The sequence below is a fragment of the Bos indicus x Bos taurus genome, chromosome 2 (assembly GCF_003369695.1).
Source record: "Bos indicus x Bos taurus breed Angus x Brahman F1 hybrid chromosome 2, Bos_hybrid_MaternalHap_v2.0, whole genome shotgun sequence".
NCBI lineage: Eukaryota > Metazoa > Chordata > Mammalia > Artiodactyla > Bovidae > Bos > Bos indicus x Bos taurus.
The window spans coordinates 49,195,054-49,339,232 of NC_040077.1; positions in this window are offsets into that span (position 1 = coordinate 49,195,054).

Below are 144,179 nucleotides of genomic sequence, written 5' to 3' on the forward strand. Positions count from 1 at the left end.
TATGTATATGCATATATGTGTGTATGAATATATATTCATAGCATTTTATGGCTTAAAGCTCAACATTCAGAAAACGAAGATCATGGCATCCGGTCCCACCACTTTATGGGAAATAGATGGGGAAACAGTGGAAACAGTGTCAGACTTTATTTTTCTGGGCTCCAAAATCACTACATGATGGTGTAGTGCATGATGATGACTGCAGCCATGAAATTAAAAGACGCTTACTCCTTGGAAGGAAAGTTATGACCAACCTAGATAGCATATTCAAAAGCAGAGACATTACTTTGCCAACAAAAGTTCGTCTAGTCAAGGCTATGGTTTTTCCTGTGGTCATGTATGGATGTGAGAGTTGGACTCTGAAGAAAGCTGAGAGCCGAAGAATTGATGCTTTTGAACTGTGGTGTTGGAGAAGACTCTTGAGAGTCCCTTGGACTGCAAGGAGATCCAACCAGCCCATTCTGAAGGAGATCAGCCCTGGGATTTCTTTGGAAGGAATGATGCTAAAGCTGAAACTCCAGTACTTTGGCCACCTCATGTGAAGAGTTGACTCATTGGAAAAGACTCAGATGCTGGGAGGGATTAGGGGCAGGAGGAGAAGGGGACGACAGAGGATGAGATGGCTGGATGGCATCACTGACTCGATGGTCGTGAGTCTGGGTGAACTCCGGGAGTTGGTGATGGACAGGGAGGCCTGGCGTGCTGCGATTCATGGGGTCGCAAAGAGTCGGACACGACTGAGCGACTGATCTGATCTGATGTGTGTTTATATATTTTTGCAACCCTAGCATTCTATTAATTATGAAGTTCAGCTTCAGTCTATATCATCACATTTTTAGAGAACTTTCTGGATATCTTTACCCATGTTAAAGGACCAAGGTAAAATTTATTCTAACCCTACTATTCATCCTGTCTCTTTTTAAAATTTTTATAAAGGAAACTGCATAATTAAAGGACAATAGTTGCATGGAAAGCAAATTACTGTTTCAGCAATGACTAAGGAAGTGTGTTATACACTCTCTTTATCCCCATTCTACCTTCCCCTTCATCTTGTCCAAGGCAAGGCTTTCTGCTAACTTTAACAGAATGTCGCTTGGGTTCAAAAACCTTAATAGAGACTTTTTCTTGTTCTCAATTTTGGGATTCTTATATTCAAGACTGTCTGTAGAAAGAGAGATACCTATGATTGGACACACCTGAGTCCATTTACTCATCAGCTTAAAGATGAACAAGAAGGAATAAAACAGTATTTCTGCCCCTGTAACCACCCATATGTTCATGTATACTGCACTGGACATAGGAATCCAAAGACAGCAGGAACATGGATTATTGACTCTAAGGCAGAGTAATCTTACATATTTGTAAAATGTAGCCCAACCACTGCCTCAGATGTCTACCAACCAGATTATCGGGTTTTTCTTTTTGGAGCAGGGGCCAGTGATAGACGCAAGTAGAAGAGCAGGCAATGCCCAGACCTCCATGGAAAAATCGGAAGTGGTAGTTCTCTCTGATTTACCTACTGTTTGTCTTATCATGCTAGCAGGTTTAAGGGATAATCTTGGTCTATTTTACCTGTTCTTCAGGACAACTAAAAGTCTTTGAAAATTCTGATGTAACATATAAGCAATGCCATTGATGTGGGTTCTTGAGAGTGTGCTGACCTTAAAATCTGTATTACACAAACAAAATATTCAAGAAAATTTACCCCACTGTTGACAAGCTTCCAAAGACAGAGATATTCAGAGGAGAACAGCTCCTCACTCCTCTCACTTCTCTTGGCTGATCACTATCCCCTAACCTATTTTGTATCTTCTCTCAGTACAAGGAACCAAATAACGTATGCATTATGGCATCAGATATGTTAGTCATTTAAGCCATTGTTAATTGTAAAACACGTTACAGTATTGCAGTGACAAATAAAATTCTAGCAATCAGTATCACTCCTTGTGGACCTCCCCTGTCTTTATTGTGTGCTTACATGTGTGTGCAGATGTGCACACACACATACTTACTTACATGACGAAGACGATGCTTTCTGTATAATACTATTCCTCTTTTGTGCAGTGTGACTTGTGTATGTCAAAGATAGCATCCTATCTGAATTGCAGAAGCTCATGGAAATACTGATGTCCAATAAACATAACCAAGAAGAAAAATGAGTAACTTAGAAACTATAGACCAAATAAAGACTGATCTATATTGGATATATAGATGAGTAAGTAGCCTGTGTTCAGAACTCTAACGTATGGCCTAATTTAACTTTTCAAAGTCTAAATCTTAGTAGAGTTATAACCTTGATCAGTCCATCAGTTAGTTAGTGAAAACTAACATTTATTAAGTATTCACTAATTGCCAGTTACTTGCTAAACATTTTGGAAGCCTTCATTTAATTGTCACACTGGTTAACCCTGCTATTATCATTTTGATTTTACATCTAGAGGATATATTTTACATCTGAAAATTAGAGAAGTTAGAAACTTATTTGTATGAGGCAGAGTTTCCTTTGAATCCAAAACTAAGCTCTTAACAATCTACTATCCTGTTTCTTCTGAGTCATTTTTTTTTTAATTTTCTTCTATTGTTTTGTTTTGTATACTCATTACAGATATATGGTGGTAGTGGTGGTTTAGTTGCTAAATTCTGTTTGACTCTTGAGACACAATTGACTGTAGTCCACCAGGCTCTTCTTTCCATGGGATTCTCCAGGTAAGAATACTGGAGTGGGTTGCCATTTCCTTCTCCAGGGGATCTTCCTGAATCAGGGATTGAACCCACATCTCTTGAGTTTCCTGCATTGCAGGCAAATTCTTTATCAACTGAGCCACCAGGAAAGCCCTCACAGGCATATGAAACCTGGTTATTTTGAGGCATGGTTATTTATTTACAGGTTGGCCAGATGATTAAATCTAAAAAGCAGCATCTATTTTTTAAATATAATTTTTCATGTAAATTTACATATAAGTGTGTGTGCATAAATATATGAATAGAGATTTTCTCAATTTACTTGTACAATTCAACTCAAGATCTGTTTTTAAGAAACAATACATAATGCTGAATAAAACAAACATTATATTGTTAGTTTCTAAGAGAATATAATGTTGAACAGTTGCTAGGCACAATGGGACAGTCTTATTCTCTCCCAATTTATTAAAGTAATGCCACTTATTTTTAAACTGTGCCAACTATTTCAGATGACTTTGAATACTGACTTGGTAAATGCTTTACTGAAACAGTCATTAAGTTCTCCCACTCCTGAGGCAACCAAATTTTTATCTCTCAAGATGAAATAAAACTGATCTGAATGTTGCCCAAATCAGCATCTGAGAGGGAGGAGAAAGGTCACTCATGAATGGAGTCAAGTTCTGACGACTTTGCAAAAAAGGAAGCAAGTCAAATTGTAAGTCATGCACTGCTGATTTAACGTGTGGGAACAAGAAAGACAGGAAGAAGCTTAGAATGCTAGAGAAAGCTCTGTGCCTGCCAGTGTCATAAAATTCCCTTTGTAATTCAAGAAACAAAGTCAAACTGTTGGAAATGATTCAGATTTGGCTGAATAACTTTCTATTCATATATCCTAAAGGGTTATCAGTGACTCTTTCCAGATTGGCATGGTTTTGTAGCAACAGTTTTCTCTTAGGAATTGTAAATTGATCACCTGGACTGGACAATCAGGCAAATTCTTCAGTTTGGGAATATCTGGCTCTGTGTGAAGAGTGGTGGGAGTAGAGCTTAAGGATGTTCTGGCCTGGAAGGCTAAGGAAAAGGTACTGCCAAGGCAGTTTGTTCTTGGTGTGTGACTATTTACCTCCTCCCTGTTCTTGCTATTACGCTTTCACACTTGGGGCTGTCATCTCCCTCTGCTTCAGTCCCTACTTGCTGTCTACGCTGAACTTATTTTTAAACAGATTTTGCAAATGTATAGGGACAAAGGGAGGACTGAATCCCCACATAACTTATATGCTTGCTTCTTGGCATCCTCAGAAAAGGCTGGAGTGTCAGACAACCATTCTTATAGAATTTGAGATTGCCAATGTCATTGTCATAAGAGTTCAGTCCTGGATCCTCAAAGAGAATTGATTCATAATACCCCTAGCCATGGGCTTCCCGGGTCGTGCAGTGGTAAAGAATCTGCCTGCCAGTGCAAGAGACTCAAGAGAGTTGGGTTTGATCCCTGGGCTGGGAAGATCTCCTGGAGAAGGAAGTAGCACCCCACCCCATAACAGTATTCTTGCCTGAAAAATCCCACGGACAGAGGAGCCTGGCGGGCTACAGTCCAGGGTGTCGCAGAGTCAAACATGATTGCGTTCACACACATACACCTAAACATAACTCTTATTCACTCTAGTTCCCATGCCTCATCTCTTCCTTCATACCGATTGGCTCTTTGACTCTAGGATAACCTAAGACTTTAAGTACTTTCTTTGTTCAGCTGTGCCTTTTCATGGCACCTACTAAGTGTCTCACTGTGGCCATGACCCCTCATCTGTTTTAGTCTAGAAACTAGTACAGTTAACCTGTTCTTACTTTTTTTAAGTTTAACCCCCCTCCTCCACTCCTGTTTTAGATTTTTTAAAATTATCTTTTAGTAATGAAAGCTTCTTCCTGTGCTATCTCATCACATAGCTATGGCAGAGTACTGATTATACTTCTAGAATCCCTAGAAAATAGCTCATACTTTAATTTTTTGTATATTTGAGTGAAAGGGTTCTAAAATGAAGAATAACTGAGTGATAATTTAAAAATTAGGCAATAATGAAAAGATTTTGTTTCTCTTTGTTAGTTCTATCCTATGATGAGAAAGCATGAAGAAATGGGCTCTTGTCCATTCATTTACTCATACATGTCTTTACTGATCAGCTATTACATTTATGTTTCAGGCACTATTTGAATAAAATTTTTAGTCTTTTTTTTTTAAACAAGAAAGAATTTCTTGGCTATCAATGTGATAAGACATTGAAATTAAGAAGAGAAAGGAAATAGGGTCTGAGTTATAGTGATTTTCAAGAAAGGATGATGCAATAGAAACAAATTAGGAGGTTAGTTAAGTATATTTTTGTACAACTGTATACTGGAATATAGTATGTTATCATTATACTAAAAGAGCAAGACTCCAAAGGGATTAAAAGAAAGCAACATTTTCCTTTTTCTCTATGTAAGCTAGTTTTCCCCTATCCCTTGGATGAAATCCAGGAGTAGTTCATAATTTTTATGGTCACATTCTGATAATAAAATATCCTTTTTTCACTTTTTAGTTGCAATTTAATTTTAATAATTGAAATAACCATTTCCACAGTCAAAACTCTGAACTACATTTAAAGATGCATCTCTTCTGACATGCTGACTCTAGAGATTTCTGGTGGGAAACAGTGATCTGCTCTCTCCTTCAACATTCCTCTTCCCATCTCCTAAGCCAAGACTTCTCAAATCCATCTAGGATTTGGGGAAGGGAGAAATGAGGAGCAAAAATTACTTTATAGAGATTTTTATGATTTGGCATTGACATACTTTGAGATTAGTCGATGTTCAAAGCAGTCTCTTTTTTGTAACTTGTTTGGTGTTCACTGGATGTTGACCCTGGGGATCTCTGGGTAGTGTAGTTCTCAGATATGGACACAGTAGTATCCTCCCAGCTCCTACCCCAATGGTACCTCTCATAGCTTCTTACTGTGGAGATTCCACCAAGATATCTCTAGCCCAGTTCTTTCCTGCAGTATCCACTTGGGCCACTGTGTATCCTTACCATATCATGTAGAATATTGTTGCTCCCACTGTTACCTTTTTTTACCTCTGGACACAAACTTCTGCATTTACTTTTCTTAGGTGAGGTTCAAACAACAGTTCCTGAGTTCATTCATATTTCAGGAAATACGTGTCAAATGTTCCAAGGTCCTTCCAAAGGCCTCTCACTTATTATGATAGAAGGGGCACCTCTTTTCCTTTCCTTTAGGAGGAAGATAACCTAGAACTCAGCAACTTTCTCCAATAAAATATTCTCTTCTAGACTCTTTAACCTAGTTCTTTTTATATCTTTGTATAAAGTGCATATTCATCTCTAAATGGAACTGGTGGACAATTTGTTTTTCCTCCCTATGCTTTTCTACATTTTTCAAGTTTTCCTCAAATAAATATCTATCTTTAAATATCCCCCAAATAAAGATTAATTAACATGAGTGCTGCATATTTTACATTCACTTGCACAAAGGCAGATATTAGCAGTTCCTCACTATATGTGATAACTTTACCTATTCATCTGACACAATCACATGAATTATCTCATACTTTTAAAAAAGTTTTAATATTATCCTAATGTGGCATGTTATTTGATCAATGATATATTTTAAAAGTATTATAATTAGTAATTGGAAAATGGGATGAGATTTATTTTTCCTCAATTTTATATAGAATGAAAATCATTCTGGTTGAAATTTCCCTTTGCAAATTTAGAGACTGCTCTCACAAAAGAGTAAAGTATTTGGAACCTCTAATTCTACTCTCCTTAGATTGAACAATGGGGACCTCTGTAGCAATTACCTTATGAGTTCTGAGGATCATATTTGGGAGGCATGATTACAAAGATTGGGATAAGAATTTTATAAAACCTCAAGAAGGCATTGAACTGACAAGTAAGAGACCTACCATTTGAGATCTGTGTTAGAGGAGTATGTCTCGGATGTACAATTTCAGAGTGGGACGAGGGTATGCAAGGATGAGTAACTGATTGCCCAATTGCCTTCAGTCTCTTTCCCTTTTAGGGGCCTGTGTTATCTTAAGAGTATTATAGCTGACAGCTAGCATAAAAACAGGTCATCATTTACAAGTGATTTCACAATCACTCATGTAACCAAGATTCTTTCTAATAAAAAAGGCTTATGTTGGCAAATTCAAACAGAACACAAGGCATTAGAAAATATTTAATAAATAATCACCTTATAGAGAGTACTCTATAGAAAAATAGGGAGAAATCTCTGATGATTTTCCTGGGAAATTGTGTGCAGAGATCTAAGACTACCCAGAACAATTTATAATTTTAGTTAACAATGAAATTTGAATCTATTATGTGGTTTAAGTTTCTGTTTGTCATTCAAGTACACAAATCACTAAACTATGCAAAATTTTATCACAGTCATTAGAATTTGAACATACCAAATATAATATCATTAAATGTTTTGCTCATAATCCCTTTTGTTTTTGGCTTACATACAAGATGAGTAGTTTTCAAACTTTGAACCTTAAACCAGCATGATCATCATCTGGGAACTAGTTAGAACTGTAAATTCTGAGGTTCTATCCCAGATCTACTTAATTAGAAACTCTAGGAATAGAATCCAGAAATCTGTGTTTTAACAATCTGTCCCAGTGATTCTGACGAATCCTAAATATGAGAACCATTGATCTAGAAGAAACAGAGTTTAAAATGTGTATAGTAATTCACTCTGTCCTGGTTAAAGGACTTTGATTTTTGTGGATCTATCCTAGAAAAAGATATTCTTACCATAGAGGTCAAAGTAATTTATGAAAGATAAAAATAAATATGCATTAGTTATACAGCAGTGCAGGTATTAATAGATTTGTAGTATGTTGTATAATCCAGTGTTTTAAGTCTAAGAAACTCCCTTTACTTCAACTCTCTTCAGTTTCCAGCTGTTGTTAATAGCTGCTGATGTTCACCTCAAAAATCTACTTCTTTGATGAATATTATGAATCTAGGTATGTTTTAATTACATTAAAACACTTTAGGTTAGAAAAATAGTTTGAGGGAATGAATTAGTATACTGAGTTTATGATCACAATGTGAGAATGAGACATGATTACAGATAAATATTAAAAGGAGTAGAGGGAAATGTCTAGAACTTGTCTCTTTCAGAGAATCTTTCTATTTCTGGGACAAGACATCTATTCAGGCTAGTAGCTTAACATGAGGAAAAGAAAGATGCAAGGTAAATGTGATCATTCCATATTATAACTTGTTGTTCTTATATAATTTGTTATATAGTATGTTGTATTATTTGTTGTATAATCCGTTGTTGATGGTGCACAAGTGCGAGCGAGAGGAGCTACCCAACGTCCAAGGTCAGGGGTAGCTGCTGAAAGTGCAAGGCTGCGACGGTGCAGGAACGGCAGAGAGGAGCAACCCCACGCCCAAGGCCAAGGGAGGCGGCCGGAAAGGAACAACCCTATGTCCAAGGAGTGGTGGCTGCGCGGGCGCAGGAGGGCCTACAGGAGCTATTCCACGTTCAAGGTCAGGAGGGGCAGCAGTGTGGAGATAGCTCTCATCCAAGGTAAGGAGCAGCAGCTGTGCTTTGCTGGAGCAGCCGTGAAGAGATACCCCAAGTCCAAGGTAAGAGAAACCCAAGTAAGATGGTAGGTGTTGCAAGAGGGCATCAGAGGGCAGAACAATGAAACCACAATCAGGGAAAACTAGTCAATCTAATTACACTAGGACCACAGCCTGGTCTAACTCAATGAAACTAAGCCATGTCCTGTGGGGCCACCCAAGACGGGCGGGTCATGGTGGAGAGGTCTGACAGAATGTGGTCCACTGGAGAAGGGAATGGCAAACGACTTCAGTATTCTTGCCTTGAGAACCCCATGAACAGTATGAAAAGGCAAAATGATAGGATACTGAAAGAGAAACTTCCCAGGTCAGTAGGTGCCCAATATGCTACTGGAGATTAGTGGAGAAATAACTCCAGAAAGAATAAAGGGATGGAGCCAAAGCAAAAAAAATACACAGTTCTGGATGTGACTGGTTTTAGAAGCAAGGTCCAATGCTGTAAAGAGCAATATTGCATAGGAACCTGGAATGTTGTGTCCATGAATCAAGGCAAATTGGAAGTGGTCAAACAAGAGATGGCAAGAGTGAATGTCGACATTCTAGGAGTCAGAGAGCTAAAGTGGACTGGAATGGGTGAATTTAACTCAGATGACCATTATATCTACTACTGCGGGCAGGAATCCCTCAGAAGAAATGGAGTGGCCATCATGGTCAACAAAAGAGTCTGAAATGCAGTACTTGGATGCAATCTCAAAAACGACAGAATGATCTCTGTTCATTTCCAAGGCAAACCATTCAATATTACAGTAATCCAAGTCTATGCCTCAACCAGTAACGCTGAAGAAGCTGAAGTTGAACGGTTCTATGAAGACCTCCAAGACCTTTTAGAACTAACACCCAAAAAAGATGTCCTTTTCATTATAGGGGACTGGAATGCAAAAGTAGGAAGTCAAGAAACACCTGGAGTAACAGGCAAATTTGGCCTTGGAATACGGAATGAAGCAGGAAAAAGGCTAGCAGAGTTTTGCCGAGAAAACGCACTGGTCATATCAAACACCCTCTTCCAACAACACAAGAGAAGACTCTACACATGGAGATCACCAGATGGTCAACACCAAAATCAGATTGATTATATTCTTTGCAGCCAAAGATTGAGAAGCTCTATATAGTCAACAAAAACAAGACCAGGAGCTGACTGTGGCTCCAATCATGAACTCCTTATTGCCAAATTCAGACTGAAATTGAAGAAAGTAGGGAAAACCACTAGACCATTCAGGTATGACCTAAATCAAATCCCTTATGATTATACAGTGGAAGTGAGACATATATTTAAGGGACTAGATTTGATAGAGTGCCTGATGAACTATGGACAGAGGTTCGTGACATTGTACAGGAGACAGGGATCAAGACCATCCCCATGGAAAAGAAATGCAAAAAAGCAAAATGGCTGTCTGATGAGGCCTTACAAATAGCTGTGAAAAGAAGAGAAGTGAAAAGCAAAAAAGTAAAGGAAAGACATACCCATTTCAATGCAGAGTTCCAAAGGATAGCAAGAAGAGATAAGAAAGCCTTCCTCCGCGATCAATGCAAAGAAGTAGAGGAAAATGACAGAATGGGAAAGACTAGAGATCTCTTCAAGAAAATTAGAGATGCGAAGGGAACATTTCATGCAAAGATGGGCTCGATAAAGAACAGAAATGGTATGGACCTAACAAAAGTAGAAGATATTAAGAAGAGGTGGAAAGAATACACAGAAGAACTATACAAGAAGATCTTCACGACCAAGATAATCACGATGGTGTGATCACTCACCTACAGCCAGACATCCTAGAATGTGAAGTCAAGTGGGCCTTAGAAAGCATCACTATGAACAAAGCTAGTGGAGGAGATGGAATTCCAGTTGAGCTACTTCAAATCCTTTAAGATGATGCTGTGAAGGTGCTGCACTCAATATGCCAGCAAATTTGGAAAATTCAGCAGTGGCCACAGGACTGGAAAAGGTCAGTTTTCATCCCAATCCCAAAGAAAAGCAATGTGAAAGAATGTTCAAACTACCGCACAATTGCACTCATCTCACATGCTAGTAAAGTAACGCTCAAAATTCTCCCAGCCAGGCTTCAGCAGTACATGAACCATGAACTTCCAGATGTTCAAGCTGGTTTTAGAAAAGGCAGAGGAACCAGAGATCAAATTGCCAACATCTGCTGGATCATGGAAAAAGCAAGACAGTTCCAGAAAAACATCTATTTCTTCTGTACTGACTATGCCAAAGCCTTTGACTGTGTGGATCATAATAAACTGTGGAAAATACTGAAAGAGATGGGAATACCAGACCACCTGACCTGCCTGTTGAGAAACCTATATGCAAGTCAGGAAGCAATAGTTAGAACTGGGCATGGAACAACCGACTGGTTCCAAATAGGGAAAGGAGTACATCAAAGCCATATATTATCACCCTGCTTATTTAACTTATGTGCAGAGTACATCATGAGAAACGCTGGGCTGGATGAAGCACAAGCTGGAATAAAGATTGCTGGAAGAAATATCAATAACCTCAGATATGCAGATGACACCACCCTTATGGCAGAAAGTGAACTAAAAAGCCTCTTGATGAAAGTGAAAGTGGAGAGTGAGAAAGTTGGCTTAAAGCTCAACATTCAGAAAACTAAGATCATGGCATCTGGTCCCATCACTTCATGGGAAATACATGGGAAAACAGTGGAAACAGTGTCAGACTTTATTTTTTGGGCTCCAAAATCACTGCAGATGGTGATGCAGCCATGAAATTAAAAGATGCTTACTCCTTGGAAGGAAAGTTATGACCAACCTAGATAGCATATTCAAAAGCAGAGATATTACTTTGCCAACAAAGGTCCATCTAGTCAAGGCTATGGTTTTTCCAGTGGTCATGTAGGGATGTGAGAGTTGGACTGTGAAGAAAGCTGAGCCTTGAAGAACTGATGCTCTTGAACTGTGGAGTTGGAGAAGACTCTTGAGAGTCCCTCGACTGCAGGGGGATCCAACCAGTGCATTCTGAAGGAGATCAGCCCTGGGATTTCTTTGGAAGGAATGATGCTAAAGCTGAAACTCCAGTACTTTGGCCACCTCATGCAAAGAGTTGACTCATTGGAAAAGACTCTGATGCTGGGAGGGATTAGGGGCAGGAGGAGAAGGGGACGACGGAGGATGAGATGGCTGGATGGCATCACTGACTCGATGCACATGAGTCTGAGTGAACTCTGGGAGTTGGTGATGGACAGGGAGGCCTGGCATGCTGTGATTCATGGGATTGCAAAGAGGCGGACATGACTGAGCGACTGAACTGAACTGAACTGACGTTGTTGTTTAGTTTCCCGGTCATGTTGACTCTTTGTGACCCCATGGACTGCAGTGCACCAGGCCTCCCTGTCCTTCACCATCTCCTGGAGTTTGCCGGAGTTCATGTTCATTGCATCAGTGATGCCGTCCAGACATTTCATCCTCTGATGCCCTCTTTTCCTCCCCTTGATCTTTCCTGGCATCAGGGAAATGAAAATATGTGTCTTTCATCATAAATTCCAAACACAGTGTTTGGATCTGAGGAAGGAAAAAAATTGGAACTGAAATAATATAAAATAGGAAATATAAAAGAAATAAATTATATAATGGGTACAACATTCTTGTGTTCTATAACATTGTAAAAAGTATAAATTTTTTAAGAGCGGCTCAGAAAACAAAGTTAGATCTTGAAGATAATTTCATGGAAAAACCACATCATAGTTGACCATATTCCTCCAACCATCTTTCTGTTTTTCACCTCATGACTCCTGGTGTTCTGCTGTTCAAAATCAAGTGTAAGTGAAATGTGTGGCACCCAATAAACATATATCTGTGGCTGATTGAGCTGCTTGAGAGGATGGAGGTTCTTGAGGTCCCAGGCAAGAATCAGGTTATCTCTGGGCCCCTAGTCCTCATAGGCTAACAATAAAGGAGATGCATTTTTTTAGGATGGTTCTGGTGGGTCCTCTCTGTATCCCCACGGCCCTTAGGAGAACTGTTTGACATGTTAGAATAATACAAAATGGTAACATTGGTCAAGTTGGAATGATCTTTGTAACAGCTTCCCTCATTTCTCACTGTCACCAATGGTGAAGAAGTACATACAGGACAAGAAATACTGAGAATTTTGTAGAATTCTCAGATGGTCAAGGAAGGGTATTACTGCTGTGTCTGAGAAAGTTCTAACTTTTGTCCACTGGGCTGTACTACCACATGTCAGACCCTCTCCAATTTATTTGTTCAGCTTAGAAGTTCTTGGCCAAAAGAAGGATATATTGTTAGTAATAAGCAGGAGAGTTGGTGTAGGAAATGGCAACCCATTCCAGTATTCTTCTTCTGGAAAATTCCATGGACAGAGGAGCTTGGTGTAGTGAGCTATATAGTCTGTGGGGTCACAAAGAGTCAGACACGACTGAGTGACTGAACACACATGCACACAAACCATAGGAGAGTTAGGCACCATAGAAACTGTGCATACAAGATAGTTTGAAGCTTGGGAAAATGGTATAAAATTTATTTGCAAGGAGTATCTTCAGAGTGGGGTGATGGAAGCAGCACTGGAAGATTTAACGAGGATTATACATATAATACTATATAAGAAAGTACAAAAGGCTGGATGACTTAACAATTATATTTTTAATCCAGAGTGAGCCAGATTCAGGAATTTGAGACTCTATATGTATACAGTCTCCATATAACTTGGCAAATTCTGCCACTTGTACAGGGAATGGATTTTCTTCGGTGTGCCCCAAAATTGCTGCTTGGCAGAGTTTTTCTGTGGAGCCAAGTGGAAAAAGCTCCTTTTGTTGTTATTATTATTTTTGCTTTCCCACATAGAATCAATTTGTGGATTGCATAAACCGCAGGATATAATTCCACTATTTCAGCCAGAAACTTTCCCATCTGACCAAGACAATTGCAAATATGCTAAACTTGCTTTAATGAAAAGTCATTCTTTACATAGCTTACATCGACATAAGATGACAAGTCACTCACCAGATAAAAGCTTCTTTGTTTGAATCAAACAATAAGCCAGCTCTTCCACAAAAAAAAAAAAAAAAAAAAAAACCCTGCCATTCTATTCTGAACTGAATGCATTTTCAGCTAATGCTGTATTCAGGATCAAAACCAAAGGAGGCCCATCTGCTAGGAAGGCCAAAAGCTCATTTTGTGGCGCGTCAGTCCAGTCTGTTATAGAAATGGTCACTCTAAAACTGTTTGCAATTTAAAAGTGCACACTGAGAATTATGTTAACCTCTATTGACTGACTTTTGTTAAATGCACCATTAAGAATCCAATTTACCCTGGCTTCCTCTAAAATGTTGTGCTCAGGGCATTCCAATAGGTACATTATGATGGTCAATTGTCACAGGCTAAAAGTCAGTACCTTGTTAGCTCAAATACACCAAGCATTTGTCCCTAATTTTAGTAGGGAACTCTCTTGCCCTGGAATTATGGGAGCACTGATGGAATATAACCTTATAAGATGATTTAAGGGGTGTCAGGCTGGATCCACGGGTAAACACTGATTGAACAAGGCTAAGAGGTCCTAGATAGTGAACTCTGACATCACTCTTCACTAGTCTGGTTCTGCCTCTTCTGCTTAGAATGAAAATTTGCAGAGGTTAGAACCTGAGTGTCAAGTCAAAATGAGATGATGAATTAGGTCAATTACTACATGGTAGACATGCCAGTCACACTAATGCTTAGTAAATATAGCACACTTTTAATTGCGCTTACTGACATTCACATTTATTTTCTTTTGTCATTTAAATCACCACAAGATTGTTAATAAAGTTGTCCCTTAACTGATTAACTCTTACACGACTTCACACTGAGTTCTGAAATGCAGTACCACCCTGAGGATGGCTTCCTCTCCGATTTAGAGGGCAGGTTTCCAGCAAGCTCCACCAGCAAGGTCCCAACAGCCATGCCCATTCCAGAAAGGTCTTGACCTCATCTCTAGTCAGGCAGGCATGGAGTCACTTAGGCAGGAGCCACTTGGTCATTCTGTCTCAGCCCTAGGACTAAGAGTAGTGGCTGTTACCTATATCTATTATTCCTGTATTCTTTATATTTCTCTTTAACTCTTTCTAGACAATTCTTTATTCTTCTAATCTCCTGTTAATAATTCTTTATTTTAAATTTCTCTGTTCAAATTTCTGTTTGATTCTATTTTCTGATTGAATCAGGTATAATAAAACTTTTACTTTGCCTTCTCTCTGATTTAAACCATTATTGGGTATCAATAGGCCTCCTGAAATCTTACAAGGATAGGTAAATATAATTAAGAATCACGACAAATTTAAGTATTTTTAAATTTACTGATAATCTATTTCTCTGCTCCAAACACAGATGTTTCAGAATTGTTGGCCTCACTGTGCATTAGGCACATGAATTTGTGATTAGTTACATCTCTGTTAAAAGGTAATTTAAATATACTTGGAAGGGAAAAGATGGAAGAGTAGAGGACTTGACATGAAAACACTAGAATCACAACTAACTGCTGAATGATCATTGACAAAAAAGACTGGAACCTACTAATAAATATATCCTACACCCAGCGACAAAGAAGGCATAGGTGATAGGAGGGCACTTCCACAATATAAATCAAATCCCATACCCACTGGGTGGATGACCCACAAGCTAGAAAGTGATTATGTTGCAGAGGTTCTCCCACAAGAGTTCCAAGCCCTAAGTCAGGCCCCCAAGCCTCAGCACCTGGCAGTGGGAGGAGCAACCCCAGAGCATATGGCTTTGAAGGCCAGACAGGTTTGCTTACAGGAGCCCAACTTTCACTGCTGTGAAAGTGCTGCACTCAATATGTCAGCAAATTTGGAAAACTCAGCAGTGGCCACAGGACTAGAAAAGGTCAGTTTTCATTCCAATCCCAAAGAAAGGCAATGCCAAAGAATGCTCAAACTACTGTACAATTGCACTCATCTCACATGGTAGTAAAGTAACGATCAAAATTCTCCAAGCCAGTCTTCAGCAATACATGAACCATGAACTTCCAGATGTTCAAGCTGGATTTAGAAAAGGCAGAGATCAAATTGCCAACATCCGCTGGATCATCGAAAAAGCAAGAGCGTTCCAGAAAAACATCTATTTCTGCTTTATTGACTATGCCAAAGTCTTTGACTGTGTGGATCACAACAAACTCTGGAAAATTCTGACAGAGATGGGAATACCAGACCACCTGACCTGCCTCCTGAGAAACCTGTATGCAGGTGAGGAAGCAACAGTTAGAACTGGACGTGGAACAACAGACTGGTTTCAAATAGGAAAAGGAGTACGTCAAGGCTGTATATTGTCACCCTGCTTATTTAACTTATATGCGGAGTACATCATGAGAAACGCTGGGCTGGAAGAAGCACAAGCTGGAATCAGGATTACCGGGAGAAATATCAATAACCTCAGATATGAGATGACACCACCCTTATGGCAGAAAGTGAAACACTAAACAGCATCTTGATGAAAGTGAAAGAGGAGAGTAAAAATGTTGGCTTAAAGCTCAACATTCAGAAAAGTAAGATCATGGCATCTGGTCCCATCACTTCATGGGAAATAGATGGGGAAACAGTGGCTGACTTTATCTTTTGGGGTTCCAAAATCACTGCAGATGGTGATTGCAGGCATGAAATTAAAAGACGCTTACTCCTTGGAAGGAAAGTTATGAGCAACCTAGACAGCATATTAAAAAGCAGAGACATTACTTTGTCAACAAAGGTCCATCTAGTTGAGGCTATGGTTTTCCCAATAGTCATGTATGGATGTGACAGTTGGACTATAAAGAAACCTGAGCACTGAAGAGTTGATGCTTTTGAACTGTGGTGTTGGAGAAGATTCTAGAGAGTCCCTTGGACTTCCAGGAGATCCAACCAGTCCATCCTAAAGGCATGAGTCCTGGGTGTTCATTGGAAGGACTGACGTTGAAGCTGAAACTCCAATACTTTGGCCACCTGATGCAGAGGTGAATCATTTGAAAAGACCCTGATGCTGGGAAAGATTGAGGGCAGGAAGAGAAGGGGATGACAGAGGATGAGATGGCTGGATGGCATCACCGACTCAATGGACGTGAGTTTGGTTAAACTCCAGGAGTTGGTGATGGACAAAGAGGGCTGGCGTGCTGAGTTTCATGGGGTTGCAAAGAGTCAGACATGACTGAGCGCCTGAACTGAACTGAATAGAACAGGACTAGGGGAAATAAGAGACTCAACTCTTGGAGAGTGCACATTGAATCACTTTTCTGTACTCCTGAAACCAGTACAACATTGTAAATCAACTATATCCAAAATAAAATAAAAATTATATTAAAAAAATTTAAATTACTGATAACTATTAAAATAATTGAGAACTAATTTGGATGCTGTTTCAATAAGGCCATCTAGATTTTTAAAAAGTATCATAGTTATTAAGGTTATTATTTAACTTTTCTATTGCTAAATAGACGTTACTTTGAATGTATTAGGACCAATCAATGAACAAATCATTTGTAATTTTATGGGTTGATTTTTATCCACAAGCATACATCACCATTAACATTTAGAAAATGGTTATATGGATTAAAATTTGGTTTTGTTTTATGTGATCCCAAAAGTATGCGTTGTTTAGTAAATAAAATGTCATGAAAGAGCTCTAATTAAAAATACAAAATACCATTCTCCATCCTACTTTTCTAAAAAACAAAAATATCCGTACTCAATTCATGCTTTTAATAAAGTGATTTTAGTTTGCCATTGTGTAGTTCTATAATACAGTGGTTGCATGTAATCACTTTTAGATTTGCTTTCTAATTCATCTTTGCTATATGTTTGTGTATTTTCTTTCTGATGAAGGATAGTTTCTTCAACTTTGTTATATTTCAGTTTTTCTCATTTTGAAATATAAATAATAGTTTGTTAGATTAAAAATATGTGGTCATCCTATGAAGAATATTTGGAAGTGCAAAATCTTTAAATGGCCAAGGAAAGCAGTAAATATTAGTATATCTGAGATGCTATTCTGCTGCTGCTGCTGCTGCTAAGTTGCTTCAGTCGTGGCCAACTCTGTGCGACCCCACCAGGCTCCCCCATCCCTGGGATTCTCCAGGCAAGAACATTGGAGTGGGTTGCCATTTCGTTCTCCAATCCATGAAAGTGAAAAGTCAAAGTATAAATAGTAACAAAATCATCAACTCTTCTGTAACTCACAACTTCTAAAGTAACTGAGCCAATGGAAGTTTTGACAATTTAACATTTTCAATATAGCTTTGGTATTGGCATTTATTTTAATTGTTCCATCATTAAACACAATAATATATGCTACACATTAATTGAAATATTAGCTATCCTATGCCTATCACTATCTTCCATAGTATTATATTCTATAGCTAAATAATTAGCTTAATCTTGTGTAATAAGTTTTTTTTTAATAAATCTTTGGTTTCTCAAAATATATTTAATGTGTTATTATCTTTTGGTATAAAACAATAAAAAGGAAATGGTGGATCTCTATTTCTGTTTAAACCTCCAAATAGGATTTTCATTACAGCACAAATGAAAATGCCAGCTAAAAAATGTAAAACTTAGATCTCTAGCTATTTGATCTCCCCTTATCACCCTCCTACAAAACATTTTCGTTAATATAAAGGTTAGGTAAATAAGTGTGAATTCATTGACAATTGTTGGATAGGAAAAATCCTGAGCCATTTCAACAATAATAAGGGATAAGAGTTTCCTCTTCACTGCTAATTTCTTCATAATGTCTCTCACTACACCAGAAGAACTTTATCTGCTTTTTCTAATGCAGTTTTGGGGTAATACATCACACTGAATTACTTAGTCCAGCTGGTCACTTTTTAGCAACTGACAAGTAAGATTAGTAGTTGTATCTTTGTTAGAGTCTAGGTAATGGAAGTCGCATTTATGTGGCAGTTGTGGCTATTGAACTTCAGTAATATAATTGTTTATATGGAAGAAATAGAAGAGTGTTGAAAGTGAATAAGTGTTGAAAATGTTGAAAGGCTTTAAATAGCCTTTCTTCAGTCTCTTTCAAGTTTCAAATTATGGTACTTACATAATTCTGTTTTCAATTACTGTATGTATATCTTTTAAAAGAAACAAGCAATGTTTAATTAACTATACTTTAACTTCTTAGTGCTACTGTGACATGAAATTTTTTTCAATGAAGCCTCTCTTGAATCTCATGTTACCAGTTTCAAAGGGGACTTTTTAGCTCTTGCCTTAATTATGGTCCTACACTTTGGAGAAGTTACCAGTCAGTTTAATCATTGTTCTTCTGTACATAATAAGTCATTTCTATCTGGCAGCTTTAAAATATACATATATGTATAATATTTATATTAATTCATTCATTTACTGTTAGGTTTCAGAAATTATATTATTATGTGCCTAGGGAGTACGTCAAGGCTGTATATTGTCACCCTGCTTATTTAACTTCTAGGCAGAGTACATCATGAGAAATGCTGGGCTGGATGAAGCACAAGCTGGAATCAAGATTGCTGGGAGAAATATCAATAACCTCAGATATGCAGATGATACCACCCTTATGGCAGAAACTGAAGAGGAACTAAAAAGCCTCTTGATGAAAGTGAAAGAGCAGAGTTAAAAAGTTGGCTTAAAGGTCAACATTCAGAAAATGAAGATCATGGCACCTGGTCCCATCACTTCATGGGAAATAGATGGGGAAACAGTGTCAGACTTTATTTTGGGGGGCTCCAAAATCACTGTAGATGGTGATTGCAGCCATGAAATTAAAAGACACTCCTTGGAAGGAAAGTGATGACCAACCTAGATAGCATATTGAAAAGCAGAGACATTACTTTGCCAGCAAAGGTCTGTCTAGTCAAGGCTATGATCTTTCCAGTGGTCATGTATGGATGTAAGAGCTGGACTGTGAAGAAAGCTGAGCACCGAAGAATTGATGCTTTTGAACTGTGGTGTTGGAGAAGACTCTTGAGAGTCCCTTGGACTGCAAGGAGATCCAACCAGTCCATCCTAAAGGGGATCAGTCCTGGGTGTTCTTTGGAAGGACTGATGCTAAAGCTGAAACTCCAATACTTTGGCCACCTCACGGGAAGAGTTGACTCATTGGAAAAGACTCTGATGCTGGGAGGGATTGAGGGCAGGAAGAGAAGGGGATGACAGAGGATGAGATGGCTGCATGGCATCACCGACTCAATGGACATGAGTTTGAGTGAACTCCGGGAGTTGGTGATGGACAGGGAGGCCTGGCATGCTGTAATTCATGGAGTCGCAAAGAGTCGGACACGACTGAGCAACTGAACTGAACTGAGGGAGACTTACTTCAAATTTATTGTGTTTGAATTTATAACTTTGCTTTCTTACCAAGTTTGGAGAGTATTGCACCTTTATTTCTTCAAGAATTTTTCTGTCATTTTCTTTCTCATCTTTTTTGAGAAATTGCTTACAGTGTCAGACTATTTGATTTTGTTCCATAGGTAATTAAATTATACTCTTTTTTTAATTTTTATTTTATTTTTAAACTTTAAAATATTGTATTCGTTTTGCCAAATATTGAAATGAATCCGCCACAGGTATACATGTGTTCCCCATCCTGAATCCTCCTCCTTCCTGCCTCCCCATACCATCCCTCTGGGTCGTCCCAGTGCACCAGCCCCAAGCATCCAGTATCGTGCATAGAAGCTGGACTGGCGACTCGTTTCATACATGATATTATACATGTTTCAATGCCATTATCCCAAATCTCCCCACCCTCTCCCTCTCCCACAGAGTCCATAAGACTGTTCTATACATCAGTGTCTCTTTTGCTGTCTTGTACACAGGGTTATTGTTACCATCTTTCTAAATTCCATATATATGTGTTAGTATACTGTATTGGTGTTTTTCTTTCTGGCTTACTTCACTCTGTATAATAGGCTCCAGTTTCATCCACCTCATTAGAACTGATTCATATGTATTCTTTTTAATGGCTGAGTAATACTCCATTGTGTATATGTACCACTGCTTTCTTATCCATTCATCTGCTGATGGACATCTAGGTTGCTTCCATGTCCTGGCTATTATAAACAGTGCTGCGATGAACATTGGGGTACACGTGTCTCTTTCCCTTCTGGTTTCCTCAGTGTGTATGCCCAGCAGTGGGATTGCTGGATCATAAGGCAGTTCTATTTCCAGTTTTTTAAGGAATCTCCACACTGTTCTTCATAGTGGCTGTACTAGTTTGCATTCTCACCAACAGTGTAAGAGGGTTCCCTTTTCTCCACACCCCCTCCAGCATTTATTGCTTGTAGACTTTTGGATCGCAGCCATTCTGACTGGCGTGAAATGGTACCTCATAGTGGTTTTGATTTGCATTTCTCTGATAATGAGTGATGTTGAGCATCTTTTCATGTGTTTGTTAGCCATCTGTATGTCTTCTTTGGAGAAATGTCTGTTTAGTTCTTTGGCCCATTTATTGATTGGGTCATTTATTTTCCTGGAGTTGAGCTGTAGGAGTTGCTTGTATATTTTTGAGATTAGTTGTTTGTCAGTTGCTTCATTTGCTATTAATTTCTCCCATTCTGAAGGCTGCCTTTTCACCTTGCTAATAGTTTCCTTTGTTGTGCAGAAGCTTTTAAGGTTAATTAGGTCCAATTTGTTTATTTTTGCTTTTATTTCCAATATTCTGGGAGGTGGGTCATAGAGGATCCTGCTGTGATGTATGTCGGAGAGTGTTTTGCCTATGTTCTCCTCTAGGAGTTTTATAGTTTCTGGTCTTACGTTTAGATCTTTAATCCATTTTGAGTTTATTTTTGTGTATGGTGTTAGAAAGTGTTCTAGTTTCATTCTTTTACAAGTGGTTGACCAGTTTTCCCAGCACCACTTGTTAAAGAGATTGTCTTTAATCCATTGTATATTCTTGCCTCCTTTGTCAAAGATAAGGTGTCCATATGTGCGTGGATTTATCTCTGGGCTTTCTATTTTGTTCCATTGATCTATATTTCTGTCTTTGTGCCAGTACCATACTGTCTTGATAACTGTGGCTTTGTAGTAGAGCCTGAAGTCAGGCAGGTTGATTCCTCCAGTTCCATTCTTCTTTCTCAAGATAGCTTTGGCTATTAGAAGTTTTTTGCATTTCCATACAAACTGTGAAATTATTTCTTCTAGCTCTGTGAAGAATACTGTTGATAGCTTGACAGGGATTGCATTGATTCTATAAATTGCTTTGGGTAGTATACTCATTTTCACTATATTGATTCTTCCAATCCATGAACATGGTATATTTCTCCATCTATTAGTGTCCTCTTTGATTTCTTTCACCAGTGTTTTATAGTTTTCTATATATAGGTCTTTAGTTTCTTTAGGTAGATATATTCCTAAGTATTTTATTCTTTCTGTTGCAATGGTGAATGGAATTGTTTCCTTAATTTCTCATTCTGTTAAATTATACTCTTTTAAAAATTTGTTCTCTTATTCAGATCACATATCTTGATCTGTATTCAAGTTTCATTAACTCTTTACTCTGCAGTCTCTAACCTGTTACTAAGCCGATTGATTGAATCTTTTATTTCAGATAGTGTATGTTTTGGTTCTAAGTTTTCCATTTGGTTCTTTTTCATATTTCCTATTTCTTTGTAGATGTTTCTTATCTATTTACTCATTATGAGCATATTTTTCTTTACTTCATTGAGCATCATTTAAAGATGATAACAATAACCCTGTGTACGAGACAGCAAAAGAGACACTGATGTATAGAACAGTCTTATGGACTCTGTGGGAGAGGGAGAGGGTGGGAAGATTTGGGAGAATGGCATTGAAACATGTAAAATATCATGTATGAAACGAGATGCCAGTCCAGGTTCGATGCACGATACTGGATGCTTGGGGCTAGTGCACTGGGATGACCCAGAGGGATGGTATGGGGAGGGAGGAGGGAGGAGGGTTCAGGATGGGGAACACATGTATGCCTGTGATGGATTCATTTTGATATTTGGCAAAACTAATACAATTATGTAAAGTTTAAAAATAAAATTAAAAAAAAATAAAAAGCCACTTTAAAGTCTTTGTTGAATAATTTAACCACATAGGTCTAGGGTTAACTGTTCTTTTCTTCAAGAAGACTTCCCTAAACCTAAGTGGGTTGAGTTATGTTCCCCTCTTTTTTATACATTATATGAAATTAAAATAGTGCTTGTATGTGTCCATGTACTCAATCAGATTGTAAACTATTCAAGGACAATAGCACTGTCTTTTTCATCTATATTCCTCTCAATTCCAGCACAGTAATTGAAAAACAGTACATATTCAGTAAATGTTTGCTTAATTAAATGTAGTTCAGGAAGATTGTTTGGTTCATTATTCAGGTAGAACACACAGAAAATCAAGAACTGGGGTTTGGGCCTCAGTTTTGTAATACAGAAACTACATTTGGTTAATATACCTAAAGTTAGCAAAGTTTGGAGAACTGATTTATGCTATCCAATTTATCATTATAAATTAATGCAGAAATTAAAGTTTACTATTTGTTAAAATATAATAATATAATATACCTTTCTAATGATTAATATATGTAATCAAAGTCTTCTTTACAGAGTATATAATTTCTGGTGTTATGGGTCTGGGTCATAAATATAATCAAAATATTGTTTACTATAGTGAAATAAAGTTGGATATATATTAAAGATAATTAATTTAAGGTGAAAAGTCTTATGAATCATCCCTACCCCTCAACCTGGTGTGATCTGAACTCAAGTATATTCCCTACATGTTCTCCTTTGGACAGTTCTGGGTGAATATAGATACCCTTTCTTTTCAACTCACTCATTTTTTTCCCTCTAAAATCCTTGGAGACCATCTTTTAAACTTAAATTCATTCTTTCCTTGGATACATTACAAGTTTAAAAAATCTGCAGTGTATTTGTAAATCTTTTAGAGTTTATACACTGGTTTTATTTGATTTTCATTAAAACTCAGTTTTTATGTAGTTTCCCTTTCCCTAAGTTGATTTCAAGATAGTTAATTACTCTTATCCATTTATATTTACTATAATTAACTTAGCCCTACAGCTAACATTATTTTATAGTTTTGCAGACATTTTCCTTTAGTCCTTAAAAAGCTACATAAGTTCTTAACTAAGTGATAAACAACTTGCAGTTATATATTCAGGCTTCCATACATCCATTCTTCTATCTAAAACCCACTCCATTATTTATTGACAGCCAGTAAATTTTCTAGGTGAACCAAGAAGTTACAGCCCTGCCCTCACAGTGCTTCTTGAAGTCTAATAAAGAAAACTGTTATTAAAAAAATAGAAGCCTAGTGACTGTTACAAGAAAAAGTTCAGGGACATTGAAAACACATATTAGATAAATGAATTAAACAAGAACTCATGGAAGTTTTTTTGAGAAAAGAAAGTGAAGTCACTCAGTCATGTCTGACTCTTTGTGACCCCATGGACTGTAGCCTGCCAGGCTCCTCAGTCCATGGAATTTTCCAGGCAAGAGTACTGGAGTGGGTTGCCATTTCCTTCTCCAGGGGATCTTCCCAGCCCAGGGATTGAACCCGGGTCTCCCACATTGCAGGCAGACACTTTACCGTCTGAGCCACCAGGGAAATAGTATTAACTTAAATAATGGGAATAGCTGGAGTTAGCTATAAGAAGGGACTGGTAGGAGGAGATAGAGACATTTTTTTTTTAAACAGAAAGGAATTCAGTTTATTTGGTGCATAATATAAAGAGAATGATGGGAGATGAAATCAAAGAGAAGACCAAATAGAGATATCTCTCTGAAAGATTCCTAAAAAATGTTTTTTAGAACTTTATCATCATTAAGCAGTAATTATTAATTTTTGATGCACATGATTTTAAAAAGAGCTAGAAAGGGGTGTAATCCAACTATCCAAATAACATCTGTTGATATTAAAGAGAACTAATGAAGCTACAAGTGTCTATAAAGAAAATTTCACATGATACAAAAACAATAAAAAATGACAGCTTCCATTCTCAATTTATTCAAACTCCCTAAATTTAAACACCACTTAAAGTTTTGAGTTTCTTCCAGGGTGAGGAATTGAAATATTTATCTAATTATCTATCTATATTTACCATTATATATTATCCTATTCTCAATACTAGTGTGCATTTATATTTAGTATGTTATAATATATATATATATTTTTTTTACTCGTTTCATACATGATATTATACATGTTTCACTGCTATTCTCCCAAATCTCTGTTGCCTATATTAACACTCAGAATCATCTAATTCTTGTTAACAGGTTGTATATTACTCCATCATATGAATGTGCCAATAATTTATTGCCTCTCCATTTCAGACCTATTCTTCTATACTTTTTTTTTAAATTTTATTTAATTTTTAAACTTTATATAATTGTATTAGTTTTGCCAAATATCAAAATGAATCCATCACAGGTATACATGTGTTCCCCATCCTGAACCCTCCTCCCTCCTCCCTCCCCATACCATCCCTCTGGGTCGTCCCAGTGCACTAGCCCCAAGCATCCAGTGTCGTGCATCGAATGATGCTAGGCCTAGAACTCCACAAACCATGTTTTCTTTTCCATGTGCTGCCCCACCTCTTTCCCTGACTCTGCCAATGGGGGTAGTAGAAGGAGAACAGAAACCTGGAGGATGAAGTGTGTTGTTTTCTTTCTATTGCTATTTCCTTCGATTCCTATTCCTGTTTGCTTTCTGTCCCGTCTCTCTCTCCAGCATCACTTCTGTCTTCTGATAGTAACAGTTAATTTCAGTTGCAGCAGTTGAGTTCACAATTTTCAGTTTGCCAGCACACCCAAAACTGACGCATTTCTACCCACTTAGACACACAAGTACAACCTCAGGCAGGTACTTCTTAGAAATTCAGGAAGGATCGCATTATAATTTTGTGGGCTCTGGGCCCTTATGCCTTTATGCCTTTGGAGATCGCTTTTAACGTTAACAACTTTTTAAAACTGTATTTTCTGATGGCATTCATAAAAATATATTACTGTTATCTATAAAAAATATTTCCATTAACCTAAAAATTCACTCTTATTTTAAAACAAATCGAAACATTTTCATGGTTCCCTGAAAGTATTTTGGGTCTAGGCACTGTGCCTACATTGCCTAATGCAAATGTGACCGTGGTTCTGTGTCTCAGATCTACAAGGTTCTTCCTCATAGCTTAGAAGCACCAGTATCAACCTAAAGGGGCTTCCTCCTCAGAGCTCTAAGTCTCAGCTCCATGGATGCCCTTCCTCCAATTTGTTTTAAGAATTCTGACCTCTGTTGGCAGAGATCTCCACTGTTGGCTTACAGATAACTACCCTTTTGCTATGTCTTCACGTTGGTTCCTCTATCTGTGTTGTCTGTGTCCTAACCCCTTTTAATAAGGACACCAGTTATATTGGTTTAGGGCCCACCCTAACGATCTCATTTTAGCTTAAGTAGCCCTTAAAATTTCCTATTGTCACATTCTGAGGTACTGGTGGTTAAGGCTTCAATATGTGAATTTTAGAGGAGGACACAATTCAACCCATAAAAAGTAGACTTGTCAACACTTATTAAAGCAGAATATTGATATGTACTTTTGTTATTTTTAGGTTTAGCCATTACAAACATATTTTAATGATGTTTTTGAATACACATTTGAATAAATTCTGTAAGTGTAGCTTGTGCATTAATTTCTTAGGAGTGAAAGGGTAGGGTGCCTTCATTTTTAATTTATAGTTTTCATAAGTATTGCCTTATTGTATTCCTTAAAATTTCATATTCTTGCTCAAAATATGTGGGGTTTGCAAGCATCATCATCAAACTGTACATTTTGCTGATCTGATGTTTGAAATATGGTTGTACATTTGTTTTTATTTTCATTTCTTTAATTATGAGCCAGGATATGCATTTGTGTTATATATTTATTGTCTATTTAGACTTATTCTGAAGACTACCTGTTTATATGTATTGCTGGTTTTCCATTGAGAGTTTACTTTCTCTAACTGATTTTTATGTCATAGATCTCTGATTTATTTAGCCATCCTCATATTTTCACATCAGTTAGTTAACTTGTCATTACTGTTGGGTCTCAAGTTGGAAATAACCTTCAACATAAATTTTCCTGTGGTCTCCCCTACAAAAAGCTTGGATCAGGAAATGCCTCCTAAACACTGGGCTTATTTATCCATATTTAGAGCTTATCAAATCTTTTTATACACAATTGAAATTGCTTTTTATTCTCTTGTCTTTCCACTGGGTTATAATCTTAAAGATCAGACATCTTGATTTGTTTATTGAAGCAGCCCAGGTAAGTAACAGTGTCTGAATTTAAAAGATATTTGATAAATTTTTTTTTTTTTCTTTTTTGGCTGAAGGAAGGAAGAAAGGGGAAACAGTTAAAGTTCATATTAAGCCATAATCCTTACGGTTTTTAATTTGGAAACCATTGATTCAAAAGTATTTGGAGATACTCATTTAGCACTTTTCTTTTTTTTTTTTTTTTTTAAATTTTATTTTATTTTTAAACTTTACATAATTGTATTAGTTTTGACAAATATCAAAATGAATCCACCACAGGTATACATGTGTTCCCCATCCTGAACCCTCCTCCCTCCTCCCTCCCCATACCATCCCTCTGGGTCGTCCCAGTGCACCAGCCCCAAGCATCCAGTATCGTGGATCGAACCTGGACTGGCAACTCGTTTCTTACATGATATTTTACATGTTACAATGTCATTCTCCCAAATCTTCCCACCCTCTCCCTCTCCCACAGAGTCCATAAGACTGTTCTATACATCAGTGTCTCTTTTGCTGTCTCGTACACAGGGTTATTGTTACCATCTTTCTAAATTCCATATATATGCGTTAGAATACTGTATTTATGTTTTCATATGTATAACTCCAGTTCTTGAATTTAGCTGACAAAATTAATACACTGGTGGTGAGCAAAATGCAGTACTTTCCATCATAATGTGGTTCATTTTTTGCTCAGAATTTTAAAAAGTATTTTGATTATTTTTAAGGTGAGGCCATCCATGTTCCTCAAGGATATTTCATAACAGAGATTTGTTTACCTTCTCTTGTCAACAGAGACAATTCTGCATAGCACTTAAAAGCTTGGTTTTGGTCTTATTTCTACCATTTCTAGCTTTGTGACCCTGTCCATGTTATTTAAATGGTCTGGTCCATAGTCTTGCCATCTGTAAAGTGAGGATGATATTATTATCTGTTGCATAGCATTACTGGGAGAATGAAAAGAGATGTCATCTATTAAACACTTGTAAAGCATCTGCCTACAATGCGGGAGACCTGGGTTCAATCCCTGGGTCAGGAAGATCCTCTGAAGAAGGAAATGGCAACCCACTTCAGTACTCTTGCCTGGAAAACCCCATCGATGGAAGGAGGTGGTAGGCTACAGTCCATGGGCTCTCAAAGAGTTGGACACGACTGAGTGACTTCAATTTCACTTTTCACAGTGCAAGAAGACACTAGATATCATTATTATCAATACTGTTTCCTCTCTTGGGAAGTGGAGCTTCCTCATAGTGCAGTGAATTGGAATATTTTCACTGACCTACTACTTTTCAGGGATGGAAAGATAATGTATACTTTGATTGCTATGGATTAGTAAGGACTACAATAGGCAGTTACAGTGTGAAAAAGAAACCTGCCTATCACTTTGTGATGGAACAGAGTTTAAGCTGTTATGTGTATCACTTCTACCCTTATGCATCTGCATGTACTCTTATATACATATGTGCATAACTGGCTTAGTAACCTCAGGAAATTATGCTGTGCTCCAACTAGTAACGCTGAAGAGGCTGAAGTTGAGTGGTTCTATGAAGACCTACAAGACCTTTTAGAACTAACACCCAAAAAAGATATCCTTTTCATTATAGGGGACTGGAATGCAAAAGTAGGAAGTCAAGAAACACCTGGGGTACAGGCAAATTTGGCCTTGGAATATGGAATGAAGCAGGGAAAAGGCTAGCAGAGTTTTGCCAAGAGAATGCACTGGTCATAGCAAACACCCTCTTCCAACAACACAAGAGAAGACTCTACACATGGATATCACCAGATGGTCAACACCGAAATCAGATTGATTATATTCTTTGAAGCCAAAGATGGAGAAGCTCTATATAGTCAGCAAAAACAAGACTGGGAGTTGACTGTAGCTCAGATCATGAACTCCTTATTGCCAAATTCAGACTGAAATTGAAGAAAGTAGGGAAAACCACTAGACCATTCAGGTATGACCTAAATCAAATCCCTTATGATTATACAGTGGAAGTGGGAAATAGATTTAAGGGCCTAGATCTGATAGATAGAGTGCCTGATGAACTATGGACGGAGGTTCGTGACATTGTACAGGAGACAGGGATCAAGACCATCCCCATGGAAAAGAAATGCAAAAAAGCAAAATGGCTGTCTGGGGAGGCCTTACAAATAGCTGTGAAAAGAAGAGAAGCAAAAAGCAAAGGAGAAAAGGAAAGACATACCCATTTGAATGCAGAGTTCCAAAGAATAGCAAGGACAGATAAGAAAGCCATCCTTAGTGATCAATGCAAAGAAATAGAGGAAAACAACAGAATGGGAAAGACTAGAGATCTCTACAAGAAAATTAGAGATGCCAAGGGAACATTTCATGCAAAGATGGGCTCGATAAAAGACAGAAATGATATGGACCTAACAGAAGCAGAAGATAATAAGAAGATGTGGCAGGATACACAAAAGAACTGTAAAAAAAAAAAAGATCTTCACGACCAAGATAATCACGATGGTGTGATCACTCACCTAGAGCCATACATCCTGGAATGTGAAGTCAAGTGGGCCTTAGAAAGCATCACTATGAACAAAGCTAGTGGAGGTGATGGAATTCCAGTTGAGCTATTTCAAATCCTGAAAGATGATGCTGTGAAAGTGCTGCCCTCAATATGCCAGCAAATTTGGAAAAAGCAGTGGCCACAGGACTGGAAAAGATCAGTTTTCATCCCAATCCCAAAGAAAGGCAATGCCAAAGAATGCTCAAACTACCGCACAATTGCACTCATCTCACATGCTAGCAACTTAATGCTCAAAAATCTCCCAGCCAGGCTTCAGCAGTACATGAACCGTGAACTTCCAGATGTTCAAGCTGGTTTTAGAAAAGGCAGAGGAACCAGAGATCAAATTGCCAACATCCACTGGATCATGGAAAAAGGAAGAGAGTTCCAGAAAAACATCTATTTCTGCTTTATTGACTATGCCAAAGCCTTTGATTGTGTAGATCACAATAAACTGTGGAAAATTCTGAAAGAGATGGGAATACCAGACCACCTGACCTGCCTCTTGAGAAACCTATATGCAGGTCAGGAAGCAACAGTTAGAACTGGACATGGAACAACAGACTGTTTCCAAATAGGAAAAGGAGTACGTCAAGGCTGTATATTGTCCCCCTGCTTATTTAACTTATATGCAGAGTACATCATGAGAAATGCTGGGCTGGAAGAAGCACAAGCTGGAATCAAGATTGCAGGGAGAAATATCAATAACCTCAGATATGCAGATGACACCACCCTTATGGCAGAAAGTGAAGAGGAACTAAAAAGCCTCTTGATGAAAGTGAAAGTGGAGAGTGAGAAAGTTGGCTTAAAGCTCAACATTCAGAAAACTAAGATCATGGCATCTGGTCCCATCACTTCATGGGAAATAGATTGGGAAACAGTGGAAACAGTGGCAGACTTTATTTTTGGGGGCTTCAAAATCACTGTAGATGGTGATTGCAGCCATGAAATTAAAAGACGATTACTCCTTGGAAGGAAAGTTATGACCAAACTAGATAGCATATTCAAAAGCAGAGACATTACTTTGCCAACAAAGGTTCGTCTAGTCAAGGCTATGGTTTTTCCAGTGGTCATGTATGGATATGAGAGTTGGACTGTAAAGAAAGCTGAGCGCCAAAGAATTGATGCTTTTGAATTGTGGTGTTGGAGAAGACTCTTTCGTGTCCCTTGGACTGCAAGGAGATTCAACCAGTCCATCCTAAAAAGGATCAGTCCTGGATGTTCTTTGGAAGGACTGATGCTAAAGCTGAAACTCCAGTACTTTGGCTACCTCATGCGAAGAGTTGACTCATTCGAAAAGACTCTGATGCTGAGAGGGATTAGGGGCAGGAGGAGAAGGGGATGACAGAGGATGAGATGGCTGGATGTCATCACCGACTCGATGGATGTGAGTTTGAGTGAACTCCAGGAGTTGGTGATGGACTGGGAGGCCTGGCGTGCTGCGATTCATGGGGTCGCAAAGAGTCGGACACGACTGAGCGACTGAACTGAACTGAGACAGTTGTTTTTCCCCACTAAATATTCCTAAAATTTTGTTTTATATGTTTTTTCTTTCCTCTTCTAGGATGGTCTTGATATTCATTTTAACTTTGTTTAAGCTTATAAAAAGATTTGTGAAATGTGATACTCATGGAACTGTGCCTTCAGCCACTGTAGGATTGATTCTGCCTAAGTAGAAAAATGAAAGCAGAATTCTTAATTTGTTCTAGTGATGCTTGATTATTCTGGAGTCTATCTGAAATGAAATGCAATTTTTTGTGGTCAGTTTTGTGGTTGAAAGAAGAGGCAGCTGCCTCAATGCTGAGATTTCAGAAGGTCCCAGAAGTACCATTTCTCAGTATCTCTTCATAATCTGAATTAGAGGTCTATTTTGGGTGGGTAAATCTTTGCATTTTTCACACGTGACTCCAAGAAATTCAAGCACTGTGGAAAGAATAAGCCATTCTTATTTATTATCTTTTTGAAGTAGTTGCTTTCCTATTATTTTCTAATATAAAGGCTAATCTGAATATACCAGTCAAACAAACAGGTGAAGACCTATGACTTTCAGAAGCCCATATTTGGTACTCTAGGAGAGGGACTTAATGAAATGAAGTTGTTAAATATACATAGACAGATATCTATATCATATCTGTATTTATCTATCTGTCTATATGTGTGTGTGTGTATATATATATATATATATATATATATATATATATATATATATGTATGTATCTAAATGCCAATGCCAGATATGAAAATAAGTTAATTCAAATGCCAGGTATGAAAATAAGTTAATTCAACCTAATGTTTTAATTTTGAACCCACTGACTATTCTGTTACTGCCTTGAGAGGAAAACATGTTTTATAGAAATTTGTACTTTTTCAAGTCTAAAATGCATTTTATTCCCCTTATATCTGTTAATATGATTGTTTTGGAGTTGAAAGTGAAAAGTGAAAGTGAAGTCGCTCAGTTGTGTCCGACTCTATGTGACCTCATGGACTGCAGCCTTCCAGGCTACTCCATCGATGGGATTTTCCAGGCAAGAGTACTGGAGTGGGTTGCCATTTCCTTTTCCAGAGGATCTTCCTGACCCAGGGATCGACCCAGGTCTCCCGCATTGTAGGCAGACGGTTTACCATCTGAGCCACCAGAGAAGTCCTTCTTTTGAGTTCAGTTCAGTTCAGTTCAGTTGCTCAGTTGTGTCCAACTTTTTGTGACCCCATGGACTGCAGCACGCCAGGCCTCCCTGTCCATCAACAACTCCCAGAGTTTACCCAAACTCATGTCCATTGAGTCAGTGATGCCATCCAATCATCTCATTCTGTCATCCCCTTCTCCTCCCACCTTCAATCTTTCCCAGCACAGGGTCTTTTCAAATGACTCAGTTCTTTGCGTCATGTGGCCAAAGTATTGGAGTTTCAGATTCAACATCAGTCCTTCCAATGAACACCCAGGACTGATCTCCCTTATGATGGACCGGTTGGATCTCCTTGCAGTCCAAGAGACTCTCAAAAGTCTTTGCAAACACCACAGTTCAAAAGCATCAATTCTTCAGTGCTCAGCTTTCTTTATAGTCCAACTCTCACATCCATACATGACTACTGGAAAAACCATAGCCTTGACTAGATGGACCTTTATTGGCAAAGTAATGTATCTACTTTTGAATATGCTGTCTAGGTTGCTCATAACTTTTCTTCCAAGGAGTAAATGTCTTTTAATTTCATGATTGCGGTCACCATCTGCAGTAATTTTGGATCCCCCCAATAAATCAGCTACTGTTTCCACTGTCTCTCCATCTATTTGCCATGAAGTGATGGGACCAGATGCCATGATCTTAGTTTTCTGAATATTGAGCTTTAAGCCAACTTTTTCACTCTCTTCTTTCATTTTCATCAAGAGGCTCTTTAGATCTTCTTCACTTTCTGCCATAAGGGTGGTGTCATCTGCATATCTGAGGTTATTGATATTTCTCCCAGCAATTCTGATTTCAGCTTGTGCTTCCAGCCCAGCGTTTCTCATGATGTACTCTGCATAGATGTTAAATAAGCAGGGTGACAGTATACAGCCTTGATGTACCCCTTTCCCTATTTGGAACCAGTCTGTTGTTCCATGTCCAGTTCTAACTGTTGCTTTTTGACCTGCATACAGATTTCTCAAGAGGCAGGTCAGGTGGTCTGGTATTCCCATCTCTTTTCGAATTTTCCAGAGTTTGTTGTGATCCACACAGTCAAAGGCTTTGGCATAGTCAATAAAGCAGGAATAGATGTTTTTCTGGAATTCTCTTGCTTTTTGATGACCCAGCGAATGTTGGATATTTGATCTCTGTGTCTTCTGCCTTTTCTAAAACCAACTTGAACTTCTGGAAGTTCATGGTTCACCTTTTGTTGAAGACTGGCTTGTAGAATTTTGAGCATCATTTTGCTAGCGTGTGAAATGATTGCAATTATGAGGTAGTTTGAGCATTCTTTGGCATTGCCTTTCTTTGGGATTGGGATGAAAACTAAGATTTTCCAGTCCTGTAGCCACTGCTGCGTTTTCCAAATTTGCTGGCAATTGTGTGCAGAACTTTCAGCATTGTCTTTTAGGATTTGAAATAGCTCAACTCGAATTCCATCACCTCCACTAGCTTTGTTCATAGTGATGCTTCCTAAAGTCACTGGACTTCACATTCTAGGATGTCTGTCTCTAGGTAAGTGATCACACCATTGTGATTATCTGGGCCATGAAGACCATTTTTGTGCAGTTCTTCTGTGTATTGTTGCCACCTCTTCTTAATGTTTTCTGCTTCTGTTAGGTCCATATCATTTCTGTCCTTTATTGTGCCCATCTTTGCATGAACTGTTTCCTTGGTATCTCTAATTTTCTTGAAGTAATGTCTGGTCTTTGCCATTCTATTGTTTTCCTCTATTGTTTGCACTGATCACTGAGGAAGACTTTCTTATCTGTCCTTGCTATTCTTTGGAACTCTGCATTGAAATGGGTATGTCTTTCCTTTTCTCTTTTGCTTTTTGCTTCTCTTCTTTTCTCAGCTATTTGTAAGGCCTCTCTCAGACAGCCATTTTGCTTTTTTGCATTTCTTTTTCTTGAGGATGGTCTTGATCCCTGTCTCCTGTACAATGTCACAAACCTCCATCCATAGTTCTTCAGGCACTCTATCTATCAGATATAGTCCCTTAAATCTATTTCCCACTTCCACTGTATAATCATAAGGGATTTGATTTAGGTTATACCTGAATGGTGCAGTGGTTTTCCCTGCTGCTAAGTCCCTTCAGTTGTGTCCGACTCTGTGTGACCCCATGGACGGCAGCCCAACGGGCTCCCCTGTCCCTGGGATTCTCCAGGCAAGAACACTGGAGTGGGTTGCCATTTCCTTCTCCAGTGCATGAAAGTGAAAAGTGAAAGTGAAGTCGCTCAGTCATGTCCGACTCTTCGTGATCCCATGGACTGTAGCCTACCAGGCTCTTCCACCCATGGGATTTTCCGGGCAAGAGTAGTGGAGTGGGGTGCCATCGCCTGCTCCGGTGGTTTCCCCTACTTTCTTCAATTTAAGTCTGAATTTGGCAATAAGGAGTTTATGATCTGAGCCACAGTCAGCTCCTGGTCTTGTTTTCATTGAATGTATAGAACTTCTCCATCTTTGGCTGCAAAGAATACAATCAGTCTGATTTTGGTGTTGACCATCTGGTGATGTCCATGTGTAGAGTCTTCTCTTGTGTTTTTGGGAGAGGGTGTTTGCTATGACCAGTGTATTCTCTTGGCAAAATTCTATGAACCTTTGTTCTGCTTCATTCTGTACTCCAAGGCCATATTTGCCTGTTACTCCAGATGTTTCTTGACTTCCTACTTTTGCATTCCATTCCCCTTTAATGAAAAGGATATCTTTTTTGGGTGTTAGTTCTAAAAGGTCTTGTAGGTCTTCATAGAACCCTTCAGCTTCAGCTTTTTCAGCATTATTGGTTGGGTCATAGACTTGGATTACCATGATATTGAATGGTTTGCCTTGGAAATGAACAGAGATCATTCTGTCATTTTTGAGATTGCATCCAAGCACTGCATTTCAGACTTTTGTTGACAATGATGGCTATTCCATTTCTTCCAAGGGATTCTTGTCCATAGTAGTATTTATAATGGTCATCTGAGTTAAATTCACCCATTCCAGTCCATCTTAGTTTGCTGATTCCTAAAATTTCAACGTTCATTCTTGCCATCTCTTGTTTGACCAATTCCAATTTGCCTTGATTCATGTTATAATTATAAAAGTTTTTAACTTTTTTATTAAACTTTATAAGTTTTCCAAAAGTCTTAGCTACATATTTGCTTATTAAGTAAGAAAAAAATAAGAAAACACCCATTAGATTTCTACCCACACAAGGAATTGACCTGTAGCTGCCTAATTCCCTAGATTAATCATGAAGTAATCTGTACTCTAGAGAAATTTGAATGGAACAATATATAATTATTTAAAGTCAATACAAATGACTGGATTTCAACCACAGCATCAATATAATCAGAAGGAGAGTTGATACAATGCAAAGTAGATGTTACTTCAATGATTTAGCTTAGCAAAATAAACCCTAAGAGAAAATCCAAATCATTTCAAACTTCAATTTAAAGAGAGAAAAGTCAAAACATTTTACCAAAGTTCATACAGAAATGAGTCAGAAAATTTCCACTCAGTTCAGTAAACATTTATTCTGTCTCTACTGTCTATCTACCTGATACCACAACATATGAAGATATATACAGTAAATCAAAGGTTATGAAGAAAGTCTTTCATATAAACAAGCATGTCCAGAAGGATGTAAGACAAAATTATCTTAGGTTTACTCTGCAAGGTAAGATTATGGACGATGGTTCTTCTCATTTTGCTTGTCTATTCTCAAGTTTGTACTATGATATATATTTCTGTGTGTTATGTGTGTGTGTTCCTTATGTGACTTGTATGACTTTGCTATCCACATTTGATCCTCATCCTCATTTGCAACTGTGATTTATGCTTCTTCTGTTTACAATTCTTCTGTACTACTAAGTAAGAGCATGTGTGTGGGGAGAGGGCATTTTATACAGCAGGTTTTTACCCCACTTCCTATCCCTGTCCAATGCCCAACCACTGCCCATCTAAATACTACATTTCTAGCAGTCCCACATCCTCTGTAACCTTCTCTGACCCTGAATTCTTAAACACTTGTCTTTTTCAATGATGGGCATTTTGTGATAAGGTGTGTCATACTGTTATTTGACTTAATGCCTCACCCTATATGGTACTTTACATTTCAAAGCAATTACACACAAATTATCTTAATTCCTTCTGTGAGGTAGTCTGGGTAGATATGGTCTCTAATGTTAGTGTGCAGGAAAAAAAAGGATTATGTGACTTGCTTAAGTTTCTAAGTGCAGACTAAGACATAGTGCTTTTGACTTTTTTTTTTTTTTAAGTTTTATTTTATACTGGAGTATAGTTGATTTACAATGTTGTTTTAGTTTCAGGTGTACAGCAAAGTGATTCAGATATATATACACACACACACACACATATCCATTTTTTTTTCAGATTCTTTTCCCATTTAGAGTATTGCAGAATACTGAATAGAGCTCCCTGACTATACAGTAGGTCCTTGTCAATTATTTATATTTTATATATATTCGTATTTATTTAAGAGATAAGCACACACAAAAAAAGAGAGATAAGCAGGACATTTGGAAAAAAATCAGCATCTAGAAAGAGAAGACAACACTTTAATTTACCTGAAAGAGGAAGTTTACTAGAAGAATGATTGATTGAGCAGGGTAGAAAGACAAAAACTCTCATTGGACTAGGAGAAAAGATCACAAAGGAAGAGAATGATGTCATGAAATGTGATTTGGGGTTCTTTCTGTTTTGTTTTGTTTTGTTTTTTAATATTTCTGACCTGAATGGGGAAGAGAAGAATTTCACAGAAACAAGGTGAGATTCAAGGTTTGCAAGATACTGATGAGTTGACATTTCTGATCATTGGTTATTTCCAAAGTGTATAACATCCTAGCTAGCTAATCTAAGAATGGTAAAATTTCATGGTGCTCTTTGATGTTTCTGGCTGAGATAGTTGGAATGAGGAGCAGGGTGAACCCCTCACAAACTGAGGATGGGCAATAAGTATCCAGGGGAAAGTGAAAGTTTTTCTTATAGCAAAAGACTACAATGAAGAAAACAATGATGACAATGAATTAGGATACTAATGGGTAAAATAAACATATTGTACAATTGCTTCAATCTTTGTATATCATCCTCAAAAATACTCAAAATATTAGGTATTTTGCCCATTTTAAACTTTTTATTTATTTATTTTGGTCATGCCATGAGGCATGTGGGATCTTAGTTCCCTGACTAGAGATTGAGCTATTTGAGATTGGGTTTTCTTTTATTGTTAAATTTTAAGAATTCTTTACAGATTCTTGATACAAGTTGCTTTTGCAATATTTGATTTGTGATATTTTCTTTCATTTTGTGGGTTGTCTTTTGCATATTTGCTGGCATCATTTGAAGCACTATAGTTATTCATTTTAATGAGGTTGAATTTTTCTCACTTTTTATTTCATTGCTTGTGTTTTTGGTGTCATATCTAAGAAACCAATTGGTTATGAGTTTTCTGATGTGTAAACTTGGTTGTGCTATAGTTCCCTGTTATTCAGTTAACACTAGTCTAGATGTTACTGTGAAGTCATTTTGCTGATGCAATTAAAGTTCAGATGGTGATTGCAGCCATAAAATTAAAAGATGCTTATTCCTTGGAAGGAAAGTAATGACCAACCTAGATAACATATTCAAAAGCAGAGACATTACTTTGCCAACAAAGGTGCATCTAGTCAAGGCTATGGTTTTTCCAGTGGTCCTGTATGGATGTGAGAGTTGGACTGTGAAGAAAGCTGAGCGCCGAAGAATTGATGCTTTTGAACTGTGGTGTTGGAGAAGACTCTTGAGAGTCCCTTGGACTGCAAGGAGATTCAACCAGTCCATTCTAAAGGAGATCAGTCCTGGGTATTCATTGGAAGAAATAATGCTAAAGCTGAAACTCCAATACTTTGGCTACCTCATGTGAAGAGTTGACTCATTGGAAAAGACTCTGATACTGGGAGGGATTGGGGGCAGGAGGAGAAGGGGATGACGACAAAGGATGAGATGGCTGGATGGCATCACTGACTCAATGGACGTGAGTTTGGGTGAACTCCGGGAGTTGGTGATGGACAGGGAGGCCTGGCATGCTGCAATTCATGGGGTCGCAAAGAGTCGGACACGACTGAGCAACTGAACTGAACTGAACTGAAGCTTTAAGTAAGGGAAACTATTCACTTGGAAGACCTGTAAAGCAGGGCTGAAGCTTCCATAGAGAGAAATAATTATGGATGACAGTTTGGACCTGTGCTGGTAGAGTTTCATTTTGTTCTTACTCTTCCTTTCCTGCAGAGAAGGCAATGGCAACCCACTCCAATACTGTTGCCTGGAAAATCCCACGGACGAAGGAGCCTGGTAGACTGCAGTCCTTGTGGTCGTTACGAGTCAGACATGACTGAGCGACTTCACTTTCACTTTTCACTTTCATGCATTGCAGAAGGAAATGGCAACTCACTCCAGTGTTCTTGCCTGGAGAATCCCAGGGACGGGGGAGCATGGCGGGCTGCCGTCTATGGGGTCACACAGAGTCGGACATGACTGAAGCGACAGCAGCAGCCGCAGCTTCCCTTCCTGATTGCCTCCCCTATGAATTCAGATACATGTTACCAGCCCCAATCATTGTGTAAGGCAATTCTTTTTTAAAAAAATAAAAAAGACATCAACATCTGTATCTATATCTTGGTATATATAGATATAGATGTGAAAATGTATGTGTGTAGTAGATAGGCATTTCTATTGCTTCTGTTTCTCATTGAACCTTGAATAATATGAATATGGTATTAAATCTTATCATCATAGGATAGTGCTTCCGTATCAATAAATTTTCCTTTTCCGGTTTTATATCCTGCAGCACTCCGTATCCCCTGCCCCCCAGCCTTCTCAGAGTCTATTTCTATGTATACTTTCTCCATTTTTGCTGGGATATGCTGGTTAGGTCCTAGAGGTCTTTTATCATGCACTACTTTCTTCTTCCCCCTTGTCCTTTCTCCCTCTCCTTTTTCCTTGCCTTCTCCTCCCTTGTCTTGCAAGATAAATACCTTTGTATGATTCTTAAGCAAGAAGGAACACATTGCTTTAACAGCAAGGAGAGACCACTTTTGCAGGGAAGCCTGGGAATTCAAGATTTTTGAGTACATTAACCAGGATAGTTTCCTCCTAACTCTCAGATCAGAACCTACATTATGGTGACCAGATTTTCATCTTCTCTGGAGCTCTGCTAATCTTCCACGCTAGTTATGGGTTTAATACTCACCCTTTCTGCCTTTCAACTTTAGTTGATTTTCTCTTTACATTCTGCCAAAAATGTCTCCTAAATTGTGTGTGTGTGTGTGTGTGTGTGTGTGTTTAAGTTGGTAATCAGTCAACCTCAAACTTTCATTAGCTTGTTCAGTTAATTGACAATTTCCAGAAAGAGCCATCCAAAGCCACAGTCCGGAACCTCTCAGTTACATGAGCTAGTGTACCAACCAGTGCACTTCCTTCTACCAGTATTTCATCCCAGTTATCATCTGTAATAATTTTAACAGTTGCACCACTATAGTATGCCACATTAGCTATCAACGTCTATCAGTGTCAGGGTTCTCATCCCCAGCCTGCTAGTAAATGATTCAGATCCAAAATCCCATTTTAGATTTTGTTTGTAAGGACCACAACAAACCCAAATTATCTTAGATTGGATACTTAAAACAGACTCTGAGGCAGAGATTTGTGTTGGGAGAACTTTCTGGAACAACACCAGTAAAGGAGTAAGAAGTAAGATGGAGCAGTGAGAGAAGCTGAGCTGCATTAGACAAAGGCTCCAAATGTGTCTATAGGGAGCACTATAGCTGGGGCAACATTTTAGAATTGTTCTGAATTTTATCCCATATTTTAATGGGGCCTGGTCTTGTTAGGCCATTATCAACCATGTTTTAGATAGGGGCTGTCTCTAAAGAGGATTTTCAATTTTGGACAAAGCTATTGCTTTCATTAGAAAGTGATTTCTGGGGAAGGACTTGGCTATGAACAACCAGCAGTTAATACTCCTAGAGGCTAAAGGAATGAGTGCCTTTCCTGAATGAAGGGGGAGAAGATTTGGGCAGCACACCACAGTATCTGCTCCAACATACCATCATCTACTCAACCTTCAGGCTCAAAACCTGGATTCTTTCCTCTCACATCCCACATCCAGTCCATCAGAGAGTTGGTTTGATGACCTGAATTATTTTACCTATCACCATTTCCAGTGCAAAAATCCACATTATGTATTGTTTTCCTTTATCTGGACAATAGTCCTCCAGTGGTTTTCCCTGGGTAGCCTCTTACCATTCTATACTCCATTTTCTTCAAAGCAGAGTGATCTTCTGAAAACATAAAACATATCATATTTTAAAACCTTCCAGTTGTTTCCTGTTGCAAGTAACATAAAACTGATGCTCTTCATCATGGCCTACTCTAGTAATAACAGTTGCCATGCTTTGAGTCCAGAACCTATGATGCATTACATTCATTACTTCATACAATCCTCACAATAGCCCTCACAAATGCTTATTGTCACTACTTTACAGATAAAGAGATTATGTCTTAATGAGGTTGAGTAACTAGCCCAAGGTCATACAGCTGGGAAGTAGTGGGGTCTGGATTTGAACCCAGTACTTTTCAATCCCAAAGCCCTATGGTACCTGTTCTTAAAATGTCTATTGATGTAAAAACTTGCCCTCAGTTTAAACAAACATTGTTTTGGCTTCTTAGATAGCTCCTTCACCTATGAAATCATCATCATTATTAGTAATTCATATTTATTTCTAGGAACATACTGTGTTCAATAAATATGATGTAATTATGTGTTTTATCCTCATAGACTATCAGGAAAATTATTGGATGGGGTACTAATTTCAGATGGGAAAAATAAGATGTAAGGTGGTCAAGTGACCAGTTAAAGTAACAAAGCTAGCTAATTCTGGGATCAAGAATTGAAGTATGATGTATGGATGTGAGAGTTGGACTGTGAAGAAAGCTGAGCGCTGAAGAATTGATGCTTTTGAACTGTGGTGTTGGAGAAGATTCTTGAGAGTTCCTTGGACTGCAAGGAGATCCAACCAGTCCATTCTAAAGGAGATCAGCCCTGGGTGTTCTTTGGAAGGACTGATGCTAAAGCTGAAACTCCAGTACTTTGGCCACCTCATGCGAAGAGTTGACTCATTGGAAAAGACTCTGATGCTGGGAGGGATTGGGGGCAGGAAGAAAAGGGGATGACAGAGGATGAGATGGCTGGATGGCATCACCGACTCGATGGACGTGAGTTTGAGTGAACTCCGGGAGTTGGTGATGGACAGAAAGGCCTGGCGTGCTGTGATTCATGGGGTCACAAAGAGTTGGACATGACTGAGTGACTGAACTGAACTGAACTGAACTAACTTCTGACCACTAGCATTTCCTACCTTGGCCTCCCACCCTCAGTGTGGGAGTTTCCTGATGGGATTGCTGCTGCCATATCTTTTGCCACTCCCCAGCAATATTCTGAAAAAATGCTTCCAGACAACAGTGGAGGGAACTGGGACCGTAGGAGAAGCAGTCTGAAGGATATCATTGTCCAATTTGGAGCATGGCCAGCAGCTGGAGGGCTTGAGAGCTGTAACCCAAGTGCAGCTTGAAATAGCTGCCATCTTTGTGCAGTTGAGAACATTAAAACCAGATGCCTCATTGCAAAAGCTTGGTCTAGAAGAGGGAATTCATCCACAGATTTAACTGAAGCTTAAACCTGGGTCATTGTATTTACTGCAAGAATTGAAAGATGGAGAAATTGACATCTTTCTGTGTTCTTTGTCTATTCAGAGAAAATGTCCCAACACTGCATGTAAATAATTATAAATAAAACAAAAAGTCAGAAGAATTGCTAGTTAATATTTAATGACTAGTTCTCTGGCAGCAGTGCACATTCCAAAGATTTCCCAACTGGTTGTGTTTATATTGCTATAAACTCCAGCAGGCCTAGCTTTCTCTGAACTCAGAGCACACTTCAAGAGCTAATATTTCCCCTACCTGAGAGCTTTGAAAATGGTCTAAAAAATCATAGCCATATATTGTATATTGGTGCTTTGATGTTGTCAATTGAGAGACGTTAGCAGCAAAACCATCTTGTTTATTACTGCAAAGATTATGGGAATATCCTTTTTTCGCCAGCTTTGTCAGAGAAGGGATCATACATCCAAAGAGGCCAAATCATTTCAAAACTTGGCATGCAAGCTATTTGTTTCTGGAAAATTAGGAAAATAACCTGAGCTTAAGGGAAATGAAAGCACTCCACAGGCAAATTTGTAACTTGTAATATTCTGAGTGAATATTTCTTTTAAAAATACAGATACTAGGTTTATTAAATAAATAAAGCTAACATTTTTGTAGGTGTTCATGTAAAGAATACTTCACAGTTGCTATTGCATTTGACCCTGTTAAGTTTTTGAAGATTCATAAAATTCTAGAGTCATAAGAAGTACCACTCTGAGCATGTCAGAGATATGAAGTTGATACTTGTATAGAGCAATAAAACTACTGAATCTTCCCCAAGGAATTTCATAATATTGTATTCTTATAACAGCTGAGTTAGCTGAAGGATTCTTATTTCAGCTTTATTAAATAGTACTGCGTCAGGGCTGTATGTGTGTATGCTTAGTTGCTCAGTCATGGCCAGCTCTTTGTGGCCCCATGGGCTGTAGTCCGCCAGGCTCCTCTGTCTCTGGGGATTCTCCAGGCAAGAATACTGGAGTGGGTTACCATGCCCTCTTTCAGGGGATCCTCCCAACCCAGGTATCGAACTCAGGTCTCCTGCATTGCAGGCGAATTCTTTACTGTTTAAGGCACCAGGGAAGCCCAGGTCAGGGTTATCTATTTCTCAATGAATATACTGTATGTACACAAAACTGTACAGTGTGTAGATCAAACCTTTAATTAGTAGTTAGCATAAGAAAATCTATAATGAAATGATGTGGTTTATGGGAAAAAAACTGTAGGTCACAAATCTAGAGATGAGAGTGCTCATGAGAATAACAATAATACCAGCCTATGTTTACTTAGTTTTTAGTTTGTGCCAAGAACCGTTTTAGGTTTTTTCTATTTTGCCCATTTAATCCTTGTAACCACCCTCTAGAGGAGAGACTGTTGTTATTTCTGTTATATAGAAGAGGAAACTGAGGGATTGAGGAGCTAAGTAGCTCAAGGGTGTTGAACTTCTAAGTGGAGTTGCTGGGATTTAAAACCTAGAAAACTAACTCTGGAGTTCATGCTATTAGCTGCTTTGCTAAATTGCCTTTTGATTAGCAGCTCTACTCTTACTAAGTAAACATGATCTTTATTTTTTTTCCCAATCTATTGAAATAATCTGATACCTACCATTGCTACTCCCACAAAGTTGTTTTTGAGATTAACTAAAATGATATATTTAAAAGCACTTTAAAAGATAATATGCTCTTCAAATGTGAGGTGATATTATTATATTATATACAATGGCTAGTTACTCAGAGCAATGGTCCATGAAATGGTCAGCCATGGGTGTATTTGGTATACTAATAAACCAAACCACTGCAATAGGCTTCTAAATGTATACACATTAGTTCTTCCCAGAATTCAAGTCAAGGCTCAAACTGCCTCTGCACACAGTTATTTGGAGATACATAGGCATATTTCTGGAAACAGGGAGGAACTGCTGTAATTGTTTGCACATGCAGACATTGTCTCAAATATGATTTTGCTATTTCAGAGATTCCCTTGTCATAACTACCAAAATGACACAAGCAGTACTTTTTTGTAATCTCCATATTTGACGCATGAAAGAAGACTTAATTCCTGTTTGAATAAACAACATAATAAGGTTATTGAGATTAGAGACCATTACTATATAAAATTATGTCTAAGTGGCAGATATAATTAACATTGGATTGTAATTACACTAATTACAAGTCACATTAAGACACTCCAGTAATGACAAAGTGAGAACCCTATAATTGAATGTAATAAGTAGGGAAACATGCTGCTCACACTAATTACCTAAATGAGCTAATATGTCTTCAGAGTGACAGTCATGTTCACTGTTATTACGCAGACAAGGCAGTTGAGTGAGGTATTTTTAAAATATACATATATATTTCTAATTTTCTTTCTTTATTCTCTCCAGGACCTATTTCAAGTCATCAGCAACTTCAGAATTTTTCTCCTGGGCCAAAGAAAGCAAAAATTGCAATGAGGGCTTTCTTTAGCCTTGTTAAAGAGCATGAACAGCCACAATCCACCAATCCAGGTAAGATTCCAGTCTTAGAGTATGAGATGCACTGAGCACCAGCCAGTTTCTTAGACTGGGTACTGTTCTCCAGTTTCTCCTCTGTCCTGGCATTCCCAGCTTACTGAATCAAAAACCTGCATCTCAATGTATAGTTTGTAGCCTTGAGAATCATCAGTTGTGTGTTCTGAAGTACCAAATATGGCTTCCAGAAGCCTGGCTCCAGAAAGGCCCCAGAGAGTGATAAAGCATGAATTATTCAAGGCAATTAGTACCAGCATCACACCGGAACTCACATTTTAGCCCAAACTGTTAAGTGAGGATATAAACTAATAGTAGAATATGAATTCGTGGCACCGTGAAAATTGTCTATATTTTGTTGTTCCTTTCCCCTGCTCATGTTATCTTTTCTTTATGTACCTCTGTCTGGGGCACCGCTTGGGTAGGAAAGGAAATTGGAAATTTAAAACAAACAAACAAACAAACAAACAGACTGCAGCTATTTAAAACCTTTTTTTGAAAGGAGAGATTTCTTCTTTTCCTTTTTTTAAGGCAAGGAGGTCCCAATATGTGAAAAATAGAATTGATGCACTTAAATTGATAAACAAAATGCTGAGCACAGCTTTTCTTTGTCTTGTGTCAGTGAAGAAAGGACAGTGTGTGAAGCATGCCTTTGTTAGCAGGACTGTGGAACTGTTTCTGTACCTTCCTCTTTATTTTTGTTTGAATACAAATAAGATTTCCTTTTCTCCATCCAGACAATACAGTTTTGCCTTTAAGAAACCAGGCTTATGGGTTTCTAATAAAAAGCAGTAAACCAAATACACAAGGTTTATAAATAAGTGGATACCATATGTATTAGGCCAAAGGTGGCAATTTGATCCTCCCACTCTGTTAATATTTGGCATGTAACTCAAAAATAATGACCCTGTTCTGTTGATATACTCTAGTTCCAGGGTTCCACAATTCTCACAATCAATCATATTTTAGTTCAAAATGGACTTAATGTTGAATTTGAATTATGGGTTATACTCAATTAATTCAGTACTTGTACAAACTCATATAATCAAGCATTAGGAGTTTACATAAGAGGATGTTGATTGAAATAAATAGTGTTGGAGGCCAGCCTTCTGTTAATGGCCATGCAAATCAGGGGCTAATGGAGCTTAGCAAGTTTAATCTAAGACAAGGAGTAGGGTGACTTAGATTTTATCCTTAGAACTATCCTTCTCTCACTGATGATTTTTTAAGTTGTTCATTATCTCTGTTTTGGTGAGAGAGCAATTTCAGTGGTTCTTTGCAACTTACTTAGAGTCCTTGAGTTTTTAAGCAGTTCAGAAACATTTCATTTTATGTCACTGAGAAAACAGTTAATCCCCTAGAGTTCCAGAAAGAGTGTAGCTCTGCTGACACCTTGATGTTAGCCCAGTAAGACTTCTATCTACAGAACTCTTTGTGACTCTATCGACTATAGCCTGCCAGGCTCCTCTGTCTGTGGGATTATCCAGGCAAGAATACTGGAGTGGATCGCCATTTCCTTCTCCCAGGGATCTTCCTGACCTAGGGATCAAACCTGTGTCTCTTATATCTCCTGTATTGGCAGGCAGGTTTTTACCACTAGCACTATCTGGGAAGTGGTATGTCACTACCACCAGGTAAATGAGTTGGCCAAGTGGACAGAGCACTCAGAAATCCCAGGTCTGGGTTGGCAAACATTTTTTGGTAAAGAACCAGATAGTAAATACTTATGGATTTCCAGGTCACGTATGGAAATACAGATAGATAGGTAGCTAGGTAGATAAATAGAGATAGAGATCAAACCAGTCCATCCTAAAGGAAATCAACCCTGAATCTTCATTGGAAGGACTGATGCTGAAGCTGAAGCTCCAATACTTTGGAAACCTGATTGGAAGAGCTGGCTCATTAGAAAAGACCCTGATACTGGGAAAGATTGAAGGCAGGAGGAGAAGGGGATTACAGAGGACAAGATGGTTGGATGGTATCACCAACTCAATGGACATGAGTTTGAGCAAACTCAGGAAGATAATGAAGGACAGGAAAGCCTGGTGTGCTGCAGTCTATGGGGTCGCAAAGAGTCAGACACAACTGAGTGAGTGAACAACATAGATACAGACATGGACATATATATCTAATATATGTTCCATCTCTTGAAAAATGTGAGGAAAAAAATCACCATTCTTAGCTTGCTGGGCTCTACACCAAGAGGCTACAGGCAGAATTTAGGCCTCAGGGCCAAGCCCTTCCCCAAGCAAACATAATTGAATATGTATCACAGTGAAGAATCATTCTTTAATGGAAGCTAAATATAAAACTGCTGAAGTCAACTATTTCTAAAGTACTGAAAAATGTAGATCATAATTATTTAAAGTTATAGATGTGTTTATTCATACTTGAATAAGTTGTTTCACTGGGAATATCAGAGATTGAGAGAGGAAAGGTGTCTTTTGCACAGATCATGGGAGCAGCCTAGTATGAGTCAGAGTCTAAGTAAGGTGAGGAGGGCATCAGTGTAAGACTGGAGATGGAAGACTGGTTATATTGAGGGGGTTGATCAAATAAGTAACTATGTTAAGGATAAAGCCATCCAGGTATCAAAAGAGAACTACAAATGTGGAAAGGAATAAAACTAGAAAGGGGCCTGAAGTTTTAATGCATACAGATACATAAGGAAATAGATATAAATGTAAATTAAGTACATACACACAAGCATACACACACTCATACATACCTTCACTAGCTCTCTCTACTGAGAGGCCTGGGAGCAGCAAAACTTTATCATCAATGAATGGACCTAGTGCTCAGATCATGGATTCTTACTGTCCTTCTCCAGTGAAAGAAACCAAGCCTTGTTAGATAAGTATTTGATTTAAGAACTGAGGCAGAGAATACATCAGCTTGGAAAAATCTTACTTGTTCCAGGAACAAACAAACCAAAGGTCACAGAATAATTGGATCACGTCAAGAAGATCCAGAAACTAGTTTGAAAGGATTCCCACTAGACAAATTGGGATTAATTTCAGCATCAAAATGGATAATGACAGTAACAGAATGGAACTTATTCAGTATGTTGCTGCTGCTAAGTCGCTTCAGTCGTGTCCGACTCTGTGCGACCCCATAGATGGCAGCCCCCCAGGCCCCGTCATCCCTGGGATTCTCCAGGCAAGAACACTGGAGTGGGTTGCCATTTCCTCCTCCAATGCATGAAAGTGAAAAGTGAAAGTGAAGTCGCTCAGTCGTGTCCGACTCTTAGCGACCCCACGGACTGCAGCCTACCAGGCTCCTCCGTCCATGGGATTTTCCAGGCAAGAGTACTGGAGTGGGGTGCCATTGCCTTCTCCCATTCAGTATGTTAGGAAATCATAAATAAAAGTTTGATGAAAAAAAGGAAATTTACATGATTTTAAAATATCTCCCTGTAAAGTGTTTATTAATTACAAGAGGGGCTAGGAAAATTTACTTTATTAAGGAAAATCCTGGTATATACTACTTCAGTCAGTGATCAAAGTGAACATCATCAGTCATAGGATAAATATAAGTTGTGGGCCACCTAATAAGAGGCAATTAGGAAACCAGAGCATCACACTTGTGATATTCCCATCAAAAAAATACAACCTGAGTCTGATCATGAGGAAACATCAGACAAACCTCAACTAAGGGATATTTTACAAAATAACTGCTTTTTAAAAGCATCAAGGTCATAAAAATTAAGGAAGAACTGAGGAGCAATTCTAGTGTGAAGAAGAATAAATAGATATGATAGCTAAATGCAACATGTAATTCTGAGCTAATTTATTTTTTTTATAAAGGACATTATAGGAACAATTAGCAGAACGTGAATGGGATTTAAGGATTAAATGATCGTAACATATCAATGTTAGCTTTCTTATTTTGATCATTGTATTGGTTATGAGGAAAAATACCCTTAAGTGTCAAACCAAGGTCACGGAATCATTGGATCATGTCAAGAAGATCCAGAAACTAGTTTGAAAGGATTCATAGAAAGGATATTGGAGCATCAGGAGGACAAATTATTCTCAAGTGACTCAGAAAAAAGAAGTTTTTGTCCTGTGCTTCCTGTAATTTTCTAAATATTTTAAAATATAAATAATTGTAAATGAGCTTTCATAGAAGTATCATATTAAAATGTAAACACAGTTAAAATGCACAATTTAAGATGCTCTCCCATGGGAGAGATGGGAGATGGCCATGGTGGAGTAGATACAGAGTAAATTTTGAAATCTCTAAGATCTGGATTGGAATCTGTTTCAAATGTTTAATAGCTGGATGGTTTCGGCCAAGCCACTTAACCACCTTAAATGTTAAATGTTGATGATATTATTTATATTATAATGCCATTAAATAAATGGAGAGGATTATATTTAAATAGACTATAAATATTGTCTGGCACATAAAAGATACTTACTTCAAGCTAATCATAGTAGAGAATAATAGTGGTTAACAGTCGTACTGTTAATAATAATAGTAGTAATCATAATAACAGTATGAGTAGTAGTGACACATAGTAGTGTTGTTAATGACATTAGGAATAATAATGGCAAGTAGTGGTAGTAGAAATAGATGCTTCACTATTAGTAACAGAGGCTATTGTTGGCATAGATGGCATTATTATCATAATCATTATGGACCCTCTTGGGAGAGCTGAGGTGGGTAGTCTGCTATGTCAAAGTCTTCAATAACCATAATCCATCATGGAAAAGGGAGTAGCAGGCAAGAGGATGAGAGGCAGGAACAACCATATGGATGGAAAACCTCAATATCTAAGGTAATTTAATACCCTAAAACATCCATGATATTGTCATCCAGTGATCCCACTCTCTTACTAAACATTATATAGAGACACTTGGTTCCACTCTTGGTCACCCTGCACACCTAGACATGCAATTCTTTTTCCACAATTTATTTATAAATCTTTATTGGACGTGTAATTCTTCACCCCGCCAAGGATACCCACCTCTTATCCTCTGTGTTTTGCTCTGTCTTCAGAGTATTGTCTCTGTCAGGAGACGAATCCATGCTGAAGTCAGCTGAGTACCTTGAAGTCTCAGCAGTAAGTTAGTGCAGGATTCTTCATATTCTTGCTCTAACTGACTTCCTATAATAATTATACTAACATCTAAAGTCTGAATACTCAAGATGAATGTATATGCCTCATAACTCCTGATCTAGACTTTAAGCTCTAACATGTAGTGTCTTGCATTTGTTTCTTACTCTCTTGGGGTTCAGTACCTTGTGCTATGGGGAATGGACCCTCTGCTAACATCACTTGTGAATATTCATCTTAGGCTAAAAGACCTTTCCAGAGATCATCTCTCTATTTAGGGCTAGAGGTGCTGTGTTGTCTACGTCCTTATTTGAAAATCTGTTTTTAAGCATTTCTACTTATGCTGAATGAGGTTGGGCGTCCAATCTGGGCCTCATTTTCCCTACTGTTGTTTTCTGCAACACTTCTGGAGATATGCAATTAAGTCTTCAAATGCAGACTCCATCTCCTGCCTGTTCCTGAAGGATTCTTGACTACATTAGAAAACATACCAATTGCCTCACTCCCTCTACCTGAAGAGGCTTAGAATTAAGACTCTCAGCAAAGGATTGATCTAGTCCCATTTGTCAGGCTTCCCCGCTGCTCCTCAATTTCTTTGCTACAAAGAAACCTATGACCAAAGCTGCAGGAGCCTTCCCTGTGAGGCTGTACACCCTAACCTTCCTTCTCTTCTCTTTCCTGCCCCCATGCTGGCTTGATCCAAAAGCTTGGGTTTGCTGTGCATCCTGCTGTTTACTTCTGGCTGGAGCTCAATCTCCCGGTTGGAGCACTATAATTTTCTCTTGTGCCAATCCTTTCCATCCAGGAAAAGATTCCTGACCTGTGTCAAATAAATAAATGTTTAATAAAATAAAATGTCTTTCCCAACATAAAAAAGTAAAATATTTTTGAAATGTGGTCTGAATTAGGTCCCTTCATCAGTATTTGCTGCATATGGATCCTCTTTTGGGATCTCCTATAGTAATTTCTTCTCACAAGCCCCTAATCTGCTGGGTTCCGCCCACCTTCCTTATCCTTCCTACTCTCTTGCCTGTGATTCCTTAAGCTTACACGTCCCTGAGTTACTGCAGTTGTAGCTGTGTCAGTGCTCCCAGCCCTCACTTTGCCTTGGTTCTTCCTTTTGAGCCACATCCTGGTACCAAATATTGTTCCATCTGCCAAGTGTCCCTTTGGATGGCCTTACATTGTTTATGGAAACTGCTAAGATGCTATTCTGTATTTGAGTCCTCCCAGGGCTCCAGAACACAGTCAAGAACAGTTTTGGAGTTAAGCTCTCACCTTGATTCTAATCTGGACAAGTTATTTAACTTCTCTTAGTATGGTGAGCATAATATGAGGATAATGTATAGATACAATCGGGATGAAAATTCATACAACACAAAGTTGTGAAGTACTGATAACAATAGCCCTGTAACCCAGTGTCACTGTGTGAGGGCACTGTGCTAAATGCTTTACTTATGTTATTTCTAATTCTTAGTTATACTGAGTGATGTCCTGTACTCTCATTTCATGATGAGGAAATTGAGGCTTAGTGTGGTTAAGTACTTTGCTATACCAAGCAAGTGGCAGAAGCAGGAATTCAGTTCCAAGGTTTGGTGACTCTTAAACTGGCATATTTCACTACTGTGCTGCCTCTGCTGGGAAGGTTTTTTTCCAAAAAAACAAAGAGACACATTTCTCTGTGGCATTTCCTGTTTTCCTATTTCAAACATCTTTTTAGTTGCTGAAGAGTTGCCAGGATCAAAGACATAATTTATGTATTGAACTGCTGCAGACTGGAAAAAATTTGCATTTTATCATGTTTCATCCTTTAACTCATTCACTGCAAAAATTTAAGTATTTTGAGGTAGGTGGCAATAGACATATTTTAATGAGAAGGAATATACACTGGACATTGGTGGGGCTGAAGGGCATGTGGGACAGAAATGGTAAAATCCTAAGGATCCTAGCCTGTAATGTGTCAGGTGCTGCAGAAAATGGAAGGAGAAGAATTTAAATCTTTGAGATTCAAGGAAAGGAAGTATTCCCTGTAAGCTGAAAAGTGTGTGTATATATATAATGTACATACATCATATGTGTGTGTGCACGTGTGTGCATGCTTAGTCCTGTCTAGCTCTTTGGGACTCCATGGACTGTAGCCTGCCAGGCTCCTCTGTCCATGGAATTTTCCAGATAAGAATCCTGGAGTAGGTTGCTATTTCCTTCTCCAGGGGATCTTCCCAACCCAGGGATCAAACCTGCATCTCTTTGTGTCCTGCATTGATAGGTGGGTTCTTTACCAGCTGAGCCACTGGGAAGCCATATACAAACATGAATCACTGTGCTGTACACCTGCAACTAACAGGATGTGCATGCATGCTCAGTCGCTTCAGCTGTGTCTCTTTGCAACCCTATGGACTGTAGCCCAACAGGCTCCTCTGTTCATGGGATTCTCCAAGCAAGAATACTGGAGTGGGTTACCATGCCCTCCTCCAGGGGATCTTCCTGACCCAGGGCTCAAACCTGTGTCTCCTGCATTGCACGTGGAATCTTTACCACTGTTCCACCAGGGAAGCCCAACACAACATTGTAAATCAACTATACTTCAAAAAATATTTGACTGGGTGGTGCTGCAAAGCCTCTCCTAGCCAGTCCCCAGCAGTCCCACCAGGAGGCTATCATGCTAGCCCAGCAGGGCATGCCTAACTCCAGGTATGCACAGAGATCCTCTCCTCCCAGGAAACAGGCATCCCCTTGCCCATCACCCAGGCATGTCTATCACATGTCGAGAAAACCTAGTTCAAAACCACTCATAGAGGATCACTCCAAGGACATTGGATGCTGGACTCTGTGTGTACAGGAGTAGGAGAGTCAGGGCAGTGAACCTTGATCCCTGAGGCAAGGGCCTGCTGGAGCAGCAAAATTAAAAATAATATTAATAATGAATATTGAATGAATATTCAAAAAGGCCAAAGAAGATTCCCTCTCTTTGTGAGATCTACATCAGGTACTGCCAGACTAAAACCCACTTAACAGTACAGAGATCACCAGACAAGATAATATAATGCATGACAGCTCATTTTTATATACACTCCCTCTGTACACTTCTCATCATAAAAACAGACTTGGAAAGAGGATGTGCTGGTATTTCACCCATGAGGACAGGCAGGGTGGAAAACAGGACCAGGTGGGGCTGAAGAAATGGGGCTGCCAAAGTTCTTGACTCTGGCACAGCTGGTCAGGCAGTCCAAGGCAAGCATTCAGAGATTGTGTTCAGTGGAGCAAATGTTTCCTTTTTTACCAGGTAGGTTCAGTGTTGTAGGCTTGAGGGAAGTGTAGGCTGTGTAATACAGCGTCAGGTGGTGTCACACTGGGGACTTGGCTCAGGGCAGCTCATCTTGGCTAAGAGTCAAGACTCTGAGTGTTCCAATATTCAAAGGAGGAGAGTGGTGAGGATTGGGCAATATCAATTTGCCCATGAGTTTCTTGGGTCATGAGCACCCATAGGCAGCTCACTATACACCATACCTGACCCCAGTAGCCTTTAAATCATGTTACAGAATCTGAGTGACTAGGAAAATATTCATAGAAAATAATTGAGGGATAAAAAAGGGTTAAACAACCATATGTACCTTATGAGGCAAAATATCTCTATTTTTGTATTTTTATCTACACCTATATATGCAGAGGAAAGGAACAGATTGTGAAGAAATACACGAAGATGTTATTAGTGATTATCTCCAGGTGGTAGAATCTCAGGTGATGTATAGTTTCATCTGTATGTTTTCCAAGTCATCTCTAGTTAACATGAATTACTTATAGAAAAGAAAAAATATATATATTGGGAAGAAAAAAAAAAGACTCCTCCAGGAAGAATAAATCTAAATAAATCAGGCTGTGCAGGTAACTCATCTCATATTTCTGTTTTTCGTTCAGGGGAGTAAATTTCCTGGATCTTCTTTGAAGTATAGACTGGTGCCTCCTCTGGCTGGAAGGCACCAATTACCCACTTCTTGCTCAAGACTCTACCTTTCCCCTCTCAGGTCAAACTTCTTGCTTCTCACAGTATGTAATGATGAAGGTGTTCCTCTCCTGTTTTCTCTTTACCCAGCATTCAGTGGTGGTGGACATAATACACCTGAGCTTCAGCTTTGTTCAAAGACAAAAGAATTTGCAGGAAAACTAAGGCAGGTATCACATTTTGGCAATGCTCCTCCCTCCCCCGATACACCACGTGTTGGAAACCTTGATGTGGAAACAGCTCCATGGCAGCTCCGTAGGCTCCTGTGCATATATATGGTGGACTAGATGCTGGGATTTCATGAACATTTGAGAAACCAAATATTGAATCTATCGGTTTATTGCATAAATTGCAATGGCTGGCTTAGAACCAAGGATGAATGTAGACCTGCAGTTTTTCATGAAGCTGGAGAAAGCAAAGAGAGTGATTTATTCCCCCAGGGTGTAGTCCCTCCCTGAAACCTCTGGTTGCCCTTCACCTTATTTTCCAAATTATACCTACCTTTCCTAACTCTGGTTTGTCACGTTTTTCCTCTTAACTAAAATGTACAAGTCCTATATTTTGTTCTCTCAGGTCCCCTGCTAGGTGACTGATTTAACTGATTACTTGAATCCAAGTTGAGGTGTTGATAGCTGATAAACACTGGATGCGTTAGATATGTTAATGTGTATGCGGATAACATTGGCATTTCTTCAGTGACCTTTAGAATCTTAGATCTACTGGGCATTTAAGACGCCATGAGGTGTTGTTAGACAAAAAATGTGAGGGCACCTGGGACATTCATAACCCTAGGTAATATAGGCTACTATTTAACTGAGCTCAACACTTGGCCACTTTTATTTTCAGAGCAAATTCTCTGGGGTGAGTAATGTTTATCTCTGATTTTTGATTAGGTGATACTTGAAACTCAAATGAAGAAAACATTGTAACTAGTTATTCCAGAGGGGTTTTGATGTTGAATTTAAAAGAAAGTCTGATCTTTTTTGGATATGATTCCATTAAGATGAGTGTTATGTACTGGCTTCAACAAAAGACTAGCCTAAATGGAAGCATAAATGGTAGCTGTGACATGGCATATTTAATAATGTATCCTTTTGTAAATTAGTCAAGGATAGAGAATATAAATTGCCTGGTGTGGGTAAGGGGGACACTATGAAATTCTGTGATAAAACCTCTGATCATGCCTAAAAGGTCAACTGAAATGGGCTGATTATAATGAAGTGGTTCTTAACCTATACCATATTGCTTTTAACTTCCTTGTTGTGGCCTTGTTTTAGTGAAATTCACATTTAGATTCCTGATTAGGGCTGTGTGTATGTGTACTGGGAGGAAAGAAAGACAACAACCACTTTTAAAATTCTAATCATCTATGAATTCTTCCCACTTTTTCCCCATGCTATGACTTTAGTTGAACTGATTGCCTATGTTATTTTATTTTAATGCATATAGCAATTTTTGCTTTCTTATCCCTTTAAGAAACATGCAAAATTTGAGTCTAATTTTTATTTGACTATCTTTTGTAATTCAGTGGATGTGAGTATGCATGCGTATATCATTTTGAAGTAAAAAAAAAATGAAAAAGAATACAATAAAATTGGCTTTAAGACTTGTAAAATCACTTCATTTCTATATCTGTCCTCTTATCTAGAAATTAAGTATAATAGTATCTGTCTTTTGTATCTCAAAGTGTAGTTGTAAAGTTCAAAATGAGATAGTAAAACTGAGTATTTTTAAAATATAAAATCCTGTTAAAATAATAATAATAAAGATGTAACTTATATTGCTTTGTTTTTCAATAGTTCTATTTTTAAAAATATACATTATCTAAAGATAAAAATTCTACATGTTTTAATTTGACACACATATGTACAAATATTTTTCCTTAAATATGTTTTTCATTTAGTGTAAGATTTTCATTTTGACTCTCGGTGAATAATTATTCCAAATTTAGCAATCTAATTAAGATTCGTGTACTTTGTCTTTATAAAATTATGGTGAAGCATTTAAGTTATAGTTCATTAACATGGGATGAAACAAATTCTGATTAGGATTGCAAATATTCTGTTTTGCCAAGTAGTTAGAAGACAGCAGAGCTTACATTTTAAGAGCTAAATAAGTAAAACAAATTGTTCTGCCACCAGACAAAAGTCTCTAGTAGACTATGACCATTCTGAAAAATACTGGATAAATATTCAGCATGAATTTATAAAAATTCTAAGAATTTTTTCCTTTTCTTTTTGATACTATGCTTCAGTTGATCTATTAAGCAGGTCATGTTAACATCCAGTCTCTTTAAGTAAGACATCCCACGCTAGATAATCCCTGTACAGTTTTGGAGGTCATTTAAAATGAATGAATAAGTAAAGAATTTGGTATCTATGGGATTCTAGAAAAAAAGATTGAGCAATTTTATGCTGCAAATATTAGAAGAATTCACATTGGTAAATACTATGTTCATATAAAAATGCATGCACATTTTTCAAGAGACTTAAAATAATAAATAAACTCTTTGGCTAATGCTTGTCCCTGTAATAAATCTGTCATTTTAACTTGGAAATGTGCAGTTACTACCTCACTTGGGCACATATTTTTTAGTGTTTGCCAGAAAATAAACAGGAAGCAAATCTGAAAGTAATTCAAAGAAGTCAGAAGGATACTCTCCTTCCAAGAATCTAACTCGTCTAGCTCTGCTCTCCCTGCACTCAGAGGTTTTTGTTTAAAGATCCAGGTGATAACAATAAATTAAGTAGTTTTCAGCACCTCTGGACACCTCTAAACAAAATTATCTAGATTCTTTTCCCTCTCCTGCCACACCACCCTCTTCCCATTAAATGGAGAGCTGTATATGCTGCAGGCGACTATTTGATCATTGAAGAAAGACAAAATGTTCTGCTTTTCAGCACATTTTAATCCACAGCTGGTGCACAGATTGGCATAGAGTATATGTTAGTTTTAGCTGTGAATTTTTTCAAGTTGAGGTTGCCTATATTTAGATCTCTGGAGTTTTAGAATTGCTGAAAGTAAATGTTTGAATGAGAAAAAATATTGACTGAAGGAAAATGCTGTTTAATAGAGGTGTTGATTTTGACCAGTCTAAAAAATGCTTATGTTGGATGAACATTTGTAATAGGTGAGATGAAATTGTGGGTATTACTGGGAACCACATTTATTCTGTAACTATGCATTAAAGATATACTATGGTGTCTAGGAGAAGGGAATGGCAACCCACTCTAGTATTCTTGCCTGGAAAATCCCATGGACAGAGGAACCTAGAGGGCTACAGTCCTTGGGGTTGCAAAACAGTTGGACACAACTTAGTGACAGAGCACACACACACCTGGTGTCTAAAGAATACTTGGCTTTTCTGGTGAAAAAAAAAATGTTTTTTTAGGTTCATTTTAGAAAGCAAAGTATTACACTTTAGAGTCAAAGAAACTGATACAAAACCTAATTTAGACTTTTAAAGTTTATTTTCAAATTTATTAAAATCCTAAGGTAATTATTTTACTATTGATTTTTGGACTAGCTTGCAAAACAGGCTCTTCATCCACAAGAGGGAATGTGATGGTGATCTATTTTATTTTCTCCTGAACAGGTTAATTCATTCAACAAATATTTATTGAATACCCATTAAGTGCCAAGCAGTGTGTTAGGCACTGAGGCTTTTTGGCTATAACTTTGATTGTTATATGTACTGTGAGATGTAAATAAACACAAAAGATGTTTTTACCATGATAATACTATATTATATTCTTCTCTAGTCAAGTAGTTTTAATTGCGGGTTTATCTAGTAACTTGGATAATTCAGAATGCATATGTTTTGCTTAGAGCTTACTCTCATTCAGTAAGGGATGCATGGTAAATCGACTCAATTAAAATAACAAACAATGTGATTAAATCATCATTTTTTCCCAATACTTTTTCCACACAAAAATTGAAAAAAATATGATTCTATTCCAGTGTATAAGTGTTTTAAATAGGAATTATTGTTTCAAATGACTATATAGAAATGGATTGTTTAGATGGATACCCCCAGGTTAACTAAAAATTCAAGAAAATAATTTTTATTTCATTTAAATCTTATCACTACATAAATATTTTCAAAATATTCTAAATTAATCTGCATGGGAAGAGGAGAGATTGGCAACATGTATTCAAAGCCTTTATAATGTTCATTATCTTTGAATTTAAACTACCTCAACTATGAATTTAGGGAAATCATCAAGATGCACAAGGAAGTTCAGAATTATGTTATTTGTTAATAGTGAAAAAGGGATATAAATAAAATATGTGTTTGAAAGTATTTGTTAGATAAATTATGATTGAACACATAAAATATGGATTGAACACAAGGGCATGTTGTTGCCATTATCTTCTTATTAATATATCTGAGGTATATGTCTATTGAATTCCATTGAGAATACTTATCTAAGATAACCAATAAGCTTATAGAGCAAAGTGCTCTATATTTCTCCAAGTATCTTCTGTGACCTCTCTGTTCATCATCCAGCAAGATGTGTACCAGATACACAAAGCTGCAGAAATATAAGATGCCTAAATAAGGAGAATTAACACATCACAGTGAACCCTGAACTGACACAGATGATAGAATTAGCAGAAAAGGACATGGAACACTGTTATAACTATTCTGTATATTTAAAAATATGTAGAGACATGGTAGATGTGAAAAAGCACCCAAATCAAACATCTAGAGATGGAAAAATACAATGTATAAGATAGGAAATACACTGAGTAGGATTAACAGTTGATTAGACATTGAGGAAGAAAAGATGAGTGAACTTGAAATTGTGGCAATAGAAGTGATCAACAAAGGAACACAGAGAGGAAATTAAAAGGTACAACCACAACAAATACATGAGCAGATCATCAGTGAGCTGTGGACAGTTTCAAGTATATATCAAGCCTGATATATATGGAATTAGAGTCTCTGATGGAGGGAAGGAGGCAGAGAAAATATTTGAATGTATAATAGTCATTTTTTTCTAATTTGGTAAAAATAATAAACTCACAGATCCAAGAAGATGAATAAACTCTAAGGGTACAAAACATAAAGACAACTACACCAAGACACATGATAATCAAGTGCCCAAATCCAGTGAAGAAAAGGAAATCTTCAAAGCTGGCAGAAAAGGGAAAACTGATATTACTTATAGAGGAACACAAAGCTTTTGCCACCTGTAATATTTTGACATATGATCTTTTATTGTTGAATTATAGATTGATTTGGTCTTTGACTTTAGCAAGACTATTGTCTTGTCCAGTCTTAATATCCTCAGTCATCAGTTCAGTTCAGTCGCTCAGTCGTGTCCGACTCTTTGCGACCCCATGAATCGCAGCACGCCAGGCCTCCCTGTCCATCACCAACTCCCGGAGTTCACTCAAACTCATATCCATCAAGTCGGTGATGCCATCCAGCCATCTCATCCTCCGTCGTCCCCTTTTCCTCCTGCCCCCAATCCCTCCCAGCATCAGAGTCTTTTCCAATGAGTCAACTCTTCGCCTGAGGTGGCCAAAGTATTGGAGTTTCAGTTTTAGCATTATTCCTTCCAAAGAACACCCAGGGCTGATCTCCTTTAGAATGGACTGCTTGGATCTCCTTGAAGTCCAAGGGACTCTCGAGAGTCTTCTCCAACACCACAGTTCAAAAGCATCAATTCTTCGGCTCTCAGCTTTCTTCACAGTCCAACTCTCACATCCATACATGACCACTGGAAAAACCATAGCCTTGACTAGATGGACCTTTGTTGGCAAAGTAATGTCTCTGCTATGGAATATGTTATCTACGTTGATTATAACTTTCCTTCCAAGGACTAAGTGTCTTTTAATTTCATGTCTTCAGTCACCATCTGCAGTGATTTTGGAGCCCCCCAAAATAAAGTCTGCCACTGTTTTCGCTGTTTCCCCATCTATTTCCCATGAAGTGATGGGACCAGATGCCATGATCTAAGTTTTCTGAATGTTGAGCTTTAAGCCAACTTTTTCACTCTCCTCTTTCACTTTCATCAAGAGGCTCTTTAGTCCCTCTTCACTTTCTGCCATAAGGGTGGTGTCATCTGCATATCTGAGCTTATTGATATTTCTCCTGGTATTCTTGATTCCAGCTTGTGCTTCTTCCAGCGTTTCTCATGATGTACTCTGCATATAAGTTAAATAAGCAGGGTGACAATATACAGCCTTGACGTACTCCTTTTCCTATTTGGAACCAGTCTGTTGTTCCATGTCCAGTTCTAACTGTTGCTTCCTGACCTGCATATAGGTTTCTCAAGATAGGCAACCTCATTACCTCTGCCAGCCATTCATTTCACATTTCTTTTGCATGGGCTAAGTCTAAAACAAATAGATACCTTTAATAATCTCATTACTTTCTGTTTCTTGTTTCTAAACATAATGGTTGACTGGTTAGTGTGTCTTTATAAAAACTGCTTATTTAACCCATTGGTCACTAGATTATAGAGTCATTTAGATATTTACTTTGTTGGTCATACTCATACCTCTTATTAACAAGAAATATAAACTTAATCAAACCATCAAAATTATAATAATTTACTAATACAGTAGATCACTACCTACTGTACAATGAAATATCAATGTGTTGATTGAAAAATTAATAGATCCAACAGGAAATGTTATTTTAAAAAAGTAGAGCTTATAACTTTTCAGTATGATAATATTCACTGCTATCAATTCACTGTCAACTGATACTTCATAATGAACACATCAACAAGGGTTGATTATGGGAGATAGTATTTAAGATTTCTGAAGTTGATAAGTTTATTTTTAACCTACCTTTAGAACATTGACCTTTAAAAATTAGAGAAACTCCAATAGATTTCATTTATTTATATATTTTGTTATTTAAACTGTGTGTTTTTAGGAATATTATTGTTTTCAAAAGCAATATGCCTGTGTTTTGAATAGAATTAAGTAGTCACTACAAAAGAATTAATGACTAATTTATATACTACTCAGGGAGCTTTTTTCTGTTTTAGGTATTATTATTATTGTTTAAAAATCAAACCAAAGTACAAATCATAAAGAGAACATGTTGGAGGGCTTCAAGCTAGGAACAGCATCTGAGTTTTTTTTTCCATGAGATTCTTGGGGGGAAAATAACATTATATCAAGCCCTATGGCTGCTGATTTACACAACTATGTGTCTTCAAGACACAACTTTTCTGTCTTGAATCATAAACCTGTATAATTATATTTAAGTACTCTTAGGCTTTATTCTGTTTGGTGAATTGTTTTTTCTAATTGAGATACAGTTGCTTTACAATGTTGTGTTAGTTTCTGCTGTACAGTGTAGTGAACCAGCTGTATGCATACATACATCTCCTCCCTCTTGGACTTTGCGCCCACCCTCCCCACCATCCCACCTATCTAGGTCACCACAGAGCACCAGCTGAGCTCCCTGTGCTGTGCCTTCTTCAAGATTCAAAGTTAGCTCCTCAGTGAAAATTGTCTTCTGAACTGAAGATGAGTTAACAGATAGCTCTGGTATATTCATACTGTGTTACATGTCACATATTTTCCTTAAAAATGTTCCTATCCCATGGAATAATCACATTTGTTAACATATCTATTAATATTTTTTGTGTTAGCTGATGAAGTCTTTGAAGGAAAGGCCGTATCTGAGTCTACCACAATAATTGACATAGTCTGGCATAAGAGTAAAGACTTTGTAATTGCTATTTGGATAGTCATGTTTAAAGAAATTAACATTGAAAGGTCGTACAATTTCTATCATGTAATTTTAAAATAAGCTAAATCTAATATTCTGTTCACTCCTCACTGCATTGCTTTTATCCTTCCATTCTTCCAGTGAGGTTGTTGGGGAACAGACACTTCTTTCTAAAATTGTTTCATGAAAAAAAGACAGAAATTAGATATTTACTAATATTTTATGCATTAGTGAAATGACTTCAATTTTTTAACCTTTCTTTAAAATATGTTTTTAAAATTGAAGTCATATTTTAGTGAGTATTAATTTAGATAAAGCAATTTAAAATGCTTTAAAATCATAGAATGCTAATGCTGAAATGAGATGGTAATAGAGATATTTCAAATCTAAGTTGCATTCTTTCACAATCTGAAGAAATGAGTTCTATAAGGTAAACTTTGTAAACATAGTATCATTTTTGTTATCTAAATGGCATTTTAAAAGCTCTCCCACTTCCAAAAGAAGAAAAAAAATCAATGGACTACACAACATTGTCAGAAGGTTATAGGAAACAGAATTCAAAACATTATCAGACCTTAGCTGTCTGACTAAAAACATAAGAGAGTTGAAGATGAATACTGCATCCAAAATGGGATTTAATACATCTTATGAGAAGTAGGGATGGGTCAGTGAGAAGGTCAAAGGGCTTGGAGTCAGGAAAATTTATCCTCAGGATCGCATTCAACCATGCTTTGAGGCCAAATAATTCACCAATAACATGAGAACCACAGAACAAGAGGAACTGTTATTTTATTTTATTTTTTAATATAAATTTATTTATTTTAATTGGAGGCTAATTACTTTACAATATTGTATTGGTTTTGCCATACATCAACATGAATCCGCCATGGGTGTACATGTGTTCCCCTTTCTGAACCCCACTCCCACCTCCCTCTCCGTACCTTCCCTCTGGGTCATCCCACTGCACCAGCCCCAAGCATCAAATTCAAATTTCTGATTGTGATTGGGCATTTCTTTTTTTAGCTCATACCATATGCATTTTCTCTACTAAAATATACAGTTACTCTGTAACTACTTTAATTCTATATGAGTTGTCCTGTACAGTCTTCCAAGTGTGTTAAATTGTAATTATGGTGAGTATGATCCAGCTCATTCATTCTTGCATGTAATTTGGTCATATGGGCTGTGACCATGAAATGATAGAGTATATGGAATACCAATGATCTTTATTATGAGAGAGAAGTTCTGTGTTTAGATTCATTAAAACTTCAGTATGAAAATTCAGTATGATTTATTTATTTATTCATATGCTCAGCTACTTCAATTTAACCTCTCATTTTAGGAGAGTCATGTGTATGTTAGTTTATGTGTCAGAGTCATCAGCCACCTAGAACAATTACCAATTTGCAGAACCTGTTTACATTTCTATCATAAATGGCATTTTTTATAGACTGATTTTTTAACTTAAACCTTCACATGCTTGCAGTGTGAAGGGCTCATTTCATTTTACAACAGCATAAGGTTGTTAGAAAGATCTAGGGAAATGTGATATGTGAAACTGCTTTATAATTTTTAAAAAACTATGCAATTACAAGATATTAATTTTCTTTATTAGAGTACCTAGTGTGTGCTGGATACTGATAAACCTTGTAATCAGCATGATTTAAATTGATACTAGGAAATCCCAAATGATATTATAGGTTTATTATTTTAACCATTCAACCACGATTATACATTTTAGAAATGGATAAGCATTTTCATTCACTGATAGAGATTCATTAATTTAGTGAAAGAAAAACAATTTAAATCCAATATATTTTACCATTTGATATTATCTAATAGAGGAGTTCATCTCCCTTTGGTCTTTAGTGACGGTTTATTGACAATGTTATTATATGATCTAGCTGCATTATAATTATGGAAATAAGTAATAATAAAAATTATTAGTGAGACCATAAGTCATTTTAATATGAATTGTGAATGCTTGCAGTTTATGTCTATGGCTTACCTCCATGCTATTGCACTGATACTCAGGCAAATACCTTTCTTTGTTTATTTTTCTTTGTTATTCTTTCTTTTTGGTAAGCTCATATAACTAGTTCACTGGATAATTTTGTGATCGTATAAACATGTTACGTGTTGGAGAAACTTTATGGAGTCATTTATAACCAAAAGATAGTATAACAACCATAGTTCTACTTGCCAGATTTTCAGAATAAATTTATTCTTTGATTTCAATTGCAAAACCAGTCTCCAACCATGCACCATAATTTTTGTATCTAAGAACATTAACACATTCAATTGAAAGCGGTGACTAACATTGTTAACATGAGTTCTCTCTCACTCTTGCTCTAGTATTCACTCACTTGTTTTAGCTTTGCACAGTCACATTACCAGTCAATTTGGATTTTTTCACTCTTTTCAGGCAATACCAAATAACCTCTCTCCAGTGCAGTATCTGCCTATAGAAAACAGCTGTGTAGACCAAAAGGAAGGGATTGTTTGTAGAGACTTTTGCTCCTGGACTTCCCAGATGGCTCAGCAATAAAGAATCCACCTGCCAATGCAGGAGATGCAGGTTTGATCCCTGGGTCAGGAAGATCCCCTGAAGAAGGAAATGGCAACCCACTTTAGTCCTCTTGCCTAGAAAATTCCATGGAGAGAGGAGCCTGGTGGACTACAGTCCATGAGGTCGCAAAGAGTTGGACACGACTGAGTATGCCCACACACTTGCTCATACGGATCTCTGAAATTAAAAAAAAAAAGAAAAGAAATTTTGTGTGAATTTCTCTAGAGATGAATTTGAGGAGGTAGGTCCTAATTAAAACTTCTACTGAAGGCTAGGAATTTGTATCTCATGCACTATAATTTTAGTTCAGGCAATGCTCCCAGGACCACTGCCTGTTTGAGTTGGTCTACTTGATGATGCTGGGTACTTTCCAGTTGGGCTATGACTTCCATGTCAAGCTGGGGTCATCATTTGACAGTCTTTGCTCAGAGTTACCTTGCGCACTGTATAGCAGCCTCTTTGATAAGATCCTCAAGCCGTGATCTGAGTTTTCTTTATAGCACATAGGAACAGAGGGCCACCAGGAAGAGCTGAACCTCAGGAGCATCTTCTTTTTGACCTCGCTGGGCACATGATGACATATCTGTGGCCAGACTGTTACAGTCTCTTCCCAGAGTGAAATAGAACAAGTTGGAGTAAGAGCTTCCACTGCCCTTGGTGTGCACCATGCTAACCTCCTTTTCTCTAGACCAAAACCCAGAAAAAAGAATATTTACACAAGAGCCCAACTTGGAGTTCCTTTGTAAGCTCTCAGTTTCCATTTCTGGAAATAGAGTGCATAGTTTTTATTTTTCTTGCCCTAAATGTACCTTCTTTTGTCTCCATCAAAACCTTAATGATAGAAAGAAATAAATTCTATTATTTCAGGTGAAATCTGTGAACTGATTTCCACAAGCCGAGTTGTTAAACTGCTGCGGGGTTGGGACACCTGCAGAAGGGATAAAAGAATAGAAACAATTAAATGACATTCAAGACAACCAGTGGAGCCTGAAGGTTGATTGTTTTTTGAGGGGTGCAGTCTGGGCAAGGGCCACATATTCAGAAAAGCAAAAGAGAAAATTCAATAATTATACATATTTATTTGTGTGTGTATTGTTTTCTTCTTCCCTGTTCAGTTCAGTTCAGTCATTCAGTCGTGTCCGACTCTTTGTGACCCCATGAATTGCAGCACACCAGGCCTCCCTGTCCATCACCAACTCCTGGAGTTCACTCAAACTCATGTCCATCGAGTTGGTTATGCCATCCAACCATCTCATCCTCTGTCGTCCCCTTTTCCTCCTGTCCCCATTCCCTCCCAGCATCAGAGTCTTTTCGAATGAGTCAACTCTTCGCATGAGGTGGCTAAAGTACTGGATTTCAGCTTTAGCATCAGTCCTTCCAATGAACACCCAGGACTGATCTCCTTTAGGATGGACTGGTTGGATCTCCTTGCAGTCCAAGAGACTCTCAGAGTCTTCTCCATCACCACAGTTCAAAAGCATCAATTCTTCAGCGCTCAGCTTTCTTCACAGTCCAACTCTCACATCCATACATGACCACTGGAAAAACCATAGCCTTGACTAGACGGACCTTTATTGGCAAAGTAGTGTCTCTGCTTTTGAATATGCCATCTAGGTTGGTCATAACTTTCCTTCCAAGGAGTAAGCGTCTTTTAATTTCATGGCTGCAATCTCCATCTGCAGTGATTTTGGAGCCCCCAAAAATAAACTCTGCTGCTGTTTCCACTGGTTCCCCATCTATTTCCCATGAAGTGATGGGACCAGATGCCATGATCGTAGTTTTCTGAATGTTGAGCTTTAAGCCAACTTTTTCACTCTCTTCTTTCACTTTCGTCAAGAGGCTTTTTAGTTCCTCTTCACTTTCTGCCATAAGGGTGGTATCATCTGCATATCTGAGGTTATTGGTATTTCTCCCAGCAATCTTGATTCCAGCCTGTGCTTCTTCCAGACCAGTGCTTCTCATGATGTACTCTGCATATAAGTTAAATAAGCCGGGTGACAATATAGCCTTGACGTACTCCTTTTCCTATTTGGAACCAGCCTGTTTCATGTCCAGTTCTAACTGTCGCTTCCTGACCTGCATGTAGGTTTCTCAAGAGACAGGTCAGGTGGTCTTGTATTCCCATCTCTTTCAGAATTTTCCACAGTTTCTTGTGATCCACACAGTCAAAGGCTTTGGCATAGTCAATAAAGCAGAAATAGATGTTTTTCTGGAACTCTCTTGCTTTTTCCATGATCCAGCGGATGTTGGCAATTTGATCTCTGGTTCCTCTGCCTTTTCTAAAACCAGCTTGAACATCTGGAACTTCATGGTTCATGTATTGCTGAAGCCTGGCTTGGAGAATTTTGAGCATTAACTTACTAGCATGTGAGATGAGTGTAATTGTGTGGTTGTTTGAGCATTCTTTGGCATTGCCTTTCTTTGGGATTGGGATGAAAACTGACCTTTTCCAGTCCTGTGGCCACTGCTGAGTTTTCCAAATTTGCTGGCCTATTGAGTGTAGCACTTTCACAGCATCATCTTTCAGGATTTGAAATAGCTCAACTGGAATTCCATCACCTCCGCTAGCTTTGTTTGTAGTGATGCTTTCTAAGGCCCACTTGACTTCACATTCCAGGATGTTTGGCTCTAGGTGAGTGATCACACCATCATGATTATCTTGGTGGTAAAGATGTTTTTTTTTACAGTTCTTCTGTGTATTCTTGCCACCTCTTCTTAGTATCTTCTACTTCTGTTAGGTTCATATCATTTCTGTCCTTTATCGAGCCCATCTTTGCATGAAATGTTCCCTTGGCATCTCTAATTTTCTTGAAGAGATCTCTAGTCTTTCCCATTCTGTTGTTTTCCTCTATTACTTTGCATTGATTGCTGAGGAAGGCTTTCTTATCTCTCCTTGCTATTCTTTGGAACTCTGCATTCAGATGCTTATATCTTTCCTTTTCTCCTTTGCTTTTCACTTTTCTTCTTTTCACAGCTATTTGTAAGGCCTCCTCAGACAGCCATTTTGCTTTTTTGCATTTCTTTTCAATGGGGATGGTCTTGATCCCTGTCTCCTCTACAATGTCATGAACCTCAGTCAGCACTCTATCTATCAGATCTAGTCCCTTAAAACTATTTCTCACTTCCACTGTGTAATCATAAGGGATTTGATTTAGGTCATACCTGAATGGTGTAGTGGTTTTCCCTACTTTCTTCAATTTAAGTCTGTATTTGGCAATAAGAAGTTCATGATCTGAGCCACAGTCAGCTCCCGGCCTTGTTTTTGCTGACTGTATAGAGCTTCTCCATCTTTGGCTGCAAAAAATATAATCAATCTGATTTCAGTGTTGACCATCTGGTGATATCCATGTGTAGAATGTTTTAAATACTGTTAACAGCAGAGTCCTTATAGTGGATGCTCCATGGAAGATGCTCAGAGAATATTTATTTTGTGAATGAAAAATGTATGTTAAAATAGTAACACGATTATTGATTTTTAGACTCATTGTATTGTGCTGGGAGAACATGAACTGTTTTATTCTGTTTTTGAGAAGAATGTCTTCTTTATACTTAGGAAAATATCTGTGATTATTCTATGATGCTAAGTAAAAGGCATATTCTTTTTAGGGTAAATTTTAATCTAATCATTCAACTTTATTAATTATATCAATAATTCATTTTCTCTTTCCTGTTTCTGTCACTTTCTGCTTGTTGGGAGAAGATGGAAATAGTTTAGACATTTGTTGTTATTGTATTTTTCAACTATTGATACATTCATTCTGTCTGCCTTACTTTTTCCTCCTATTCTTTTCCTTCTTCCTCTTTTTTCTCTTTTTAGTTTCCTTTTTCTTTCTTGTTATCCTTTTTTGTTGTTGTTGTTTTCCTTCTCATTCTGCTTTTCCCTTGTGTCATCATTATTTCATACTCTCACAATCTTTTCTATGGTATTTGATATATAACACTTGATAATTTTCTTTGATGCTGATTATACACCTTATTATTAAAACAATCATTTATATATTTATTTCTGTTTTGTGACTGAATTCAAATTTCACATGATAAAATTTAATTTTCTTTTTCATTGCATGTCTTTCCTTTAAATAATCTGAGCTACTTTATTTTATGGAGAAGGAAATGGCAACCCATTGCATTATTCTTGCCTGGAGAATCCCATGGACAGAGAAGCCTAGCAAACTACAGTCCATGGGGTCACAAGAATCAAATAGGACTTACTGACTAAACCACTACCACCACTTTATTTTATGTACATCCTGTATAGGTAGAATCTAACTCCTGTACTTTTAAAGAGAATATGAATCTCTTTCACTAAGGGAAATGAATTCACTTATGATTACTGCTGATTACTGCCCATATCAGATGTGCATGTTTTATTTCTGTTTTCTTGGTTTAGTGATGTCACGGTTCTTATGCTTCTTTGCTATTTCCTATTTTTTTTTTCTCATTTTCCTCCACTATGTTGGCCATAAATTCTTTCATTTTTCTATTCTTCTCTTTGTACAAAATGTATGAGTGTTTTTATTTTGTTTTGTTGCTCTTTAGTTGCTAAGTCATGTCTGACTCTTTGCAACCCCATGGACTGCACCAAGCTTTCCTGTCCTTCACTATCTCCCAGAGTTTTCTCAGACTCATGTGCAATGATTCTGTGATGTCATCTAACCATCTCACCCTCTGTCACCCACTTCTGCTCTTGCCCTCAATCCTTCTCAGCATCAGGTTCTTCTCCAGTGAGTTGGCTCTTCATTTCAGACGGTCAAAGTATCGGAGCTTCGGCTTCAGCATCCATCCTTCCAATGATTATTCAGGGTTGCCTTTAGTTAGGGTTGACTGGTTTGATCTCCCTGCTTCCAAGGAACTCTTAAGAGTCTTCTTCAGCACCGTTTTCTCTTTATTCTAATTGCAGTTAAATGTACAATTTTATGGCAAATGTTTTATGGAGAGTTTTTGTTATAAATAGATGTTACATTTTGTCAAAAGCTTGTTTTGCATCTATTGAGATGATTATATGATATTTATTCTTCAACTTGTTTATGTGGTATATCATACTGATTGATTGGTTAGCAGATATTGTACCATTCTTGCATCCCTGGGATAAATCGCACTTAATCATGGTGCATGATTCTTTTAAAGTATTGTGGAATTTGGTTTCCTAATATTTGTTAAGGTTTCTTACATCCATGTTCATCAGCGATACAGGCCTGTAACTCTCTTTTTTCATGATGTCTTTTTCTGAATTTGGGATTAGGATGATGTCAGACTTATAAAATGAATTCTCATCCAGTATATTTTTAATCTCACATATTAAAGTTTTCATCTCACATACTGTAGTTTTTGATGTGTTTGTATTCTAGCTCTCTACTTTTTAGACAAATTAAATGGAGTTATAATAATTTTTAAATTATTCTTGTCTGGTAAATCTAATATCTGTGTCAGTCTATATTGTTTCACTTAAATTTTCTCTTTATTGTGTGTATTTCCCTACTTGTTTTAATGCCATTGTTTTGGTTTGCAGAGTAGATTTTATTGTTAATTTCATCTTTTGGGTACATTGTATTTTTGCATTCCTGTAAAAATTATTGAACTCTGTTCTTAGATACAGTTAAGCTACTTAAAATATTTCTATCCTTTCCAATATTGCTTTTTAACATTATTTAGATAGGGTCAGAGCAGTGTTACTTAAGAACTAAATCCCCACTATTGATCACTATTGATATAAAACCCTTGTGAGTACATGATCAAGTATCTAGTGAATTGTGAACTTTTCCAGATTAACTGGAATAGGCTCAATTCCTGGACAGGTACTATTCCCTCTAATTATTTTAGGTGTTTCTCTCCCCAGCCTTTTGGTAGTTTTTTCACATGCTACATTGATCAAAACTTTGTTGGGTACTTATAGAGGACAACTCACAAGTCTCTGAAATTTTGTCTGTGTGCAGCGCTCTCCTCTTCAGTACCCTGTCTTGTGAATTGTGCCCATCTCAGTCTCCTTGGACTTTCAGCTTCACCTTCTCAGCTCAGGGAACCTGCTGAGTTTAGCCTAGATTCTCCCCTTTTGTGCTTCAGTCTGAAAATTTTGTCAGGACAGCAAACAGCAATTGTGATATTCATCTCTGAGAAAGTCCCATTTCCCAGACATCACACCACTTTCATTTCCATTGTAAACAGTCTTGCCATATATGTTGTTTGGCTTTTTTCTTATTATTGTTGCTTCATGTGAAAAGGTAAATCTGGTCCCATTTGCTCCATCTTGGCCAGCTATTTCTGTCATGTCTATTAATTCTTTTTGTTTATTTGTTTTTTGTCATTGTATTACGTAAAGGTTTTTAATTTGATACTATATATTTGTAAGAAAAGTTTATGCATGCTTGAGCCTGATTTTAGTACTTGAAGTTCCATTTCAAATACTAGTTTCTCTTTTCTTTTACTTGGGTTTTTAATTTATTTTAAGCTTTACTTTTTATATCTCCTGATATTTGATTACCTCTTCATTTATAAATATTTTATATTATGTTTACTTTTTATATAATCTTTCTTTTTTAAAAAGAATTTGAGACTACAATGTATATATATATTTTTAAAAAGTTAATCTGTTCAAGGCTTCTGATATTCCTAAAAGTGGTAACAGATAATTTTCTGGTGTGGTACTGATGATGAAGTTTACTTTCTTTTACATTTATCTATATTCTAAGTATTTTTTACTGAATTTATAATTTTATCATACAAAAGTTTATTTTATAAGAAAAAAAAAGCTTTTCTATTCCCTCCGGTTTGTTGGTGCTTTAGAGGTCCCTATTGCTATGGTTCATGTTTTACTGTTTACTTGTGCTTGAAAGACAAGAGATTTATTCAAGTGCAATATTCTTCCGAATCTGAGTGGGTGCAGTCTCCTTGGATCTTCCCACTCACCCCCTGGGTGATACTTAAGGAAAAAAAATCTTTCTTTAGATGTTGAACTGGAGGACTTTTTGGTATAAATTCATATTATCATTAAAATATTCAAAATCTTCGGACCCAGAGGAGAGAAGAGAAAGATTTATTGGGGGAATTTTATCCCTTCATTATTTAATTGTTGTGCTTAAAGATATCTGTTCTTCCAGTGTTCACATTTCTAAGTCTAGTCATCCTACCTTGCTTGCAGTCAGCTCACATGAACAGCTCCTCTGATGCTGTGGCCTAAGCATCAGGACGGCCCCTGGAAAACCAGCAGGAAGGTCCTTGGCCCTGCCAGCTTTCTATATAGTATGGATACACTTATAAATTCTTCAGTGAATGCTTTTTTCCTTCACCCTCATCTTGATTCCTGAAAGTGTTATCACTTGCCCAAAATTATAGGCATATTCAAGGAATATTTTCAAATTACTTGGTTTTCTAGAAATATTTAGCCCTTTTTGCTCCTGCCATTATTATAGGAGAGAGCTGCCCCATCACTGCATTACTTTTTTCTTCTCTTTATTTTGATTTGCCTTCATTAGTGAGGGTGAATTATATGTGTATATTTGTGTGCATATGTGTTCTTGCTATTTGGAATGAAAGATGATGCTGTGAAAGTGCTGCACTCAATATGCCAGCAAATTTGGAAAACTCAGCAGTGGCCACAGGACTGAAAAAGGTCAGTTTTCATTCCAATCCCAAAGACAGGAAATGTGAAAGAATTCTCAAACAACCACACAATTGAACTCATTTCACACGCTAGTAATCAGATCATATCAGATCAGATCAGTTGCTCAGTCGTGTCCAGCTCTTTGCGACCCCATGAATCCCAGCACGCCAGGCCTCCCTGTCCATCACCAACTCCTGGAGTTCACTCAGACTCACATCCATCGAGTCAGGGATGCCATCCAGCCATCTCATCCTCTGTCGTCCCCTTCTCCTCCTGCCCCCAACCCCTCCCAGCATCAGAGTCTTTTCCAATGAGTCAACTCTTTGCATGAGGTGGCCAAAGTAAAGTAATGCTCAAAATTCTCCAAGCCAGGCTTCAGCAATACATGAACTGTGAACTTGCAGATGTTCAAGCTGGTTTTAGAAAAGGCCGAGGAACCAGAGATCAAATTGCCAACATCCGCTGGATCATGGAAAAAGCAAGAGAGTTCCAGAAAAACATTTATTTCTGCTTTATTGACTATGCCAAAGCCTTTGACTGTGTGGATCACAAGAAACTGTGGAAAATTCTGAAAGAGATGGGAATACCAGACCACCTGATCTGCCTCTTGAGAAAGCTATATGCAGGTCAGGAAGCAACAGTTAGAACTGGACATGGAACAACATACTGGTTCCAAATAGGCAAAGGAGTACGTCAAGGCTATATTGTCATCCTGCTTATTTAACGTATGTGCAGAGTACATCATGAGAAACACTGGGCTGGAAGAAGCACAAGCTGGAATGAAGATTGTGAGGAGAAATCTCAATAACCTCAGATATGCAGATGACACCACTCTTATGGCAGAAAGTGAAGAGGAACTAAAAAGCCTCTTGATGAAAATGAAAGAGGAGAGTGAAAAAGTTGGCTTAAAGCTCAACATTCAGAAAACTAAGATCATGACATCTGGTCCCATCACTTCATGGGAAATAGATGGGGAAACAGTGAAAACAGTGTCAGACTTTATTTTTTTGGGCTCCAAAATCACTGCAGATGGTGACTGAAGACATGAAATTAAAAGACGCTTACTCCATGGAAGGAAAGTTATAATCAACGTAGATAACATATTCCAAAGCAGAGACATTACTTTGCCAACACAGGTCCATCTAATCAAGGCTATGGTTTTTCCAGTGGTCATGTATGGATGTGAGAGTTGGACTGTGAAGAAAGCTGAGTGCCGAAGAATTGATGCTTTTGAACTGTGGTGTTGGAGAAGACTCTGAGAGTCTCTTGGACTGCAAGGAGATCCAACCAGTCCATCCTAAAGGAGATCAGTCCTGGGTGTTCATTGGAAGGACTGATGCTATAGCTGAAACTCCAGTACTTTGGCCACCTCATGCAAAGAGTTGACTCATTGGAAAAGACTGATGCTGGGAGGGATTGGGGGCATGAGGAGAAGGGGACGACAGAGGATGAGATGGCTGGATGGCATCACCGACTCAATGAATGTGAGTTTGAGTGAACACCGGGAGTTGGTGATGGACAGGGAGGCCTGGTGTGCTGCAATTCATGGGGTCGCTAAGAGTCAGACATGACTAAGCGACTAAACTGAACTGAACTGATGCATTCACATCCTTTAGTTATTTTTCCCTAGGTTTTTTCATTAGTATGTAATGTTCTTTATATAGAAAAATTATTAACCTTTCCATATTTTTATAAACAATTTCCCAGTTTTTTCTCATGTATTTTACAAGCACATTAGGTTGATAGGTTTTCTTCTCTCTTTCTATGTGTGTGTGTATATGTGTATTTGTGTGCATGCAGGTGGATACACACATACTTTAACATGATTAGGCTAACCCAATTGATGTGTTCCTTTGGATTCTTCCCATTTACCTGGAAAGCTAATCCTCATAGAGGAACCAGATAAACAAAGATAATTAAATCTATTTTTTGCTTCCCTTGTCTTAGTTGAATATTTGTTATTTAAATCAACAGATAAAATTGTATCTTCCTTCCCACCTATCCACCCCTCTTGTACTGCTTGCACAGCTTACAGGTCTTACTTTGTTAACATTATTAATATTTTACATCTCAAGATGCAATGTTAACTCTCTAATGTCTCCCAGTGTACCAATTTGCAGTTCTATTCAACTCCATTTCTAGTATCTCTGAAGATGAGGAAGAAGAGACTGACCAGAAAGGATGAAATGTGATAGTGTCCAAATGGAAATATTATGGTTCTGTAAAACATTATCTCAGAATTTAGTGTTGTATACCAACCAGTTATTTTGTCTAAGGTTTCTGTTGGTCCAAAACAGGGATTCTGCAAAGTTTCACATTTAAAAAAAATTTTTTTTTTGTTTATTCATTTATTTGGCTGTGCTGGGGCTTTGTTGCTCTATAGGCCTTCTCTAGTTGTGTGCAGACTTCTCATTGCAGTGGCTTCTCTTGTTGCAGAGCACGGTCTCAAGGGTGTGCAGATTTCAGTAGCTGTGGCAAATGGGCTCAGTAGTTGCAATTCCTGGACTCCAGAGCACAGGCTCAATAGTTGTAGTACATGGGTTTAATTGCTCTATGGCATGTGAGATCTTCCTGGACCAGGGATCAAACCCATGTCTCCTGCATTGGCAGGTGGATTCTTTACCACTGAGCCACCAAGGAAGCCTGAAGTTTCACATTTTCACATGAAGTGTGAGTTAATTGTTTTTTGTGTAAATGAGACACATAACGGAATGCCTGAAACAGCTATTCTCAAAGTGGTGTACTCTAAAGGAAATATTTACTTAGCACCTAAAAGCATCTCAATTCATTATAGCATAATAAGGCAAAACATTATTTCCACAGTTTCAGTTTTCTATGACTTCAATGCAGGATAACATTTTGCAATTTTTGTCTTCATAGAAATGAAAAGTTGAAATATACCTGAAAGGTATGAGTTGAGAAGATGAGATTTAAGTTAAAAATATTCTATACCATCAATACATAACAGATTTTATTTTAGCTGAAAAATTCATCAACTAGTTTTTAAGTCAGTGTACTTGGTTGTAAAAACTACCCTTCTTATTTACAGTGGGTCATAACAGGAAAAGTTACAGCCTCATTTACTTTGCATTGGGAAGATAATGTCTGAAACACTGGTGGACATTCTAAAACACATTTGTAGATTATATGTTATATGATGTAGATTGTAAGTACTGTGGGTTTTGAGAAGGAACTGTGAAAATAATGGGTTGTGTTAACCTTCATGGAGCAGATAGGACAATCCTAAAAGTAGAATTTGGAACATTCTTTCTGAGTAACTCACAATGTGTGATAAGGTTTTCTGATCATTTGGGAGCAATGGCAGGTTTACTGTTAGTTTAATGAAGCTGAAGCCTTGGCCCTTCAAGCGCAGGAATTTGCAGTAAATTTGTGGGGGTAGGGGTAAGAAGCATATCTATATAAGCATTTCTGCTAACTTATGTAGAAGTATCTCAAAAGAGATCTTTACTGTGATTTCTTATTTACTGTGACTTCTTGTTTCATTCAAAGTAAACATATACCTTCATGGCTATTTTTGTATTTGTAATTATATACTCTTTCTTTTAAAAGGTCTTCTAGTTCATATAAATCAGACCCCACAAAACCCGCTTCCATTCCTGTTTGGGAGATAATGATGGAATCTGCAAGTTAGAAAATTAGTATGCATGATTGCCTTTGATTTCAAAGAGACAGCCAATTCATAGCTATTCAGTATCAGTGTAAGAACAAAACTCAAATCTCTTCATTTCTAAGTCTATGCTCTTTCCTTACACAGCAAGATCTTGTATAGGAATCACCTTCAAGAGCTCTTCATTTGGTTTATTAAAGTTATCTGGATCTAATCTAATAAAATATAATAGAAAATTATGTCATTGATAAAGTGAAATGCTAAAATCTGCTGTATGAAATGACACTGGCAGCATTTACCTTTCCTTTGTAGATATTATAGTTTCTTAATTACCTCCATAGCTGAAATGCCTAGTGTTTAGAAATTGGAATGAGTTCACATAAGCACTTACATTATCAAGAAATATAAATAGCTCATTTATTCATGGTAGCATTACTGTGTTCCTAATATAGTTTTTATTGATGGACACTTGAACTGTATCAATCCACTTAAAATTCAAAATGGTTCTTTTGTGCATGGCTTTATGGCAAGAGCAGTATAATTTAATTTAATATAATCTCTTAAAAACAATGATGTTTGTTTCATAAATGAATATTTTATATGTTGTGTTTAATTAAAATAAAACTATGCTACTGATCTAGAAAACACAAAACAGACTTGAGTTCATATTTATGAAGTGTAGCAATATTGGCAAGGCACAACTTATCTTGTTTATGAGACATGCTTGCTATTACTTGTACAGATTGCAGTCATTTTATTGCTGAATTTTACATGGTTTACAACCCAACAAATGCAATGAAACTGTCACGAGGAAAATAAGCCTATAAAAATTTTTTTTTTTTTTTAAAGAGGGTGGCACTCACAGATCAAAATGCAGTTTTTGCTGAAGCTTTGGTAGGTTTTGAACTGTTACATCCTTTTAGGCAGCAGGTTTTCGGGATATAGCTATAAATGAAAGGGAGAAAGCTAAGATAAGACACCAAGGTTATTTTTAACACCTCTGCTTTGAGTACAGTTCCTCTGAGACCTAGCGTTTGCTTTTACTCTACTGGCAGGTTCCAGAATTCCAGGTAATCATAACAATATTTCCAACAAAGGCACCATTTGGAAATCAGGAAATAGAGTGGAAAAGCATGTGAAAAAAAAAGTGCATATGTGAAAAAAAAAAAGAGGTGTGTGTGTGTGTGTGTGTGGATGACAAGGTCCCTATCTCTTTATTTAAAGTGTTCAAACTGAATATTAAATTTGTTTCATATTTTAGGGTCTGGAACAAGAAAATGTAGTAAGGACATCTGCAGGCTGTGGTGGTCAGGTAGATTTGGCTCCCTCCTGGCTTTGCATGGCCTTCCCTGGTGGCTCAGTGGGAAAGAATCTGCTTGCAATGCAGGAGCTACAGGAGACCTGGGTTCAATCCCTGAGTGGGAAAAATCCCCCTGTTGAGGGCATGGCAACCCACTCCAGTATTCTTGCCGAGAAAATCCCATGGACAGAGGAGCCTGGTGGGCTACAGTTCACAGGGTTGCAAAGAGTCAGACGTGACTGAGTGACTTAGCCCACATGCATGCATGCACATGGCTTTACATAAGTAATATACCTTCCAGGGCATTAAGTTGTAATTTTAATTTACTTTGTAGGTTTTCTCTTTTATCTGAAAAAATCATTTAATTTCTTGGCCACTCATAAAATATCAGTGGACTTAAATATTGTACTTCTTCAGGTATATTTATGCTTATCTTCTCAAGACTTAGAGAAAGTAACATAAAAGCAATCTTTAAATGAACTTTGTAATTATTTACAGAAAGAACTCAGAGGGGAAAATGCTTCTTTTTAGAGAGTCCCTATTTGTTGCATAAAGTGAAGTGAAGTCGCTCAGTCGTGTCCGACTCTTTGCGACCCCATGGACTGTAGCCTACCAGGCTCCTCCGTCCTTGGGATTCTCCAATCAGGAATACTGGAGTGGGTTGCCATTTCCTTCTCCAGGAGATCTTCCCAACACAGGGATCGAACCTGGGTCTCCCGTATTGCAGGCAGACGCTTCACCATCTGAGCCACCAGGGAAGTCCATATCCTTCCATAACTATGCCTAGTTTTGATCATAACTGCAACAATCATTTTGTTTTCTGACACAAGAATAATAAAGTTTTACAGTAATGTCTTTCTGATCGGTTAGATCTTTGATGGTATCCAAAAGGTAGAAAAACAAGTGTTTAAAAGAAATTTAGGGAAGAGAAAGGAGAAACTTCAAAAAAAATAAGAATATAAACTCTTTACTACATAGAATGAACATTTTCAGAGCAGTTAGCAATGATAAACATTCTACTTGTTGGTTCTGGAAAATATCCTGCATGTCTTCCTTGTCAATATTCTACCCATACTGCCAGATGCAGTTTACATCCCATCCAGTTATCATCTGCAGATACATTTCATAGGTTTTTGTTTATAGTCCCTTTTCTGGAATTACCAATGCAACCAATCTCTGGACCCAGTTCAGTTCAGTCACTCAGTCATGTCAGACTCTTTGTGACCCCATGGACTGCAGCTCACCAGATTTCTTGCATATTGAGTGTAGCACTTTAATAGCATCATCTTTTGGGATTTGAAATAGCTCAACTGGAATTCCATTACCTCCACTAACTTTGTTCGTCGTGATGCTTCCTAAGGCCCACTTTACTTCACATTTCAGGATGTCTGGCTCTAGATGAGGGAATCACACCATTGTGATTATCTGGGTCATGAAGATCTTTTTTTGTACAGTTCTTCTGTGTTCTTGCCACCTCTTCTTAATATCTTCTGCTTCTGTTAGGTCCATACCACTTCTGTCTTTTATTGTGCCCATCTTTTCGAGAACTGGACCCAGGCCCGCCCCAATTTTTCTTGTTTGTGTTATTGTTCTTTGCTCAACCAAGCAATACATACAGAGGACAGTAGGGGCCTGCAATGTGGTTACACTACCATTAGAGGGCATTCCTTGTTAGACTTGGGTGTCTATGAGGCACTACCTACTGCCCCTGCTCCTGTTGCCTGCTACGTTAAAGCCTTGCTGGAATATCATTCTGCTCAATTCTGGGACTGCCACATTGCCTTGCTCATGCCAGCCTCTCCCACTGAGAAAACTGACCTTCCTTTTATTTCTAACTATTCCCTGTCATACCTTTCCTACTTCCTCAATCCCTGCTATCAGTTTGTGTCCTGTCTTGAATGGATGGTTTTCCCTAGATCGTGCTATGAATACCATCTTCTAGACTTTAAATATCTCTTAGTTCAGTGTTCCATATATTAGATTTTTTGTCCCTCCTTTCCTACCTCACTTGTGACTTTCACAAAAACAAAGATATACTGAGCTATACTTGAACTATGCAATGCACATGTTAAAAAGTCAGCATTGTATTACCAAGCTGTACTAAGAGGTACCTGCCTCATGACTGATTCATTTCCACAGCCCCATCACAAGTAGTCAACTTCAACCCCTTATCTAGAGATTCATATTTTTGAGACCTCAGCATTTCTCTTCTTTAAACAATCTGAGTTGAAGTTGGTCAAAGACTTCACAATCTGACCGAAGTTGGAGCTTCCCTGGTGGCTCAGATGGTAAAGAAACTGCCTGCAAAATAGAAGACTCAGGTTCAATCCCTGGGTCAGGAAGATCCCCTGGAGAAGGACATGGCAACCCACTCCAGTATTCTTGCTTGGAGAATCCCACAGACAGAGGAGTCTATTGGGCTACGGTCCACAGAGTTGCAGAGAAGGCAATGGCACCCCACTCCAGTACTCTTGCCTGGAAAATCCCATGGACGGAGGAGCCTGGTAGGCTGCAGTCCGTGGGGTCACGAAGAGTCGGACACAACTGAGCAACTTCACTTTCACTTTTCACTTTCATGCTTTGGAGAAGGAAATGGCAACCCACTCCAGTGTTCTTGTCTGGAAAATCCCAGGGACGGGGGAGCCTGGTGGGCTGCCGTCTATGGGGTCACACAGAGTCAGACACGACTGAAGTGACTTAGCAGCAGTAGCAGCAGCAGCCACAGAGTTGCAAAAGCGCCGGACATGACTGAAGTGACTTAGCGCATAAGGTGACTTCACCTGATTGTGTGATTTCTTCTTTCACTGTGCTACGCTGTACTTTTGTGTCTTGACTCTTTGTGACCCTTTGGACTCTAGCCCACCTGGCTCCTCTGTCCATGGGATTTTTCAGGCAAGAATACTGGAGTGGGTTGCCATTTCCTACTCCAGGGAATCTTCCTGACCCAGATATTGAACCTACAGCTCCTATGACTCCTGCATTGCAGGCAAGTTCTTTACTTGCTGAGCCAATGGGAAATTAAAAGAAGTCCACCCTGGCACTCTGCAGGAAAAATTCAATTGTAGTTGTCTTGTTAATAGATAACATGTGTACATAATATAAAACTCAAAGATTCAAAGAAAGTTGAATAGTTTTTCACCTTTGGCACTTCTCATGCCACCCCCTGCCGTTCAGTTTTTCCTAGTCATAGCCACTGTTGATAGTCGCTTTACCATCCTTTCTGATAATGCCTGCATATGTAGTACATGCAAGCACATGTACATATGGTGATTGTGTCTATTGTGCTTGCACATATATAAATCACACACACATGTATACACATATTTTACACAAATGTAAGCAATACTAATATACAATTCTAAACTTTTTTTTTTCTTTTTTTTTTTTTTAATTTTTTTTTTTTTTATTCTTCCAATTTTATTTTATTTTTAAACTTTACATAATTGTATTAGTTTTGCCAAATATCAAAATGAATCTGCCACAGGTATACATGTGTTCCCCATCCCGAACCCTCCTCCCTCCTCCCTCCCCATACCATCCCTCTGGGCCGTCCCAGTGCACCAGCCCCAAGCATCCAGCATCATGCATCGAACCTGGACTGGCAACTCGTTTCCTACATGATATTTTACATGTTTCACTGCCATTCTCCCACATCTTCCCACCCTCTCCCTCTCCCACAGAGTCCATAAGACTGTTCTATACATCAGTGTCTCTTTTGCTGTCTCGTACACCGGGTTATTGTTACCATCTTTCTAAATTCCATATATATGCGTTAGTATACTGTATTTATGTTTTTCCTTCTGGCTTACTTCACTCTGTATAATAGGCTCCAGTTTCATCCACCTCATTAGAACTGATTCAAATGTATTCTTTTTAATGGCTGAGTAATACTCCATTGTGTATATGTACCACAGCTTTCTTATCCATTCATCTGCTGATGGACATCTAGGTTGCTTCCACGTCTTGGCTATTATAAACAGTGCTGCGATGAACATTGGGGTACACGTGTCTCTTTCCCTTCTGGTTTCCTCAGTGTGTATGCCCAGCAGTGGGATTGCTGGATCATAAGGCAGTTCTATTTCCAGTTTTTTAAGGAATCTCCACACTGTTCTCCATAGTGGCTGTACTAGTTTGCATTCCCACCAACAGTGTAAGAGGGTTCCCTTTTCTCCACACCCTCTCCAGCATTTATTATTTGTAGACTTTTGGATCGCAGCCATTCTGACTGGTGTGAAATGGTACCTCATAGTGGTTTTGATTTGCATTTCTCTGATAATGAGTGATGTTGAGCATCTTTTCATGTGTTTGTTAGCCATCTGTATGTCTTTTTTGGAGAAATGTCTATTTAGTTCTTTGGCCCATTTTTTGATTGGGTCGTTTATTTTTCTGGAGTTGAGCTGTAGGAGTTGCTTGTATATTTTTGAGATTAGTTGTTTGTCGGTTGCTTCATTTGCTATTATTTTCTCCCATTCTGAAGACTGTCTTTTCACCTTGCTAATAGTTTCCTTTGATGTGCAGAAGCTTTTAAGGTTAATTAGGTCCCATTTGTTTATTTTTGCTTTTATTTCCAATATTCTGGGAGGTGGGTCATAGAGGATCCTGCTGTGATGTATGTCGGAGAGTGTTTTGCCTATGTTCTCCTCTAGGAGTTTTATAGTTTCTGGTCTTACGTTTAGAGCTTTAATCCATTTTGAGTTTATTTTTGTGTATGGTGTTAGAAAGTGGTCCAGTTTCATTCTTTTACAAGTGGTTGACCAGATTTCCCAGCACCACTTGTTAAAGAGATTGTCTTTAATCCATTGTATATTCTTGCCTCCTTTGTCGAAGATAAGGTGTCCATATGTGCGTGGATTTATCTCTGGGCTTTCTATTTTATTCCATTGATCAATATTTCTGTCTTTGTGCCAGTACCATACTGTCTTGATAACTGTGGCTTTGTAGTAGAGCCTGAAGTCAGGTAAGTTGATTCCTCCAGTTCCATTCTTCTTTCTCAAGATTGCTTTGGCTATTCGAGGTTTTTTGTATTTCCATACAAATTGTGAAATTATTTGTTCTAGCTCTGTGAAGAATACTGTTGGTAGCTTGATAGGGATTGCGTTGAATCTATAAATTGCTTTGGGTAGTATACTCATTTTCACTATATTGATTCTTCCAATCCATGAACATGGTATATTTCTCCATCTATTAGTGTCCTCTTTGATTTCTTTCACCAGTGTTTTATAGTTTTCTATATATAGGTCTTTAGTTTCTTTAGGTAGATATATTCCTAAGTATTTTATTCTTTCCGTTGCAATGGTGAATGGAATTGTTTCCTTAATTTCTCTTTCTGTTTTCTCATTATTAGTGTATAGGAATGCAAGGGATTTCTGTGTGTTGATTTTATATCCTGCAACTTTACTGTAGTCATTGATTATTTCTAGTAATTTTCTGGTGGACTCTTTAGGGTTTTCTATGTAGAGGATCATGTCATCTGCAAATAGTGAGAGTTTTACTTCTTCTTTTCCAATTTGGATTCCTTTTATTTCTTTTTCTGCTCTGATTGCTGTGGCCAAAACTTCCAAAACTATGTTGAATAGTAATGGTGAAAGTGGGCACCCTTGTCTTGTTCCTGACTTTAGAGGAAATGCTTTCAATTTTTCACCATTGAGGATAATGTTTGCAGTGGGTTTGTCATATATAGCTTTTATTATGTTGAGGTATGTTCCTTCTATTCCTGCTTTCTGGAGAGTTTTTATCATAAATGGATGTTGAATTTTGTCAAAGGCTTTCTCTGCATCTATTGAGATAATCATATGGTTTTTATTTTTCAATTTGTTAATGTGGTGTATTACATTGATTGATTTGCGGATATTGAAGAATCCTTGCATCCCTGGGATAAAGCCCACTTGATCATGGTGTATGATCTTTTTAATGTGTTGTTGGATTCTGATTGCTAGAATTTTGTTAAGGATTTTTGCATCTATGTTCATCAGTGATATTGGCCTGTAGTTTTCTTTTTTTGTGGGATCTTTGTCAGGTTTTGGTATTAGGGTGATGGTGGCCTCATAGAATGAGTTTGGAAGTTTACCTTCCTCTGCAATTTTCTGGAAGAGTTTGAGCAGGATAGGTGTTAGCTCTTCTCTAAATTTTTGGTAGAATTCAGCTGTGAAGCCGTCTGGACCGGGGCTTTTGTTTGCTGGAAGATTTTTGATTACAGTTTCAATTTCCATGCTTGTGATGGGTCTGTTAAGATTTTCTATTTCTTCCTGGTCGAGTTTTGGAAAGTTGTACTTTTCTAAGAATTTGTCCATTTCTTCCACGTTGTCCATTTTATTGGCATATAATTGTTGATAGTAGTCTCTTATGATCCTTTGTATTTCTGTGTTGTCTGTTGTGATCTCTCCATTTTCGTTTCTAATTTTGTTGATTTGATTTTTCTCCCTTTGTTTCTTGATGAGTCTGGCTAATGGTTTGTCAATTTTATTTATCCGTTCAAAGAACCAGCTTTTGGTTTTGTTGATTTTTGCTATGGTCTCTTTTGTTTCTTTTGCATTTATTTCTGCTCTAATTTTTAAGATTTCTTTCCTTCTACTAACCCTGGGGTTCTTCATTTCTTCCTTTTCTAGTTGCTTTAGGTGTAGAGTTAGGTTATTTATTTGACTTTTTTCTTGTTTCTTGAGGTGTGCCTGTATTGCTATGAACTTTCCCCTTAGGACTGCTTTTACCGTGTCCCACAGGTTTTGGGTTGTTGTGTTTTCATTTTCATTCGTTTCTATGCAAATTTTGATTTCTTTTTTGATTTCTTCTGTGATTTGTTGGTTATTCAGCAGCGTGTTGTTCAGCCTCCATATGTTGGAATTTTTAATAGTTTTTCTCCTGTAATTGAGATCTAATCTTACTGCATTGTGGTCAGAAAAAATGCTTGGAATGATTTCTATTTTTTTGAATTTACCAAGGCTAGCTTTATGGCCCAGGATGTGATCTATCCTGGAGAAGGTTCCATGTGCGCTTGAGAAAAAGGTGAAATTCATTGTTTTGGGATGAAATGACCTATAGATATCAATTAGGTCTAACTGGTCTATTGTATCATTTAAAGTTTGTGTTTCCTTGTTAATTTTCTGTTTAGTTGATCTATCCATAGGTGTAAGTGGGGTATTAAAGTCTCCCACTATTATTGTGTTATTGTTAATTTCTCCTTTCATACTTGTTAGCATTTGTCTTACGTACTGTGGTGCTCCCGTGTTGGGTGCATATATATTTATAATTGTTATATCTTCTTCTTGGATTGATCCTTTGATCATTATGTAGTGACCTTCTTTGTCTCTTTTCACCGCCTTTGTTTTAAAGTCTATTTTATCTGATATGAGTATTGCTACTCCTGCTTTCTTTTGGTCCCTATTTGCATGGAAAATCTTTTTCCAGCCCTTCACTTTCAGTCTGTATGTGTCCCCTGTTTTGAGGTGGGTCTCTTGTAGACAACATATGTAGGGGTCTTGTTTTTGTATCCATTCAGCCAGTCTTTGTCTTTTGGTTGGGGCATTCAACCCATTTACATTTAAGGTAATTACTGATAAGTATGTTCCCGTTGCCATTTACTTGATTGTTTGGGGTTCGAGTTTATACACCGTTTTTGTGTTTCCTGTCTAAAGAATATCCTTTAGTATTTGTTGGAGAGCTGGTTTGGTGGTGCAGAATTCTCTCAGCTTTTGCTTGTCTGAAAAGCTTTTGATTTCTCCTTCATACTTGAATGAGATCCTTGCTGGGTACAATAATCTGGGCTGTAGGTTATTTTCTTTCATCATTTTAAGTATGTCTTGCCATTCCCTCCTGGCTTGAAGAGTTTCTATTGAAAGATCAGCTGTTATCCTTATGGGAATTCCCTTGTGTGTTATTTGTTGTTTTTCCCTTGCTGCTTTTAATATTTGTTCTTTGTGTTTGATCTTTGTTAATTTGATTAATATGTGTCTTGGGGTGTTTCTCCTTGGGTTTATCCTGTTTGGTACTCTCTGGGTTTCTTGGACTTGGGTGATTATTTCCTTCCCCATTTTAGGGAAGTTTTCCACTATTATCTCCTCAAGTATTTTCTCATGGTCTTTCTTTTTGTCTTCTTCTTCTGGAACCCCTATGATTCGAATGTTGTAGCGTTTAATATTGTCCTGGAGGTCTCTGAGATTGTCCTCATTTCTTTTAATTCGTTTTTCTTTTATCCTCTCTGATTCATTTATTTCTACCATTCTATCTTCTAATTCACTAATCCTGTCTTCTGCCTCTGTTATTCTACTATTTGTTGCCTCCAGAGTGTTTTTAATTTCACTTATTGCATTATTCATTATATATTGACTCTTTTTTATTTCTTCTAGGTCCTTGTTAAACCTTTCTTGCATCTTCTCAATCCTTGTCTCCAGGCTATTTATCTGAGATTCCATTTTAGTTTCAAGATTTTGGATCAATTTCACTATCATTATTTGGAATTCTTTATCAGGTAGATTCCCTATCTCTTCCTCTTTTGTTTGGTTTGGTGGGCATTTATCCTGTTCCTTTATCTGCTGAGTATTCCTCTGTCTCTTCATCTTGTTTAAATTGCTGAGTTTGGGGTGTCCTTTCTGTATTCTGGCAGTTTGTGGAGTTCTCTTTATTATGGCGTTTCCTCACTGTGTGTGGGTTTGTACAGGTGGCTTGTCAAGGTTTCCTGGTTAGGGAAGCTTGTGTCGGTGTTCTGGTGGGTGGAGCTGTATTTCTTCTCTCTGGAGTGCAATGAAATGTCCAGTAATGAGTTATGAGATGTCTATAGTTTTGGGGTGACTTTGGGCAGCCTGTATCTTGAAGCTCAGGACTGTGTTCCTTTGTTGCTGGAGAATTTGCTTGGTATGTCTTGCCCTGGAACTTATTGGCCCTTGTGTGGTGCTTGGTTTCAGTGTCGGTATGGAGGCATTTGCTGAGCTCCTGTCAATGAATGTTCCTTGGAGTCAGGAGTTCCCTGGAGTCAGGGTTTGGACTTAAGTCTCCTGCTTCCGATTATCGGTCTTATTTTTACAGTAGTTTCAAAACTTCTCCTTCTATACAGCACCATTGATAAAACATCTACATTAAAGATGATAAGTTTCTCTACAGTGAGGGTCACTCAGAGAGGTTCACAGGGTTACACGGAGAAGAGAAGAGGGAGGAGGGAGTTAGAGGTGACCCAAATGAGATGAGGTGAATCAATAGTGGAGAGAGTGGGCTAGCCAGTAGTCACTTCCTTATGTGCACTCCACAACTGGACCACTCAGAGATGTTCACGGGGTTATACAGAGAAGAGAAGAAGGAGGAAGGTAACAGAGGTGGCCAGAAGGATAAAAGGGGGGAATGAAAAGGAGCGAGACAGATCCAGCCAGTAATCAGTTCCCTAAGTGTTCTCCACCGTCTGGAACACACAGAAATTCACAGAGTTGGGTAGAGTAGAGAGGGGTTAGGGAGGAGACACAGGCGACCTGGTGGAGAAAAAGGAGGGTCCAAAGGGAGAGAGAGCAGTCAAGCCAGTAATCTCACTCCCTAGTGAAGAATGGGTCCTGAAGATTGGGTCCTTAAAGGTACAAAATTGGTAACAAATACATAAAAGCGAAAATTAAAAATCTAGAGTAGAGTTTGGAATTTCAAAAATACGATGTTAAAGAAAAGAAGAAGGAAAAGAAAGAGAGAAAGAACGAACAAACAAAAACAAACAAGGTCGTGAAAATTATAAAGAAAGTACAGGTACAAAATTGATAACTAATACCAGAGAGCGAAAATTAAAAATCTAGAGTAGAGTTTGGAATTTCAAAAATACGATGTTAAAGAAAAGAAGAAGGAAAAGAAAGAGAGAAAAAATGAACAAACAAAAACAAACAAGGTCGCGAAAATTATAAAGAAAGTACAGGTACAAAATTGATAACTAATACCAGAAAGCAAAAATTAAAAATCTAGAGTAGAGTTTGGAATTTCAAAAATACAATGTTAAAAAAAAAAAAAAAAAAAAAGAAGAAAATAAAGAGAGAAAACAAACAAACAAATACGAACAATGTCACAAAAATTATAAAGAAAATACAGGTACAAAATTGATATCAAATACCAAAAAGCATAAATTGAAAATCTAGGGTAAAGTTTGGAATTTCAGATATACAATGTTATATAAAAGAAGAAGAGAAAGAAACAGAGAAGAAGAAGAAAAAAAAAAATCACAGAAATTATATAAAAAAAAAACTATAGGTACAAAATTGATAACATATACCAAAAAGCGAAAATTAAAAATCTAGAGTAGAGTTTGGAATTTCAAAAATACAATGTTAAAGAAAAGAAGAAAAAAACAAAAACCAACAACAACAAAAAAAAAACAACAAGGTCAAAAAATTATAAAATATATATATATGAAGTTTGCTGAAGAAGAAAAAAATAGGGTCTTTTTTTTTTTTTTTTGCGAAGTAATAGGTTATAAAAGTGAAAATTAAAGGAACAATAGAGGACTTAAAAATTTTTTTTTTTTTAATTAAAAAAAAAAAAGAATGATCGTAAAAATAATAAAAATATATCTAGGACTTTTTTGTTTCTTTTTTTGTGGGTGTTGTGGGTTCAGTTCATTTTTGGCTAGTTCCTTGGTCAGATTTATATTTCTCAAGATCTATAGGCCCCTTCCTATGTAGTCCGTAGTAACCACAGGGTTTTGATCTATTGCCTGTAGCTTCCAAGGCGTTTCCCTCTGTTATATCTTCTTCTGTTTGCTAGTCTCTTCAGTATCTGGTTTCCGCCCTGACTCAAAGGGCACGGTGGAGGACACTTTTTTTTTTTTTTTTTTTTTAGGCTTACTTGTTCAGTCGGGCTGTGGGGAGGGAGGGAGGGAGGGTGCAAACAAATAACACTGGCGTGGGCTCGCAGTGCCTCAGCCACCCTGGGTCTGCCCCCGCTCACGGCGCGTGTAGCCTCCCTGTCCACACTGCTCGGACTCTAGGTTGTTCCGCCGGGAACAATCCGAGGCTGGCCCTGGGCTGCATGCACCTCCCAGGTCCAAGCCGCTCAGGTTCAGGCACTCGGGTAGTCCTCAGAGGCGCAGACTCATTTGGGCCTGCGTTTTGTACTCTTCCCAGGTCCGAGCGCCAATTTGCTCTTCCCAGGCGAGCGCCAATGCTGCGACTTATCGCCTCCCCGCCACTCGGTTATCTGGATGTAAAACCGGCGCACCTTCTCAGGCAGATGTTGACCGTCCAGACCCCCAAGAAGTTTTAGTTAGCAAAGAAGCCTGCTTACAATTTTATAGATAATGTCTCTCTGGGGCTGCGATTGCCCCCTTCCGGCTCTGGCTGCCTGTCACCGGAGGGGGAAGATCTGCAGCCGGCTATCTCTGTTCAGTCCTTTGTTCCGTGCGCGGGCCTGGCGGTCTTAGGTTAGGGCTGGCTTTTCGCGTGGTAGGTATCCCACAGTCTGGTTTGCTAGCCCAAATTATTTCGCTCAGATAGCGCTCAGGGTATTCAGGCCAGATTCTTACTCTCAGCGATGCAGCCCACGCCGCGCCTCCCTGCCCAGCCCCGATTCGCTAATGGCGGATGCAGGCGTCTGCGCTGCTTCTCTGCTGGGGGAGTTACCGTAGGGCTCGCAATCTGCGAGTTTTAAATTGTTGATTTATATTTTCTCCCTGTTATGTTGCCCTCTGTGCTTCCAATGCTCGGCACAGATTCGGCAGTGAGAAGGTTTCCTGATGTTTGGAAACTTCTCTCTTTTTAAGATTCCCTTCCCGGGACGGAACTCCGTCCCTCCCTCTTTTGTCTCTTTTTTTTTGTTTTTAATATTTTTTCCTACCTCCTTTCGAAGAGTTGGGTTGCTTTTCTGGGTGCCTGATGTCCTCTGCCGGCATTCAGAAGTTGTTTTGTGGAATTTACTCGACGTTTAAATGCTCTTTTGATGAATTTGTGGGGGAGAAAGTGTTCTCCCCGTCCTACTCCTCCGCCATCTTGGCTCCTCCCCCTAAACTTTTTTTTTTCTTGAAGATCATTCCTTGTCACATATGAAGAGTTATCTCATTCTTTAAGTGACTACACAACATTCCATTTGGACTGTCTCCTAATGATGGATATTTAGAGAGAGTTTCCAATATCTTATGTTACAAACCAAGCTACAATGAGTATTTGTCATATCATAATGTGGTGCTATATATATAAAATGAGTATGTGTATGTGAAAGTGCTGGGCCAATGGATCTGTGTATTTATAATTTTGATAGGTATTACACAGTTTCCCTTAGCCGAAGTTGTACCGTATCAGTGCAAATAGAACTCTTGAGGATGTCAGTGTATTCTTAGGATCCCAGCAGGAAATAGATAGATCAATTGGGTAGATAAGTTGTTTACAAAATATGAGCAGGATATAGAGAACTCCCAAGGCATGCTGTAGTATCTCAGAGCTAATAAAGGAGTGGGATTATTGCTGGTATACCTGAAAGGGCAAGAGTTGAGCCCACTTACTGGTACCAAAGACAGAGAAGAGGACATGTGAGAAGGACCTCCTTAAGTGTCCTGTGATCTTTGGTTCAGGAAGTAGCCAGCCAGAAGCAAACCCTGGGAGAGGAAGTCTGGAGGATGAATATTCAGACCTCACTCTCACCCCTCTTTCTCATGTCTTGCTGTTGATATTCATTGTCTAAACTTGACAGATGGCCAGAGGGAAAATGAGACCCTCTCTCATTTTCTTGAGGTATAGAGCAGGGTGCTCATGCTAGTTGCTTCAGTCATGTCCAACTCTCTGCGACCCCATGGAACACGGCCCTCCAGGCTCCTCTCCATTGGATTCTCTAGGCAAGAATACTGGAGTGGTTTGCCATTTTCTTCTCCAGTGATAAAGTATGCAGTGAGTGAAGTGAAGTCGCTCAGTCGTGTCTGACTCTTTGCAACCCCGTGGACTGCAGCCTACCAGGCTCCTCCATCCATAGGATTTTCCAGGCAAGAGTACTGGACTGGGTTGCCATTTCCTTCTCTGATAGAGCAGGGTTGCTGCTGCTGCTGCTGCTAAGTCGCTTCAGTTGTGCCCGACTCTGTGTGACCCCATAGACGGCAGCCCACCAGGCTCCGCTGTCCCTGGGATTCTGCAGGCAAGAACACCGGATTGGGTTGCCATTTCCTTCTCCAATGCATGAAAGTGAAAAGTGAAAGTGAAGTTGCTCAGTTGTGTCTGACTCTTAGCGACCCCATGGACTGCAGCCTACCAGGCTCCTCCGTCCATGGGATTTTCCAGGCAAGAGTACTGGAGTGGGGTGCCATTGCCTTCTCCGATAGAGCAGGGTAGAGAATCATGAACAGGAGATATCTAGCTCATTTTACTATCCCATATCTTTACCAAAAAATTGATCGACAGTCCTTTTTTTATCCTTTTGTATCTGAGTGGTGAGATACTTTACATGCATTTTTCTAAATATGAGTGGGGTTATGAATATTTTGAGGTGAATAATTTTATTTCTATTTCTGTATCTATTTCTAACCTTCCTCTATGACATATATATATATATATTGCTTTTTTATTTTGAAATGATTTTAAATTTATAGAAAATTTGCAAAAACAGTATGAAAACTAGAGCTCCTGTATTTTTTTACTCATATTTTCAAATGGTTAATATTTTAGCATAGTAGGTTTTCATTCCTTTCCTCCTTCATCCTTTCTCCATGTGTGTGTAAACATTAATTGATAAATATAAGATATATGTGAATATAAACAAACATATATATATATATATATATACACACACACACACATATATCACTATGGGCTTCCCTGGTGGTTCAGTGGTAAAGAACCCACCTAACAACCAGGAGATTTGAGTTCAAGCCTTGGTTCAGGAAGATTCCCCTGGAAAAGGAAAAGGCAACCCGCCCCAGTATCCTTACCTGGGAAATGCTATGGACAGAGAAGCCTGGCAGGCTACAGTTCCTGGGATTGCAAAAGAGTCAGACATGACTTTGCATCTAAAAAACAACAGCAACAATATATCACTATGTTGTTGAATTATTTGAGAATAGGCATTTTCCTATTGAGTCATAATATAAAATCAAGAAATTAACTTAATTTCATAATAATCATTTAATCTTCAGACTCTATTCAAATTATTCCTGATATCCACACAGTGTCCTGAATTGTATTTGATTGTCATGTCTTTTTATCAACTTCAAGCTGGACAGTTTCTCTGTCTCCTTGTCTTTCATGACCTGACTTTTTTGAAAGTTATAGGCTAGCTACTTGCAAAAATGTCCCTTAATTTGAATTTGCTGATATTTTCTCATTTTCAGCAGGATTACCTCAAGATGTTACTCTATTTATCTTTTATCATATCAGAAGATATTCAATGTCAATTTGGTTCATTACTGATGATATTCAATTTCTGTACTTGGTTAGCACATTTTATCCAGGCTTGTTCACTGTAAAGTCATTTGATAAGTATTTATGATCATTAATTAATAAACAATTAAGTATCTTGTGGGGAGATACTTTGAGATTTTCACTAAGCCACAGAGCTCTTTTTTCTCATTCATTCATGCACGTATTTTTATCAATCCAGATTTGAGCAGGAAGAACAAAGAACTTATTATAGGGGTATCATTAGATGCAGAAATGAGAGCTGATTACACAGTTTTGTGAGTTTTGTTTCTGTGTCTAGAGTTGCACTTGGACTTGCACTGGGCAGGCAGTCATGGAGGGCCAGTGGATATGAAGTGAGGGAAGCAAGGGCTGGAACTAGTGAGGATAGAATGGAGTTCACTTGAGTCTGTCAGTCATCACCTCCAAGTTGGATTATGGAGTGTCCTGCAGGAGAGGCCAGTGTCCTTCACTATGGAGCTACACATGCATCTGGCTAGGCATCAGTGAACTGAGGCCAAAGATCTAGTGGTTGCTCCCACCTAAGAAGACAAGATAAGTAACAATGTAGAGTGGGCTGCAACAGCATCTTGTTCCTCCGACTGACTTTCTAGTCATAAAGGAATACTGCTGCTCATTTACTTCCATCTTTCAAATCTAGGACAATATCACTTCCAGGTCATGACAACTCAGAACTCTGAGGAAAGGGAATTCTGGGACATGTAGTCACAGATCAGTCAAGTTGATATAAGACAAGTCCACTATAGTGTTTATAGCAGTTTGAATTCCTGAGTTTTAATTTTAATCAAGGGATTACTACTATAGTTATTTATTTAGATGCTCAAATCATTCCACACTTGGCCAGTGGAAGCCTTTCATGCTGACTGTTGTATTTTTTTGACATTTTCCCAACATTCTTTGGGTATTTAATTACTATTAGATTCAAAAAGATGTTGCAGGATCATCTTACATTTTTCCTGTCATAATCCCAGAATGAATCCTTTCTCCAAAGAGCTTTGGTTCTTTTAGTATGAAATGGCATTTAGAAACTAAGATCTGGAAGACACTTGACCTCTTTGTTACTCAGGATCACTGCTTTTAGGTCGTCTCAATAGACAAAGCTAGGAAATATAGAAAAAAAGGAAGGAAGAACAAGACTTCCCTGTTTATTTTCCTATTAGGATGTTAGTCTTATTTTGTGTTGAGTCTTGGGAGCTCTTTATGTATTAGGAAACTAACCCTTTGTGATGTGAGATAGTTGAGTATCTTTCCCAGAATACCATCTGTGGATAGTATTCTGTTGCGACTGGCCAGTTTTCTTTTCTCTCTCTCCAGGCCAGTTTGGGTTACAGTTTAATTTGGATATGTAGAAATCAAGGTTTTCATTCTAGTGATCATGTAGAAAGCAGACAACACCTAAAATGGTTAAAGGCAGGGGGTGGATATATTCTTAAAAATGCATATGGGGGAGATATTATGACTGCTTTGCTTGTCTGAAGGCAGATCTTTAAGATAGAGATTATAATGTGCAGGAAGACAATTTTTCAAGACTGGTTTTCATGGGGGACAAATTGAAGATATTTACAGTTATTTTTATTAATCATTCTGCCAACTGTTTAGAAAGAAGTTGTCCTGGGCCTCTTTCCCTTCATTTGGACCTTGATTTTCCCCCTACACATTTCTTGGTTCATTAATTCATTCTATGCATAGTTCTTTCATTCATTTAAACTCCATCCATTCATTAATGAGTTTCTACAATGTACATAGAACTGAACAAGCTTTTGGAAGGGTTAGAAAGTGACTGAATGTGGCTCATATATTCTAGGCTTACTGTGGTATTAGAAGGGTCAGAATAGTATCACATGAATAGCTAGAAAGTAATAGCCCAACCTCATAAATAAGCATAAAATATCTAAGAGAGACTGAAATCTAAGCTTATATAAAACATTACATGTGTTAATTCAAAAAAGCATTAGATTTCTTTGGAATGTTTTAAAGCTTATTTTATATAAGTATATTTCATGCCAAGGTTGTGACTTTTGTGCCTCAGAATTTAGGTGGGAAAAAGAAACTGATTTAATAATAGTCTGAGAACTTGAGAAATCACTGGGAATTAGATATGGGATAAATGGAAGCTGTTTTGAACTCAGTTTCTTGTTTGTTTGTTTGTTTTTAATATCTCCCTATATTTGCTTTCATGGCTTATTGTATATCATTTAAAGATTGTCACTCACCTATCAAGACTCATAGGCTCACCTCCTGTAGAAAGTCTATGTAAAGATGGCTAACAAACACATGAAAAGATGCTCAACATCACTCATTACCAGAGAAATGCAAATCAAAACCACAATGAGGTACCATCTCACGCTGGTCAGAATGGCTGCCATCGAAAAGTCTATAAACAATAAATGCTGGAGAGGGTGTGGAGAAAACGGGACCCTCTTACACTGTTGGTGGGAATGCAAACTAGTACAGCCACTATGGAGAACAGTGTGGAGAGTCCTTAAAAAACTGGAAATAGAACTGCCATATGACCCAGCAATCTCACTTCTGGGCATACACACCAAGGAAACCAGAATTGAAAGAGACACGTGTATCCCAATGTTCATCACAGCACTGTTTACAATAGCTAGGACGTAGAAGCAACCTAGGTGTCCATCAGCAGATGAATGCATAAGAAAGCCATGGTGCATATACAGAATTCAGTATTACTCAGCTATTAAAAAGAATGCATTTGAATCAGTTCTAATGAGGTGGATGAAACTGGAGCCTATTATACAGAGTGAAGTAAGTCAGAAAGAAAAACATCAATACAGTATATTAATGCATATATATGGAATTTAGAAAGATGGTAACAATGACCCTATATTCAAGACAGCAAAAGAGGCACAGATTCAAAGAAAAGACTTTTGGACTTTGTGGGAGAAGGTGAGGGTGGGATGATTTGAGAGAATAGCATTGAAGCATATATATTATCATATGTGAAAGAGATTGCCAGTCCAGGTTTGATGCATGAGACAAGGTGCTCAGGGCTGGTGCACTGGGATGACCCAGAGGGATGGGATGGGGAGGGAGGTGAGAGGAGGGTTCAGGATGGGGAACACATGTACACCCAAGGCTGATTCATGTCAATGTATGGCAAAAACCACCACAATATTGTAAAGTAATTAGCCTCCAATTAAAATAAATAAATTTAAAAAAAAGAAAGAAAGTCTATGTAAATACTATCAATATCAGGACAGGGAAGCATGGCGTGCTGTAGCCCATGGGGCCTTAAAGAGTTGTACATGACTGAGCGACTAAACAACAACAACAGCAGCCAATTATTAATAATCATTTTCTTCTTTGCTCCATACTCACTTGTCTTTCTATAATATCATTTACGGGAGACTATATTTCACTTATGTGTTTTCATATTAGTATCCTCTCCAAGCCTAACTTACTAGAAGATAAGATTATATCTTATTCATCTTTGTTTTTACTGCCATATATGTGCTTAGTCCCTCAGCTGTGTCCAACTCTTTGCGACACCCTGGACTGTAGCCCACCAGGCTCCTCTGTCAATGGAGATTCTCCAGGCAAGAATACTGGAGTGGGTGGCCACGCCCTCCTCCGGGAGATCTTCCCAACACAGGGATTGAACTCAGGTCTCCCATATTGCAGGCAGACTCTTTACCATCTGAGCAACCAGGGAATATGCCCCACATGGACTGCAGCTACTGCTATGTATCAGTTCAGTTCAGTCACTCAGTTGTGCCTGACTCTTTGCAACCCCATGATCGCAGCACGCCAGGCTTCCCTGTCCATCACCAACTCCTGGAGTCCACCCAAACTCATGTCCATCGAGTCGGTGATGCCATCCAGCCATCTCATCCTCTGTCGTCCCCCTTCTCCTCCTGCCCCCAATCCCTCCTAGCGTCAGAGACTTTTCCAATGAGTCAACTCTTCGCATGAGGTGGCCAAAGTACTGGAGTTTTCGCTTTAGCATCATTCCTTCCAAAGAACACCCAGGGATGATCTCCTTTAGGATGGACTGGTTGGACCTCCTTGCAGTCCAAGAGACTCTCAAGAGTCTTCTCCAACACTACAGTTCAAAAGCATCAATTCTTTAGTGCTCAGCTTTCTTCACAGTCCAACTCTCACATCCACACATGACCACTGGAAAAACCATAGCCTTGACTATACTGCCATGTATGCTGCTGCTGCTGCTAAGTCACTTCAGTCGTGTCCGACTCTGTGCGACCCCGTAGATAGCAGCCCATCAGGCTCCCCCGTCCCTGGGATTCTCCAGGCAAGAACACTGGAGTGGGTCGCCATTTCCTTCTCCAATGCATGAAAGTGAAAAGTGAAAGTTAAGCCCTGCCACGTATCAGTTCAGTTCAGTTCAGTTCAGTCGCTCAGTCGTGTCCGACTCTTTGCGACCCCATGAATCGCAGCACGCCAGGCCTCCCTGTCCATCACCAACTCCCAGAGTTCACTCAGATTCACGTCCATCGAGTCAGTGATGCCATCCAACCATCTCATTCTCTGTCATCCCCTTCTCCTCCTGCCCCCAATCCCTCCCAGCATCAGAGTCTTTTCCAATGAGTCAACTCTTCGCATGAGGTGGCCAAAGTACTGGAGTTTCAGCTTTAGCATTATTCCTTCCAAAGAAATCCCAGGGCTGATCTCCTTCAGAATGGACTGGTCGGATCTCCTTGCAGTCCAGGGGACTCTCAAGAGTCTTCTCCAACACCACAGTTCAAAAGCATCAATTCTTCAGCTCTCAGCTTTCTTCACAGTCCAACTCTCACATCCATACATGACCAGTGGAAAAACCATAGCCTTGACTAGCCGGACCTTTGTTGGCAAAGTACTGTCTCTGCTTTTCAATATGCTATCTAGGTTGGTCATAACTTTCCTTCCAAGGAGTAAGCGTCTTTTAATTTCATGGCTGTAGTCACCATCTGCAGTGATTTTGGAGTCCAAAAAATAAAGTCTGACACTGTTTCCACTGTTTCCCCATCCATTTCCTATGAAGTGATGGGACCAGATGCCATGATCTTCGTTTTCTGAATGTTGAGGTTTAAGCCAACTTTTTCAGTCTCCTCTTTCACCTTCATCAAGAAGCTTTTTGCCATGTATAGTGCCTGGTAAATAATAAGTGCTCAATAAATGTTTGTAAGATAAATGAAAGTATTAATCTCCCATATGAAATATTATTGGCTTTTTGGTAGTGAAGCAGAGAGTTGTTCCAGTCCAATCATTTAACCCAAATGGATTTTTTTTTTCTCCCAACTATTAATGCAGTGGCAGGCCTGATCATCCTGGTCTTGTTAATCTGGTTCATTTGTTGGGATGAGAAAGATTGAGAAACGAGTTTTCAGATGCTGTTTTTATGATGTCCGTCAGACATCTCCTGTCCCATGCCACGTGCAGACACATTCTGTTCACCAGCTGCTGATTTCTGTTTGTTCCCATCATGTTGTTTCCTGGGCCAATGGTGATGCTGCTGCTACTGGCCTCTTTTCTACAAGTGTCCCCTAACCACATCACACAGATGTGAAATGTGTTACCTATACTCTTTTTTGTCCTCCTCTGTGTTTTTTTCCTCTAAGAAATAATAGGGAAATGCTTGCCAATGTATGATTTACAAATTTTCCCAGTCCTCGTAGTTTAACCTTAGTCCCTCCCCTAAGGAGATTAGGTACTTCTCAGACATACCAACAAAATTTGGAATTCTAGCTGGTGCTCAGAGCAGATCAAAAAAGTACTCTGGGGATTTAAATTTCCATAAATTTGAGTATTGGTGTCAAAAGGTTTTGACTGTAAGCCTGTAAAAATGAATGCAGTACAGTTAAGTCATTGTTGCAGCTACTAAATTCATATTTTAATTTGCTGATAAGGAAAGGCAAAAAATAGTATGAAACTTAGACATTTCATGTGTCATGTTAGTTATACCTTGACTTACAGGAGGTGGTCCCATGAGATTGTCATTATGTGACTTATCTCCCCTTGCATTATTGAGAGTCCTGTCCCCCAAAGTCTACCTATAATTTCTACTATCTAGACCAGTTTAAACTTGAGTAGTCATGGCTTCTGCCAACATATATAGACTATAAACCTGATATGCCTTTCAAACTGTGAAAAAAAAGACATTTGGGGATTTCTCATGGAAATACTAATAAAGTCTGAGAGGGTGAGGAGAAAGACATTTGGATTCATATTTCCTTCCTATTTTAAGGTTAGATTGCTGTTGGCATCTATCAGTTCTCTGACCACATATTCACCCAATTTTCAATTTATTACTTTTACCAAGAACTCAGCAGTTGGTACACACTGAGGCTTTGCAGAGGCAGGAAAGGGTACTGACCTTAAATAGCTCTAGACTCAATGAAGGAACATACATGCAAATCAGCTTTTGATTGTCCTCCACAGAGATAATATTTTGAATGTTCTCTACAGAGTGAGCTTGTGGGAACAAGAGTGGGCAGCTTCTTTCCCTTAAGAGACATCCTGAAGAAGACAAATTCTAGATTAAGTGTCAAAATGTATTAGTAAGGCAGAGAACAGGTCTTAGATGTGTGCATGTTGTTAGTGTATGGATGGCTCAACAATTACAGATCTTGTGTGACTGTAGGCTAGAAAGCATAACAATAACTGGCATCTATTAAACATTTGATATTAGACCTGTTATTATCTTATAATAATAAGATAATTATTATCAAAACATCTCTGGCTGATTATCATCACATTGGACACATACACTCATGAGGTGTAAGAGAGAAGCAGGTATCATATCATGAAGAGTTTTGTGGACCAAACTAAGAATCTTGGCTTCAGTCCTGAAAGTGTTAAAGTACCTCTAAAGGGATTTAATCCAGGAAATGCATGATCAGATTTGCATTTACAAAGATGTCTCTGGCTACAGGGTTCAGAAAAGCTAAAATCATAGGCAAGGAGGGCTGCTGTTGAATTGATCCAGTGGAGACATGACAGATGAGTTTGAACAGCTCATTAATAGCAGATGAGCCACACCAAAAAATCATCTGTTTTCATAATCATCTTGATCCTACTTCCTTTTCAGGTCTTTGGTATCAGCTGGTTTTTCTAATTTCAAGCCATTCCATCCAGTTTTTAGTTGATTTTATTCCAACTTGCTAAACAGCTCTTGCTTTTGAAGCCTTGGACTGAATTTCCTGTTAATTTGGCATTGCCAAACGAGCAGTTGTTTTTTTGATAACTTAATATTCACCTCACTTAAGTGACCTAACATTTGTGATCTGAGTTGCCTTGATGCCTTTTACTTTAAATTGTATACTGATAATAGATTTGGAGCGTGTGCTTGCATAATCCTTCTCTTGTAAAAATATGTATGTAATTGCACCTAGAGCTTGTAGAACAAAGTATCAATTTTTTTTTCTCCCCAAGAGAATGATCGTAAACTGCCAGTTTGAAGATGGGAAATAAAGGAAGTTATCATGCAGCAGAGTTGACTAAGAGTGAAATCTAGAAATCTAAGCCTGTGGAAGGAAGTTGGCCATAGCTGGCTAAGTTAGACTCAGTCTGGAGAGTTAGGGAGTTCTGTAAAGAAAATGGTGGCTGTGACTGTTCAAGCAAGCAATAAATCCAACCCATGAATTCCATGAGGGTTGAAAGTTCAGAAAGACTTTGGAGGATCAAAGAATAAGTTAGGGTAGCTGCCAGAAGCAGAAGACCTAAAAATATGAAGTGGTTTGTTTTATTTCCTCTTTTATGTTGCCTCTTAGGTATGAATTGCTCAGAGCCAACTGCTGTGTGCTATGGCCAGAGGATAAGAGTCTGTTCTTAGTGTAGTGTGATCCTCATCACATGAATTCTTGAGCTGAAAGACAACTGAGACTCTAGATTCTAATTGCAGGACCACGATGAGTGGTCTATTCTGAAAGTGCACGTCTAAACTGGACAGCCCAAATAATGTACTGCAACTTTTAAAGACTTTTGTATAGAGCTTTGTAGATTGCAAAACTCCACTCATATATATGTATTACACCTATGAAAGTTAATTATTATTATTTTTTAAGTCTACTTTTTATTACTGTCAGTTCCTGGTATTTTATCATTTATGCATTTGTTGGTCAGTCACACAGATCAAACCTGTGTCCCCTGCAGTGGAAGTGTGGAGCCTTAACCACCAGACCACCAAGAAAGTCCCTTATTTTTATTATTAATGACACTATATTAAAGCTCAACATTCAGAAAACAAAGATCATGGCATCCGGTCCCATCACTTCATGGGAAATAGATGGGGAAATAGTGGAAACGGTGTCAGACTTTATTTTTCTGGGCTCCAAAATCACTACAGATGGTGACTGCAGCCATGAAATTAAAAGATGCTTACTCCTTGGAAGGAAAGTTATGACCAACCTAGATAGCATATTCAAAAGCAGAGACAGTACTTTGCCAACAAAGGTCCGGCTAGTCAAGGCTATGGTTTTTCCCATGGTCATGTATGGATGTGAGAGTTGGACTGTGAAGAAGGCTGAGCGCCGAAGAATTGATGCTTTTGAACTGTGGTGTTGGAGAAGATTCTTGAGAGTCCCTTGGACTGCAAGGAGATCCAACCAGTCCATTCTGAAGGAGATCAGCCCTGGGATTTCTTTGGAAGGAATAATGCTAAAGCTGAAACTCCAGTACTTTGGCCACCTCATGCGAAGAGTTGACTCATTGGAAAAGACTCTGATGCTGGGAGGGATTAGGGGCAGGAGGAGAAGGGGACGACAGAGGATGAGATGGTTGGATGGCATCACTGACTCGATGGACGTGAGTCTGAGTGAACTCCGGGAGTTGGTGATGGACAGGGAGGCCTGGAGTGCTGCGATTCATGGGGTCGCAAGGAGTCAGACACGACTGAGCAATTGATCTGATCTGATATTATTTTACGGACTTGGACTCAAATCGTCTGATCCAAAATCCTGTCTTTGAAAAACACTATGTCCACAATGTTAGGAATGGTGACTGAATCACTGAAACGATGGTTTGAGAGTACATTCCCTCTGACTCTGTTTCTTCCTTACAGATTTAGAATTGTTCTGTCTCCTATGGAAGAACCATCTCAAGCACTAACTACTATATTCTCCCTAATACATTTCAAGTCAGAAGTGATTTTTCTCTTCTTGGGCCTTCCATAGCACACTTGTTTTTAATCTTTCTATGACAGTTATCTTACCTCGCCATGTGTCATTGCTTTTGCATAATACATCTATCCATAAATGCTCCCCTTTTCCTCTCACCCCAGACTCAATAGCATACTTCATACCATGAACATACACCATGTGTCTTCCGTAGATATGTGTTTCAGAAGATTCTACCTGTGTTTGACTCTTCTAGATTTGAATTTGGGCTCAGTGTTGAAATTGTGAATAAAATATTCAAAAGAATAAAAGGAAAAGTGCAAAAATTTATTTACCAATAAGGAAAAAGAGATGTATTGATAAACAAAGTTTACCTTTGTCTTTTCCAGTCCCATATCGGAAAATGTGGCACTTGCCTTTCAATATTTTACTAAAATTATTTTTTCAATTTATTTGGGTGCATAGAGCCTTAGTTGTGTCATGCAGGATCTTTTAGTTGTGGCATACAAGATCTTTAGTTGCAGCATGTGGGATCTAGTTCCCTGATCAGGGATCAAGCCCAGGCCCACCTCATTGGGAGCAGAGAGTCTTAGCCACTAGACCACTAGGGAAGCTCCATCTTTCACTATTTTATATGCTTACATGACACCAGCTCATGCAGAATCATTTTGTTTGAAATAAATTCTTCTGACATTGAATAATATTGTTACCTCCTTTAGTTTGGTAAAGGAGTCAAGGGAGATAGCTATGGAAAGAGAGACTAAGATACTGGTTAGTGACAGATGAGAGAGAGAGATCCTGTTAAAGAATTTTATCTAAAGAATTACCGGAGAAACTAACGCTGGAAAGGAAGCCTGAACATGGCAGGAGAATAGCAAGACCTAAAAACTTGGTAGAGTCTTTGGATATGATCTGCCCATCTGGCAAACCTGTGCCATATATTGAAAATGATCAAATTGGTCAAAATTGGGTGAAAAACAGTGAATTGTCAGCTCTTGCTGCAGGTAAAGTCATCTGAATTGATTCTCTAAAAGTCAGGTGGGAATTTGTCTTCTCTGTGATGGATTTGGGTTGTTTTTGTTACTGTTGTTGTTCAGTCGCTCAGCTGTGTCTGACTCTTTGTGACTCCATGGACGGCAGCAGCATAGACTTCCCTGTCCTTCACCATCTCCTGGAGCTTGCTCAAACTCATGTCCATCAAGGAGGTGATGCCAGCCAACCATGTTATCCTCTGTCGTCCCCTTCTCCTCCTGCCCTCAATCTTTCCCAGCATCAGGGTCTTTTCCAGTGAGTCAGTTCTTTGCATCAGGTGGTCAAAGTATTCGAGTTTCAGCTTCAGCATCAGTTCTTCCAATGAATATTCAGAATTGATTTCCTTTTGGATTGACTGGTTGGATCTCCTTGCAGTCCAAGGGACTCTCAAGAGTCTTCTCCAACACTACAGTTAAAACACATAATTCTTCAGTGCTTAGCCTTCTTTATGGTCCAACTCTCACATCCATACTTGACTACTGGAAAAATCATAGCTTTGACTATATGGACCTTTGTTGGCAGAGTGATGTTTGTGCTTTTCAATATGCTGTCTAGGTTTGTCATTGCTTTTCTTCCAAGAAGCAAGTGTCTTTTAGTTTCATGGTTCAGTCATCATCTACAGTGATTTTGGAGTCCAAGAAAATAAAATCTGTCACTGTTTCCATTGTTTCCCCATCTATTTGCCATGAAGTGATGGGACCAGATGCCATGATCTTAGTTTTTTGAATATTAAGTTTTAAGCCAGCTTTTTCACTCTCCTCTTTCATCCTCATCAACAGGTTCTTTAGTTCCTCTTCACTTTCTGCCATAAGGGTGGTGTCATCTGCATATCTGAAGTTATTGATATTTCTCCCAGCAGTCTTGATTCCAGCTTGTGCTTCATGGAGCCCAGTATTTCACATAATGTTCTCTGTGTTTAAGTTAAATAAGCAGGGTGACAATATACAGCCTTGCCATAATCCTTTCCCAAATTGGAACCAATATGTTTTCCGTATCTGGTTCTAAATGTTGCTTCTTGAACTGTACACAGGTTTCTCAGGAGGCAGGTGAGATGGTCTGGTATTCTCTTCTCTTTAAGAATTTTCCACAGTCTGTTGTGATCCACACAAAGGCTTTAGTGTAGTCAATGAGGCAGAAGTAGATGTTTTTCTGAAATTCTCTTGCTTTCTCTATGATCCAACAGATGTTGGCTATTTGATCTCTGGTTCCTCTGCCTTTTCTAAATCCATCTTGAACATCCGGAAGTTCTCAGTTCACATACTGTTGAAGCCTAGCTTGGAAAATTTTGAGCATTCCTTTGTAGCATGTGAGATGAGTGCAGTTGTGCAGTAGTTTGAACATTCTTTGGCATGGCCTTCCTTTAGGATTGGGATGAAAACTGACCTTTTCCAGTCCTGTGGCCACTGCTGAGTTTTCCAGATTTCTGGCATACTGAATGGAATACCTTCATAGCATCATCTTTTAGGATATGAAATAGCTCAGCTGGAGGGCCATCACCTCCATTAGCTTTGTTGGTAGTGATGCTTCCTAAGGCCCGCTTGACGTCATACTCCTGGATATCTGGCTCTAATTGAGTGATAACACTTTCATGGTTATATGGGTGATGAAGAATTTTTTGTATAATTCTTCAGTGTATTCTTGCCACCTCATCTTAATATCTTCTGCTTCTGTTAGGTCCATACTCTTTTTGTTCTTTATTGTACCCATCTTTGCATGAAATGTTCCCTTGGTATCTCTAATTTTCTTGAAGAGATCTCTAGTCTTTCCCATTCTATTGTTTTCCTCTGTTTCTTTGCATTGATCGCTGAGGAAGGTTTTCTTATCTCTCCTTGCTATTCTTTGGAACTCTGCATTCAGATGGCTATATCTTTCCTTTTCTCCTTTGCCTTTTGCTTCTCTTTTCTCAGCTATTTTAAGGCCTCCTCAGTCAACCATTTTGCCTTTTTGCATTTCCTTTTCTTGGGGATGGTTTTGGTTACCACATCCTGTACAATGTCACGAGCCTCTGTCCATATTTCTACAGGTACTCTGTCTATCAGATCTAATCCATGTGTCATTTCCACTGTATAATCATAAGAAATTTGATTTATGTCATACCTGAATGGCCTAGTGGTTTTATCTACTGTCTTCAATTTCAGTCTGAATTTGGCAATAAGGAGTTCATGATCTGAGCCACAGTCAGCTCCTAGTCTTGTTTTTGCTGACTTTATAGAGCTTCTCCATCTTTGGCTGCAAAGAACATAATCAATCTTATTTCAGTATTGAGCATCTGATGATTTCCATGTGCAGAGCTGTCTCTTGTGTTGGAAGAGAGTGTTTGCTATGACCAGTCATTCTAGTCCTTAGCAATAATTCTCAAAGTGTGGTATCAGAAATTCTCAGGTATCACATTGGATCTACTGAATCAAAAGTTCTGGGAATGGGCCCAACAAACTGTTTACTAAACCCTCAGTTGTGACTCTTATGTTCATCATGTTTTAAAATGACTGAATGAAAAGAAAGAGAGTTAGAAATAAAGATTGGGAAAGGTGATAAGTTAGCTAGAGGAAAATTCTTTCATGGAGAAAGGATTGAAATTAGAATGATTTTTTTTCCAAGCAGGAGAGCACTTAAAAGTTTTGGATAATTCGATGATCAGGAAACCAGAGTTTAATGCTTCTGTATATTGCCCAACCCTATTTCTATTGCTAGAAATTTTGAGGTCTCTGGTTGAAACCAATGTGGAAAATTGGAACCAATATGGAGTTTCTTATCTTATGGCCATTGTGGTGTGGTGGTAGACCAGCATTTCATCTTGCTTCCCTTCTAAACCCTGGCCATTGATTTCATTAAAACCTAAATTTGGATGAGATAGTTTCTCATAAAATAAAATATGTATGTGAATATAAAATATATCCTTATGGTGTTAACTTCTCATGGATGAGAAGTTTCCACCCATGGATGATAAGGTTGTATTGGAGAAGTATCCTGCCTTGGGTACTGGGGAAAAGCAGGAGGTGGAAAGAGAAGTCTTGACCTCTTGCCTCATTTGGAAATCAAACAGCAGCCACAAAAATGTTGGAAACTTTTAAAAAGCTTACATTGATGGGTGTCAAGCAGAACTGCATAGGTTCAGAAATATATATATTTGAGAAGCAGAAAGTAATGGCAACAGAAACTCTTCTGTCCCCGCCCACCTTTCCTGTCAGCTGCTCAGTCATTTCTGAGGGGTTTGAAGTTTCTGTACAAGGATCTTGCTAATGACTGTAATTCATCATAGGAGGTGTTTAGCTTTGAAGATGAAATATAACTATATATTTTTCAGATTGATAGTGAGGGCTTGTTTATTGATTATACTCTTAGGGGGAAAAATGAAAAGAAATGTGACAAAGAAAAATGCATTTTTCAAGGTCCATCATAATAGCTAAAGTAACTTGACATGTAAAACATTAGAAACATTGTACATGTAACTTTACCTAAATGATAAAAAAAAATTACTGATTCTAACTTTTTAAAACCCTTTTGAGAAGACCTAAAGACATAAATGCCAAAAGTAAGTAACAATAACTAAGTCAATATCAAGGACACGAATTAGTGTTCTGATCATTTTCTGTTCAGTCGCTCAGTCGTGTCTGACTCTTTGTCACTCCCTGGACTCTAGGCCAGGCTTCTCTGTCTTTCACCATCTCCCAGAGGTTGCTCAAACTCATGTCCATTGAGTCAGTGATGCCTTCCAACCATCTTGTCTCATGTATTTGCTATTACTGCACATTAGTTTTGCCTTTTAGTTTCCTAATGACTGTGGCAAAAAGAGAAATATGGGAAGATTCAAATTCCTTAATAAAGAACTGGTTTTAAGGAAAAAACTTATCATTTTGGATTTTATGTCGGAGGTACAGAGTAATGCAATGAATACTTCTCTCTGTAGTCATTTTAAAATAAATATAGAAGTGATTGTCCTGTGACTTTTTTAAGTAAGGGGATTAAATGAATACAAGAGCATTTAAGGGTATAATTTATGGAAGGTGAATTTTTATGAGAAATTAAGCCAATGAACTTCACATATGTAGGCTTCTTATGAATAATATATGTTAAAAGATAAGAAATCTCCTCCCTAGAAAGCTTAAAACTTACGTGTTATCAGTCAAAATCATTGTAACGTCTTACGTTCTATTATCTTGTGATACTGGCTTATTATAGTTCCATACACTTTGAAGACTAGAAGACCAATTATTAGGTAGAATTGTCATTATGTTAAGGAGAAGCCGAAGCAGTATTCTCACCTAGAAGGAAATCATTCTTAAGTAAGAGTAAACTAAAGGGATAGTACAAACTTTCCTCAGGAAAGCGTCTTTAGATTTTTCTATAGCACTTTAAAAAATGCTTTAAGCATGGAGAATGGCAGAGAAAACTTTGACCAGAATAATTTTCCAAGAAGTGCCTCACTAGAAAAATCAAGGGTTTATTTTCACATAAATGACACTAAGCAATAATCAAAAGATTAGTCTCATTCACTTGGGACAGTAAGATGAACTGGATAGATATGAGGACTTTCAGAGAAATCTGAATCATAGGTTAAACTAAGCCATCTAACTCTCATTTCTCTTGATAGTCCATTAGGAATCTCATTTTCTCCAAATAAGAGTAGTTTCCCCACAGATGACTTTTTTCCTCCCATACTCATTGAAAATCATCCACTCTTAGAAATTTAAAGAATTTAAAGAATTGTCAGCAGAATTAACTTTTAATTAATTGTAACTTTATTTTTTGAAGCTAACTGAAATTTGTCCTGACGATTGGAATGTTCACATTTAATTTGCCAAACAAAAGTTTAAAAATATATTGTTAGAAATGCTGCAGGCTTTGTAAAGTGACTTTCCACTGGCTGGATGTTAGAGCAGGACCAAATGTTTATTAATTTTCTCTGCCACAGAGCTAATAGAACTGTTCTTTTAATTCAACAAACAGAAGCCTGTGTTCTTTGGATGGTTATTTTATTTCCCATGGAGTCTGCATGCTGTTGGCTGACAATCACAATGGCTATGTATTTATTTGGCTCTAGATGTCTCTAACGAAAATTTTAAAAGCAATCTTTTAATTTGTTTTGCAATGTTTCTGAAAAGATAGATTCAAAAACTATTAACAAAGTTTTTGGAAATGATTTTTTCCTGGGATACATTTTGTGTGTGTAGAACTGCTAAAATCATAAGGTAAAGACTGATTTGGTCAATAGCTAAAGAATGTAAGATAGGCCACGTATTCTTCCAGTTGTGTTTAAGGCTCCTCTTTGAATCAGTCATTGTCTTCTTTAATGTATAATACTTTTTTAAAATAGAAAATAATTAACCAGTCTCCTGTACCCCCCTCCACCCCACCCCCTTTCCAAACACAGTCCATGGTTACTGCCTTATTCAGGATGATGAGTAGTTAATAGCAAACTGCTATGATAGGATGGAGGTAGGGAGTGTGCAGTCAGGTACCTGGACTCTGGGGCATGGCCCTCTCAGAGAGGTTCATGTATCCTCTCTGCACTTTCAGCCATGTGATCCGGAGTACATTACTTCATCTCTCCATGGCTTATTATCTATGAAGTGAGCATAAAGATAATTGTGACTCCTCCACAGGAGTGATATAAACATTAGATTATTTTACTTCACAGAAAAGCACCAGAACTGTGCCTAACCAGTAGTTAATGTATCCCATGAGTTGAGGGTGTTCTTCTTGCCCTCAAGCAGCTTCTCTCCTGATACATTTCCATCCAGCTGCTTATATTTGCATGAAATTCACCTGTTTTTGTTAGGAATTCAGTATTACTTTATTTCTTTGTTCTTAATAACAGCTTGAGATACTATAAAATTCACATGCCATAAAATTCACTCTTTTAAAGTGTATAATTCAGTGATTTTTAGTATAATCATAGAATTGTGCAACCATCAACACCATATAACCATGGAATATTTTCTCTCAATGACATTTTAGCCACATAATATTACAGAGTATAAATATGTTAAATCTTAGCACAGAAGGCTAACCAGTTTTCCAAATGAGTATAGCAAATGATATGTCCACCAGATATGAGAATGCCAATAGCTTCACAACCTTGCCTTCATCTGGTATTGTCAGTCTTTTTAATTTTAGCCACTCTGAAATGTCTTTCACTGTGGTTTTAATAAAAACTTCTTGATTATAGCCACAATGAAGCATTCCTACCAGCAATAAATGAGGGTTTGTGGAAAGAAGTTTTAAATACTCATCTTGTTTCATGCCTCTTCAGGGGCTACAATTACACTGTGTGTGTGTGTGTGTGTGTGAGCGCTCTCAGTCACTCAGTGGTGTCTGACTCTTTACGAACCCATGGACAGGTACCCTGCCTGGCTGCTCTGTCCTTGGAATTTTTCAGGCAAGAATACTGGAGCGGGTAGCCATTTCCTATTCCAGGGGATCTTCCCAACCCAGGGATCAAACCCACGTCTCTTCTCTTTGTGTCTCCTGCATCAGCAGGCAGATTCTTTACCACCGTGCCACCTGGGAAGCCCATAACAAATTCAGTGCTACTTTAAAGGATCATTTAAATCGAAGTGTCCTCAAGTTCTTCACATCTTAAATTCTTCTGTTTGCTTTTTATCATTTTTTTGTTTCTAATTTTAAACTATTAGCTTTCATGTCTTGCTTCTGGTATTAATTGCTCAGCCTGCAACTTTCTGATTTCAATCTGCTACAAGCCAATAAAGTGGATTATCAATCCAACTGTAATTTGAAACGAGTACTCAGACTCAGAGTAAGAATCTGAGTGCTCTGGCTGTGTGCAAAGCAAATTCTCTTGATTGCATGGATTCTGTACTTCGTAGTGTCAGGTGAGCGTATTCTCTTCGGTTCTGTCTTGTCACAACAAAGATTTGGAGCAACTGACAGTAAAGCCCTTGGCACAACACAGCTCTCGGGTCTTGGACAAACCCTGTTATAGCTCTTAGACAAATCAGTGTTATAGCGAGCTAGCGAGCGCGCTTTGGCTCCTTCTTTTATATGTTTTTTCCTCCCCATGGGCCTACCCTATGCAAATTGGACTTAGCCAGGAGTGCTGTTTGTTCTACCTGAGGTCTTCACTCTGGTCCTCAGACCTTCCTTTGTTCTATTTTCGGGGGCCACCGCCATTTTGGACACCTTTTCCCTATTGATCTATTTTGCTTTCCAGGGAACTCTTTTACTTTTAAGGTGAAGGTATTAGGTAAAGTTGCCTTGGAAAAAGTGAGATGTTACACTATTAAATTGAATTTTGTTTTGACCTCAATATTTATTGTGCTTATAGAAAATCTGGCTGAAGAGTCAAAAAAAGAGATAGTGGAGGCCGTGAGAAACTGTAGCCGCATTTGTTGCAGGAGTGCAGGAGTGAATGAGACAACTTGCAAATTTGTGAAGTTAAATATTACCCTGACTACATTTCAAAATATTCTGGCCTAGACTCACTACCTATTGTTCTGCTTCATGCAAATAGAACTGATGGCTGGGGTCACTACAGCAGTTCTCAGATTTTGCTCTTAGAACCAGCCCCAAAACAGTGTTTAGAAATGCAGATTCTCTGCCCTACCCTAGACCTATTTTGATTCCGAACCTGGGGGTGGGGTGAGGGAGGCTGTCCTCACAGTGTAACAATCCGTCCATGTGATTCTCATGTGGGCTAAAGTGTGAGAGGATGGATTTAGGAGACCCTTATTAGATTCACCTGGGGCATTCCCTGCCCCAGAAATTACATTATTTTAAGGTAAAATCAGAAACAAAGTCAGAACACCAATGTGATTTCAATGTAAATAAGGGTTGAAGCCTATTTCTCTTGGCGGTGCTTTCAAGCACAAATTCATTTAAAAGCTGAGATCCAGAGTAGCTCCCTTTTAGTTTCTGTGGTTCCTGAACTCCTCTCTAATTGTTTACTGCTTACTTCAGCTTGGAAGGCCTTTGTAAAAATGCAAAGGTAGTCTGTGAGAGATGACACGGGAATTAATATAGATAGATACATTGTCTCCTACTAAGTACTTATGTAGCAGTGCTTCTCAAAAATCGGCCCACTTGGTAACAGCTGGAAGACTCCTTTAACCAAAGGTTGTTAGGCCGGCTCCACAGTTTCTGATTCTGGAGGTCAGCAGAGGGGCTCAGTAATTTGCATTTCTAACAAGTTGCAAGTGAGCTGGCAATGCCAGAGCTTCAAGGAAAGGTGGCTCCTGGGGAGAGAGTTTCCTGAATGAGGTTTTCGCTGGTTGGAGAAGGAAAAAAAATCAGGCTTCTCTTCCCCAAGTAGGAGACCTGAGTAACAAGGAAGTTCTCTCCCCTACTGCAGTGGGTAAAGATACAGAAGGGCTAGTGAATCTAAATTCAAGTGATTAGTATTAGAATAATTTAAGTGATAAGATTAATTTCTGGTTTCCAAGTTTTTAGCAAGTGTTTTCCAAAATTTAAGGTGAACCAAAATGGTAGCTTGTTGTTGTCAAGATGTTGGTATGATGCTTGTTAAAAATGCAGACACTTAGGCCTCATCTTTGCAACTTCTACTAAGGAAATCTCTGCTGAAGCTTTTCCAGAAATAAGCGGTCCAGGTAAGTTTGTCGCAAATGGCCCTTTTTACTTATTTATTTGTACTCTTTATTTAGGGGAACTGAGGGCCTGTATTATTATATATCATCATTTTATTGAACATTTCTGGAGATTTAACTGGAAAATAGAAACATTTTTCTAAGAGTAGTTTAATTATACTTTGGCTCTCTTCCCTTTCTAGCTGGGGGTGGGGGGGTCTTTATTTGAAATTTGTTCCGTTTACTACTTAAAAATAATCTGAAAAGCAAATTCATATATAGTGAACATTTTTATATGATACGAACTGTGGTATGTGCTCAGTTGTGTCTGACTCTTTGCGACCCCATGGATTGCAACCCGCCAGGCTCCTTCTGTCCATGGGATTTTCCAGGCAAGAATATTTGAGTGGGTTGCCATTTTCCACTCCAGGGGATCTTCCCAACCCAGGTATGGAACCCACATCTTCTGCTTGCTCTACATTGGCAGGAGGATTCTTTACCACTGTGCCACCTGGGAAGCGATAAAATTCTGTAAAGTCCATCTCAATTCTGGAGAGATGAGAGATCCTTCTATAGGCCCACTATTCCCAACTGTAGAAATCAATTCAAATAACAAGGAGCACGTGGTGAAAGTATTTACAAGGAGCTTCATTCTAACAAATTCCAGTAACTATTCAGCTTTCCATGTGATGATAGCTACCATATTCCTGCCATACTGATGGAAATCTCTACAGATAGGGGTGTTGTCAACAGACTATTGTGATTTGAAAACATACAGAGCTTTGAAAAAAAAAATTGTCAGAGATTGTTGCTAGGTTTTTATTTTCTTATTCATTTTGTAAACTGCAGTTTAGGGCCTAGTGTACTAACAGGATAGTAACATGCTTATAATGAACATCAAATCTTCCTTGCACAGGAAAAAAGCTTGCTTTCCTAGCTGCCCTCAATAGTTACCTGCAGTTTCTCTGAGGGTTATGAACAGGGAATGATCCCTCAAGAGATGTAGCCGGCATATTTAAATCTTTAAGCAAATTATAAAGTCATGATAAAAATCTGTTCACTGGGTAGGTAGGGAGGAGGGTTGTATTTCTTCCAAGAACATTTAACTTTTTTTTTTTTTTTAATTAAAATTTTTTTTTTTGGCTTCAGTGGGTCTCTGTTGCTCCGTGCAGGCTTTCTCTAGTTGCAGTGAGTGGGGCCTATTCTTCATTGTGGTGTGAGGGCTTCTCACTAGTGTCCTCTCTTGTGGAGCACCAACGGTAGGGCACAGTAGTTGTGGTGTGTGAGTTTAGTTGCCCTGTGGCCTGTGGGATCTTCCTGGTCCATGATCCAACCCTTGTCCCTGGATTGGCGGGTGGATTCTTAACTACTGGACGACCCCGGAAGTCCCAACAACCTTTTAAAAGCAAGTTTAGTGGATGAATCATTGTAGCAAAATACTGCCACAAAAAGGGGAAACTGTTCTCTCTAGAAATCTAATGATGTCCATCAAGAAACCATGAAAAGTATCAACTGAGGACATTAAAAAAGAAGATGAAGGAACATTCGATGTTTTAAGGAAATGTATACCTATTGTTGGGCTTCCCAAGTGTGTGCTAGTAGTAAAGAACCTACCTGCCAATGCTGGAGACATAAGGAATGTGGGTTCGACCCCTAGGTTCAGGAAGATTCCCTGGAGGAGGGCATGGCAACCCACTCCAGTATTCTTGCCTGGAGAATTCATGGATAGAGGAGCCTGGCGGGCTACAGTCCATGGGGTTGCAAAAATCGGATATGACTGAAGCCAATTAGCACACACACATACCTATTGTTAAACTTAGAATTTTAACCTGTATATTATGTTTCACTAACAATTATTGATAATACTTACAGAGTGACCCATTTTGTTGACTGCTCTGGGGATTTTCCTTAGAAAACTTTCCCTCATTCACTTAGTCTGTATTTTAATTGTGTTAAAAGTTGTGAAACTGAAATGGGCATGTGGGTGGTTGCCTCAAAGGGACACGGCTTTGAGGTCACTGCCTTACACCACTCATCAGTTTGAACTGGGCTGATGCACATATTGTCTGGCATTGGGCATTTATTTCCCCCCACCCCCCGTGAGGAAACAGTCACTTTTACCCAGACATTGAACCTTCTCTTCATCTTTGGTTCCTGTATTCGGCAGAGAGGCAGCATGGGAACAGAATTAGCTGCCTATCAGAGAAAGTTGCCAAGTTTTGGGTCCCTAGGGAAATGTCTTGAGTAGACCAGAATTATTTCCTAATGTTGATGCTGTAAAACAGTTAGTATTCTGCTCAGGCTGATAGGCAGTTCCCATATTCACACCGTACTAGGTGTTATACTATAGAAGGCACAAAAATTGCTTCAAACAGTATGTTTTCCTTTCTAGCATTTAGGAGAAACTAAATGTGGGGAGATGTGAATGTGCCTCTGGATTCACTTGTGTTCTCTAGGAGAGGGTTATTTGTTAAGATCATGGAGTTAACTTCTGTGAATGGTATCTTATAAAATAAAAGAATATTACTACCTCTTGTTCGGTTACTGTTACCCTCTTTCAGCAATAATATACTTCTGATCTTGGTGTAAATGTCATATTGTGTGAATATGCAAACACCACATCCGCCTACATATGTTCTGTTGCTTAGTAATTCTTGGCACTGGAGCACTGCGAATTCTGTGCTTAATAAATGAGATACCCATCAGAATGAAAAATGAACTATGTTGGTCTCTTGAATAAGATATCATTATTTCAGGGTTTAGTTGTGAAAAAGCAGACTGCATTCTTGTCTGTGGTAGTCTAGAAGTTTAGAAGGGAATTGAATTTAGGAATAACATTTGTTTACTTGTTCACTAAATAAGGCTTGTACTGCCTAATATTTTTTGCTCGACATGGTCCAGTATTTCAAAGCATTTATTTAAAGATAGATTCTAGATACCTAGATAAGGATTTGTTTGAAAAAATTTTACTCAAGAATCTGTAAAGATCTCCTTTTATAGGAAAACAAAAACCTATATTCAAGAGTGACTCTTGGAATTATGCCTTGAAAAGCAAATGAATTTTTTTCATCTAGTATAATTACTACCATCACCCTTTTCAACTCTGAGCTCATATCCCTTTTTGTAATGTCCATTCATAAATCTGAGTTTTTGTTAATGCAAGTTTGTGTGCCAGACTCACAGTGAGGCCAAACAAACTGAAGGGTTTTGGCAAAGCGTTTTAAAAGGTGAGGCGGGGGGAGAGTCACAGGGTACAGGATCAGATCCTGCTCAGTTCTCTGATTGGCTAATGAGGGAACAGGACAATGTCACAGGGGTTAATTATATCAGTTCTTAGGCTGCAGGAGGCCTGAGGCTAGATGTTCTTGATCATCAAGTAGTTAATATCTTCCATTTGGTGTGTGTATGGGGGAGGGAGTTTCACATCTGCAAAACAATTCAGGAAATTTGCATCAAATACTATTGTCTGTGCCGAGTCACTCATTCATGGCCCACTCTTTGCAACCCCATGGACTGTAACCCACCAGGTTCCTCTGTCCATGGGATTTCCCAGACAAGAATACTGGAGCAGGTTGCCATTTCCTTCTCCAGGGGATCTTCCTGACCCAGGAATTGAATCCGAGTCTCTTGCATTGGCAGCTGGATTCTTAACCACTAAGCCACCTGGGAAGCCCAAAAGCTAAAGTAGAAGATATGGGGGAAGGCCACATAGGGTCCTGCTTGGTTACATTTTGAGGTTTTCCTTAGGGATCCGTCCATTTCAGCTTCAAACATTGAATTAAAAGATACATATCTATTAACACAATTTAAACTCTGAATTTGAGAGATACAGTCTCTCTGCCCTAAATAATAAAAATGCTTTTTCACCAATGGGGGGTTTTGAATCTACCAAACAGGATACCGGATGTCATACTCTATTCATATGCCATTGCTTCACTCCTAGATGCTCAATTTATCAGTTGCTCATTTTATCACTACTGTTTTCTCAGTTTTCTTACCTTGTGCTAAAAACTGGGGGTACAAAACAAAACAAAACAATTCACTCTTCTCATTTAGGAACTCATGCTTCTCTGGGAAAGACAGATGTGTACTTTGATGTTATAGCAGCTGTTACAACAGGTACTAAGAAAAATTATATACTACATGATAAAGGAGGTAAGAATCAATTTCAAAGGAGGAAAAGAATCAATTGAACATCTCCAAGTCCTCACCATGTTTTGAGTCACATCTTTTCCCAAGAGGAAAGACTGTGGAGTGTTCCCACTCCACATCAAATCATGAGAGGGGGCATTTAAACAGACCACTAAGAATCTGAGCGGAGAAGGCGATGGCACCCCACTCCAGTACTCTTGCCTGGAAAATCCCATGGACACAGGAGCCTGGAAGGCTGCAGTCCATGGTGTCGCGAAGAGTCGGACACGACTGAGCGACTTCCCTTTCACTTTTCACTTTCATGCATTGGAGAAGGAAATGGCAACCCACTCCAGTGTTCTTGCCTGGAGAATCCCAGTGACGGGGGAGCCTGGTGGGCTGCCGTCTATGGGGTCACACAGAGTCAGACACGACTGAAGCGACTTAGCAGTAGCAGTAAGAATCTGAGACAAGAATTTTGCAGTTTTAGGGATGAATAATGAGTGTAAAATTGAAATAATTAGAAGTACACCTCAAGTCCCCAAGTTTTCAAGGGCATCAGTGGATCAGCTACCTGTGACATGGTGGGATAAAGCCAATATAGGGCCACCTTAAGTACATATTTTATATCCCTTAGCTCAGGAGAATGCACAGTGATAAATGAATGAGGTTTTACAGCTAAGATATTTTCACCTCAACTGAAACATTGTGCTGCCACGCCTTTGCCTGATCTCTGAATGCTGATGCTTTTCTCTTTCATTTCACACATTGTCTCTTGGGCATTTTACTCTCTCATGGTTTCAGCCACCTACTCTGTGGATGATAGTTTTTTTAAGTTTTTATAAATATACTTTGGGTTTATATCTAATCACCCTGGAGACGTTTTCACCTGGGTATCTCATAGGTGCCTCAGCAGTCCAGATAAACAAACTTGAACTAATCAATTTTTAAACCACCCTTCAGTATGCTCTTCTTTTTGTGTTAATTGTGTCATCTGATGTAGATGATACAATTATCCAGTCAGTTGCTACTAAATCTAGAAAGGAAGGCACCCTAGATACTTCAGTTATACCTTCACCCCTCATGTCCTACAAATCATTACACAGTGTTGTGTTCCATCATTCTTTCCTCTTTATCGTCATTGCAACTAGCAGAGTTCAGACTTTGCATCACTTGCTTAGACTCGCACTTAAAAACTGACCTGCTTCCCACCTTGTTCCATGAAATTAATCTTCAATAAAATATCCAGAATCTCTTTTTCTAAAACAGAAATCTGAATACATCACTCCCTTGATTAAACTTCCTTTAGCAGGTTGTTAAAAATCCAAGCTTTGAAATATAGTAAATAATTGGTTCTGTTAACATTCTCCTGGCTATACTCTGGCTATATCTTTGCCCCATGCCTTTGACTTAACTCTCATGATATACATAAACTGTCTGCAGTTGCCACTTACGTCATGCTCTATCTTCCTTCTGTGTCCCTGTTCTCTTGCTATTTTCACTGCCTGTGATGCCCTTTCCACTACTAATCATATTTTAAGATTGAGCATAGCCATTAATGCTAGGAAGCTTTCACAGAAGATTACATATAGGGTGGTAAAACTTTGAATATTTTTATCTTTATACTATCACTATAAATAAAATATTGATTTATTTGGGTCCCCTGCCAAATTCTTAGTTTTGGATCTCCAGTGTATAACAAAGTACTTGGTATATTGGGAACACTGAATGAATAACTGGAGTAAATGATTGCTAGTCCTGTTTGCTAAATTATGCTCTACATATCCACATTCTGTGATGGGATAGGCAGATGATGTTTGAAATATTGGGTTGGCCAAAAAGTTCACTTGAGGTTTTCCATAAGATGTTACAGAAAAACCCAAACAAACCTTTTGGCCAACCCAGTCAGTTCAGTTCAGTTCACTTGCTCAGTCATGTCCGACTCTTTGCAACCCCTTGGACTACAGCAGGCCAGGCTTCCCTGTCCATCACCAACTCCTGGAGCTTGCTCAAACTCATGTCCATTGGGTTAGTGATGCCATCCAACCATATCATCCTCTGTCATCCCCTTCTCCTCCTGCCTTCAGTCTTTTCCAGCAGCAGGGTCTTTTGCAATGAGTCAGTTCTTCTCATCAAGTGGCCAAAGTATTGGAGTTTCAGCTTCAGCATCAGTCCTTCCAATGAATATTCAGGACTGATTTCCTTTAGGATTGACTGGTTTGATCTCTTTGCAGTCCAAGGGACTCTCAAGAGTCTTCTCCAACACTTTTCTTTATGGTCCAACTCTCACATCCATACATGACTACAGGAAAAACCATAGCTTTGACTAGATGGACCTTTGTTGGCAAAGTAATGTCTCTGCTTTTTAATATGCTGTCTAGGTTGGTCATAGCTTTTCTTCTAAGGAGCAATTGTCTTTTAATTTCATGGCTGTATTCACCATCTGCAGTGATTTTGGAGCCCAAGATAATAAAGTCTCTCAGTTTCCATTGTTTCCCCATCTATTTGCCATGAAGTGATGGGACTGGATGCTATGATCTTAGTTTTTTGAATGTTGAGTTTTAAGCCAGCTTTCTCACTCTCCTCTTTCACTTTCATCAAGAGGCTCTTTAGTTCCTCTTCACTTTCTGCCATTAGTATGGTATCATCTGCATATCTAAGGTTGTTGATATTTCTCCTGGAATCTTGATTCCAGCTTGTGCTTCATCCAGACCAGCATTTTACATGATGTACTCCGCCAACCCAATAGTAGCCCACAAAGCCAGTCTAGCTTGTTGATTAGATTGAATGTGCTAATGCTAAGATGAAAGTGGTATTTGAAGAATACCAAAAAAATTACAATTTTGAAATTACTTTTTATATGGTGAAAGCAGAATGTGAGTTAAGAACAACAGTTAGGAGATCATGGCAGTTGCCCAAGATGACTATGTTTAAAGTGAGGGTGGAAAAGGAATTTATTAGGTTTGAAAGACACCATCAAGAAAGAATAGGCCAGGAAAATCAAGTAAGTGGTAGTGAGGAAAAAAGTCTTAAATGTTGAAGATTCAATCATATAATTTATTATTTCTTTCCATGGGGCTGAGTAATTGAGAAAAGTTTATAATCTCTCTGGAGCTTGAAAGATCCTAGGTTATATAGAATTAACATTTTTACATATATTAACATTTTTTAGAATTCTATTTCTGCTCTGATGAGCTAAGTAGTATTAGTCCTGCCTCACCACTAGAAACAACTAGAAAATTAGACAAAACTCACAAGAACTGATTTTTGATGCTGGACAACAGACTATACAGAACTGTGAGCTCTAAGAGAAGGAAAAGTGAGATATTTCTGGCTTTCTAGATGGAATTACTTTCAGAATCAAAGCAAGGGGGCCAGTTCAGGAGGTAGAGAGACAGGAATTTGAAGAGGTTGAATCAGCTTGAATTTGCATAACAGTATCAAAAAGTTCAGTTCATTCACTCAGTCCTGTCCTACTCTGTGACCCCATGGACTGGAGCACGCCAGGCCTCCTTGTCCATCACCAACTCCTGGAGTTTACTCAAACTCAAGTCCATTGAGTTAGTGATGCCATCCAACCATCTCATCCTCTGTTGTCCCCTTCTCCTCCTGCTTTCAATCTTTCCCAGCATCAGGGTCTTTTCAAATGAGTCAGCTCTTTGTATCAGGTGCCAAAATATTGAAGTGTCAGCTTCAACATCAGTCCTTCCTGATTTCCTTTAGGATGGATTGATTGGATCTCCTTGCAGTCCAAAGAGTTAGAAACCATGGAAAGAAAAGGTTCTTGAAATATTCATAGACTTGCCTTCAATCTCTTGCTGAATGGTGATGGATGTGTGTGAAACCTTGTGAGACAACAAATATAGAGGAATTGTAAGTCAAATAATTTCCAGAGCCACACAAAGTGGGGAGTTTCCATCATATAGAATCAAGAGATTTGGTCAATTAAGGGCTTCTGTAGGATATTAAAAGGTTCAAATTACACTTGAGTAAAAATTAAACAAGTTCAAAGAAACCTTAAAAGCCAAGAAATGACATACCATTTTTGGTAGAAAAACATGAAAGACCTGAGAACACATTATTTAACAAAGTCAAAGGTGAAAGTTTGAAATAAGTTTTCTTTTTTTTTTTTGCAAAATATTTTCACTAAATGTAGAATTCTGTGTTGGCATATTTAAAAGACCTGTACAATGAAAAAAAAAAAATAGACCATGCTGACAGAAATGGAATAAAATATAAGAGATGTAGTGGTATACCTTGTTTACAGATAGGAAAGCCAGAAACTTGAGCTTACACTGGTTAGTTTCAAGAGTTACTATCAAATTTCATCAATGAGTAATTATGGTATTGGTGTAAATCAATAGAATAGGAATAGAATAGAAAGAAAAAAACCCTTTTGGTTAGGAACAGTTACATCCTACTTGGAGTTCAAAATATAGGCAGAAACTCAGATATTACTAAGCAGCAGGATTTTTAATACAATACCATAAGTATCTGTCTGTCTGGCAACTTCACATGCGTACTGATGTTTGTAACATGTAGGCTAAACATTGTGTTAGCAATTTGTAGTGTCTCCTATATCACTTACATATTTGAATTTTCCACAATTCCAGCTAGATATCTGAGTCTGTAATTTGATTGTATGCTGCTGATGAGCATCAGTGTCTATCGGGTACATATCTAAGGTTTGTACAACCAACAGTTCAGTTGTGCATTCTCACAAAAGGAATACTGTTACCATATTGGCTATTTAAATATAGAATATGTCTTAAATGTTCTGTGACTTTGGTATATAGGTGACCTAAAATATTTTTAGAATTACTTGTATCTAATACAAATATGGGAGTCATATTAATGGAATTTTTAGAGAGATTCTTGACTTAGTATATTTACTGTAAGTTGCAAGAACAATTTACTTAATGTATTACTAGATGTGATTTAAATAAAAAGATTATCTTGAAAGGAGCATAGAACAATACTTTATATACAGAGCAAAACCAATGGTAAAGATGGCTGACAAATCTTCAGAAACAATGAATATCAGAAGACAAACTAAAGTTTTAAAGTGCCAGGGTCCTGCCCCGGCTGATCCAGGGTATTCGAAGTGGGGACGGCGTCGGCGAGGGTCAGGATACAATAGCTTCAATTAGATATTAATTAAAGATATAAAGAGTAATAGAATAAGGATAGCTCAGTAGGAAAATTCAGTGGAGAAAAGAGGCTGAGTAGCTTGGTTTACGTGGGAGACCAATAAAACTTCAAGACAAGAAGTTTGCACCACTTACATAGGCCGCAGGCGTCCTTCCGTTCTCCCGAAGGAGAGGAGACACTGAGGCCTCCCCGGTCGGATCTTAGAAGCCCAGGCATAATTAGTAAGCATGGCGGGTTCCGTGCTCCAGATGGAGACTCAACCAGAGTGAGAGAGAGAGCGACATGGGGAGACCAGTATTTCGAGAAACTGATCCCAATTCTTTATTTTCCATGGTCTACTTTTATACACTGAGATGTTATGCAAAAGTCACGCGGGGTCAGCAGTCCTGACTTTTATCAAAGTCAGGTGCTTCATACAAATGTATACAGAGGTCTTAGGGGTGTTACATCATCTTCTGGCCAGGGGGGCCTGCTGACAATTTATGACCCTCTCCTTGTGACAACGGTCAGTCAACCAGGACACTTATTTCTCCAGGGGTGATTATTCTTAAAACAGACACCACCCAAATAAAGTTACATTCCTATAGGGTGAGGGTGTAGTGGGTTTTAGTTAAGGAAAGAATTTACTTAGCCTAAGGTCTAACGTGATTAATATCAAAGGTTAATACTTATTTCTTCTATATATTCATTAATGTGTGTAAGGGCAGGGGATGTGGAGACTTAGCAACAAACATTGGCTCAACAAATGAAAAACCCTTCACCAATACAATTTCTAATCAGCCCATTATACTTATACTAATAGTTTTCTAACTTTTCTAAGGAACCTGTTTTTAGAAGGTTTAAAGCATCTCGTGCCTCTCACGGTTGGGAGGCTGTGAGTGATCACATGTGGCTGGACAAGCCTGTCAGGCAGGCCAGAGAACCTTCAGAGGAGTTTGTAGGTTAAAACACTCTTGTCACACCCAGGAGTTTTTATTAACTGGAGCTCTAAGTCAACTCCTTCTCCGAAAGAGGTGGTGGGGGACAGTCCCCCGTAAAGTCAGAGGTGTAGGTGAGCACAAAGTAGTAAAGTAGGCAGGCTCTGGTTATGGGGGTAGATGCTCGAAGAGTTCCAGGGGGACTCCTGAGGCTCGATCCCGCCTTTGCGTATGTCGAGCCTCCTTCCTCATGACCTTTGTCATGGGCGGAGTACCTCACTCTGGCCCCCAACATTAAAGTATGGGAAGAAAATGTCAGCCCAGAATTCTATATTTAGTGAAAATGTCCTGCCAAAAAACTCATCAGTTCAAGCTTTCACATTTGACTTTGTTTCTTCTACTTGTGTTAATAAAAAAAAATATGGGGGCATTCTTAGCAACCATGAAAATAAGTCCTGATTTTCCAGACTGGACAAGAGCCATATATATATATATTCTGTAGGCTAGATTTAAGTAACTGTCCTGACACTGAGTTTAATTGTATCATCAAGTGTAATGTGTAGTTAACTCTAGGCAAAAAGAAAAGCAGTTTAGAAGTAAAATGTCTCCTTGTTAAAAAGAATGTTTGTAGAAACAGATGCATCAGACTTTTCAGTACCTGAATATTAAGCACCTGATGTGCTCATCCACTCTGCGTGCTCTGAACCGTGCTCACAAAGCAGTCCTCTGATAATTGATTTTCCATCTGTATCTGCCAAGAAGAAAAATGTAACAGCTATGCTCATGGAAGTCTTACATCCCATTTAGCAGTATCATTTGTTGTTGCTGTTGTTAATAAACTGGCATTCTAGTTGATGTATCAGTGTCTTAGGAGCTTGGTTAACATGAGTTGGCCTTCTTTAACATTATCATAATTGTATCCTGAATGGTCACTTTTCTGGCCCTTTAAAAATTCTCTGAAACCTGATTTCCCCATCCACAGGAACCTGCAGAAGATTAATAAAGCTCTACACCCCTCAATCTTTTTTATTTGATGTATCAAATTGACAGGAGAGTTGAAAATAATCCAAGAAACTCCCGCTATATTGTTTTACCCAGATTTAAAAATCATTTATATTTTCCTCATTTTCTTCATCATTTTCTCTGTATGGTGGTGGTTTAGTTGCTAAATCATGTCCAACTCTTGCAACCCCATGGACTGCAGCCTGCCAGGCTCCTCTGTCCATGGGGTACTCCAGGCAAGAATACTGGAGTGGGTTGCCATTCCCTTCTCCAGGAGATCTTCCTGACCCAGGTTTTGAACCTGGGTCTCCTGCATTGCAGGCAGATTCTTTACCAACTGAGCTACGAGTACAAATTTGTGCAAATATATGTGCATACAGGAATATTTTTTCTAATATGTGTTAGAAACATATTTACTTTCCCCTAAATATTTCAGTATGTATGTCTTAGGAAAATGGACCTTCTCTCAGATAAAAATATATTATAAAAATTAGCATTTTAATTTGATACATTATTATCTAATCCATAGTCACATATAAATTATTAATTGTTCCCAAAATGTCCTTTACAGCCCATTCTATCATCCCCTGATCCAGTGTTCAGTACATAATATTTAGTAGTCGTCTTTCTTCTCATTTTGCTGTATCTAATATTTCCTCACCCAGCCTTTTTTTTTTCTAATTCACTTTTTTTTTTTACAGCATTTTGTAGAATATCCCTTACAGTTTACTTAATGTTTCCTTAACATTAGTTTTAGGCTTTGCATTTTTGGTGAAAGAATACAGAAGTGATATATTCATTTTTAATAAGTCATATCAAGAGGCAACATAATGTTATTATTTGGTAAACTTTGATCATTTAGTTAAGGTGCCATCTAAGAGGTTTCTCTTTTAAGTTTGCTTTAACCTTTGTAATTGTCCATTCACCTTCACCCTTGTTTTCACCTATTGTTTTCTAATAGGTTAATTTTGCAGGTTTTTAAGCTGTATGTGTCTAGAATTATATAGTAAGTACCCTTCGTGTATATATTCTTTCATTTTCCACTGTTTTGAGAGCCATCCGTTTTGCTATGCCATTGCCATTTGTTTGTTCTCGTTATGATATAGTATTCCATTATGTGACTATACCACAATTTATTTATCAATTCATGAACAATTGAGCAATTGTCCAGGTATTACTATTAAACATGTATTCTATAAACATTCTTATAAATGTCATTTGGAGAATCTATTGGGAGTATAACTAGAAGGGATAGAATTGTTCAGTTGCATGGTCTCCGTTTATTTAGTTTTGGTGGGTATTTCCAAAGAGTTTTAAAAGAGTTCTATGGTAACAACTTATATTGTGACCAGAAGTAAATGAGAGTTCCAGTTGATCTGAAATAATATCACCTTTATTTCTTCCTTTCCATTTTTTTTTCATGTTTTATAGCACTTGCTAGAGTTCTAGCACAACTGAGAAGTGTCAAATATAACTTTTTATCATGAATCAGAGTTGAATTTTATCAGACAAATTTTCTTCATCTACTGGAGATATGATTTTTCACCTTGTTTTCTATTTATGTATTAAAACATGGATTGATTTTCAATTTTTTTACATTAATTTTTTATTAAGCTATAGTTGATTGAAAATATATTAGTTTCTGGTGTACATCAAACTGATTCAGGCATATCGGTAGAAATAGATGTGTGTATGTGCTTTTTCAGATTCTTTTCCCTTATAGGTTATTACAGAATATTGAGTATAGTTTTCTGAGGTATGCAGTAGGTCCTTGTTGGTTATCTATTTTATGTAAAGTAGTGTATATATATTAATCCTAAAGCCCTAATTTATCTCTCCCCTGCTTTTCTCATAGCAAATAACTCTAAGTTTGTTTTGTATGTCTATGGGTGTATTTCTGTTTTGTAAGTAAGTTCATTTATATCTTTTAAAAATTCGTCATATAAACAATATCATATGATATTTGTCTCTGGCTTGAGTCACTTAGTATGTTAATCTCTAGGCCCGTCTATTCTGCTGAAAATGGCATGATTGCATTCTTATTTATGGCTGAGTAGTCCATGGGGTTGCTAAGAGTCGGACACGACTGAGCGACTTCACTTTCACTTTTCAGTTTCATGCATTGGAGAAGGACATGGCAACCCACTCCAGTGTTCTTGCCTGGAGAATCCCAGGGACGGGGGAGCCTGGTGGGCTGCCGTCTATGGGGCTGCACAGAGTCAGACACGACTGAAGCGACTTAGCAGCAGCTGCAGCAGTATTACATTTTGTGGATATGTGTGTGTGTGTGTATGTGTATGTACGGCATCTTTACCAATTCATCTGTCAGTGGACATTTAAGTTGCTTCCATGTCTTGGCTATTGTAAATAGTGCTGCAATGAACACTGGAGTGCATGTATATTTTGAATTAGTTTTCTTTCCATAGATGCCCAGAAGCGGGCTTGGTGGATCATATGGTCACTCTATTTTTAGTTTTTTAAGGAAAACTCCATACTATTCTCCATAGTAGCCATACCAATTTATATTCTCACCAAAGCGTAAGTGGGTGACTTTTTCTCCATACTCTTCTCCAGCATTTATTATTTGTAGATGTTTTGATGATGGTCATTCTGTCCATGGTGAAATGATACCTCATTGTAGTTTTGATTTGCATTTCTCTAATAATGAGCTATATTGAATATCTTTTTGTGTGCCTTTGGCCATCTGTATGTCTTCTTTGAAGAGTGTCTATTGAGATCTTCTGCCCATTTTTGATTATTTATTTTTTTTTAGATATTGAGTGTATGAGCTGTTCATATATTTTGGAAGTTAACACCTTGTTGGTTGCATCATTTGCAAATATTTTCTTCCATTCTGTAGATTGCCTTTTGGTTTATGGTTTCCTTTGCTGTGCAAAAGCTTTAAGTTTAATTAGGTTCTATTTGATTATTTTTGTTTTTATTTCCATTGCTCTAGGAAATTTATCCAAAAAAAATACTCCTGCAATTGATGTCAAAGAGTGTTTTGCCTATGTTTTCCTTTGAGAGTTTTATAGTATTTGGTCTTACAGTTAGACCTTTAATCCATTCTGAGTATTAGAGAACATTTTAATTTTATTCCTTTCACATGTAGTTGTTCAATTTTCCCTGCACCACTTACTGAAGAGACTATCTTTTCTCCATTGTATATTCTTGCCTCCTTTGTCATAGGTGTGTGAGTGTATTTCTGGACTTTTGATACTATTCCATTGATTGATAGAAATGCAACAGATTTCTCTGTATTAACTTTATATCCAGCAACTTTACCAAATTCATTGAGCTCTAGTAGTTTTCTGGTAGTGTCTTAAGGATTTTCTTTAGGATTCTTCATTTTGTTGATGTTGTATATCACACTGATTTGTGGATGTGGAAAAATCCATGCATCCCTGGGATAAATTCAACTTTTTGGATTTGCTTTGCTATTCTTTTGTAGAGGATTTTTGTATCTGTGTTTATCAGTGATACAAGGCTGTAATTCTCCTTTTTGGTGATATCTGTCTGGTTTGGTATCAGGGTGGTGGTGGCCTCATAGAAGGAGTACAGAAGTGTTCTTGCCTTTGCAATTTTTTGAAATAGTTTCAGACAAATAGGTATTAACTCTTCTCTAGAGGTTTGATAGAATTCCCTTGTGAATCTCTCTTATATTGGAGTTTGGTTTGTTGGGAATTTTTAAATTCAGTTCAATTTCAATAGTTGTAATTGGTCTGTTCATATGTTCTGTTTCTTCTTGGTTCAGTCTTAGGAGATTATAAACTTTCTAAGAATTTTTCCATTTATTCAGATCATCCATTTTGTTGGCATATAGTTGCTTGTAGTAGTCTCTTATGATCCTTTGTATTTTTGTGGTATCAGTTGTAACTTCTCTTTTTTCCAAAGAGTTTTTCAAAGGGTTTGCACTAACTTTTACTCTGATCAGAAGTAAATGAGAGTTCCAGTTGATCTGAGTATCACTTTTATTTCTTCCTTTCCAATTTTTTTTTTCTGTATCACACTTGCTAGAAACTCCAAGAAATGTTGAATATAATTTTATCATTAATAAGAGTTGAATTTAATCAAACAAATTTTTATCAATTGAGATGATCTGTGACTTTCAGTTTAATTTCTATTTATGTGATAAAACATATAGATTGATTTTCAAATGTTAAGCCAACCTACATCTATAAGATTGTAGTAATTTGGAAATTATCCTTTTAATGTACATCTGGATTACATATGTTAATATTTTATAAAGTATTTTTGTGTCCATGAGAGAAATTGTTCTCTAATTTTTCTTCCCTATAATATCTTTGTCAGGTTTTGGTATCAAAATTATGCTATCCTCATAGAAAGTTGGAGAAGTTCTCTCTTCTTTTGTTTCAGACAAACATTAGAGATATTTTTAAAATTTGGTAGAGTTTGCTGTTGAAGCTATTTAGGCCACGGCTTTTGTTTGTGAGAAAATTTTAAATACCTCAGTTTCTTTGTTAGATGTAGAATGTTCAGATTTATAATGTCTCCATCAATTTTTGGTAAATTGTAAGCTGAAATTGTTATTTTTTGGCATAAATTTGATTATATCTCCTTTAAAAATACCTATAGGATCTCTGCTGATGTCCTCTTTTATTCCTGACATTGTCATTTGTTTTGTTATCCTTTCTTCTTGTTTAATCTCATGCTAGCTGGTTATCAATTTTATTAATATTTTCAAAGAGTCAATTTTTGGCTTTGATTATATTGTGGATTTCTTTTCTACTTGTGAATTTCTGATTTTACACTATTTTTCTTTTTTTTAATATGCTTATAATTTTCTGGATTCTCTTCATTTAATTACTTTCTGATACTCTCACTTAATACTATATGTTTCCCTTTGTTTAAGAGTATTTACAATTTTGATTCATTATTTGTGATGTTTAATATTCATATTAAACATATTTGAAAATATTTTCTAATTATCAATATTATTCTTAAACAAATAGCAGTTAAAGTTTATTAATTTCCAGCTTTAATTTTTAGTCTCTGATGTTAATGTTCCACATCTGAGATGTCTAGTCCAGTAGTTGTTAGTCATTTGTGGCTTTTGAACACTTGATACTTGGCTGGTGCAATTGAGAAACTGAATTTTTTATTCTAAAATTTAATTAATCAAATGTAAATAGTCACATGTAGCTACTATTTTCTCTATTAGACAGCATATATAGGTCATCAAACAACCTAATTTCTACATTGGCATAGTTAAAAAGAAATTAATAGTTGAAAAATGAGATACTGCTGATATTTCAAAATCTCCTGATCTGGGGCAGAATGCATAGCACCCTCTGAAGCCCATATAGGAGTGTTAGATTTGGAGTCAGAATGGAAATTGTTTGATCCCAAATTAGCTTGGCCGTTCTCCTGACTATGGAGTCGATGATTTTTTGATCTCTGATGATATAGTGAAATAATATCTATTGTGTTTGACAGCTCTGATTATCTGATTTAGAAAGCTTAAGTATGGCACTTAGAAAAAATGGAGGAATGTGAAGAAGGTCTAGTATGAATCCAAAAGGAACACTGATAAACATTTTTAAAACTTGTCTTTATTTAGATATGTCTTTTCTCCCTATTTTTCAAATTCAGCATTCATAAGCATTCCTAAACATTCATCTTGTTTCTCTCTTCACTGGGGTGGGAGATTTCCATAGTAATATCCTAGGAAAAGAGATGGAAAAGTTGAAAAACAAAGGAAGATCAAAGAAAAAGGTTGAATTCAGGATATAACTGAGCTTGTACTTAGAAAATGTGGCACCTGAAAAATTAAAATTCAATTAGAGTTCAGTTATCTTATTGAGGAAAACATGATTACAATCTTTATACCTTATAATTATCATTATGCTTTTCCTTATCCTTTGTTAAGTATTTCAGTGACTTATCTCGCAGCTTCTGTAATTTTGAGTAAATCAGTGCTCTGCACTGATGTGGACCTTAGCTAGCTGAGAATGTTTACCTTTCACTGAATCAAAGGTGATTATAATTATTTTCAGGGAAAAGTCGTGAAATTACCACCTACTTTGAAAGGAAACTCTAACAAGTCCTGAATTTCAGAGAATAGAATCAGACCCTTGAGTTATAAACAGAAGAAAAAAATCCTCAGAGGCCCTGTGAACAATAATTTCTAAAACTAAAGCTCTTGTCTTTAATAACATGTCAGAATTGTACTATAAAGTTGGTAACAGTACAGAGAAAAGAAAGGAACAGTTTGAAGAATATTTTATTGCTTGGGGACATTTCAGGATAAAAGTCCTTTAGGATATTGTCATATTGGTAGAATACCAACATTATAAGTTCCTTTATGAAATGTCACTATCAGAGAGATTAATTTTAGAAGTATAGGATCACAGAAATGTTTCCATTGATGTAGGTTACTTTGTTGAACTCCAAAAATGTGTCAAGAGTAACAAATCTATCTGACATGTCCAGTCAAGGACTTGTTTTAAGCAGAAACCCTGGCTTGCAGGACACTGTTACATTTTAATTTTGTTTTTCAACCACAAAAAGGAGTCTTTGTTTGTAGTCAGGATGAACACCTGTGGAATCCTAAAACATTTACAGACATGTCTTTAAAAGCTCTACAGTACAGTTAAGATTTAATCTATCAAAGTGGTATAAATAATGTAGACATAGCCTTAGGTGCCAATTCTTCCTGCAGCAGATAGAAAAACATAACAGTAAGAACTTCTTTGCTGATTTTTATATAGCGCAAACAGACACTCTCAAGGGCAGAGGGGAGCAGTGTACTCTGGAGATGAAAATTTCTTTATATTAGTAATAATGTGCTGAAGTCTAGAAATGGGAAATATAAGGGTTCTGGCAAAGCTATAATTATGCAGAAGAAATAAAATTCAGATAGGTTCATGCTTGAAATCTTGAACATCATTTTGAAACTTATAATTCAGAAAAAAGTGGTAAAAGAATGATCAAGCCATTCTGGGTCTAAGCATTGACCTTCCATATCTTTTTAGTCTAATCTAAAGCTGTGGATATGACTGGTGATAGAAGCAAGGTCCGATGCTGTAAAGAGCAATATTGCATAGGAACCTGGAATGTCAGGTCCATGAATCAAAGCAAATTAGAAGTGGTCAAACAAGAGATGGCAAGAGTGAATGTCGACATTCAAGGAATCAGTGAACTGAAATGGACTGGAATGGGTGAATTTAACTCAGATGACCATTACATCTACTACTGTGGACAGGAATCCCTCAGAAGAAATGGAGTGGCCATCATGGTCAACAAATGAGTCCAAAATGCAGTACTTGGATGCAACCTCAAAAACGACAGAATGATCTCTGTTCGTTTCCAAGGCAAACCATTCAATATCACAGTAATCCAAGTCTATGCCCCAACCAGTAATGCTGAAGGAGCTGAAGTTGAATGGTTCTATGAAGACCTCCAAGACCTTTTAGAACTAACACCCAAAAAAGATGTCCTTTTCATTATAGGGAACTGGAATGCAAAGTAGGAAGTCAAGAAACACCTGGAGTAACAGGAAAATTTGGCCTTGGAATACGGAATGAAGCAGGGAAAAGACTAATAGAGTTTTGCCACGAAAATGCACTGGTCATAACAAACACCCTCTTCCAACAACACAAGAGAAAACTCTATACATGGACATCACCAGATGGTCAACACCAAAATCAGATTGATTATATTCTTTGCAGCCAAAGATGGAGAAGCTCTATACAGTCAGCAAAAACAAGACCAGGAGCTGACTGTGGCTCAGATCATGAACTCCTTATTGCCAAATTCAGACTGAAATTGAAGAAAGTAGGGAAAACCACTAGACCATTCAGGTATGACCTAAATCAAATCCCTTATGATTATGCAGTGGAAGTGAGAAATAGATTAAAGGGCCTAGATCTGATAGATAGAGTGCCTGATGAGCTATGGAATGAGGTTTGTGACATTGTACAGGAGACAGGGATCAAGGCCATCCCCATGGAAAAGAAATGCAAAAAAGCAAAATGGCTGTCTGGGGAGGCCTTACAAATAGCTGTGATAAGAAGAGAAGTGAAAAGCAAAGGAGAAAAGGAAAGATATAAACATCTGAATGCAGAGTTCCGAAGAATAGCAAGAAGAGATAAGAAAGCCTTCTTCAGCGATCAATGCAAAGAAATAGAGGAAAACAACAGAATGGGAAAGACTAGAGATCTCTTCAAGAAAATCAGGGATACCAAAGGAACATTTCATGCAAAGATGGGCTCGATAAAGGACAGAAATGGTATGGACCTAACAGAAGCAGAAGATATTAAGAAGAGATGGCAAGAATATACAGAAGAACTGTATAAAAAAAATCTTCATGACCCAGATAATCACGATGGTGTGATCACTGACGTAGAGCCAGGCATCCTAGAATATGAAGTCAAGTGGGCCTTAGAAAGCATTGCTATGAACAAAGCTAGTGGAAGTGATGCAATTCCAGTTGAGCTATTTCAAATCCTGAAAGATGATGCTGTGAAAGTGCTGCACTCAATATGCCAGCACATTGGGAAAACTCAGCAGTGGCCACAGGACTGGAAAGGTCAGTTTTCATTCCAATCCCAAAGAAACACAACGCCAACGAATGCTCAAACTACAGTACAATTGCACTCATCTCACACGCTAGTAAAGTAATGCTTAAAATTTCCAAGCCAGGCTTCAGCAATACGTGAACTGTGAACTTCCAGATGTTCAAGCTGGTTTTAGAAAAGGCAGAGGAACCAGAGATCAAATTGCCAACATCTGTTGGATCATAGAAAAAGCAAGAGAGTTCCAGAAAAACATCTATTTCTGCTTTATTGACTATGCCAAAGCCTTTGACTGTGTGGATCACAATAAACTGTGGAAAATTCTGAAAGAGATGGGAATACCAGACCACCTGATCTGCCTCTTGAGAAATCTGTATGCAGGCCAGGAGGCAACAGTCAGAACTGGACATGGAACAACAGACTGGTTCCAAATAGGAAAAGGAGTTCATCAAGGCTGTATATTGTCACCCTGTTTATTTAACTTATATGCAGAGTACATCATGAGAAACGCTGGACTGGAAGAAACACAAGCTGGAATCAAGATTGCTGGGAGAAATCTCAATAACCTCAGATATGCAGATGACACCACCCTTATGGCAGAAAGTGAAGAGGAACTAAAAAGCCTCTTGATGAAAGTGAAAGAGGAGAGTGAAAAAGTTGGCTTAAAGCTCAACATTCAGAAAACGAAGATCATGGCATCTGGTCCCATCGCTTCATGAGAAATAGATGGGGAAACAGTAGAAACAGTGTCAGGCTTTATTTTTTTGGGCTCCAAAATGACTGCAGATGGTGACTGCAGCCATGAAATTAAAAGATGCTTACTCCTTGGAAGGAAAGTTATGACCAACCTAGATAGCATATTCAAAAGCAGAGACATTACTTTGCCAACAAAGTTCGTCTAGTCAAGGCTATGGTTTTTCCTGTGGTCATGTATGGATGTGAGAGTTGGACTGTGAAGAAGGCTGAGCACCGAAGAATTGATACTTTTGAACTGTGGTGTTGGAGAAGATTCTTGAGAGTCCCTTGGACTGCAAGGAGATCCAACCAGTCCATTCTGAAGGAGATCAGCCCTGGGATTTCTTTGGAAGGACTGATGTTGAAGCTGAAACTCCAGTACTTTGGCCACCTCATGCGAAGAGTTGACTCATTGGAAAAGACTCTGATGCTGGGAGGGATTGGGGGCAGGAGGAGAAGGGGACGACAGAGGATGAGATGGCTGGATGGCAGCACTGACTGGATGGACATGAGTCTGAGTGAACTCTGGGAGTTGGTGATGGACAGGGAGGCCCGGCGTGCTGCGATTCATGGGGTTGCAAAGAGTTTGACACGACCGAGTGACTGATCTGATCTGATCTGAAAAGTATTTCAATATTCATTCATGCCATTAAAGCAACTCTGCTAGAAATGAATGTGTAGATTCAGTCTACAATTTAAACCATTTATTTATTAAAAGTGAAGTAGAGCGTGCAAGTACTACATTGACTACCATGAGGCTGTCATGACTACCATGACTACATTGACTACTGCTGCTGCTACGTCGCCTCAGTGGTCTCTGACTGTGTGTTACCCCGTAGACGGCAGCCCACAAGGCTCCCCTGTCCCTGGGATTCTCCAGGCAAGAACACTGGAGTGGGTTGCCATTTCCTTCTCCATTGACTACATTGACTACCAAAAAGAATTGTAAGATGGGTTCTAATTCCTGAGATGACTAAGATCTAGCTGGAAAGATGAGAAAATATTTGAATAGTAATTAAGATTCAAGGTGGTATGTTTGAAAGGGAAAGTTATTTTTGGTTGAGTTGTTCTGGAAAGCATCCTTGTTAGAAAAGAAAATGAGACTTAATGAAGGCAAAGCTTGGCATATGTCAATGTGATGAGGGAAGTAAGTTCTTAACAGGAGTACTGATGTAGAGATGGAGAAACCAGGAGACAATGTGTCACCGATTTTAGCTGGAAGGATAGTGGCATTGATATTAGAGTAATAGAGAAGTATTCGGAGAATTATTTCCTAGAATATGGAGGAACTGGAATCACAAAGAAATGTAGTCATTGAAGAAAAATAAAAGGGTCTTGGAAAAGAGTACCATTATAGATAGAAACCACCATGAAATAGATGTTCAATGAATATTCATTAAATGAATTAATTGGGAGACTATCACTAGATATTTATTACCAGTCTTAACAATAAGGTTCATTATAGAAGCAAACAGATAAACCCAAAGAGATACATAAGAAAAGAGGTTCTATTTCATTTAGAACAGGATTAGAGACAAGGTGAGGAACTAAAGAAGCAAGTGCTCTTTCTGCAGCTATACAATAAGAAAGGTAAAAAGCTAGTCATTCAATTCTCTTTTTGAAGTGAAAGAACTTTAAGCTTCATTGCACTGCCTATTTCACCTGCTGCTGCTGCTGCTAAGTCGCTTCAGTCGTGTCTGACTCTGTGCGACCCCATAGACGGCAGCCCACCAGGCTCCCCTTTCCCTGGGATTCTCCAGGCAAGAACACTGGAGTGGGTTGCCATGTCCTTCTCCAATGTATGAAAATGAAAAGTGAAAGTGAAGTCACTCAGTCGTGTCTGACTCCTAGCGACCCCATGGACTGCAGCCTACCAGGCTCTTCCATCCATGGGATTTTCCAGGCAAGAGTACTGGAGTGTGTTGCCATTGCCTTCTCCTAGTACTTCCCAAATTCTGTTGTTTATTACATAATCTCCCCCTGTGAAAGACTTTAACTTCCTTCCCTTTTGCTCTGTCTTTATAGGATAACAAATGTCTGTGTTCCAGGTCACCTTCTTAGGCAGCAATGCTTTGATCCCTTTCAGGCAGTGTCAGGTACCCCCACTTCTGTACAGCAAAGGTATGTACTACTCTTATATTCTACCTTTCAAATGCAGTTCATTCCTTCGCATGTTTGTCTCATGTTTTACTCTGTCTCTATTAATCTGTTTCTAGCATAGTGTATGATTGACAAATATCTAATGAATTAAATAAATATTTCCAGTATCATAATTCTGACAGTAGAGCAGAAAACTTATGAAATAATTCATTATCTCTAGACAGTGAAAATAAAAGTATTTCTGGCTATCGAATGATGCTTCCTTAATACCTGGAGGGAATAAATATAAAGATGGTAATTCCAAGTTTCCTTATGAATTCTAGGTTCAGCCTAAGTAAAGTACTTTCATATTAGACATTTCATATCCCTCTCTCTAAATACACACACATATATACATATATTTATATATGTATATATTATATATAATCTTAATGATCTTTTTTCTACATGCACAGACAAACACACACAAACACACACATACACATAAATTTTTACTTGATGGGAGTATCTTCAAAAATACTATGCTTCTGCCATGTGGCTTTCCAAACAATTTCCATAGAAATAAATAATCAAGATAAATCTTATTCTTCCTTCAACCATACTCTTACTTAATTATCTGTTATTTATTTTGTGGAAGATTTCCAAATTTTAATAGTTAGAAATGAGCAATAAGTAGATGTTCTATGGAATAAATCATGCAATAAAGACATAGTGATTAAAGAGAATTTTCCAGGAGTTTCCTACTTAAACTTTTTATATCTTTGGGTATTTTTTGTTTGTTTGTTTTATTTCATTCTGGAAATCCACAATTGGCCTTAAAAGGGCTGTGTGCTCCTGAAATTGTGTGCTGTGCCTTGTAATATGAGCATTTTTTCCTTGGGAAAGTTTTTTGCTTTTTTCTTGTCAATGTCAGACGTTGAAAGTTACCTATGACTGAAAGTATTCTACTCTTTCCATTTTAAAGAGTTAGACAATGAGATATATGCTCAGTGAGAATAGTAATTATAGTAGCAATAAAGATAGATAATTTCAAATTGATTGTATCTTTTAATCTTAACCCTGAGAAGTAAGTTTTTAAATCTTAATTTTTCTGATTATTAAATTGAAATTCTGATCTCAAACATCTTGCATAAGCTCGGCAAGTTATTCCACAGTAGACCATGGAACCAAGCTTCCCATCTACATATCTACAACTCATTTCAGTAGACTTGGTCCTTGCCCCACCAACTCTCTTCAGGACTCTTTCTCCTTCCATCTGTTTTCCTCCATGCATAAACATGATTAGTGCTTGAACAGCTTGTCCAACTGTTCCCAGTCTCACTTTCCACCATGGTTTCAGGTCTCCTAAGCTTGGAACGTTTTAGGGCTGGGAAATCTGACTCAGCAGAATTGATATTTTGAGCTGGCCATAAGGAAATCTGTATGGTCACACTTCACTGCCAGTGGTCAGGATGATGGTACACAGGAATGGAAACAGAATTGGCCAGAAACAGCTTTGTGCTAGAAATTTGGACAGGAGGGTAAAAGAAAATACATGAATTTGGAGTAAAGCAAGGAGAGGAAGGTAAAAGAGAGACCACGTGATATCAAGGACCTTGGCTCAAGCAGAAAAGGCCCCATATATCAGTACCAGAGAAGGCAGACTTCCACAGTGTCAGGAGAGCCTGCTCCTAGTAGTCTCAGCAACTCTGTCTCTAACTACAGTCTGAAACCATCCTCCTTGGTCAAAGAAAAGCAGTTTGTAGGAAATTGAAGCCAAACCCATCCATCTGACCCAACTTTTATAGGGACATTTAAAGCGTCTTAACTCAGTTCTGCATACATGAATTCTGTCAGTTGGATCTTTGTGATACAAAACCATCTTCATTATATTCTCATTTAATTCTGAAATTCTGTATCAGCATGAGAGCATCAGTATTTCTCTCTGCTCTGCTCCCACCATTCCTCATCCTCTTCCTGGATGCTTTCACATACCAAAATTAAGGGACGGTTTTGCAATGTAACTTAAGCCTGAGGAGGAAACAACACTGGCTTCTGGTTACTAAGGATTTCAGATATCTTCATTTATTCTTACTGTTTTATTAAGAAACTGAGGTTCAGAAATGTCATATCACCTAATGGGGATAGAAACCTTAAGTTCTCAAATTTCTGATTAAGAACCACTCCCTCTGTGTTGTGCAGTGTTCAGTACACATATTCTAAATACTGCTGATTGACCAGAAAGGAAATTGGTTCCTGATGCTTATTCTTCTTGGTATTAAGATTAATAAGTATTTTATTAGTCCAATAACATTGCCATATAAATTCATGGCCCCTTGGTACTTAGGTATTTGTATCCATGCATGCACTCAACTGGAGCTTCCCAAGGGGTGCAGTGGTAAAGAACCACCTGCCGATGCTGGAGACATAAGAGACACGGGTTCGATCCCTGGGTTGGCAAGATCCCCTGGAGGAGGAAATGGCTACCCACTCCAATATTCTTGCCTAGAAAATCCCATGGAGGACAGAGGGGCCTGGTGGGATACAGCCCATGGGGTTGAAAAGAGTCAGACATGACTGAGCAACTGGGCACACACACACATGCACCACATTAATCAGGTCAGAGTTTATACCTATCATGGACCGTCTAGTTCTCTGTCTTTCCACATTGGTTTAAGCCAAACATTGTGATTGGAAATATCACAGGGCACACATGGTTTTCACAAACCTGTAGATAATTTTCCACCACTAAATTAAGTCCCCTACATATGAATGAGTTCCATTCCAAGAGCATGTTTATAAACATAAAATTTGGCACTAGTGGTAAAGAACCCGCCTGCCAGTGCAGGAGACATAAGAGGCATGGGTTCGATCCCTGGGTTGGGAAGATCCCCTGGAGGAGGGCATGGCAACCCACTCCAGCATTCTTGCCTGGAGCATCCCCATGGACAAAGGAGCCTGGCGGGCTACAGTCCATAGAATTGCAAAGAGTTGGACATGACTGGAGCGACTGAGCACATAGTACACAAAAAAAGTTAGCCTAGATACCCAACTAACACAATTGGCTATGTATTTAATAACACTATACTGTAATAGGTTTATGATACTTTCTACACAAATAACACTTAAAATAAACTAAAAAAGTAAAACATTTTTACTCTTACAGTATCTTGAAAAGTACGATAGTACAACACAACAGCTGGTGCTTCTCAGTACGAGCTACATCACTGCTGCTTTTACGCTTGCTTGGGACATCCTGAGCTTGAGCTAGAGATACTGTACTACTGAACTCTTACAGTGCTGCACAGGAACGTACACAAAGCCACGACCACTTGCATGTGATGCACACAAGCCTGTGACCATGTGCATCAGACACATGAATGAACTTACATGATTGGGCAGGTGAAAGTATGTTTATGCCTTTGAAAGTTTGCAACTTGAAGTTTCTTATGTAGGGGGCTTTCTGTAGATTCTATTATTATGCTAGAGGCCACCCAAGGCACTAAAATATAGATCAGCAGGATATATCAGCATTCTCTGTTTGCTTAGTCTCAAGGTTCTAGGCAGCGGAGGGGAAGACATGGTAGAGACAGGAGAGGGAATGGACCAGAGATCTGTGATACCTGAATTTACCTTTCATGTCAGAGAAAGTGAATTTCAACTAAATCTTTAAGGCTAGTGAAGGTTTCTTTGCACTTTCCCTTTATGGTTCTCTATTTTAATCAGTAAGGAAACCTCTTCTTTTTCTGCTAAAGTCCTGGAGCTCTGATGGAAAAATGGCTTTTGGGTGACCCTGCACTTCATTTGTGAAATGTAGAGAAGGAAAGAGCAGAGGTTTTGCAGTCCGTTCTTTCTTCTACTGATATGGTCAGTACTGGTCTATTTAGAGACTGCTCTCAGCCTCTATCTGGTGATGGACTGGCAATATAATCCATGATTCTCAAGCCACTGAAATTTTGGTTTGGCTTGTTACCAAAACCTCAGGACAAACTAGCCTGTCCTAACTGATAACATTTCCCAGTGTTTTCCCTCCTGATGAAAAGTCCATGGACTTTTGTCTTTTGAACTAGGACATTGAAGAGTTGCTTATATATTACAGTTAGTAATTTAGGCATAATTAACTGTTATTCTAAGGCCAAATTAGTTGAAAACAAAACAGTGCTTCACAGTTAGAGCAAATTTAGCAAAATGAGCAAGAGGAAGGATTGGTTATTCCATTTTGAAGTGGCTGTGGGACACCCATGTATAAAGGAGGACCTTTAGGTTACCTCCTGGTAATCTGTCATCCCAGTCACTACTGGCACAATTTGTTAACCTCTCTAGGCCTCAGTCTTCCCATCTGTATTTATTACTAACAGTATCTTTCTCATATTGTTAATAAGAGGATTAAATGGGATAATGCATGTAAGACACCTAGCACAGGGCTTGGATATTAGTAATAAATTAATAAGTGGAAACAATTATTTTTATTCCAACATTTTCCATCCCATCTTAATTCCTGTCTGAGTATAGTCATGCTTGCTTCAGCAGTGTAAAACTAATTATTTTCGTTCATATGAACAGCTTACCATTTATGCCTAATGATGTGTAGCACAATAGCTGCTATACATATCATTAAATATGTGTCTGATTAACTTTGTTGTAATTTTAATTGCACACAAAATTCCTCTTGTGCATACTCAACCATCAAAGACTATTGCTCATGAAACATGGTCGACTGCTTTCAGCCTGCAAGGATTAGGGGGAGTGTTGATCACACATAGTATAAATCATAGACCTGAGAGCAGCAGAGCTCAAAGGAAAGAACACAAGGTTGGGATTTATGTAGACCAAGGACTAAAATCTTCAGCTCCATGATCGCAATTTATGCAAACTTCTTCTGAGAGTTTTTCTCTGTGCAACATGGCTAGTGAGACCTATTGTGTAGGGTTTTGTGAGGAATAGAGATACTATACATAAGATGATCAACAAGGATCTTGGAACACAGGAAACAGTTTTAGACTTTAGTTTGTAAGAGACTTCTGGAATTCCATTATGTGAGCCACCTCTGCTTTGGAGGTATAACCTTACCATGTCCTCCCCTCTCATTTTGTACAAAAGCAGAGTTGGAGATACCAGCATGATTTGCCCAGGGTCATGTAGCTTCTGAGGGAAGTAGAGAAGCTGAGCCAGCAATGAGTGCCCTACCTCTTCCTTTCCTCCCTTCTTTCACTCCGCCTTTGCCCACTGCTGGCAAAACAACCCAAAGCACACATTCTTCTGGGGTTGAGTCAGTGGCATCCTGTGACTTCCTACCCAGAGAAAGGAAGCACATTTGAGTCAGGAGGAAATGGAACTGCCACATAGGAAAGGACATCAAAGAGGAAACAGAGGACAGCCAACCTGCTCTGTGCTATAAATGTGGCAAAAAGCCACATCAAAATGGTTTTGTAGACTCAAGAAACTTGAGAATATAAATAATAAAATGGTATCTGAGTAACACCCCTTCTTCAGGAAGGAAACTGGGGCTCTCGCCTGCTAATCAGAGCCTGTCTTCATGGGGCCTGAGCTCCAACTTTCACAGGAGAGCTGCCTTCTTTGGGTAAGCATGTCTGAATACTTCCTTCCTTGTAGTCTTCTTTCACTTGACAATGACCCAGCGTGTGGACAGACTGAGTAATCTGAGCTGTCTAGGATGATGGCTGCAAACTGTCACTGTGGAGTAGCTGCTCATCAGAGGACCCCATCTGCTGCGTCCTGTCCTTTCTTAGAATGGACAGCTGCTTTCTCAGAAGCTCTAGTGCTGGTGAACAAACCTTGATTCAGAGCTTTGAGGGAGATTAATAGACAGTTCAGACTTGACAGCTCTCTCTCTTGGCTACATATTTGCATCTTGCCCTGGTCTTTTCTCTGAAGTCTTGGGAATAGTTGATTTTGATCATTTGAATCTTGGTATAGTATTTCATTAGGGAGGTGAATTACTTTACTTCTCATGTACTTCTATGAAAGTGTAATTGCAAGGATGAAATGAAAGAATATGAGTAAACATGGATGTTCTTAGATAAATATTAAGTGTAAAGAAAATGGTAGTTTTTCTCTCCTTCCTATAAAATATTTTCTAAATCTAGGGAAACAAAGCTATAGTAAATATAGGTATTTTTGAGTATTTCAAAAACAGGAAGGGTAAAATATGAGAGAGGATTCTAATTCCTTATCATATTGAATATTTCACTTTATAGAGCTTTAAAATTTTATGATAAAAAGAAAAATGATAAAATTAAAAATTAAATCATTATAGACAAGTAGTGTACCCTTAGTGAGTATTGTCTGTATTAGGTATATAGTTCATTTTAATACTAACTAAAATTGTCTTTCAAAAATCACCACCTCTATTCATTTAATAAATGAAGCAAAATTAGACATTTGATATGGTTTGTTGTTAATGAATTCAGAGTATGAATGAAGCCATTTGAGGATGATATTTTTCTGGCTATGATAAAATCTGTTTATGATTTTTCTGGTTATGAGCTTGTGGTTTAAAAAAATTGAAAACACTGTTGCTAGAGAAGTTGTTGTTCATCAGCTCAGTTTTAATTTTCTTAGGTTCTTGGGAAAGGTCCTGGAAAAAACCAGTCCCATGATTAAAGCTGAGAATTCTATGATGCCCATTGGATCTTTTTTTAAAATGTAACACTTACTGAAATAACTAAATACATTGTTTCTCAGTGTCCTTCATCACAGCAGTTGTTGAGCAGTGGAGAAGCAATTAGCTTCTTCTTCAGTATTAAGTGATGTGTCAAAGAAGGGGAAATGGAAGTTCTGAACTTTTTCCTAGAGGTTATATCATTTATATAACTAAGAATTCACCATAATATACATATATACTTTATTTGATATCAATAAGCCCATCTATCACACCACTGATGCCTCAAATAGTTTGAGAGAGGAAAACTGAAAATCATGTCTGCCATGATTGCTTGTTTGTGAGACTTGATTACTCTAGGCCTGTCTGGGCCTATGGGCCTGGAATGTGGTTTCCTTTTAAGCTCTTATATGTACCCAGTAAGGGCTGCATGAATACATATGAGGAGAAATACATAGCTGTTACACACTCACCTAATAACTGAGTTGAGGTGGTTGTACATGGATAGCAATGAATGTTGTCTGCCTTGCAGCTTTTGAAGATGAGAATGGTCAGAGTGCAAATGGTGTATTAAATAGCAATGACATTTTCGTTTTCTTGGTAACTGTAAAGTAATATAAGAGTATCAATAAGAGGCACCTAAAATTGCTATTATTGTCATGGGTATAGTCGAGCTTTTAGTGTTGATAGTCTTGGGAAAATAATAAGATAATAAAATATTAATTATGATAATAGAGACAATGGCTTTTATACATGTATATATGCGTGTAGGGATTTCTTTGGAAGGAATGATGCTAAAGCTGAAACTCCAGTACTTTGGCCACCTCATGCGAAGAGTTGACTCATTGGAAAAGAGTCTGATGCTGGGAGGGATTGGGGGCAGGAGGAGAAGGGGATGACAGAGAATGAGATGGCTGGGTGGCATCACTGACTCGATGGACGTGAGTCTCAGTGAACTCTGGGAGTTGGTGATGGACAGGGAGGCCTGGTGTGCCGCGATTCATGGGGTCGCAAAGAATCGGACACAACTGAGCGACTGATCTGATCTGATACACACACACACGTACACATGTATATGGTGTTTGTAGTTTTCCGGGAGTGGTGCTGATTTCTTTATATGTTCAGTAAGAACAATTGTTGTATAATGATCCAAGTGTGATTATCATTTGTTTCCTTACATTAAAACTTCTTCCCTTCATCTATAACACAGATTCTAGGAAGTCTAGAATCATGCTGTTATTTCATTTATCCTTATTTTACAGATAAGGAGTCCATTTCAGAAAAGTTAAATAACTTATGCTGAATACTAATAGTATACAATTCTAATAACATATAACAGTGTGAGAAGGATAACTTCTAAGTTAGGTGAGCAGAAATTATTCACATTAAGAGTAGGCTGTTTTGGACACTGACCAGATTGTTTCTCAGCCTTTCTTTTCCAAGATCATTATTTACTAAAAAAAATATATATATATGCTCCAACTCCCCTCATATTCTTTATGGATAAAGCAAGAAGTATTCATACTGAAGATTATTTAGCGTGTACTTTATGGCAGGCATTGAGCTTGTGCTAAGGATGTAGCTGTGAACAGCAGTCACAGTCTCTGTGCTCATGAATGCAGCTGTGAAAAGATAAGCAAGCAGATTAGCAATTAATATGTTGATGATTAGTTTTTCAAATGCAGAATATTTGTGATGAGAATATACAGCAAAACAACTAATACACAAAGCGGTTAATACATAGTTATCTTTTACAAAATTATCCTTGAGGTAATTATATAAATACGGAATCATAGATACCCTTTATCACAGGTTTAAGACAGATATAGAAGTTTTGACCTGTCTAGGAAAAGGTGTATCAGTTTTCTATTGCTTAGCAAATTTATCACAAACTTAGTGGCTTAAATATCACATATTATCCTATAGTTCAGGAGTTCAAAATGGATCTTGTAATCCTAAAATCAAGGTATCAGCAGAGCTGCATGTCTTCTCCATATTCTAGGGGACATGATGTTCTTTTTCTTTTCCAGCTTCTAAAGAGACTGCCCACAATCCTAGGCATGTGGCAATGTTACTTTGACCTCTGTTTCCATTGTTACATCTCCTCCTTTGCCTCTCAATCTTTTTTTCTCCTTCTTTTATATGTAAGGACCTCTGTGATTACATTGAGCCCATCTGGATAACTTAGAGTACTCTTTTCATCTAAATATCTTAATCATGTTTGTGAAGTCTGTTTTTGCCGCGTAAGGAACAACTCAGGGCTTCCCAGATGGCTCAGCGATAAAGAATCTGCCTGTCAGTGCAGGAGACAAAAGAGATGTTGTTTGATCCCTGGGCTGGGAAGATCCCCTGGAGAAGGAATGGCAACCCACTCCAGTATTCTTGCCTGGAAAATCCCAAGGACAGAGGAACCTAGTGGGCTACAATTCATGGCGTCGCAAAGAATCGCCCATGACTGACTGACTGAGCATGGAATCACGTAACTTCTCAGAAGTTCTGGGATTATGAGGGGAGCTTCATTGAGAGGGATGTTATGTTGCCTAACATAGAACATTATGGTGAAAATAATGAATATGTGAATTTAATACTTAATCTATTTGACATAGATAAAATATAGATGGAAAGACATTTTAGGTTGAGTTCTTAGGAAATTCTTTTCAAATTCACTATTCTCAGGATTGTAACCTGGCTTTGTTTTAGTCTATGTGAAACATGGATTATGATTATATCTTTCACACTTATGCCTTGGTTTTTATTTAATAGAATGATATCATGTCCAAGTGTTTGTCCTTCCAAATAATTTCAAAGACAAATTGAAGCCAACTATAAATCAGAATCACTCCTCTTTGGAGTAAAATAAATAAAAAATAATCTGCTTATCCAATAACAGGGTGTTTTTTTGTAGGAAAAAAAAATAGACCAAAAAAGTATCTACTATATTTTAAGACTACCAATTATGAGTAAGGGAGTGCATCAGTTCAGTTCAGTTGTTCAGTCGTGTCCAACTCTTTGCAACCCCGTGGACTGCAGCATGCCAGTCTTCCCTGTCCATCACCAACTCCTGAAGCTTGCTCAAACTCAAGTCCAATCATGTTGGTGATGCCATCCAACCATCTCATACTCTGTCATCCTCTTCTCTTGCCTTCAATCTTTCCTAGCATCAGGGTCTTTTCCAATGAGTCTTTTCCACCATAGCACTGCAGATGGTGATGGCAGCCATGAAATTAAAAGACGCTTACTCCTTGGAAGGAAAGTTATGACCAACCTAGACAGCATATTAAAAAGCAGAGACATTACTTTCCCAAAAAAGGTCCATCTAGTCAAGGCTATGGTTTTTCCAGTGGTTATGTATGGATGTGAGAGTTGGACTGTGAATAAAGCTGAGCACCAAAGAATTGATGCTTTTGAACTGTGGTGTTGGAAAAGACTCTTGAGAGTCCCTCAGACTGCAAGGAGATCCAACCAGTCCATCCTAAAGGAGATCAATCCTGGGTGTTCATTGGAAGGACTGATGTTGAAGCTGAAACTCCAGTACTTTGGCCACCTGATGCAAAGAGCTGACTCATTTGAAAAGACCCTGATGTTGGGAAAGACTGAGGGCAGGAGGGGACGACAGAGGATGAGATGGTTGGATGGCGTCACCAACTCAATGGACATGAGTTTGGGCGGACTCTGGTAGTTGGTGATAGACAGGGAGGCCTGGTGTGCTGCAGTTCATGGGGTTGCAAAGAGTTGGACATGACACTGCAACTGAAATGAACTAAACTGACTAGATCAACCTTTGTTGGTAAAGTAATGTCTCTGCTTTTTAATATGCTGTCTAGGTTGGTCAAAGCTTTTCTTCCAGGGAGCGAGCATCTTTTTATTTCATGGCTGCAATCACCATCTGCAGTGATTTTGGAGCCCCCCGAAATGAAGTCTGTCATTGTTTGCACTGTTTCCCCATCTATTTGCCATGTAGTGATGGAACCAGATACCAAGATCTTAGTTTTCTGTTGTTTTAAGCCAACATTTTCACTCTCCTCTTTCACTTTCATCAAGAGACTCTAATTTTCTTGGCTTTCTGCCATAAGGGTGGTGTCATCTGTGTATTTGAGGTTATTGATATGGCTCCTGGCAATCTTAATTCCAGTTTCTGCTTCACCCAGCCCAATATTTCTCATGATGTACTCTACATATAAGTTAAATAAGCAGGGTGACAATATACAGCCTTGACATACACCTTTCCTGATTTGGAAGCAGTCTGTTTTTTCATGTCCAGTTCTAACTGTTTCTTCTTGACATACATACAGATTTCTCAAGAGGCAGGTCAGGTGGTCCGGTATTCCCATCTTTTGAAGAATTTTCCACAGTTTGTTGTGATCCACACAGTTAAAGGCTTTGGTGTAGTCAATAAAGCAAAAGTAGATATTTTTCTGGAACTCTCTTGCTTTTTTGATGATCTAGAAGATGTTGGAAACTTAATTTCTGGTTCCTCTGCCTTTTCTAAATCCAGCTTGAACATCTAGAAGTTCATGGTTCATGTACTGTTGAAGCCTGGTTTGGAGGATTTTGAGCATTACTTTGCTAGTGTGTGAGATGAGTGCCATTGTGCAGTAGTTTGAACATTCTTTGGCCTTGCCTTTCTTTGGGATTGGGATGAAAGATGACAATTTCCAGTCCTGTGGCCACTGCTGAGTTTTCCAGATTTGCTGGCATATTGAGTGCAGCACTTTCACAGCATCATCTTTTAGGATTTGAAATAGCTCCATTGGAATTCCATCACCTAAGGGAGTGCATACTTCAAAGTCATTGGCCAAAAAAGTAAAACAAATGAAATCTTCATGGGTTTTTCAAATCTGAAACTAATGTAAAAGGTGGATATTAGATTTTATACTTTAGAATTGTTTATATGTGTTTCAGGGTTCTCCAGAGAAACTGAACCAATGGAAACCAATGGAACTACTGGCTCATGTAGTTGTGGAGACTGATATGTCTGAAATTCGTAGGGTAGGCTGGTACTCTAGAAATTCAGTTAGGGTTTCCATGTTGCAGTCTTGAGGAATTATCTTTTTTCTCTGGAAAATTTCAGTCTTTGCTTTTAAAGCCTTCAACTGAATGAGGCCCACCCACATTATGGAGAGTAATCTGCTTTACTTAATGTCAATTGATTGTAAAAGTTATCCCATCTGAAGTGACCTTTAGACTAATGTTTGATCAAACAACTGGGCACCATAGAGCCTAACCAAGTTGACACATAAAATCAACTATCATAATGCCCATGTCATGTATAATAATAAATACAAAAAAAAACTCAAAGGTTTTGAGAATTGCAGATTAAGAAAAAAAATGGAATATTTGTATTTATTATTATACATGATTTCTTAGTAATAACTCTCATAACTACTTTATTTTACAGACATAAATTCATGTAGAAGGACATGGGCATAAATCCCTGTGTTGATTAATTATTTTGGGAGCCTGGAATCACCTTGAATTAATTCGACAGGTAACTTTAGAATATAATAGCCAACATTAATTTTATTATATTATGACAACTATGGGGAAACTAGCAGATTTGCAAATAGACCACCTATCATACTGATAAAGGGGAACTGCCCAATGTATAAGAAATGTATATTTAGAGCAATTTACAGGTTCTGATTTTAAAAGTTTTGTCATATTAAATATAACGAGATAAGAATTTGAAGAGTTTAGGAACTTAAAAATAATTAAATTTGGAGATTAACAGTGAGATTTTTATTAATTCCTTTTTGAACTATTTTTCTAACTGAAAAAGATAAAACTTTTTAAAAAGCATCAATGTAATTGTTTTTAACATATTGAGGGATGCTTTTCTTTGTGATGCACATCTTTGTAACTGTTCAGTTACTATCTGCTGTTATCTTGCAGAGATACCAGTCTAGAATCAGAATTTCTATACATAGCTCTTTTCAAATACCCCACCTGTACTTATTCCATGAAAGAGGATATTGGTGAGAAGATATTTAATTTCAAGGTAACTGAGACTGAATTTGGATTCTGTATTTGAGTTTCCCAGAGAAACAGAACTACTAGTAGGATGTGTGTGTGTGTGTGTGTGTGTGTGTGTGTGTGTGTGTGTGCATGCATGTGCATGCACACAAAGGCATGCCTGTGGCAAGAGGGAAAGAGAGAGATGAA